Below are 120,283 nucleotides of genomic sequence, written 5' to 3' on the forward strand. Positions count from 1 at the left end.
AAAGTAATGTAAGTCCCAATGGTTCCTAGTATGGTGATCCACCTTCAGTTGTTGACGATCTATAGCCTGTTTTTATCTTGTATTGTCCTAATAGTGCTATTAGTTTTATCCTTCCACACTAGTTTTAAATCTAATTGTGATATTCTAGTTGTTTTACCGTCCTTCGATGACGGGTTTTATACTGTACACATATTCCATTTCAATGTAAAATGTTCTCGTCACGATATGGCTGAAATATTGCCAATGTGACGTTAACTATTTACTCACTCACTCACTCTTAACCATCGCCGTAAAAAATTATCCTTACAATATATAACAAAACTCTATTCTAACGAGTCTAATCCTGCATTTAACTGTGTTTTCAATGCTCTTTATGAGGATTTGTACAACAAAAAGGTCTTCTCTTGTTCCGCCTCTTGGGCACAGAATTAAACTATTTATTTCTGCTGCCGGCATTGAGCTGCAAAATATATCTCCTTCCCGTCTTCTTTCTTCTCCTCCTTGGCAACTGGTGAGGCCTGAAGTTGACCTAACTCTGACAAAGTTTAAGAAATCTGAAACTAATGAATTAAAATATAAACAAGAATATAATCAATTAAAAACTAAATATGATACATACAAATCCTTATTTACAGATGGGTCCAAGGATGATGGCGCGGTGGCATGTGCCACTGTCAATGGATCCAGAACAATATCTTCTAGAATACCGGATAACAGCTCTATTTTTACAGCAGAAGCAAACGCCATATTAACGGCTCTTAAATATATTCAAAGACACACTAAACATAAACAATACATAATCTTTTCCGATTCTCTTTCGTGCCTTCAGGCTATTAAAAATCTTTCTTGTAAACATCCACTTTTATTAGATATTCTTGAATTGTATAATGAGCTTGCTACTGGCCAATGCGACATCGGCTTTTGTTGGTTACCCAGCCACGTTGGCATTTCTGGTAACACAATGGCTGATCTTGCTGCTAAGGCAGCACTCAACAAATCTGTGACACCACTTCTTATCCCATACTCTGATTACAAAGCTAGCATTAGAACCTACATCCGTGATCTGATGCAGAAGAAGTGGAACACCCAAGTAGGTATAAATAAATTACATGAAATAAAACGATTGGTTACACCTACTTGGGATGTCAATCCAGATTTGAAGAGGTCATTATGCGACGATGTCGCATTGGCCACACTAGATATACTCACGAATATTTACTGAAAGGCGAAGATCCTCCGTTTTGCATCCCTTGTGATGAAAGAATCACAGTCAAGCATGTCCTATTATTATGTCCATCCATCTATAGATAAATTTTATCCTTATTAAACTGCAACAGCCATGATATGATTCACAATGTTGCTACGTTCATATGTCATGCTATGAAACTCAGATAAGAATGATCGCCATCGAGCATCGTCGGAACGTCATAATTGTATGAAAACATAATATCAATATCGTATATAAAGCTGTACTATATTGTACCACTATATATTGTACTAGAGGCCTGTGGCCTTTGAGTATTGAATAAAAATTGGTTGATTGGTTGATTGGTTGATTGGTTGCTTGCTTGCTTGCTTGCTTGCTAGATTGAATTGCGTAGATTGAATCGCGTAGATTGATGCTCATGTTGTTGATCACTATATTTTCTCATTCAGATTATTTACAGCCCGCCGTCATATAGCTGGAATATTGCTGAGTGTGGCATTAAACAACAATCCAATCCAATCCAAACCAAACCAAACAGATTTGTAAATCCTAAAGTGCACAGACACCCTTGTTACGGGTCAATCTGCAACCCAAAGAGACATTCAGTAAATAAATAACAGATATAGATATTCTTCAACGTCTTGTGTTTAGCTCCTATACAGACAGTATCATAAAGAGATGATCCCCTCTATATGAACGAATCTTCTAGCATGTTCCATGTCAATACCGAGCATGATGTCCCAGGTTTATCTGTATCCTGCACAGTGAGGGAGACTGCTGACACTTCCGAGATAGGGCTTCACTGGAATTCACCTGTAATTGAATGAGTGGGAGAATAAACATGCATTGTATTTAAATGTAACGTTTATGAACCACGACCTGTTCTTAAGATACTCAAATGATGGTGAGTGACAGCAATTGTCATACTTTTATTAAAATAAAGGCGACCGTAACTATTATGTTGATATGCCTTGATGTAATGCAAATATGACACCATTTTGTAATTAGCAAACATACCTTAACATTTCGGTCTCATAAAGGATATTATTTGTAACATCCATTCCAATTTTCTAAATGTAGCTTTGGTTTTCGTGCTACAATTCCGGATGACGCACACACACACGGTTTTGTGTACCGGTGTTAATTATTTTGGAGGAAGGATACTGACTAGATGTAGGGTTCACCACATGAGTTGACGCCGAACCAACTTTCCGATGTGTGATGCATTGAGACCCACCACACTGATGTGGTGTCAGAGTAGTTTTAGAACTTGTTACGTACTCCTCCACCGTAGTCTTCACTACAAGAAGGCATCTTTCGGGACCCGTCTGTTTTGGTGTCACAAGTGAAGTCAAGTATTAGTTACCGTGCGCCCGAGTTGTGTCTAAAGATGGTCCATTGTTCCCAATCTCGTCAAGCACATAACTTTGGCCTTTGCATCAAATTTCTTCAGCGTACCTGTTCAATCAATCACCCATTGAGAGCACTCTCTTTTAATCACAACAAGAAGGTCGGATGAATGACCAATCACTCGGGATTCATTAACCGAAATTCCATTCTTTCTTTATAGAAAAACATTTGAGCACACTTATTTTGATTAAGAATATCAAAGCTACAAACTGGATCTGAATTGTGCAATTACTTCGGATACTGAATGTGCCTGGATGTGCCTAGCATCAAGCCACTATTGGTATGGGCAGCAGGATTTATGGTCTATATCTGTGGGAACTAGAGGACTGATTATCCGTTAGAGGTTATTAGAGATCCGTCTTGAGGTGCGATTCTCAAAGGACACTTTGACACAAAGACTGAGTAATGTGCCTTGTTGTCCCCCACCGCCAGCTGAGCAAAGTAACTTGACACTAATGTGAGTCATATCTCTTTACTGGGCCTTGGTACCGTCAGACGAAAAAGACACATTCAAACAGATAATTGATTAACGTGTCGTCATTTTCTGTCCCCGGGAAATAATTGACATTGCATCATTAGCCAAGACATTAAGCATTTAACTTGAAGTATCACGACTCTGATATTGGGAGAAAGGTGGGACACGTTGACACAGACTTTTGTAATGTGTCTAACTGTATATCCCATGTCAGTAAATGAACATGGCACCTCGACACACACATTGCAAATCTAGGTAACCAGATACATCTACACCCTGTCTCCCTCATGTAAGTACATGACCAGGAGACTGTCACACACACACACACACACACACACACATAATGCATCTATGAAACTTGTTTTACTGTATAAAATAAGTGTGAAGCTTACATTGTCTTTATGGCAAGGAAAGGTCCCAAGTGTGCCATACTTGTGAGAACTGACTAAATGTATGGCATGCCGCATCGTGGTTCGGCTCCGACGTATTTACGGGGACTCTAAAACTGCGGATACCACATCCTGTTATCCGTTCCTGTTACGTTTTCTTTCTGTGCCACGTCATAAGGCTGTACGTCTACAACATTGTACATATGTTTAACAGGTATCTTCAGTCAACATAGGAGAGATGTAACCAGATAACAAATTATGAAATCTGTTCATTAAATGGAAGCCCCGTCTTTTCTCTCTGTTGGTAACAATCTGTTTTTCAGATATTTGAGTTTTGAAATATCAAGGAAGAACTTTACCTAGTAATAGCCATATCCAGGTTTTTAAAATATAAAAATATATATTGAACCCGTGAAGGTCCAGGTTAGAATGTACCTTCAGCAACCCATGCTTGTCGTTAGATGTGACTAACGGGATCAGGTGGTCAGGCTCACTGGCTTGGTTGACACATGTCATCGGTTCCCAATTGCGCATATCGATGTTCATGCTGTTGATCACTGGGTTGTCTGGTCCAGACTGGATTATTTACAGACCGCCGCCATATAGTTGGAATATTGCTGAGTTCGGCGTAAAACTAAACTCATTCACTAAAATATATATTGAGGGTGCGTAACTGTTGTAAAAGTAAAAAACTGTAACAAAAATAGTATCAATCTAAACAAAAGTACGGATAACTATTCGAATATATATCCCCACAACTAACACTTTATATGATCTTAGTATTTTGTAGCATTTATTCAGACAAAAGTACCTCGCTTTCTCACCTATGCTTACATCAACTAATTTCAACATACTATTGCTCGTTTATTTCATAGTTGAGGAACCACCAACCATGCTTTTTCTACGAATATTTCAAATTGTTTCATACAAATATTGCTCCAACTCGTTTGACGAGGATCACCATATTTATGGCTTCAAAATTCACATATCAGCGATAATATAATATCCCAATTGATTTCCTCCCTTGACTTGGTGTCTTCCGGTGCTTTGTTTAGTCTGGCATTTCTTGGCGAGAACAACTGATTTGTCACTTCTACTGGGTCGTGTGATCATCAGTCATTCGTTCAGTGACACATGGAATTTAATATGACTTATCTCGAGACAGAAACCTTTTCAAATCCTTTTCATGAACTACTTTGAATCGTCTCCTAAGGGTCTGGCGAGACAAGCGACAAAAGGCACATGTGGATAATCAGAGATACGCTGATTTAAGTTTTCTTAGTACAACCGAGATCAAACGTACACTAACCCCTCGAGAAAAGCTAAAAGAAAACTTCATCAAAACTAAATGATTCCTATACATATTTTTCAGGCGGCTTTGTCCATCCAGTTATATGTAAGGAAAGGTGTTTGACAAAATAATATTGTCCCGCATTCTGCTTGAAGATCACCTCTTGTTTCTAGTTGACCGAAAATGCATTTTCGTTTATCCACCAGAGTTGGAAATCACCAGTCTTTATTATCCCTACAGGAAGCAAGATACATTTATCAAGGCAATATCTCCGACACTGAATGTTACAGGGACATATACACAAGGACAAAAGTATCGCAACAGGCCATATCCAAACCTCAATTTCACTTACAATCTCGATACACTGACTGTCAACGAACAATTATATGGCAAATCTAATCGTTAAAAGAACGAAAACTTGTCCAGTATCATGGAAGCAAACGTGGCAAGAAATTGAGTCATTTTGTAATGCTGATAACATTGCGTTAACAAGTGCGGTTATTTGACAGATTCTGGCATTCAATACTCAAGAAATCACAATTGATTTTTGTAACCAAGTATATCCATTAAAATCTCGAAAGTTGACAGAAAAGATCGCAGGAGTGCACTTTATCTCACATTTGTAAAACTGCAGATTATCTTTATAACCTTTTTGTAAGGCCTATATTCCATGTTGTAAGCAGCAGAAAATTTGAGTTTTCTGAGACAGTGAGGCAAACATCTCATGCTTTGGGATGGGTCATGCTGCTTCAGATGACACTGCCCAAGGGACAATTGAAGTCATCACACTGCAATTTTTTTTATCAAATCCGCAAAACGTTCCGATTCCAAACTGCGGAGCAGGGGAGATTGGAGAATCATTTCAAAAGGAGAGTTTTATGAATATAATCACCCATTCAAGATAGCAAGAATTAATTAATTAATTATGTATTTAATTGCAATACATCATTCCATTTCAATATGTACCTGATTTAATTAAGATCAACTATTTACAACAATTCAGTATATCAGTAATTTGTTAATAAATGGGAAAACGGTTTGCATTAAGAACGTAGTTTGTATGTTAAACATTAATAAATGTCAGTAAAGGTGACTCCAGATGGCAATTCGTCACCCTTTGCCTAAATTACACAGGTATAAAATCACGTATCCTTTACGTGGGTACCCAACGAAACGAACCTTTTACGGGATTTCAGCTCAGATCGCTGTACCAACAGCAATTGTTGTCAGTTTTAGTTTTTCATTGCATCGAATTCATGAATTCACTGTCATGGTCTTCAGTCCGTCGTCGTTTTCCTTCAGACAAATCTAAAAAAATTCTTCGTATCTAATAAAACATGGCTCTGTTTCCTGCGAACAATCGATTACGGTCCTTGCAGCTGTCGTCATTTAGGAACATTTGTCTTGACTGTTTCAATTTGAAGCATTTGCATTTTATCATTTTAAACCTAGTGTGTTAAGACAAATATAAATGGCTTGAAACAATTTTTATGTTTCAAATGTTTCTATTGTGATATGATAAAGATATGTTATGATTGCTACTGTCTCTTTGAGGATATAGCATATGGAGTTAATTAGACCATACAAGGTATATCAGTTGGACTCGTTGGAAGCATCTGCATCATATTTCTTGTCTTTATTGATGTATGTTCCGAGGAGAAATGAGAATAGACTTGTCGGCGGAGCTTGTCTAATACCTCTAATGGCCATACACAATGGACTTCATTATATTAACTATGTTTTTCTGACAGACACTTAGGGTTTTGCACCTTTGATAGGGCACCAGTCATCACTCTTGCAGCATCACATCTGCTTTTCACAATATTGGTAAGGAAACATTGTATTTTAAGCTCGTCTTACCATTGTTTCAGCCATTTTCGCTCTCACAATAAAGTGACCGTTGTTAACAATGTGATTACTGGTAGGTCATGGAAACAGACCATGTTTGACGGCAAGGTTTACAACGACAGATACTTCAGCTTCTTTCAACGGCATGATATACTGTAAAACCGACACGCCAGGGTATCGAGAAAAAAATTCAAGAAGCTGAAGATAATCTGACAAAGAAACAGTGTGTACTCATTGCTGAGTGCTTGAAAGGATTTTTTATCAGCATTGACTCAGTGCGGTCAATATTTCTAGAGACCATCGCTGTTTCTATACCGGCACTCGATGTTTTACTTACACAGGTGGGCGGTCGGGTAGCCTAGTGGTTAAAGCATTCGGTCGTCACGCCGAAGACCCGGGTTTGATTCCCTACATGGGTACAATGTGTGCAGTCTATTTCTGGTGTCCCCAGCCGTGATATAACTGGAATATGGTTAAAAGCGGTGTAAAACTGAACTCACTCACTCACTTACACGGGTAATCTAGTTTTCCACAAGCAAGCGCTTAGACAGGATGTAAGCCAATAAGGCTTATGAAGGAGTGAAACATGAAAGAATGATACTGACACGTTAGCAGTCGGTGTTCCCTTATCATGTGGCATTGTCGATATCTTCCATTTTTATAGTTTCTTATTTTGTGTTCAACGCGGCACTCAGCACTATTCCAGCTATGTGGCGAGGTCTATAAGTAATGGAGTCTGGAATAGACGATCCAGAGATTCACATCAAGAGCATCGATATACGCAATTTGGATACAGTGACATGTGTAAGGACATTTCAAGCATATATAATTATTTATGTGCACTGAATTGATCAAAAGTATTATTTCCTCATCATAATAATGTGTCTGTAATACCCATAACGTACCCTTTGTTGAAGAAAAATTGGATGGATTGACAACTCCTGTGTTGCAATAGATGGTATGTTTCAGTGTAGACGATAACACCGTTGTCAAGCAAGCAAGCAAACTCCATCTTTCAGGTTCCCTGGGTTTTAGGTTTAGGTTAACAGAGTTTGTGTAAGAGGCGACAAACGGGATTGGGTGGTCATTCATTTTCTGCTTGTATGTCCATTATATGATCAACTAAACTGACGAGCAAAAGAAAGTACACAGCTGTAATTGTTGTAGCAATCCCAAATATGCGTTCTAACTAATAAAATTATTGAAAAACATTGATTGTATAGAACGCAACCATCATGTTTCATTTGCCAAAATGCAACCAAAAACATTTGTACGTGTTTTGCACGAATTTTTTGCAAGATTGTGATTATTGTCCTATGCACCAGCACTTTTCTGACAGAGAGTATAAAACCTGTGTGTCGTGAAGACTGAACAATCACTAGACAGAAATCTCACGAGAAAATGCCAAGATTGACGTCGGCGCAACGAGAACGGGCCAAAGGAATGACACAAATGTGTGCTTTCAACAGCGATATTGCAAGGACATTGGGTTGCACAAGACAAACTATAATTCGGCTGTTTAACCGTTTCAGTACGACAGGCCAGACATGTGATCGGCCCAGAAGTGGACGTTCCAGAGTCACAACACCCCAAGAGGATCGCTATCTGCGGGTTATTCACCTACGCAACTGGATGTTGACGGTGACGTCATCAGCAGCCACATCATTGGGTCATCGCGTAAGCCGATTCACAGTGACAAGACGACTTCGTCCTGCTGGCATGTATGGGCCTACCGACCGCTGCGTGGAATGGCCTTGACCTTCCAGCATCGCAGGAACCGTCTGCAGTGGTCATCACTACATCGCTGTTTATTGTTACAAAGTCATTTTGCTGATAAAACACGTGTATTGCAGTGTGCTTCAACATACATTTTCCATTTCATCAAAAGGTTTTGTTATTTTTATCTTATTGGAAGAAACACAACCTGTGTACTTTCTTTTGCACATCAGTTTACGTAGAAAATACCTAAAGAATTTTATTATGTCCATCCATCTATAGATAAATTTTATCCTTATTAAACTGCAACATCCATGATATGATTCACAATGTTGCTACGTTCATATGTCATGCTATGAAACTCAGATAAGATTGATCGCCATCGAGCATCGTCGGAATGTCATAATTGTATGAAAACCTAATATCAATATCGTATATAAAGCTGTACTATATTGTATCACTATATATTGTACTAGAGGCCTGTGGCTTTTGAGTATTGAATAAAAATTGATTGATTGGTTGATTGGTTGCTTGCTTGATTGCTTGCTTGGTTGCTTGCTTGGTTGCTTGCTTGATTGCTTGCTTGCTTGCTTGAATTGCGTAGATTGAATTGCGTAGATTGATGCTCATGTTGTTGATCACTGTATTTTCTCATCCAGATTATTTACAGCCCGCCGTCATATAGCTGGAATATTGCTGAGTGTGGCATTAAACAACAATCCAATCCAATCCAAACCAAACCAAACAGATTTGTAAATCCTAAAGTGCACAGACACCCTTGTTACGGGTCAATCTGCAACCCAAAGAGACATACAGTAAATAAATAACAGATATAGTAGCTCTAATCAACACATTCTCCAATGTCTTGTGTTTAGCTCCTATACAGACAGTATCATAAAGAGATGATCCACTCTATATGAACGAAACTTCTAGCATGTTCCATGTCAATACCGAGCATGATGTCCCAGGTGTATCTGTATCCTGCACAGTGAGGGAGACTGCTGCCACTTCCGAGATAGGGCTTCACAGGAATTCACCTGTAATTATTTGAGTGGGAGAATGAACATGCATTGTACTTAAATGTAACGTTTATATACCACGAAATGTTCTTAAGATACTCAAATGATGGTGAGTGACAGCAATTGTCATACTTTTATTAAAATAAAGGCGACCGTAACTATTATGTTGATATGCCTTGATGTAATGCAAATATGACACCATTTTGTAATTATCAAACATACCTTCACGTTTCTCATTGTCTCATAAAGGATATTATTTGTAACATCCATTCCAATTCCAAATGTGGCTTTGGTTTTCGTGCTACAATTCCGGATGACGCACACACACGGTTTTGTGTACCGGTGTTAATTATTTTGGAGGAAGGATGCTGACTAGATGTAGGGTTCACCACATGAGTTGACGCCGAACCAACTTTCCGATGTGTGATGCATTGAGACCCACCACACTGATGTGGTGTCAGAGTAGTTTTAGAACTTGTGACCTACTCCTCCACCGTAGTCTTCACTACAAGAAGGCATCTTTCGGGACCCGTCTGTTTTGGTGTCACAAGTGAAATCAAGTATTAGTTACCGTGCGCTCGAGTTGTGTCTAAAGATGGTCCATTGTTCCCAATCTCGTCAAGCACACAACTTTAGCCTTTGCATCAAATTTCTTCAGCGTACCTGTTCAGTCAATCACCCAGTCTCTCTTTTAATCACAAGAAGAAGGTCGGATGAATGACCAATCACTCGGGATTCATTAACCGAAATTCCATTCTTTCTTTATAGAAAAAACATTTGAGCACACTTATTTTGATTAAGAACATCAAAGCTAAAAATTGGATCTGAATTCTACAATTACTTCGGATACTGAATGTGCCTGGATGTGCCTGGCATCCAGCCACTATTGGTATGGGCAGCAGGATTTATGGTCATTATCTGTGGGAAGTAGAGGACTGATTATCGACCGACAGACCTTTTTTCAATATCTCGGCTCCCAGGGTTCCATCACATAACACTAACAGTAACAGGAATGATACCTGTTTTCTCACAATCGTATAAGCATCCCCAAGCCTGTAGCTTACTCGTATTATCTGATTTGGGAGAAATAGAACAGGCTAGGAACATTTCCCCTGGCCATGTATAAATACCTCAAGAAAGCAACAGTTTTATCAATAGTCTTGCCATGACCAGGAAACTGTAATTGACAGCCCCACCAGTTGTTGCCAAAGACAGGAATGTGTTTAGAGATCCGTCTTCAGGTGCGATTCTCAAAGAACACTTTGACACAAGGACTGAGTAATGTGCCTTGTTGTCCCCCACCGCCAGCTGAGCAAAGTAACTTGACACTAATGTGAGACATATCTCTTTACTGGGCCTTGGTACCGCCAGACGAAAAAGACACATTCAAACAAATAATTGATTAACGTGTCGTCATTTTCTGTCCCCTGGAAATAATTGACATTGCATCATTAGCCAAGACATTAAGCATTTAACTTGAAGTATCACGACTCTGATATTGGGAGAAAGGTGGGACACGTTGACACAGACTTTTGTAATGTGTCTTACAGTATATCCCATGTCAGTAAATGAACAGGGCACCTCGACACACACATTGTACATCGAGGTAACTAGATACATCTACACCCTGTCTCCCTCATGTAAGTACACATGACCAGGAGACTGTCACACACACACACACACACACACACACACACACACACACACACATATATATATACTATATAAAATACGCGTGACGCTTACATTGTCTTTATGGCAAGGAAAGGTCCCAAGTGTACCATACTTGTGAGAACCGACTATGGTATGCCGCATCGTGGCTCGGCTTACGGGGACTCTAAAACCGCGGATACCACATCCTGTTATCCGTTCCTGTTACGTTTTCTTTCTGTGCCACGTCATAAGGCTGTACGTCTACAACATTGTACATCTTCAGTCAACATAGGAAAGATGTAACCAGATAACAAATTATGAAATCTGTTCATTAAATGGAAGCCTCGTCTTTTCTTTCTGTTGGTAACAATCTGTCTTTCAGGTATTTGAGTTTTGAAATATTAAGGAAGAACTTTACCTAGTAATAGGCATATCCAAGTTTTTAAAATATAAAAATATATAAATATTATTGAATCATTGTCATTAGATGTGACTAACGGGATCGGGTGATCAGGCTCACTGGCTTGGTTGACACATGTCATAGGTTCCCAAATGCGCATATCGATGTTCATGCTGTTGATCAATGGATTGTCTGGTCCAGACTGGATTATTTACAGACCACCGACATATAGCTGGAATATTGCTGGGTGCGGCGTAAAACTAAACTCACTCACTAAAATATATATATTCATGGTGCGTATTAACTGTAACTGTTGGTAAAAGTAAAAAACTGTAACAAAAATCGTATCAATCTAAACAAAAGTACGGATAACTATTGGAATATATATCCCCACAACTAACACTTTATATGATCTTAGTATTTTGTAGCATTTATTCAGACAAAAGTACCTCGCTTTCTCACCTATGCTTACATCAACTAATTTCAACATACTATTGCTCGTTTATTTCATAGTTGAGGAACCACCAACTGTGCTTTTTCTACGAATATTTCAAATTTGTCTGGCATTTCTTGGCGAGAACAACTGATTTGTCACTTCTACTGGGTCGTGTGGTCATCAGTCATTCGTTCAGTGACACATGGAATTTAATATGACTTATCTCGAGACAGAAACCTTTGCAAATCCTTTTCATGAACTACTTTGAATCGTCTCTTAAGGGTCTGGCGAGACAAGCGACAAAAGGCACATCTGGATAATCAGAGATACGCTGATTTAAGTTTTCTTAGTACAACCGAGATCAAACGTACACTAACCCCTCGAGAAAAGCTAAAAGAAAACTTCATCAAAACTAAATGATTCCTATACATATTTTTCAGGCGGCTTTTTTCCATCCAGTTATATGTAAGGAAAGGTGTTTGACAAAACAATATTGTCCTGCATTCTGCTTGAAGATCACCTCTTGTTTCTAGCTGACTCCACCAGAGTTGGAAATCACCAGTCTTTATTATCCTTACGGGAAGCAAGATACATTTATCAAGGCAATATCCCCGACACTGAATACACATATACACACGGACAAAAGTATCGCAACAGCCTTATCCAAACATCAATTTCGCTTACTATCTCGATACACTGACCCTCAACGAACAATTACATGGCAAATCCAATCGCTAAAAGTATCATGGAAGCAAACATGGCAAGAAATTGACTCATTTTGTAATGCTGATAACATGGCGTTAACAAGTGCGGTTATTTGACAGATTCTGGCATACAATCGAAAAGAAATTACATAAGCAATTGATTTTTGTAACCAAGGATATCCATTAAAATCTCGAAGGTTGACAGAAAAGATCGGAGAAGCGCACTTTATATCACATCTGTAAAACTGCAGATAACTTTTTTGTAAGGCCTATTTATCATGTTTTAAGCAGCAGATAATTTTAATCTTCAGAGACAGTGAGGCATCTATTGCTGTGGGATGGGACATGCCGCTTCGGATAACACTGACCAAAAGACCATTAAAGTCATCACATTGCACTTTATGTGCTGTTAAGTCATTTATTTTTATCTATTCAAAGAATATTAATTACACGAACCCTTTTGATAGAATCACCAATGGCCTTGTTTTGGTTGTTTTCTTCAACGCACAAGGTCACCTGTAATGAAGGTAAAGGGACTCAACAAAGCGTAAAATAAACGTCACTACTTAACGCTATATTATCTGCGTGACAGAATCAGACTCACTGACTTTCAACCCGACATCACTTCATTAAGATCATCACATAGAAAAAAATAATATTCATTTCTTTTAATCTTTATAAACATATTCTTACTGTTACTACAATGGAAATAAATAAATATGTGTTTTCATAATATGATATATGTTGGATGTCGTGTTTTCATACATAATCCCACTGACCCTAATCATCTTAATCATCTCACACCCCATGCCACCTATAGACGTCGTGCCAAATTCATACAAGAGAATGATTCACTGGGTTAAAAAACATTTGTAACAGAATACGAATTCGAATTCGATTTAAACGCGTAATATGTGATTTGCTCACAATGACGTTTTAAACTGGATTTTAAATTTTTGGTTCGATATGGCATTGTGTTTTGGTTCGATATGGCTTCAGAGGGCCAAATCATGTGAAAAATAATAACGACAAACCCCCAAAATGTCACTTTCTATCTCGTCTCGTTCATTGTTATAGTATATGATTTTGATTTTTATTTGATTTAATTTTAACAAATCTGTGATAATCTAGTAATTTTACTGTCTTTCGTTGACAGGGTTTTATAAATTACATGTATTCATCATGAATTTAGAACTAGTTTTAGTGACGATATGACTGTAAAATGGCCGATGTGACTTAAAATTTTAACTTACTCACTGTTCTTTTTATTTCATTTCAACATATACCTGATTCAATTCAAGATATCTTTTCAACAATTGAACATATCAATAATTTATTAATAAATGGGAAAACGGTTTTCATTACGAACGTGGTTTGTATGTTGAACATCAATGAATGTCCGTAAAGGTGACCATCATCATGGCACAGGCATAAAATCACATACCCATTAACGAAACGAAATTGTTATGGGGTTTCAGCTCAGATCGCTGTACCAATAGCAATTATTGTCAGTTTGTCAGTTTCAGTTTTTTGTTGCATCGACTTCATGAATTCAATGTACTCGCAATGTCAAATGTCTTCAGTCCGTCGCCGTTTTCCTTTACACAAATCCATAAAGTTTCTTCCTTTCTAACAAAACATGGCTCTGCTTTCTGCGAACAATCGATTACGGTCCTAACAGCTGTCATTTAGAAATACTTTTTTCTTGACTGTTTCAATTTGGAACATTTGCATTTTATCATTTTAAACCTAGTGTGTCAAGACAAATATAAATGACTTGATGTTTAATATATATTTCAAATGTTTCTATGTGATGTGATAAAGATATATTATGATTACTACTGTCAATTTAAGGATATAGCATATGGTGTTAATTAGACCATACAAGGTATATTAGTTGGATTCGTTGAAAGCATCTAATAATATTTCTTGTCTTTAAAGATGGATGTTCCGAGGAGAAATGAGAATAGACTTGTCGGCGCAGCTTGTCTAATACTGCTAATGGCAATACACAATGGACCTCATTATATTAACTATGTTTTTCTGACAGACATTTGATAGCTACAAGTATAAAAGGAAGTCAACGACGACAGCAACAGTTTACATTAGCATATTATTCTTGCCACCAATCAATGTATGGCGTTATAATAAGCCGACGATTATTAATTGTACAATGTCGACAGTTTTGTGTCCTGTATGTGAGATGAATGTTATGTCTGTTTCAGTGTTGTTTGTTTTAAAGTATATTTTATGCAAAAGGTCTCCAGTAACAACCCTCCTCTCTCTCTCTCTCTCTCTCTCTCTCTCTCTCTCTCTCTCTCTCTCTCTCTCTCTCTCATTTACAACTCTTGAAATATGAACAAACAATAAAGAAAAAGCAATCCCTGGTACAACTTTACAGATTTGTAGGCTTTTATTGTTACATCTTTCTATGATAACATCATATTGAATCTATACGTACTAGTATTTGGATTATAGCAAAATAGTATCCAGCTGTCTAATGTCATCATAATACTAACATTGCAATGTAACACGATATTTATTCTGCTAAAGTGCCTCACCTATTACAAATAGCGTTAACGTTCATCAATATCATGCATTCCACCTTTGTTTAGCTTTAGTCTTAGATTCCTGACTCCAAACCTTCTCATAACATTACGATATTTTCACCTTTAAACCTTTTATACAGGATGTGGCGGAAACTTGATGCATGTTGTGGACGTATGCCCCTTTGGGGAAATCGTGAATGGTGCTGAAAACTAAGAATCATAATCAGTGTGAAATAGGATTCGAACCCATGATTGTAGGATCCTGGGTTGGAAAAGTAACATGCAACACTTGGCGCCTTATAATTTCCAGATGATTTGTCCATGCCCTCTGACCAGAGACAAACGTGGACTGTTTAGAAGAGTTTTCATTTCGGCAGAAATGGACAGGATAACACTCGCTACTGTTTGACATTACCTTGATATCAGTCGTAAAATAATGTTTATTCATCACACTGAAGCTTACATGTATGCAATGTACTATTCGTACCTTTCCAATTTTTTCTCAGTGAAAATACTTGTCACAGCAACAGCGTATTTTTACCACCAAGATATTTGGTTCCAGTATGAACACCTCTCATACCTATTAAATGGTTTTGAATCAATAGGTAACTCATTAGTGTCAGTCTTTCCGTGCCGATAACGCTTCTGTCACCATTAGTCAAGTTTAGTCTTGATGTTATTGACAACGTTTGTTTGTAGGTGGAACAGCACGACTCTTCTTGTCAGCTGTTGTGGAGCTTGGTTGGTCTGCGTGGACTGTGAGGGTAAAGAAAGTATGCACTTAAAACATGCATTTGGCAAAAATATGCGTTATCAATACGTTGCATGCTGAAACAGGTCGCATTGACGCTGAAAACTTACATTAGAAATTTGTCCTGTATCATACACATCGCGATCGAATAACCATTATGTGTTTCTATTTGTTAAACATCAAACATAGGTGCATACATTTCTTTGGCCGTCAGTATGGTTTAGAAAACCCGAATGTACTTTACCGAAAATAGACTTTCTTATTAGAAATAGATACATATAATTTTTTTCATGTGAGTCGCGGTCTTGCTATTTCAAAATGGTTTCTTCTGGAGTCCTTATTTTAGGTTCCCCTTCCATCCATAACGGGTCGATCTGCAGCCCAAAGTGAAACGTAGTAAAAAATAACAGATACAGTAGCTCCAATCAACACATTCTCCAATATCGTGTAATCAGCTTCCATGGAGACAGGATCACAAAGAGATTATCAACTCTATATGATCCACTTTTCTCGCCTGTTCCATGTCAATACCGAGCATGATGTCCCAGGTTTATCTCTATCCTGCTTTAACCTACTTCCTGTCAGATGTACTGGCGAGTTCACATCCTTGACCTTAGCGCTGGGGGAAACGGGTCTCCACAGTGAGGGAAACTGCTGCCATTTCCAAGATAGGGCTTCACAGGATTTCTCTGTAATTGGATGAGTGGGAAAATGAACATACATTGTACTTAATTGTACGTTTATAAACCACGAACCGTTGTTATGATACACAAATGATGGTGAGTGACAGCAATCTTCATTCTTACTAGTATTAAAATATCAATATATTTCATATGCCTTGATGTTATGCAAGTCTCGCACCATTTTCTAATTATCAAATTAAATTTGTAATATTCATTTCCATTAACAGAGCCGACTTTGGGGTTTGTGGGACAATACTGGATGACGCACACATACGTTTTGGTGTTCCGGTGTTAATTATACTGGAGGAAGGATGCTGAATCTTCCCCACTGCATGCACCCGTTGTGTTGTGAAAGTAGTTTTAGTACTTTGCTTGTTATGTATTCCGTCACTGTAGCCTTCCCCACCAGGGAGCATCTGTTGGGACATGTCTGTTGTCGATGACGAAGTCAAGTATTAGCTACCGTGCGTCCGAGTTGTGTCTAAAGTTGGTCCATTGTTCCCAGTCCCTTCAGACACACAACTGTGGCCTTTGAATCAAATTTCTTCAGCGTACCTGTTCAATCAATCACCGATTGAGAACGCTCCCTTTTTACCACAACGAGAAGGTCGGCTGAATGACCATTCACTCGGCATTCATTAACCGAAATCCCTTCCTTTCTTTCTGGGAAAAAAAATTGCGCACACTTAATTTGATTAAGAATAGCATAGCCTCATACTGGATCTGTATTCTGCAATTACTTCGGATACTTAATGTGCCTGGATGGGCCTGGCATCCAGCTACTGTTCGTATGGGCAGCAGGATCTATGTTCTTTATCTGTGGGAAGTAGAGGACTGATTATCGACCAGCAGACTCTGTTTCAATATCTCTCGACCCCAGGCTCCATCACATAACACTAACAGTAACGGAATTATACCAATTTTCTCATAATCGTACACACTGCCCCAAGCCTGTAGCTTACTCGGATTAACTAATTTGGGAGAACTGGAACAGGCTAAGGCACATTTCCAGTGGAGATGTATAAATGCCTCAAGAAAGCAACAGTTTTATCAATATTCTTGCCATGACCAGGCAACTTAGATTGAGAGACCCCACCAGTTGTTGAGTTCCGTCATGATGCGCGATTCTCAAGGGACTCTTCTGACACAAAGAGTAATGTGTCTTGCTGTCCCCGACCGCCAGCTGAGCAAAGTACATTGACCGCAGTGTGAGAAATATGCTTGGACTTGGTATCGCCAGACCAAAAGGACACTTGTAAACAGGCATTTGATCAACGTGTCGTAATTTTCTGTCCCCTTGAAATAATTGACTTTGAATCATTAGTACAAACATTAACCATAGAGCTTGAAGTTTCAGACTCGCAGTAAAGTTGGACGCGCTGACACACACATTTGTAATGTGTCTAGCTGTATATCCCATATCAGTAAATGAGTGAGTAAGTTTAGTTTTACGCCGCACTCAGCAATATTCCAGCTATATGGCGGCGGTCTGTAAATAATCGAGTCTGGACCAGACAATCCAGTGACCAACAGCATGAGCATCGATCTGCGCAATTGGGAACCGATGACATGTGTCAACCAAGTCAGCGAGCCTGACCACCCGATCCCATTAGTCGCCTCTTACGACAAGCATGGGTTATTGAAGGCACATTCTAACCCGGACCTTCACGGGTTGTCAGTAAATTAGCAGGACACCTCGACACACACACAATGCACATCTACGTAACTTGTCTTACGCTATATTCCTACCCCCTCTCTGTCTGTCAGGCAGACAGACAGTTTATTCTCAAAAGAACCCACCAACGGTGGTACATGAGAAAAGTACAATATATATTCGCATATGATAATATAATCAATCAAGATGACAGCAATATAAGGTAAATACATATATATAGTGAAATTTTCAATGGAATATGACCGAATAAGTTAACAGGATTCCCATGCAGCTGCAACTAATCTATAGATGAAATTGATGAATTTAGACAGGTGTTTCACATTTTTCACTCTGGTGCTAGATAAACATATATTTAGCTTGAACATATTAGGCCATTCGTAGAGATCTTTACGTATGTGTATAGACCGCGGCGGGAGAAGAGCTTCACGCCTGAACAGGTAGTGGAACTCATCACCAACCGCCGGGGAATTACATAGATGGCACAAACGTTCCACTCTTCGGGTGTCAGACCAGCGTCCGGTGTCAACTGGTAGGTTGTGATTTGTTGTTCTAAATTTCAAGATTGGATAATCGACGTTTTTAGGTAGATAAAGGTATTTTGTCAAAACTTATATTTTCTTTAAACATTTTATAGTACACACCTTTCGGGCCTTCAGTAATGGAGCTATGCCAGTTCTGCAGGAACTGGTCTTTCAATATTTCTTCAACTTTTGAAGCTAACCACGGTGAAGAACATATAAACGGATGTCAAATATTTCACCTAATCCACAGTTATTTAATATTTTCTTAACGAACGTTGTCCGTAGTAGTTTTTCAGTGTTGTCAGTGAAATTACTGGTGATAAATCTGTAGATAATATTTGTTAGTTTTGGAGTTTCGTTATGACTTGCCATTTTGTGCCAGAATAGAATAGCACGTTTGTATATTTTGATGTAGAGGGGTTCCCTACCAAGTTCTCCATAAATCATATAGTTTGGTGTTGAATTTCGAAGACCTGCTGCCAATTTAAGAAATTTTAAATGAACTTTTTCAGTTAGTTTTATGTTTTCAAATGCCCAGATTTCAGAGCAGTACATTAGGATCGGAGCAATCAAAGTGTCAAATGCCGATATTAAACAGTCCAACGGTAGATTAACTCGTCGTGCTTTTTTTAATAATAAGAACATAGCTTTTGTTGCATTTTCTACTAAGACTTTAATGGCTTCTACAAATCTCCCGTTTCTGTGTAACTTTATTCCAAGGTAGGTATAAGTATCAACAATTTCTATAGTTTGATTGCCGAACGTGAATCTATATTTTAGTTTACTGTTTTTAGCACGCCCGCTTCCAAAAACTATTATTTTGGTTTTGGACAAGTTTACTTTTAGTTTCCATCGTGAACAATATACATGGAAAGTGTCGAGTGATTGTTGTAAGTCTTCAGGGTCTTCACTGAATACGACAGCAGCATCTGCATATAGCAAGACAATAAACTGCAGGCAAAGTATCAATTCGGTTTCGGTTTGGTATTCTAGATTAACACCTTTACTTCCTCGTTTCAGTAGAAAGGGCTCATTATCATTTATAAAAAGTGAAAGTAGAAGTGGCGGTAGCAAGCAAATGTCTGTCTGCAAGCAAATGAGCAGGACACCTCGACACACACATAAAGCATCTATGAAACTGGTTTGACTGTATTCATACAGACCTTACTCAAACATCGTTTGACCAGGATTACCACATTTATGGTTTCAGCAATGTTTTCAAAACTTTTACTTTTAAACCTGTTTTATTGAAATCAAAAGATTTAGGCAAACGTTTTCTTAAAACTTAAAACGCAGAACGTTTTAGGGTAGACATAAGGAGGACATTTCCAACATTCACATCTCAATGATAATATAATATATACCTTGACTTGGTGTCTTCCCGTGCTTTGTTTAGTCTGGCTTTTTTGGCGAGAACAACTGATTTGTCTTGTCACTTCTACTGGGTAGTGTGGTCATCTTTTATGAACTCTTTTGAATCTTCTACAAAAGGGTTGGCGAGACAAGTGACAAAAGGCACATCTGGATATCAAAAGATAAGCTGTTTTAAGTTTTCTTAGTGCAACCGAGAACAAACGTACACTAACCCCTCGAGGAAAGCAGAAAGAAAAACTTCATTCCATCAAAACTAAATGCGTCCTTTACATATTCTTCACACGTCTTTGCCCATCTGGTTATATGTAAGAATCTTTGTTTGACAAAAACTATAATCCCTTATTCTGCTTGAAATCACCATGCCAATTTGAAATTGACCAAATGTAACATATTTTATATTTGGGATTACACTTTCTTAGTATAGACAGTACAGATTCTAGTACTTTTGTTGGGTTGAGTCCCATCCGAGATTCGAACCCACACTCTCAGAGTAATCGCCAATTGCAAGTCAGACGCCTAACTGGCTCAGCCACCGCGGCTTCCACAAAAATGGAAGTCGGACAACTGATAGTCTTTACCAATGAGTTTGTGGGAAACATAATATCAAATAAGAATACACAGATTTTCAGATTGCTTCTGATTACTTTCATGACATTTATGTACACCATTTCCAATTGCTATTATAGAGGGGAGTCAAATTGCACAAACTCGTGAACGTAATTAGATTCAAAAAGGTTATGAAAGCGCCATCATTAAGGGTTATTTAGAAATGTAAATTTTTGTCTTGTAAAGTTCGTCATGTTTTTGTCTGGATTCATTTATGAGAGAAATAGGCAAAAACTGTGAATAGATCACTTTTTTGATTGGCATTCTAGAAGATGGGTAGATGAAGAATGAGGACTATTTTTGTAGATATACAACTTCTTTATTCTGTATAGGCGACGTTTCGACATTGATGAATGTGAATAGATCACTTGAAACCAGTCAAGACACCAGGTGTTCGCGAAATGACTGAGGATATCCTGTCCTAACGGTAAACCTCGGCACTCACACATGTTTGTGGCCTGATGCTGCATCCAGCAACACCCCTGCGAAATGTAAACAGTGTGCGAAATAGTCACTGGCCCACTGACCCGCTGGCCCGTGGATAGTAAAAATCCAATCGGGCCAGTAAATCTCCACAGACACTGGCCTGACTGGATAGTGAATTTTCATGGGGTCATTTTTAAAATATATTACTCTTTCCAACTTGTTAAGTTATAATACACTTTTAATCATGCAAGATTATGGCCTGATAAATCATGGTATTTTACGTTTATGTAATATTTTGCTTAGTTTCTACATTTAAATTTCGGAATAGTGAATTATTTTGTGGGCTAGTAACTTTCAAGCATAGCTAGCCCGACTGGTGAGCAAAATTTAGAAACTATTTCGCACACTGCCTGTAAATCAAATCTGGACTAGACACTCCAGTCATAAGCATCATGAGCAATAACATGGATAATATGCTGACAAAACACGCATAATTTTTAGTAAATGTCTCCGACACATATTTTCTGTCTTGACCGGGTGTTTGATGGTGAAATCTTGATTGCAAAGACCATGCAATTTGAAAAATATGTACAATCATGCTTTGGGTTACCAAAGTATACGGATCTGGGTAGAAACCTTCATGAGTTCATTCAGCATTGTAATTTAGAAAACTCTGAATACAAAATACGTATAATAATAGATATTGTTTTGGGGTACTTTGAGGTTCTTTTATAACAAATAATATACACTGTAATCAATTGGTTCAAGAATATGGATAATATTTTGGAACAAACAGCTTCAGTGAAATGCCATGGTGTTGGTGTTTATGTTATTTCAGACGTTTTGAAACAACACCACTCGCTATTTTAGAAAACAAATGCGTCATGTGATCATGACATGCAAATCATGATTCACCAATACTGGTCGAAAGCTCGATATGAATATATACATGTCGTTATTACAACTGGAATTACCTCTGATAGCTAAGAATCATCATGTTATTATCTCTGAGGAGTTTTTCATTCAAATCCTATTTCCTGAATATTATGTAATATAAAACGTAAAATACAATAGCCGAAACTGTTTGTAAATTCCAAACGAGAAAATAGATTTGTTGTAAAAAAAATGCCGTGTAACGTTCACAGCCTTTACGAAAATATTCATCATCACAATTTCATCAACATCTTAATGAATTACAACCGTAATGGAACGACGTGGGCAGCTCGTAATAATCCTCCAAATCTTACAATGATCACCTTGTATCTATGTAACAACGGATGGTGATAGACATAGAAGCCAGTGGCTTTATAACGGAAATATGTTCCTGTGCATAACTGACTATCACGGGAAATGTCAGATAATTTCTCAGTAAAGGTCATGTCTTGCTTAAAGTTGCATGGGTTCAACTGTCAGTTCATAAGCCAGTATCGTGCGCCTGCCAAGATGCCATCGATTGCCTCTGGATGGCAGTAATACACCCACACCACTACACCCCCAACACCGAATGCAATACACGTTGAACAACACACGCTCAGGGTAACGTTCTCTCCGACGGTTATCCACACGCTGACGGCTAACACTGCCGTCGGGATTACATCTGGACATATCTGTGAAGAGCATCAACCTTCACTTCTGTAACCTGGGGTCTTGATCATGTTAGGTGTGTTGTACAGTGACGTGGCAGCAAAACTCGGGATCGGATGTTTTGCTCACATGATCAATTCCTCAACGTTTTTGCCCATGGAGTTGGGGCTGTCCAAGTCTGAAACTATTTTCAGAGAGGGATGAGATTATCCTGCCGACGTGACGTCGTTACTCGTTGACGACAGAAACGTGGTCGGTCCCTGGTCTTGCCAGCTTGTTAGCGACGATGCAGTGAGTGTATGGTGTTACTATGACCACCAAAACGCATAGCAACAACGTAACTGTTTGGATCAAATTCCAGCTTCAGGCATTCCATTTACATGCAAATTACCCATTTTCAGACATTCATAGCATAACGTTTACGAAGTTTGGCTCTAAACAAACAATTAAAACACTTCGATGATTTGCACGGTTCATTCATCCCGGCCCCATTAGTACTGCGGAGGTGTGGAGAATTTATTAATGACATACCGGGATGCACGTGCAATATCAGGGTCATGACGGATGACCAAGGCTAGGCATTTGTACATATGAGAATCTTGCATGATTCGAAACAAATCCATCGCTAATTGATGTACATGTACATGAGGTTTGGGCGTTTTGTTTTCTTTTAGAATTTTATCTTAGTTTTGAACATAGCTGCAATGTTATTCGGAAATGTGATATATTTCCAATGGACGGAATACTGATATAACAAAAGTTGTAATCAAAATTATACGTGGTATTAACAGAGATGTATTTTTCAAAAAGAAATATACTAAGGTGTTGCCTATATTAGGCTATGGGTGTGAAATCTGGGGCCAAGTTTGACAAAATTGAAAGAATCAATATTTTTGCTTGCATGACATTTTTGCAAGTGAACAAGAAACCTAATTCTCATGCCGTTCTTGGCGAGTGTGGCCGTTACCCTATATATACTTATACGTTAATAAATTCATTAAATATTGGTTGAAATTGACAACAATGCCCGAATACCGTTATGTTAAATAAGGCTACAATATTATTCTTCTCTATGATGAATCCGGAAAAACAAACTGGGTAACCGCTGTAAGAAATATGTTATGTTCTAACGTCTTCGTGTTCGTATGGTTGAATAAGGCTGTTGAAAATAAAGAAGCAATTTTATACCACAAAGGATAAGAGATGTATTTATCTTAGACTCGATTCGTCATCTACTTTCTACAACTTTCTACCTTTCGTACTTTTAAAACAAGTTTTGAACCAGAGAGATATTTGAAAGCTGTGACTATTAATTCAGGCGTATACTGGTTAACTTTAGATGTGGTGTGGTGCGTCTGGAATTTGAAAGGATAGGCATTTGGTGTTTGTAGAGAAGAAAGATATTGTAAGCTTTGTACAAATGGAAGTATTGAGCATGCATTTCATTCCATGTTCTTGAGACAAACTTCTATCCCACAAAAGTTATTTTACAAACCATTGTTTCATAATATGTTTATGTTAATGACCACTAACAATGATGTTATAATTCATAACACAGTTCAGTATATTTATGATGCATTTATGCTTAGAACATCTTGTTAAAATGACTCGTATTGCCTGCGCACTGTTATGTACACATATTCTCCTTATGTAATTTTTGTTATGGGCCGGTGGCCTTAAGCGATAATAAATGATGATGAAACATAAGTTGTAATTTTATAAGTTCAATCGTATGTAATCTTCTTATATTGAGATTTTCGTTTTTGAAAACAATTGACCTTTTCAGATTAAATGCTTTCTCGATTTCGGAATTGGATTCCTGAAGTAGTTCAAACTGCATATTGTTGATTAGCAAGACAGAACGCATAATGAATACAAGGTAGGGTACAGTTATCCACGAAAGTGAGTTTCTTTGGTTTGTCGCTTTACAACTGAGATGTATCAACATACATACCTATTATAACAACAACATATTATTACTGGGAATTTTAACTGAAAGGTGAATTGAGACTGGAGTTGGGTATGTTCACTGAAGAATGTTAAAGGGAATACCTGATATTATTCTGAATATAAGAGAGACGAGATCGTTATGACAGTTGCATGAATCATCGATCTTGATAACCCAAGCCTTAAAATGCAAGAAATTCTAATTGTGAAATCGCAGATGATGAACGTTTCAAAGTATTGTTTTCAATGAAACGTTTTTAATTCCAGTAAAACGGTTTTTAATCGATATTTTGAAAGGGTTTGTTCACAACGTGCTTTATTGTCATCAATTTTGCATACGCAGGGAAAAGCATTTGAAAATTAACATTTTTTCATCGCTGAAGTGAGATATTGCGGCAATGAAATTGCATCAAAATGCTTTGCCGACCCCTAGTATGTTTCGTTACTATGACGTCACAATCAAATCCATCATTCATCTCTTTCACACTGGGGATCGTAGGTGAACTTTCTACATTCAGGACACTGCCTTTTACTGTTTATAACATTATACAGTAAAAGAGGACAGACAGAAAAATTCTAATAGAATTTCACCATGATTATTCGAAATTATTACTGTTGACTGTTTTAAGTTGTATTTCTTTATCGACTCGTTTTGATGTACTTGATATCAACTTTCCCTCCGTGACATTCCCATGAAATGTTTTAGATCATATATTAAAACAAGCATTCTTACTGTGAAAGTATTATCTTCCATCACTGCAAGTTCAGTGGTTTTGAAAAAAGAGACACAAAGCCAAATATACACAATATGTATTGACCAGGCACGTTACTGGGAAACGTTCTCCAACTAGCTGCAAATCATGATCACGTGTTAGAGAAATATTCATCAATCCAAAACTGAAAAAAAACCATTCTCGGTCAAACACAGTGGTTTGCTTTCGATCTGGAATTCTTACTTAGAATTGAAATAACGAATGCTGCTCTCTAAATATAGAATGTGAAGTTCTTGATTACTCCACCCAAACAGATTTCAGTTGGTGTAACTTAAAAATATACACATGGAAAAAGTATCGCAACATCCCTGTGGTATAACCACCCTGTCAAGGATATCAGTGATGTACCGTTGTCCATTCAGAATTTATTTGACTGTCACTATGTCAGATATACAGTCACCAAACACCAAAGCAGCACTTGTTCTAAGTTATTCCTACGTACATATGCAGTGTTTCTGCGGCGAAAAACTGGAGTATGACTAAAAACATCGACTTGCGCCCAACAAGTGGAACCTTTCCCATGACTTCAAATTCCAGTGATGTCGAGACTGACACCAAGTAAGTCCTGCTGCTTTGTGTTCTCGGGATAAAAAACGGAGGTCTCTTAGGTCCTCTGGCTCTATACTCGGTCGACTTTAGGTGAATTCAGACAGTTCGTTGGACAAACGACGATGTGAGAACCACTCTGTTATTAACACGCCACATGAGTTTATGAAGTATTTGGATTCCGAGGAGTTGCCACTCGTGGTCGACCAGATTTGTAGTGTTTTCCTTAATCACTGTTTAACTGTTGACAGGATAATACCGTGATGTCAAAAGTGAGTTAACAAATTAATTATCATGTGTGTTCACCACTGGTGTTGATGCAGGTTTGACAACGACGACGCATAGATGACACTAAGTTTTTGAAGAAAGCTTGGGAAATGTTGTTCCATGTCTGAACCAACGCTTGTCCCAATTCAGCTAACGTCAATGGCTGATTCCGGACTTGACGTAAACGTCTCTCCATTTCATCCCAAGCGTTCTCAATAGGGGTGAGGCTCAGAGAAACAGCCGACCAGGGGAGTACCGGAATGTTCAGCTGGCTCAGGAAATGTGTCACGGGCATTATATTGCTGAAGCTTGAAGTTACGAGAGATTATGTATTGTAACTATGTATTATTTCGGGTGAGACTTGAATAGATAACCTCTCTCACCTCAATATATTAACTATGTTTTTCTGACATTAGACTATTGATAGCTACAATTATACATGGAAGTCAACGACGGCAGCAACACGTTACATTAGCATATTATTCTGTCACCAATCAATGTATAGCGTTATAATAAGCCGACGATTATTAATTAATAACTCTCTCTAGTGTTAGTCAAGAGTTTGACATTGATATATTCTATCTATGTAATTAATCATTTATCGATTTCGGTCGAAACTCTTTTATCTAAAGACCAATCAAATGCTGGTGGAATGAAATTATTATTCAGACCTCAAAGGAATCCTCTTCAACCGACTTCATGGCGATTATAAAGGAGAGGTTACATGTCTCGTAAACTGAACATATTTACAAACCCCTTACCACATCAGAAAGTCCACGTCCCTCATAATTCTTTTGGTGAATGTAAAACTCCTGGTTGAATGGTTGACTGTCGCTTGTACTCTCTTATAAGGCAAAACAATGGGTCCAGTTTGTGGACCCTAACTAAACCTAGTCCCTATACATGAGTCATTGCATGAGTATGTCTGGGATTTGTCCCAGATGAATGTCTTTAATGAGTCATGGATCCCAGTTCTTGAATCATGTTGTAAACATAAAGAAATGTTTTCAGATCAGCAGTCCGTCCAAACTTCAAGTCAGTACAAAAGATCTCCATAGTCACGCTCTTATCCACTTTTTAAATAATTCTAGATACTCGGAAGAGAGATTTGTTTTAATAATAGCTGCATGATAATATATAGCCGAATGAGGAACACATTACCGCGTAAGAAGAGTTGGGAAAGTCTGTTCCAATCCTCTTGTAGCTGTAGCGCCTAGCCACGTTCAGCCAGTGACGTTGAATCAAGCTCCAGATGTGCCCATTGGGGGAAGGTCTTGGCTCATTCCTGGACCTAGTGTTCTGTGGATATTGTGCAGCGGAAGTGAGCATCGACGAGTTCTGCACTGTGAGCTCAGACGCTGTTGTCCTGTGTGACAAAACGATCTGCAAACTGGACAACAAAGGGTGTTTGTGCGTTGTTTTGATAGTTCTTTGCAATGAGGACAGGGATTTATTTCGACGTTGCCATACACGACCACGCGTGAAAACATGGCAACTCATGACAATGACGATTACCAGCGTTTCGACATCTGTTGGAGATGAGGGCGGCACAATCTCGAACGCCGAGCATGACCCGCATGTAGAACATTTCTAATTGTCTGACCCATAACTCGTACTCCAGTAGCCTAATGAGTGTATGCAGACTAGTTAGACTTCGAGTTCACGGAGCCTGGTTCGGATCTATCGATCCTGTACTCTTGTCGTTGACCTGGGACGGGGTTGACTCTCAACATTTTGTGTTTGTTGATTACTGGTCCAGAGTCACACTTCACACTGACGCCGACCAATTTCTAGCATACCAATAAAGTAAGCAGATGCCAGGAGCGTTGCTGACGCCCACTCGTGAGCTCATATACAAAAAAATGAATGAAATATTAACGATACCATGCCAAACAGACAGACAGACAGACAGACATTTTATTCAGTAATAGGCCACTGGCCCAAAATACATTTATACATATGATAAGAAGTTACATGCGTTTTACCAGGGAGACTATATAACGTTGTAGATTATCCCTGGTTTTACATAAAAACATCAGAATCTCTTATTTTCCCAACATTATATAAAAGTAGGCACAAATTATTTATAACATTTATGTTTGTTGAAGTCATTATGTTTATAAAACTGTGTTGTGAAATAGGATGTTTCAAATATTTACCCAGAAAATTATTCCTTATATCTAAGTAGGCTGTACAATAAAGTAAAACATGTATTTCATCTTCAATTAAATTAAGATTATTTTTGTAGCAAAGAGGACAGAATCTTGAATAATAAGGGACATTGTTATATCTACCGGTCTCAGAACTAAGTTTAAATTTACCGCATCTAAATTTTGTTAAACAATTTCTTAAATATTGGGCAATACCTAAACTGAGATAAGATTCAACATTCAGGAGGGACTTGAAAAGAATATAATTAGAACACTTGGTTCTACTATGTAGGGATGAGTACCAATCTTGTGAAAGATTATCAGACAATCTTTGCTTAAAAACAGAAATGAAACCATCAATATCTCCAATATCCTGTGAAATCCAAACAAAGCCAAACCCAAATCTAAATAAAATATTCTCGATATGAGATGCTCATGTCGTCCGTCCAGATTCATCCAAAGACTTAAGCATTAAATAAAACTGATGAGGTAATCTACAACTTGGAAGAGTTAAAAGTCTACACCAATATTTAACTGCCCTTGACATATAAGTAAGTTGAAGAGGGAATCTGCCACATTCACCAAGAACCATATTGTTGCATGTATTTTTACCAACTTTTAAGAAATATTTACATGCCAAACAAACGCTAATAATGACCCAAATATGAAATTTCAGACTTCTCAGACTGCTCTAGAGAAATTAGGATGGAATATACAACAGGACTATTTTATGAGTATTATAACTAAATACCCACAAAGTATTACTTACATCTATTTACTCGCCCGTGGAAGATACGGCAGGGTAATACACTAGTGTAATACTGCTAGACTATAGTTATGACGTCACAATGCTAATGCCTCTGTCGCAATGGAATTAGACTTCAATTGACTCGCGGAAAATTGATATCAGAGTCATCACACTGTAGGCAGTTTCTATCAATATATGTTGGAGAGTAATATACAGCATACTAAACTCGCTCCCGTAAAAACCCATTTTCATAAAACTCGCTTTCGCTCGTTGATACCAAATCATTAACTCGTTTAATGAAATAAATTACACGGAAGGTCGTTTAGTATCCTCTTTATATCGCATCGCTCTCATAATCATAATATACGCAATACGATCTATACGTAATACCATTCGTCGTTCTTAATGTACTATTCATCATTTTAACAGATTCTTTCTTTGTTCTCTGTAAAGCTATGATGTTTCAACGCTGATTTACCTCTCCCACAACATCTTACATCATTTGTACCTTAGCATTGCCCGTTCTTACCATACCAGTAACTATTCACCGTTCTTATAACACGATTCGTCGTTCTTCGGAGTTGTTACCCTCAGGTAAGAATATGCAAACCTGAAACGAGACTGCAGAAACGTGAATAAACCCGTCCCATCCCCGCCATCTGTCATCCAAAGTTTGCAGCAGTTCCGACGGACAAGGCCTCAAATAATATAACCATTATTTGCAAGCAGTACTACATTAATTGCCAAAGACCTATAAGTGGCATATCAATTCTTTAAAAGATGGTATTCGTTATTCTTCCTCACCTCACCTCACCTCACCTCACGTGACAACACCTATTGAGGTTAAGTCGTGAACAGAGTAATCGGATAAAAGACTGGAGGTCAATGGTGTTTGGATTACTGTGTAATTAAGCTGAGTGGATGATGATGTGATTGGCCTGTACACAGTCCCAATATCACGATAACAGTACAGGGTCACGTATTGCCAATATCACAGTTAGGCATATGCTAGTTAGTTGTCCTGACTTCCGCTTCAACTTATTGTTTCTTGGAGTTGTAAGGCTTCATTCAGAGGTGTGATGGTTGTGGGTTTCTCGAGATGGTAAGAGTTCTTGTCTTCACAAAGGGCTGATTCTACGTCTCCACGGCTGTTCAATTAGCAATGTCCACAGACTGATGAACAGAAACACCAGACCGGAGTATGGCTGATTACATTGTAGGCATAATGTAAATTGATTATCTCTCAATGTTTTTGTCTGAATAACATTCTTGAGAATTTGAAACAAGGAATGGTGGTTATGGTGAATCTCAGGTACACGAAGAAAATAAAAAGGCTTCCACGCGCCCATTTTAATAAAAGTGACAAACGCTTCCAAAACCATTTTAATCTTACTTAAAAGCCAAGGTCAACGTACGATTCTGATTATAAGCATGTGTTTATGAGGCATTATCAAGTAGTGATGATACCAGGTATTGGCAACACGGCGAGCTTACACTATCCGTATAATCGGCTGACATCCATATTATGTTCATCAACAGATTATTAATCTTAAAGTAACCAAGTCATTTCTTAAAATTGTCCAAAATCATAAACTATGAAAACCAGAAACGTCTCATTTAGCTCTGTTACATTAAGTCTTTTCCGTTTTCCTTGAAGTGGTTTATTCATCTTTCCCACAAGTATGCGAGTTGGCGAACAGAGTAAGGCCCCTGATTGGGAGCACACCAAGTCAGCGGCTGTGTTGGTTAGATCGCTGACCTTGTGTACTGGCGATTAGGAGCCTTACTCTGAGAGTATGTGTCCGAATCCCGGATGGGACACCAGTACAAGAATCTGTACGTTACTGAGAAAGTGTAATTCAAACTATAACATATGTTGCATTGTACTACTTTCTGCTAGGCAGTTTATTCATAATTTCTTTTGATACCAATGTGAACGCACAGATTAATTGATGACAATATAATCTAACAATTACATGGGCGGGAAAGGGATATCCATTAAAATTGTGTTTACATATACAATGTAATTAGTACAATTATTGGTACTACAATTATTTGTGATATGATTAAATCGGTTGGAAGTAATGCAATCTGGTCTGACATTAAGAAAGTTTATTCCGTGGATACTCCAAGCTGACATATAACGCTATTTGGGCCCATGCTATACAACATGCAATAGCCGCAGTCAGTCAGGAAACTGAGAGTGCATCCCCAATGGTTTGCTTCATCACGTTAACATGCTTTCAAAATGACACAGTTATCACTAGATAACAATACCTCGATTGACAAAACAAAACGCGTCGACTTTAACTTTGTAAAATGTTTAAACAGACTGAGTATGATATCGAATTAAGAAACACTGCTCGGATGCAATACTGATATGATAAGCTTACTACAATTGTAATTCACCCTGTCAAGTTGTTGTATTTCAGATACTACTCCCGTGTACTTAATATTAGGGGCGGTGGGGTAGCCCAGTGGTTAAAGCGTTCGCTTGTCACGCTGAAGACCCGGGTTCGATTCCCCACATGGGTACAATGTGTGAAGCCCATTTCTGGTGTCCCCCGCCGTGATATTGCTGGAATATTGCTAAAGCGGCGTAAAACCATACTCACTCCACTCCACGTAATATTATAGCAAGGCTCCGCTCCTACATCAGCACAACTCTGCCGTTTAGCAGCCACTGATTGTCACAGCCCATTTGAGAAGGATTAGCAGCTACCAGAACTATTATTAGCATTTGATCATCTCAACAACAAACAAAGTTATACAACAATACAAAATGTTTCAATTAAAAGGAAAGATCGCAATGTCAACAAGAAAGAATACAAGAATTACTCCGAAGAAAAGATCCCCAAGAACACCTGGAACATGTTTCAAAACAAGAACCTAAAATATTATGAACACTATACTGAAAGGTAAAACTCATTGTAACACACAAACAACAAACAGAATCCGTGTTAAACTTTACTGCCGCCAATGAAATGTGAGTGAGAGAGTGAGTTTATCTTTATGCCATGTTGGTTATTGCAAAGGAAGTCAAATGGTTCAAGACACGGGAACAAGCAACAGTCCATAACGCCAGAGCCACAACACAAGAGGAAGTGCTTAAATGATGGTTTGACGGGGCGGTGGGGTAGCCTAGTGGTTAAAGCGTTGGCTCGTCACGCTGAAGACCCGGGTTCGAATCCCCACATGAGTACACTTTGTGAAGCCCATTTCTGGTGTCCCCCCGCCGTGATGTTGCTCGAATATTGCTAAAAGCGGCGTCAGTGAGTCAGTCAGTCAGTAAATGATGGTTTGACGTTGTTTTTGCGTTTATCGAAGGATAACAGTCAGACAATGAGTAGAATCGTAGTGAAGCAGACGATGACTGCATTTGTGACTGTTATCCTACGATAAATGCAAAAACAACGTAAAATCATCATTTAATCCACTCACATAGATGCCACTCCTCACACAAACAATTCATCACAAAAATAGTCGAAAAATCCTTTGAAATCCCAAGCAACGACTAGTAATGATAATATTTGGTTGATATTGTAAGATTTACCGTAGCGAGTTAATATACAGATAAGCATGAACATCATCACTGCATCCGCCAGCTTACAACGTTGTAACTCCACTGGATGACAAACATACATCTTCTCATGTTACTGGGACTAATTTGTCTGTTTAACCAACAGACACAACAGAAAGTACTGACACCAAACGTCTTCATAATTATATTTTATTGAATTGGCAGAACTATTCTGTTTTGAAATTTGAACCAGTATCTGTGCTAGCACGTCACACAAAGTATATTCGAGAGCGATGTTGGCGAAAGAAAGTTTGATTTTGGTTGTTGTCACGACGAACGAGCAAAGAGCTAACGGCCTGACAATAACAAGTGCTCCAGCCGAAATGTTCGTGCTCTGTTGTGCGGCTAACATGTCGCTTATATAGCGTTCATTCTTTGAGGAGCAATATCCCAAAAATAGTGCATTTGTATCAGGATATTTAGACCATTCAGCCGCACGAAATGTTTCCCCTGTGGCATCCATCCTTTGATTAGATGAAATTTCTGAGTCACAAAGCTCTCCCTGTATATAAATTCTATTTATGAGCGTACACTTGCCAAGGTAAAGGTCAACGGGAAACACCCCTTTGAAAAGTAGTCACTTTCCTCTATAATTTCCCGCGGTTACCGAAAAGGCCACGTGTTCACATATGTACTTGCCGTGCATGTAATGGCCTGTAACGTTATATTCGTATATTATACTCTGTATGATCGAGTTTCACCTCGGCCAAATCTGCCCTCATACACGGTCCATATTGTATTATTGTATGTATACTGTTTATTGTATGTATGTATGTATGTATGTATGTATGTATGTATGTATGTATGTATGTATGTATGTATGTATATATGTATGTATGTATGTATGTATGTATGTATGTATGTATGTATGTATGTATGTATATTGTATGTATGTATGTATGTAATACTGTTTATTGTATGTATGTATGTATGTAATACTGTTGTATGTATGTATGTATGTAATATGTGTTTATGTATGTATGTACTGTTTGTATGTATGTGTATGTATGTATGTATGTATGTAATGTAATACTGTTTTGTATGTGTATGTATGTATGTATGTAATATTGTATTGTATGTATGTATGTATTGTATATTGTATGTATGTATGTATGTATGTAATACTGTTTATTGTATGTATGTATGTATGTATGTATGTATGTAATACTGTTTATTGTATGTATGTATGTATGTATGTTGTATGTATGTATGTATGTATGTATGTATGTATGTATGTATGTATGTATGTATGTATGTATGTATGTATGTATGTTTATGTATGTATGTATGTATGTATGTATGTATGTATGTATGTATGTATGTATGTATGTATGTATGTAATACTGTTTATTGTATGTATGTATGTATGTATGTATGTATGTATGTATGTATGTATGTATGTATGTATGTATGTATGTATGTATGTATGTATGTATGTATGTATGTAAGTAATACTGTTTATTGTATGCATGCATATATCCTGTAACTACACAGTTGATGACAATTACTAATGAACAACCGGTTCCTTCATATCGCATATCATTCATTATGTGAGTTGCACCATGCTTGTGCACAAGGTTCACAAGGTTTTATGGCAGATATGTGAATACATTTAAGCATTTATCCCCTCAAGTTCAAGCTAAAGGCACATTTGTGTGGTAACATTTATCACTGCGAACACAACACATCGCCTAGAGTGTAGGCTCGGATGTAACGTAAAGTGTCAATGGTCTGTTCTACAAGAGCTTATAATTATCGCTTCAAAGGAAGCCTTTCACAGTCCGCCTGCACTCTCCTGCTCTTATCATTCTGTGACTTTCTCTGAACTGAGTGGTCCCATTTTCTGTGGCCGAGCTGAAGAATCTAATTGACTATTCCTGACTTATCATGGGGCTACTCCAGTACAGATCAAGCACAATACAAAATCAATTGATAATAAAGTAACGTCAAAACGTCTGATCTAGAATACGAGATATGAAGATTTTGTCTGTCGTGGTAAAGGCACTTTGATGGTCATAATACGGACAATGTATATTCTCTATTTTACAGATAAGAGCTTCCAAGTATTAGATATATGAATACTGCAGTGTCCAAATACAGAGAATCGGCGTGTGTGTAGACCCGAAGAAGTGACTCCGAAATGTGTAATGTGGCTTAAATGTTGCGTCGGATCTAACCGAAGTGTCACTGCGTCCCTCTGGTGGTATACCGACAAGACATGGTATTGATTTTGCTTAAGATGTTAATCTCACACAACGAAATTGCCTGGTACAACTGTCAACATACAGGATATGCTTAAGAGATTCTGCAAGCCAACATGGTTACACGTTTGCTACAGGAGACAATTTTCAGTTTCAGCGAATAATGTGCAAGGTACGAGCGCTATAGACAATGCTACACTTTTTTTAATCAATACATCACACGCAATTAAACAAACACACACTAAAAGAAACCGTGAGGACTTTATTTCTTCATGTTTTACTGAAAAAAATATTTCATAAAAACGCTCAACAATATGAAGCACATGTACTAAATGCCAGTTTTCATTATCATTGAATCCTTAAAACATTGTGTATCACTTTGGCAGAATGACAAAAGTCTAATTTATTACTTCCAGTACAGATACACTGGATCTGTGTCTTAATAAAACAAACGCCTTATCCTAGTGAATATATATACATGTATACTGCACACTTCTAAAACCAACACCTGCGTTACCTGTCTTATATACTTGAACAAAAAACTTCATATAAACCTTGGCTGAATTGAATGTCATATTTAGCAGGTGACGATGAAGTGTTGCTATTGCCGTAAAACTATGATCGAAGGTTCCAGTCAACGTATCCTGTAATAATATACTCATGCCAATAATAATTGTCACCCCCCTCCCCACCCCACACCCCCTCTCCAATTAAAAAAATTAAAGGGGGTGACAACCATTATTGGCATGAGTATATATATGTGTGTGTGTGTGTGTGTCTTTGCGAGAGAAGAACGTGGACTCTCTTTAATGGAGGTATATATCAATACGTCAAAATCCTGAAATAACCACTCTATTAGCGGAACAATGCACCTGCTATCCCTAACCATGTTCATCACATTCAGTATAAAAAAGCGGAAATAGGAAAGTGAGAAGTTGAATTTCGTATTTACGTTCACTAATATAAGTATAATTGACATATTGTTCATTGGAATACAGAGCAATGTTAGAAAATCAGACCCCGAAGCATTGCAACAAACACTGGAAAAAGATAAAATACTATACTAGTATATCTTAAATGCATGACATATCCGAAATGCATTAGGGTTGGCAGGTGGACACTGTCAGATCAGACACAATACTCAGATATTAAAGATTATGTACCGCATGGGACAAACTAAGGGTTGTTGTGAAGATCAAGGTGTCCTTTGTGTTCAATGCTACTTTCAGAATATATCAGAAGAGTTTATCAGTCCTTCCATATGGTGTTGTTTCAGTATTGAACAACTGAGTCCAGTTTATGTGTCTATCAGTTTACAAGATATGGATCTGTGTAAGCCAAACTACTCCATGTTGTGACATATCAAAAGGCGCAGGACTCTCCTTGTTAAACCATCTGTTTACCATGTGTAAACGCTCTGCTTGTATGTGTATACTGGATCGATGTCCTTCAAAGATGATGCAATCAGTGCTACACAGCTTTGTATTCGTCTCAGAACTGGACGAGGAGGCCCAGAGTGTTCCATTACCAGCAACATACCATTTTTAATATTTGTCCAGAATGTTCAGTGAACAACTTGTTTGGGTAAAACATCAAACATCCCCTTCATGCACGCACGCACACACTCACGCACGCTAGCACACACACACACAAACACAAACAGACAAACACACACACACACACACACACACACACAGCAACTCAAAGGTATTGTTAGGGGTTGATCCCAAGTCGAAGTTAACCGGAAATCAGTCCATATAAAAACTTGGTGTCAAACCATCAAACAACTAAGTAGTAGGACATATTAAAAATTATTCTAAAATTGACTAAGTTTACAAATTAATTATATCGCTTCAAAGGCAGTACAGTGACAGTACAGAATACAGTGGCAGTAGAAATTTGAAGGCAGTATAATAGAATAGCAGTGATTATAGCAATAATGACGGTAATCTTCACCTCACTGCATCAATGGTCAAGTTTCCAAAATAGACCTAGTCTCAGTATCCAAGCTAAGAATGATCTCCACACAACAGCTGGTCTTCCTATAACTTGATATGTAATACGAGATAAGATGCGAGGCAAGGGTTAGCTCCCCTTATGTGCGTACGAAAAAGACCCTAGACCTTCCTTTAATGCTCTTTGCGCCAGAACACACTGGAAAAGGCCTAAACGGTTGCAGTACATTCCAGAACTTTCTAAAGCACAAAAATCTAAATACAGAGCACACTACTGACTATTCATATGCACAATGCGTTACAGTTGGAACATTTTTACACAATTAATAACACTGCCACATAATTAAAACACGAATTCAGTAGCGGCTCCAAGGGGGATTCGGGAGATTCAAACCCTACCATCCCCCTTGTAAATTCTGATCCGCCTATGGTATTAAAACGTATAGGATAGATGTTCTACACTCCTGTGTGACGCCATTGTCTATGAAAATACATGAATACATTTCATATGGATAATGTGTTCCCGATTCCAGTCTTGCTACATGGCACCAGTCTTTATCTTGTCAGCTGTCACACCATTCGATATATCTACATTTTTTCATGACGCATTAGTCGGATAGATTTTAATTTAGAGGACAATAGGGAAAATCCAGATCCATTGTACAATGTGAAAATGTGATAACATTATCTGGGCAGTTGCAACATTAGCCTCTAAATTCTACGACATTTGATACAGTCGATACCAAGCTAGATTACAGCAAGATGCTATAGGCAAGCAGTGTTGGTTCATTAGGTGCTTAGCAGGTGTGTAGAACATCAATTTATAGCTTCATGAAATGAGAGTGATGTAGTGTGGTCCGGTAATAACAGTAGGTAATGTGCTTAACGGAATATTCATTTCTATACTGAATAGCAAGACATTAACTGCGATTGATTCTAAGAATTCCAACAATACAACCAATCTAGGCCAAAAAGCCCTTTTCATAATCACAAGAAATGTCTAATAATCGCAACTGTCTGAATCCGTCTATATCATAAAGCATGTGCTCGTGAATCACTATCATGTACTGATAAAAGTTGAGCGTATCTTTCCCCACCCGAGGCCCCTGTTGAAAGATTAACGAAACCATTAGTATTATGATACTGAAATTACTCCTGCAATGGCATGTGGTCAGTGTTTCCTTATGGGCAATAGCCGTTTTAAAGTAGGAAATGGAATTTCTGATGAGGGCTCTTGAATGTATTATTGTGACTGAAATAAGATTTAATAATGGCCTCGAAACTGTAACACGTGTTCGCAAACATACTTAAACTTAAAAAGATTGATATGAGAATATGTGCAGCCAAATCGTATCTTTTTCATGGAAAGTGTAAATCTCAACGATAGATCGAAGACGACAAAATAAGAGTTTATGTTGAATCTGCTCTTAAACAAACATTATCAGTATTAATAATGATCACAAGTGTTTATTCATATCATCAGTAATAGGAAAAGTCAGCGCTAGGGTCGTGCCTCGAGTAGGTTATATTGAGTGGTACACCTTAACATACACTGAAAATGAGTTCGATCAAAGAACAGTTACTGTTTGGCCAGATCCAGTCAAGGCGGGCGTGTTTACGAGGCGGATTAATCGACTACGACCAGGTTTTCCTCTTGAGATACTGTTAGCGGAACCACTGCAGAGCAAGCAAGACTTTTCATTTCTGTGTAATAACGAGAAAAATTTGCTAGCATATTCATCTGTTGGCGCTCTGGAGGAGCTACGTCTCTGGTGTATGGTGGCAGAAGTCGTTAACGACACTGCGACCAGTTGTCACCCATCAATCGAAGCGGTTGAACGGAATCAAAAATAGTATTGGAGTACTTCACAGCTGCGAGAAGGCCGTGAAACCACATCGCCAGCGTAGCGAGAAGCGGAGGTAACGTCAGCAGCGGAGGGAAGTGAGGATGTAAACAAGACGGAGGTAATGCTACAGTTCGGAATGGGTACACACCAAACCCATTTCTTCTCCTTCAGTGCCGTGGATAACAGCAACTGTTCGGCCATGTTCCAGCTTCGCCCAACCACGACTGACCCCCCGACAGTGCTATCCTACCCCACCCAGGCTTTGCCTAAAGTTGTCAGTTTGCCTGTTTGTAATGGGTCCGAACTTTCCACACCCTTACCGCGGGAGATGACATTTAATGATGACAATATGGTGTCGGTCATAGCTTACATATGCTTGTTCATAGTAGCTGCATCCGGCAATCTCATCGTCTTTGTGACATTGTTCCGAAGTCGGGGTTTTAAATCGCGTGTTAACACCTTCATCATGCATCTGTCTATAGCCGATCTGATCGTCGCCTTTATCATGCTGCCTCTTGAAACGTTGTGGCACATCACTGTGGCTTGGAAGGCTGGAGATCGGGCCTGTAGATTCATGATGTTCTTTAGGGCTTTTGGATTCTACCTGTCCTCCTTCATCCTCGTCACCATCAGCCTAGACAGGTACTTCTCCATCGTGCATCCCATGAGCATCCACGACGCTGACCGCCGGGGTAAAATCATGTTGGGTGTGGCCTGGACGCTCAGTGTAATTGCAAGTATGCCGCAGGTATGAGCATAGAATGTTTGATGTTGTGTGTCTTCTTAAATATGTCCGTGTGACTTTATTTCCTTTAGCTAAGTATGTGTAGGGGCAACTTTTTGCTAAATTACCCAAGTATATCACAGGGAGATATGTTATTTATTTACCTCCGGAGCAATATGTTGTGTATTTACCTAAGTATGCACTGGCTATATGTTGTGTATTTACCAAAATGTGCTCTGGTGCACGTGCTATGCTATATGTTGTGTATTTACCCAGTTATGCTCCGGCTATATGTTGTGTATTTACCCAAGTATATCACAGGAGATATGTTATCTATTTACCCAGTATGCACTGGCTATATGTTGTGTATTTACCCAAGTATGCTCTGGGGCAATATTTTGTGTATTTACCCAAGTATGCTCTGGCGATACATGTTGTGTATTTACCCACAGGGACTATATTTTGTCTAATTCACTTAATATACGTGTTTCTATGATATTATCATGTATATTTACCAAAGTATCCGGAGTGAATATTGGTTGTATATTTTGCTCAAATTCCCTGGATCTATATGCGGCTATGTTCAGGTATGTTCAATCTGCAAAGTGTTTTGTAAATTTCAGTATGTCTGGGTTGCAGATGGTTGTTCATTCACCTTAGTGTCGGGGTAGGGGATGGGCTGGCGGTCATATTTCCTTTTGATTTAACTGAGTATGTCCGTGGGTAAAGTTTATTGAAATAGACATGCCATTAACAGGAGAATGTAGTAGATCTATATTGATTCCTGCTCTGAAGACATTCCTGGCAAATTATGCCCTTCGGTCCGGTGCACATTTTGCGTCTTGAGAACATAATAAATTCATTATGTGGAACTTGTTAATTATCTGTGCACTAAGGGTTATTATGAACCACCAAACTACTACTAAACCTAATTTGTGAAGCAACATGCGAAGAACTGTCAGTTGATGGACTTAAAACAAATTTGTTAGTACTGCCAATTTAGCCAAGCCTAGACCCCTTTGAACAAAGTAATCGAAAGTAAATAACTGCCACAAACGCCCATTATTCGATTCAATGATAGATCAGTCATTATATTATTATCAAACATTCATGTAGCGTACACTTGCACGGCCATACGGTCAGACCTCAAATCACTGGGCTAATGAAACTGAAACGTGGTGATGACACAAAAAATGGTTCCCGGTATTCAGAAGCATTCATTACTGTTTTCTATAAATGAGATATAATGAAATAAAACAACTTCAAAGACCATCTTGTCAGACGTTTCTACAGCTGAACCATGTTTCGTTAATATATTACTGAACACGCGATATTGAGTGTTTTCAATTTGTTAGATAGTTCAAAGAACAACGGGTTTTATCAAACTATACTCATGGGTATTTTAACTTGATATAAGGCTTCGCTAAACACGATGAAAAGGAATAATATTCGTATTACAAAATGTCCAAGACGTTCGACAGAAGTCATATCCATATGAAGAGAGATAGAGAGTTATTTAAATCAGCCGAGCTACAAAGCTATTGTCAGTGTACGGACTGCAGGGTCCATTTGTATAATTGTATTACCTGGTCAGTCATTCACTATAACCTCCTCCAGATAGTGTCTGGCGTTTCTTCCAAAATGAAAAAAAGTGTTTCACATAAGTGTTCCCTGGATACCCTGGCAAATGAGTCTGGTGTCAGGATATTCAATGATCGATAATATGACTTGACATATCTGACGTTTATTCGCATGTTAGTGGTTGGATACACTTTAATCTCCAGCGTCCAATCAGGGCACATATCTGACATTCTTGCCACCCTGAATCGTCGGGCACCTATCTGATGCTCTAGCGTCCCTGAAAATCTGGGCATATATCTGACAATCTAGTGTATGTGAGTCCTTGGGGCACATACTTTAAGACCGCCTCCGTGGTGTAGTGGTTAGAGCGTCCACCCGGAGAGCGGAAGGTTGCGGGGTCGATCCCCGAACGCGTCATACCAAAAGACGTTAAAATATGGTACTTGTTGGTCCCTGCCTGGCGCTCGGCATTAATGGGTTCAACTAGGACTGGTGGGCTCGGAGTCAGTATAATGTGTCTGAGTGGGGTATTCATGCTTCACTGCGGCATGGTATCTCAGTGGGCTAGCACTATAAAACCAGCTTCGGTCTGGAGCGAAATATTCTCAAGCACGACGTTAAACCCACTTTCACCTCACCTCACCTCACCTCACCTCACCTCACATACTTTAAACTCGAGCGTACCTGAAGCGACGGTTACCCTTCCAACGCTCTAGTGTACCTGAAACTCTTTTGGGTACGTCATCACAGTCCTACCTCGATGCTTGTCATACGTTTAGATGCATCGAAAACCGTATTGTTCCTCATGCGTCAGAATGCAAGGAGCACCACTGTACGTTAAACAAATACAGGCGTGCACCAGTGTAATGTTGCAGACCGATGAAACATCTGATGAATATTTTACAACGAAGGTCAAGGTATCGTCAGGTGGTGCGCGAAAGGCACGGAGTCACGCACGCTCTGCGGGAACAAGATCGCGGTGATAGTCTGGCACGCTGCCATGCTAACGCCGACCACAGTGCAATCAGGAAGGCTGTGAACAAACAGGAGACCATGAGAATGTATTGGTCTATTGGCATGTGTACCGTTGTAGACACCTTGAAACAGAGGAAGCAGTTTCACAAGATGATTATACCGAGTGTAGTATGGGCTTGAAACAATTACAAAATGAACAGCTAGATATTGCGTGCTGTACGCAATACGATACATTGCCTGTTTCACATATTCAGTTAGGTTCTCGTGTCCACAATTACACGTGTACTTTATGTCCACACATGTGTTATGACGGAGACTTGTAGGCGATCCGTGAAGGTCCGGGGTAGAATGAACCTTCAGTAGCCCATGCTTGTCGTAAGAGGTGACTAACGGGATCGGGTGGTCAGACTCGCTGACTTGGTTGACACGTGTCATCGGTTTCCAATTGCGCAAATCGATGCTCATGCTGTTGATCACTGGATTGTCTGGTCCAGACGCGATTATTTACAGACCGCAGCCATATAGCTGGAATATTGCTGAGTGCGGCGTAAAACTAAACTCACTCACTCACTCACTTGTAGGGGACGCTCATTGTGTTGTCATAGGTGTTTGTCTGTGACATCCAATAATAAGCGACAGAGCCGAGTCCCAATGCCACAAGATATCCACACTGCAGGATTCGGACTGTACCATGAATGTGTGTTTATGATTCACAATCACATATCGATGATACAAGGTGAGGGTATCCTGCCCACCTGGAACATGTCACAATCAGATGCAAAAGTCAATTCTACACCTGTGAAAACACATAGCATAATTTTATAATGGTAGAAATCAAAATAGGGAAATCCACAGGAATTTACGTCACTAATGCGTCAGAATGTCCTCTACATGTCTACCACAAAAGCTTTGAAAACAAACATTTGTATTTGTATCACGCAGTTTAGATTAGTTAATGAAGAAAACGATTAATAGGAAATGTAATTACCAGCAAATAGGAAGACCTTCGAAATTTGATATGCCAACTGCTCCCCAAACACACAGTTTCCTGAAACCCATTTGGGGAACGCTAGATTAATGCTATACAAAAACATATATTCTCAATGCGACATACTCAAATTTAATATTTTTACCTGAATGACCATTCACAACCATCATATATTAATTCAGATCGGTGCTGTTTATGTCTCGGGTAGCGTGACATTAGACTGTTTATCACTTCCATGTTCAGCTATTATTTATTCATATGACCTTTTTCCTGAGACGGACTTGTTTCTATTTTATTTCATAGTACGTCGCTCTATTATAGTAGTAGCCCTGTGTTGGAGACCGCCATTGCAGAGTTTCGAACCTATAGGTTCGGCCTGTCAAGACAACACTTTAACCGCTAGGCTACCTACTGCCTCTGATGCCTATTAAGCTCTCAGGGTCACGATCGTTATGTTGCTGTAGTCGATTATTTAAATACTCTTAATGATCGTTTGTTCATTATACCAGCACACGCACCATTCGCGAGATGAAGCTTCTATTAGCTCTGTCGAAATGACTGATTTGACGTCTTGTTATGCGGATCTTGTACTGCGTCCATTTTAAACTGTTTTAAATCTCTGCTATCACAATGTTGGATGATTACCCTGGGCAGAAACTGGCATGGGGTCTTAATTATCTCCATTAACTTGAAACATCTTAAGACATCTCTTGTATGTCACATCCCGCTTCCAAAGGTCTTGTTCTGGTGAGAGTTGTAATAAACCCGTACACGGAAATGATGATCGAACCGTTAAATGTCAACGCGCGATTTCGGAAAGAGGTAGTTGGGGGTTTTCAAATAGTCGCTGACGTGTGAATCAACTGTATCTAAGTGACAAAATCACTTACGACATTTTTAAATAGAATGGCAAGTCGATACAACAATCAGGGTTGTTCTGAACCATTTTTTCTGTTAAAAGAATTATCAAGAGTACATCAGCATTTACTGAGTGTGAGGAAAAACATGAACAATTCGTAAGCCACAGTTGCCACAATGTCCTGGAAACCGAGATACAATCGATACCCACACCTGTGAACAGGATCAGGTTCCAACTGAAGGGCATCCTGCTGTTCATCATACTAGATGTATTGATACAGCGCACAGTGGATAAACATTTAAATATATCAGTAAATTATACATTGACTGCATTGATAAACAAGTCATGCGAAATATTAATACCTCACAATTGTGTGTATTATAATCAAACCAGCCATACGTAGCAATGCCTCATGGGAGAACGAGAGGATATGATAGGCGAGTAATGGGCTATATAGGCCATTTTATTATCAGTTCTAAACATGTTTGTCTGTTTAATATAATCACGCTAAATACATCATGGCGTCTGTATGGGAATGCATGACAATAAATTAATACCATGATGTCTGCAATAGACATGATGCAATACATTTACACCATGGCGTCCGCATTGATATGACATGATTCAATACATTTACACCACGGTGTCCGCATTGATATGACATGATGCAATACATTTACACCATGATGTCCGCATTGATATGACATGATGCAATACATTTACACCATGGCGTCCGCATTGATAGATATGATGCAATACATTTACACCACGGTGTCCGCATTGATATGACATGATGCAATACATTTACACCACGGTGTCCGCATTGACATGACATGATGCAATACATTTACACCACGGTGTCCGCATTGATATGACATGATGCAATACATTTACACCATGGCGTCCGCATTGACATGACATGATGCAATACATTTACACCACGGTGTCCGCATTGACATGACATGATGCAATACATTTACACCACGGTGTCCGCATTGATATGACATGATGCAATACATTTACACCATGGCGTCCACCATGATGTCCGCATTGATATGACATGATTCAATACATTTACACCATGACCGCATTGATATGACATGATGATGCAATACATTTACACCACGGTGTCCGCATTGATATGACATGATGCAATACATTTACACCATGGCGTCCGCATTGATATGACATGATGCAATACATTTACACCACGGATATGACATGATGCAATACATTTACACCATGGTGTCCGCATTGACATGACATGATGCAATACATTTTTACACCACGGTGTCCGCATTGACATGACATGATGCAATACATTTTCACCATGATGTCCGCATTGATATGACATATGATTTACACCATGATGTCCGCATTGATGCATGATTCATACATTTACACCACATTGATGAGCACCATGCAATCCATTTACATTGTCCGCATATGACATGATTCAATACATTTACACCATGGCGTCCGCATTGACGTGATAATACATCCGCATTGATATGATGATGCAATACATCATTTTGATTTGTTGTCTATAAGATGATGGTTGCATCTTGAAACGTTACTAAGTTAGAGTTGGTAGGTGAATGGTTAAAGTGTTTCACGAAGGCAGGAACATAGGCAGATTATACTGAAGCATACATGTCACTGACATGAGCAACATATTTATGCCAAATTTTGATACAGAAACAAAGGTAGAGAAGGAAATTCCGGCAAGAAATGAAATAGATGGTATTAATTACAAGGAGGACATAGCTATGTATGTTTTGTATAGACAATACACTTTAATTTGTTTTGACTGATTAGAGTTGTCTTTCATGTTGTGTATATGCCTCCATATTAATAAAGACAGAAAATCCTGTTATGCATTATGAAGCTGATATTGACAATCCAATTATTACACCATGGTACACACTATTAAGTTGTCGTTTTACTTTTTCGAAATACTATAACTGACTGACTGTAACTACATGTATTTTGTATATATGTGTACTATATGTAAGAGATAATGTACACATTATGTATTTACATTAACACTATTCACTGTACACTTAAAATACTTTCAACTGGAGAACATTAAGCTGCTGTCATGGAAATTGTAACGTAAAAATGGAAATAAATATAAAAAAATAAAGTTGTCGTGTATATGCCTGTTCCTCTGAAAATAAATTCAAAGAACTGCAAATTATAGTAAATATCACAATAAATAAATTTTTGGATACTCGATGTTATTTGGGTTGTCTCCGACAGATTTGATTGTCAGTTTATTGACAGATTAATGGGAAATAGCAGGAGAAACGAAACAGATTTTACTAGATAAGTAGATAATAGCCTGTTTGTAGTTCATCTGCGTAGAGTCATACCGCTTAGTATTATATGAAGTGAATACTGAATACCATGTGCGTGCTGGTGTGCGTGTGTGCGTGTGGGTGGGGACCGTTGTGTGCAATGAGCATGCTATAGGTGTATCGCTGACTCTCTCAATTAATGATTTTATCAGTTTGTAACTGCACAAGTCCACTGCGTATAACTGTGGTGCTGACAAATCAAGACCACTACTAATGAAATACGCTAAGAAAAGCTCATAGCCACATTTAATCAGTATTTCTGGAAGAGCATTCAATCAACGTGGCACACACCACTGCATGGACAATCGTCCACTGTCTTATGCGAAAGCACAAGGTCACCATAACTGAAGCTGACAATCTTCATAAATAAATTTGGTGAAATGAAATTTCGTATGACTCGAATATAACCTGGGTGATTAGTTTAATTTGAGTGAAGCTAAACTTTTGGTTACAATTATGCATTCAATTGACTGAGAGCTTCCATGATTTAAAAGAATGCTACACACACTGCTCACTTCCAAAGAATTGCTTGTGGTTTACGATACAAGGTTATCAATTTGTATTTGAATTTGAATCTGGTTCGCCCACTTGCACAAACGCTGTTCTATTAGTCTTTACTTATTTCATAATTTTCCTTACATTTTTAATTCGGCCTTTCATTTAAATTTCCCTTAATACTCCGTTTCTTTTTCCTTTTTTTTTGATACTAGTAACACCACTCTTTCAAAATTTCTATTTTTTGTTCCCCCTCATTTCTTAATAAGTGTACTACGCCGTCGCCGAAATACCTTAGTTGTGCGCGCGACGCTAAATATAGTAAATAACTTACCAGCACAAACGCTATATACAGACTTACCTTCAGCTGTTTTGAAAATCTACGCTACTTGGTTCATAGTTCACAGTTATGTCAATGTCAATAATCCGCAAAGTGTCTGCGTATCAACGTAAACAAAGTCTTAACATAGCACACCACCGCCCCTTACTAAATATACAGGTACAATGTATAATAGTTGCTTCATAACATTAGTATGCACGGCCCCCGTAGTGTGGAAGTCAAGTTATATTGTGTTTCAAAACAGTTTGATTACCTGTTGAATACTTTACGTCATTGCAAGTCTGTCAAATATTCTGTTACAACTGGGTAACTACAGCTTCTGAGAACATAAGCTTCGGCTCGTCAGTTACTAAGAGTTGTCTAAATATGTGTCGTCTTTAACTGAAAGTGAGAAGCTTTTAAATGCACCTGACTACTTTCCTTTTATGAAAATATCCTTCTGTTTGTCTCAAATCAGATTCAGAATCTGTGTCTATCTGTCTGAGTGTCTATGTCTGTGAGCGTATGTGTCTGAAATGACATTGAAATGAACAACTGAGAAATTATAAACGTGGTGTTCTCTATATCATGGCAATATTCTTTTCACATTACAATCAAAAGCTCACAACATTTTGAATCCCGTTCGGGGTTCAGATATTTCAAATGAACTGGATACTTAAATACATTATGATACATTTCAGAAGATATATTGTCTAGTCTATACTAGCAATGATGTTTTTTTAAATATCACCAAGGAACCAAGCAACAAGAAGTCTAAAGAATGGCAACATTGATAGCTATCGGTATAAGTTTGCAGGGAATATATTTGTTCGAATTCTAATGTACAAATTAGTTAAAATATTCAGGTTTAAGATTCACATATCCTCTCTTACGTGACTTATGTCTGATTCATACTATCAAACCATTTTCCAGATATAAACATTTGACTGAAATCCGACGATTAGTTTCATCTTCCAAATTACTTGTTAACTCTTCCAAATTCTGTTCTTACAATCGCCCGCGAATCGTCACGTTTTATAGGCTATGCAGAGTGTTACCATGGTTGTTGTACTTCAACAAGACATTCAGATTTACACATCACTGGATTTAGTGCCGAAAGAAAACATCTGCATGTTGTGCTCTCACATTCGTTGATTTTCCTCTATTTGAGATGTCGGCGTTAATGGTAACTTTTAATAAATGGCATCTTGATATGACCTCGTTTTATGTCATTGTCAAGCTTTTGATTCTCTCAATCGGAATACGTAAATTTCTTTTGACCTGCGAATTGTTTTTGTAGCTTTCCGCCAGATCCTAGACGCCACATGCATTCTAAGTGTCAAAACACATCAGACTCAGAGTATAAATGGTGGACACTGATACCATGTTCAATTATGGTACCTAACTTGTTCCTGGCTGTCGAAAATGATTATGATCTAGCATGACATGCAATCTTACAGCCAGGAACACAGGTAGATTTAAACATAGCATATCTATTTAGTGCACATAATACTGTGCTTTAACTGTTTATTCAGACAAGGAACCATATAAACATTTTTATGTCACTGTGAACTTTTTGTGAGATGTTCATTTCACTTTCAATTATCACAATATTTCAATTATCTTCGTGTCTTTCCAATCCTTCCAAGCACTGCATAATGTAGAAATGTAAAATTTCAATAGACATATCTGTGTATTACTAAACTTATCACACCATCAGTGTTTTCCTCACTTACACATTCACAGAGTCAAGGCATACGTGTTATTCAAAGGAAAGGTAAGTTTTTGTGCCTGAAGACCTCAGCCCAACACACCAATAACACATCCACCTTGCAAGTGCGAACGTTACACCTTACAAAAATAGACACACAAAGAGACTATGTCAGTTATATATAGTCACTTATGACATGTGTTGACGTGTAATAATGTACACGAGATAAGGGGAGAGTCTACCATTCACACTGCAAGTGTAGAGCAACATGTTGTCGGCTGTGTGCTTGAAGTGTTATTCTTCATACCATGCCTATATCATATAACGTTACAACTGGGTAATTTCGTTTCGGAAGTGACTTTAGCTCGGAATGGAAGGTTGTTGTTTACGCATTGTGGGTTCGCCAGCGGAATGTAATTCCTTGTGTTAATAATGTACAACCCACGAAACACAACTTATTCCTTAACATATTTACGGGCGTCAGACACTGCGCTCCGTTTCCGATGAGAATATCCATACTTATGAGTGTTGTTTTGCTCTCGTGAAATATAAGAGGGTGTCTGAAACAGGAAACTATCCCGAAATATCACCTTTGTGTATAGTGTCTGCGTTACCGAAGCCATCTTCAAGCCTTTGTCATGCGATGTTTAATGTACCTGAATGTCTAATGTCTTAACTTCAATTATAAAAGCTGAGCGAATTGAACTGTTCAATCCTAATAGCATGGTACACATTTTCGTAAACAAAAAGTCATAATAATGTAAACAGTTTAAATGAACGGAAAGGTATAACTATCGGGCACGTTTGAAAAATGTTACTTTTAGCATGCTAACTCGCCCACATATTGTTCAATACAAGACAATACTGAAGTCACAAATTAGTTTATCATATTGACAATCTTACACAATCATGTCACCATAGTATTTGTGCATATGGAGACACGCAGTGTGCCACACATCTTTGTTCACAGCGATCAAGTTGTTTAACATTGTGTATATGGAGACACGCATTGTACAACGCATCTTTGGTAACACCCATCTAGATGTTTAACATTGTGTATATGGAGACACGCATTGTACCACACATCTTTGTTCACACCCATCTAGATGTTTAACATTGTGTTGGACATTGTACCACACATCTTTGTTAACACCCATCTAGATGTTTAACATTGTGTATATGGAGACACGCATTGTACCACGCATCTTTGTTCACACCCATCTAGATGTTTAACATTGTGTATATGGAGACACGCATTGTACCACGCATCTTTGTTAACACCCATCTAGATGTTTAACATTGTGTATATGGAGACACGCATTGTACAACACATCTTTGTTAACACCCATCTAGATGTTTAACATTGTGTATATGGAAACCCCCTTTGTACCACATATTTGTTAATCACCCATCTAGATGTTTAACATTGTGCATATGGAGACACGCATTGTACCACGCATCTTTGGTAACACCGATCAAGATGTTTAACATTGTGTATATGGAGACACGCATTGTACCACGCATCTTTGTTAACACCGATCAAGTTGTTTAACATTGTGTATATGGAGACACGCATTGTACAACGCATCTTTGTTCACACCCATCTAGATGTTTAACATTGTGTATATGGAGACACGCTTTGTAGCACGCATCTTTGTTGACACCCATCTAGATGTTTAACATTGTGTATATGGAGACACGCATTGTACCACACATCTTTGTTCACACCGATCAAGTTGTTTAACATTGTGTAACATTGTGCATATGGAGACACGCATTGTACAACGCATCTTTGTTGACACCCATCTAGATGTTTAACATTGTGTATATGGAGACACGCATTGTACCACACATCTTTGTTAACACCCATCTAGATGTTTAACATTGTGTATATGGAGACACGCATTGTACCACACATCTTTGTTAACACCCATCTAGATTGTTTGGAACATTTGTACCACACATCTTTGTTATCTAGATGTTTAACATTGATATGGACACGCATTGTACCACGCATCTTTGTTCACACCGGTCAAGATGTTTAACATTGTGTATATGGAGACACGCATTGTACCATTGTGTATATGGAGACACGCATTGTACATCTTTGTTCACACCGATCAAGTTGTTTAACATTGTGTATATGGAGACACGCATTACCACGCATCTTTGTTCACACCGATCAAGTTGTTTAACTTTGTATAAGACACGCATACCACGCATCTTTAACATGGTGGATACCGATCAAGTTGTTTAACATTGTGTACATCTAGATGTTTAACATTGTTTAACATTGTGTATGGAGACATTGTACCACACATCTTGCCACAACATCCACGCATCTTTGGTAACACCCATCTAGATGTTTAACATTGTGTATATGGAGACACGCATTGTACCACGCATCTTTGGTAACACCGATCAAGTTGTTTAACATTGTGTATATGGAGACACGCTTTGTACCACGCATCTTTGTTAACACCCATCTAGATGTTTAACATTGTGTATATGGAGACACACATTGTACCACGCATCTTTGGTAACACCGATCAAGTTGTTTAACACTGTGTATATGGAGACACGCATTGTACCACACATCTTTGCTAACACCCATCTAGATGTTAACATTGTGTATATGGAGACACATTGTACCACACATCTTTGGTAACACCGATCAAGTTGTTTAACATTGTGTATATGGAGACACGCATTGTACCACACATCTTTGGTAACACCCATTGTACCACAACATTGTGTATATGGAGTCACATTGTACCATCTATCTGTTTAACCTTTGTTAACATCTAGATGTTTAACATAGTGTATATGGTACATTGTAGGCCCCAAAAACATTGAGATTCTCATGACTTATCATATCATATCAGCTGGACACATAGCAGCTGGTGACACATATCAGCTGATAAGAATTTTTTGTTTACATTGAGCTAAATAGATAGCTCACATAGCAATTGTCCATTGACACCATATTGCTTCAAGATCTGTCTTAGGCTTTTGACAAAATACGCAGAATTCATGATCGTCAAGCGATTTACCTATTTGGTGATATATTCAACCAACTCAAAGGTTTGGAATGGCCCAGCAGAAAGACAGATTGGTACTTATCTAGTAGGACAGGTCTGCCATTATCCAGATGAGAGCTGACACCTTTTCTAAACACAGTATCCAGCTCAATTTGAAGCTAGCTGATGGCATATTGAGTATAGAGATAATTCTGTTGAAACTGATACTGCGGTGCGTTTTATTAGCATTTGTAGTCTGATGGCTCGGTATTGACTTCATCAAGGATCTGTAATTTCACCCTTGTTTACGATGACATATCCTGTTTCATGCTTACAGTGCTGATCAAACCGATTGATAATCATTGGTCTTATATGACTAGAAACTTATATGACACAATTACTTAATGTCTGTTCACCGTCAGTAATGTACTCGGTATTCCCGGACCATGGATGACCAAAGTACAGTTCAGTACCGATTCAAAGTACTGTGCACGGTGTGTATAAAATACAAGCATGGTACAGCCAGATCGGTATTTAAAAAGATGTATTGTTTGTACATTGGGGCATATATTGCACGTCACTCCTTTTTCATACCTATCTAGCTAATATTGAGCATAAAAAGAGAAAAGTGTACAACTTTTCACACCCATTTAGGTTTTACCATTATATATTGGGAGAGAAGAATGTACAACACGTATTTTCTGTCTACCATTGTACATTGTTGTACAAAATGTGCATAAAGGCGCCCAACCGCTTATACCCGTGTTTATCAAATTTTGCGAGACAATCATTGTACAATATACTTCGTTCACACAGACCTAGCTGACCAATACTGTCCATACGGAGACACTATATATGAGATTGTATATTGGGAGACAATCATTGTACAATATACTTCGTTCACACAGACCTAGCTGACCAATACTGTCCATACGGAGACACTATATATGAGATTGTATATTGGGAGACAATCATTGTACAATATACTTCGTTCACACAGACCTAGCTGACCAATACTGTCCATAGGGAGACATTCCACTCTATCTGGGATTGTGTACAGGGAGACAATCATTGTACACTGCATCTTCGTTCTGTCAAATACTGTGTATATTCAGACCTTCCAGTCTATTTAGCATTGTGTATAGGGAGGCAAATATTGTACAATACATCTTTGTATTGTTTATACACAAACTCCTTCATGAAACAAATGACAATAATTGACAATGGACACGGGACGCAGACATGGAATATTCATTGTGCATTGATCGGAAAGTAAGGTGTTTTGTGTACACCTGTAAGCTGTCCAGACACAATCTAAAACCACTGATTTACCTCAAAATCATTACCACTGATTTAAATCAACCTCATTCCCTAAACCTTATCATTGATTTACCTCAACTTCATCATCACTGATTTACCTCAACTCCATCATCACTGATTTACATCAACCTCATTCCCTAAACCTCATCATCACTGATTTACCTCAACCTCATCATCACTGATACCTCATCATCCTCATTCATCATCACTGATTTACCTCAACTCCATCATCACTGATTTACATCAACCTCATTCCCTAAACCTCATCATCACTGATTTACCTCAACCTCATCATCACTGATTTACCTCAACCTCATCATCACTGATTTACCTCAACCTCATCATCACTGATTTACCTCAACCTCATCATCACTGATTTACCTCAACCTCATCACTGATTTACCTCAACCTCATCATCACTGATTTACCTCAACCTCATCATCACTGATTTACATCAACCTCATCATCACTGATTTACATCATCCTCGTAACCTTCATCATACCTAAACCTCATCATCACTGATTTACCTCAACCTCATCATCACTGATTTACCTCAACCTCATCATCACTGATTTACCTCAACCTCATCATCACTGATTTACCTCAACCTCATTCCATCAACCTCATCATCACTGATTTACCTCAACCTCATCATCAATGATTTACCTCAACCTCATTCCCTAAACCTCATCATTGATTTACCTCAACCTCATCATCACTGATTTACTTCAACCTCATCATCACTGATTTACCTGACCGCCTCCGTGGTATAGTGGTTAGAGCGTCCGCACGGAGAGCGGAAGGTCGCGGGTTCGATCCCCGAACGCGTCATACCAAAAAGACGTTAAAATATGGTACTTGTTGGTCCCTGCCTGGCGCTCGGCATTAATGGGTACAACAAGGACTGGTCGGTTCGGAGTCAGTATAATGTGTCTGAGTGGGGTATTCATGCTTCACTGCGGTATGGTATCTCAGTGGGCTAGCACTATAAAACCAGCTTAAGTCTGGGCTAGTACAAGCAGCCGCACATACACATACACATGCATGCACGTCGTCATATGAGCGAAATATTCTCAAACATGACGTAAAACCCAATTTCACCTCACCTCACCTCACTGATTTACCTCAATCCTCATTCCCTAACCTCATCACCATTGATTTACCTCAACCTCATTCCCTAAACCTCATCATCATTGATTTACCTCAACCTCATTCCCTAAATCGCATCATCACTGATTTACCTCAACCTCATCATCATTGATTTACCTCAACCTCATCCCCTAACCTCATCATCACTGATTTACCTCAACCTCATTCCCTAAACCTCATCACCATTGATTTACCTCAACCTCATTCCCTAAACCTCATCATCACTGACTTACCTCAACCTCATCATCACTGATTTACATTAACCTCATTCCCTAAACCTCATCATCATTGATTTACCTCAACCTCATTCCCTAAACCTCATCATCATTGATTTACCTCAACCTCATTCCCTAAATCGCATCATCACTGATTTACCTCAACCTCATTCCCTAACGTCATCATCACTGATTTACCTCAACCTCATTCCCTAAATCGCATCATCACTGATTTACCTCAACCTCATTCCCTAACGTCATCATCACTGATTTACATCAACCTCATCATCACTGATTTACCTCAACCTCATCATCACTGATTTACATAACCTCATTCCCTAACCTCATCATCATTGATTTACCTCAACCTCAACCTCAAACCTCATCATCCCCTAAACCTCATCATCACTGATTTACCTCAACCTCATCATTGATTAAATCCTCAACCTCATCATCACTGATTTACCTCAACCTCATTCCCTAACGTCATCATCACTGATTTACCTCAACCTCATCCCCTAAATCCTCATCATCACTGATTTACCTCAACCTCATTCCTAAACCTCATCATCACTGATTATCATCAACCTCATCATCAACCTCATTCCCTTGCCTCATCATCATTGATTTACCTCAACCTCATCATCACTGATTTACCTCAACCTCATCATCATTAACCTCAACCTCATCATCATTGATTTACCTCAACCTCATCATCTTTGATTTACCTCAACCTCATCATCATCACTGATTTACTCAACATCATCCCCTAAATCCTCATCATCACTGATTTAACCAACCTCTTCAACCTCATTCCCCTAAACCCCATCATCACTGATTTACCTCAACCTCATCATCACTGATTTTCTTCAACCTCATCATCACTGATTTACATCAACCTCATCATCAATGATTTACCTCAACCTCATCGCCACTTATTTTTCACAACCTCATCCCCTCAACATTATCACCACTGATTTACCAAGACAATGTACTGTAATTTTGTGTTCAATCAGGTCCATCTCTCTATGAATAACTGAGGCCCAAAGGTGTCTCTTTTATGATCATATGAAAGGATTTGTTTGAATTTTGTCTTAGAGAAAGATATTGATTACACAGTTTTAGCGGCTATTTTCAGCCGAAGAGTTCTGGCACCAAGGGAGGGAGCTGCGGCTATTTCCATCACGTCTCGTCACACGCCGGTTCCTCTTCCCAGCTTTACTGCGCTACAAATGACATTCAGCCACACACCCACTGTGAACAGACATTGTGAAGCTATGTCTGTAAGCGCCACTGTAAACATAGCCTTTATTTAGAGAAGCAAGACATGAAACTGCGTGATCCCTCTTGAATACCGTAACCATGAAACCCATGTCCGAATTACACATACGAAAGAGCACTGTGTTAGAAAATGATACAAGTAGAGGAACCTGACACAAGACTGAATATTTCGATAGCATTATCATTTATCTCTCTCCCTCACATTTGATTTTTTCGACAGTACTGCATATCAAGCAGTGTGTTTAATCCAAAGATTCTGTGATGGGGCAATTCCGTAAACAGAACATACACTAAAACTCAAATGTATGAAAATGCGTGAAGGTCCTATTCCTATGTCATATATAATCTACGGTAATCTAATCTAATCCGCGGTACACGGGACTGTCGGCGGTGCAGTGGTGGTGGTGGAATTGGGTTTAACGTTGTGCTTGAGAATATTTCGCTCATATGACGACGTGCATGTGTGTGTATGTGCGGCTGCTTGTACTAGCCCAGACTGAAGCTGGTTTTATAGTGCTAGCCCACTGAGATACCATGCCGCAGTGAAGCATGAAAACCGCACTCAGACACATTATACTGACTCCGAGCCGACCAGTCCTTGTTGTACCCATTAATGCCATTATCCCCTTTCATACTCTCCCTTCTCTCCCCTACCCCTTTAATACACTCACTTTTCTCCCCTACCCCTTTAATACACTCACTTTTCTCCCCTACCCTTTTGTCCACTCTTCCGGTGTTCATTTCCTTGTCTACAATATCTTCCAGTGCAGGCTGTCCTTGTGCACATCCTGGTCGGTCTGGATGGGTCCATGTGTGGATTTCAGGTCATTGGGGCTCACCTTTCATTTCCATGCATTTGGGTCTTGGCGGTCCCTCCTCTGTGCATTTCATGTCCATGTGTGTCCAGTGTGTGTGTGCACCTCGTTCGTTCAAGATACTCCAGCCTGGGCCGTGGTCCATGGGTCCTGTCCGTGTCGTTAGTTCGTGTCTCTCGTCTCCTTGATCCATGGGGTCGGTTGGGATGTGGTTCCATGTGTCCATTCCAGTCGGGTCGGGTCATGTGGTCCATTGTGTGTTCTGTGTGGGGTTGTCCGTGTGTGTGTGTGTGTGTGTGGTCCTCTGTGTCCTTCCATGCTGGGGTCCTGTCTCTTTCTGTTATCTCCATGTGGTTCTCGGTCCTCCTTCCGTGTGGTCTTGGTCCATTCTGTGTGTGTCTCCATATGTCCTGTGTTGTGTGGTCCATTTTCTTTCTTCTTCTAAATGTTCTGGGTCTGGCAATTCCATGCAAGTCCTCCTTTCACCCGTGGGGCTTCCTTTGTGTGTGTTCCATCCGTGTTCCAGCCTCATTCCACCCTGGGGCTCTTGGGTGTCTATATGTCCGTTCCTCCACCACTGTGCCTCTCCACTTTTGTTCTCTTCCTTTTGTGGGCCTTCTCCTTTGTGCCTTCTCCCCTTTGTACCTTCTCTCCCTTTGGCCTTCTCTCCTTCTCTCTCCCTTTCATTTTTGATTTCTCTCCTGTGGTCACCCCTTCTCTCCCTTTGGCCTTCCTCTCCCTCTCTTTTGGCGTTCCTTCTCTCACTGCCTTGGCACGGTTCCCTTCTCTCCCCTGCCCAGCTGGCCACTCCTTCTCTCCTTGGCATCCCTTCTCTCCCCAGCTGATGGCTCCTTCTCCCTTCTCTCCCATCTCTTTTGTGCACGCCCTTCTCTCCCCTACCTTCAATCTCCCTTCTCCCCTATTCCACACTCCCTCTCTCTCCTCCATCCTTTGTGCACTCCCTCTCTCTCCTACCCTTTGTACCTTCTCTTCCTAAATCTTTTAATACTTCTCTCCCCTACCCTTTCGTGCACCCCATTCTCTCTCCCTACCCAGCTACTGCACCCCTTCTCTCCCCCTAATCTTTGTGGTTAACCCTTCTCTCCCCTACTCTTTTGTGGTGGTCCTTCTCTCACTGCCCTTTAGCACAGTTCCTTCTCTCCCCCTACCCTTTAATGCACTCCCTTCTCTCACTGCCCTTTTAGCACTCCTTCTCTCCCTACCCTTTTAATGCCCTTCCTCTCCCTACCCCTTTTATGCACTCCCTTCTCTCCCTGCCCCTTGGGAACACTCCTTCTCTCCCCTATGCTTTGAACAAAACTACCCCTCATACACGTCGGTTCTCCCAGAAGGCCACACTTGAAGGTTCTCCTTCTCTCCCTTTTAAAAACACTCCTTCTCTCCCTGCCCTTTAGGAACCTCCTTCTCTCCCCTATGCTTTGAACAAAACACCCCTCGCCACGTCGGTTCCCCAGCTACACTTGAAGCGTTCTCCTTCTCTCCCCTACCCTTTAATACACTCCCTTCTCTCCCCTATACTTTGAACAAAAACACCCCTCGCCACGTCGGTTCCCCAGCGCTACACTTGAAGCGTTCTCCTTCTCTCCCTGCCCCTTTAGAACACTCCCTTCTCTCCCCTATACTTTGAACAAAAACACCCCTCGCCACGTCGGTTCCCCAGCGCTACACTTGAAGCGTTCTCCTTCTCTCCTTCTACCCTTTAATACACTCCTTTCTCTCCCTATACTTTGAACAAAACACCCCTCGCTCACGTCAAAACGTTCCCCCAGCGCTACGCCTCCTTCTCCCTCATACTTTGAAGCGTTCTCCTTCTCTCCCCTACCCTTTAATACACTCCCTTCTCTCCCTATACTTTTGAACAAAACACCCCTCGCCACGTCGGTTCCCCAGCGCTACACTTGAAGCGTTCTCCTTCTCTCCCTGCCCTTTAGAACACTCCCTTCTCTCCCCTATACTTTGAACAAAAACACCCCTCGCCACGTCGGTTCCCCAGCGCTACACTTGAAGCGTTCTCCTTTCTCTGCCTGCCCCTTTAGAACACTCCCTTCTCTCCCCTATACTTTGAACAAAAACACCCCTCGCCACGTCGGTTCCCCAGCGCTACACTTGAAGCATTCTCCTTCTCTCCCTGCCCCTTTAGAACACTCCCTTCTCTCCCCTATACTTTGAACAAAAACACCCCTCGCCACGTCGGTTCCCCAGCGCTACACTTGAAGCGTTCTCCTTCTCTCCCTGCCCCTTTAGAACACTCCCTTCTCTCCCCTATACTTTGAACAAAACCACCCCTCGCCACGTCGGTTTCCCCAGCGCTCGGTTCTCCTTCTCTCGCTACACTTGAAGCGTCCCTTCTCTCCCTTCTTTGAACAAAACCCCCTCGCCCTTTAGAACGTTCTCCCTTCTCTCCCCTTCTATAACTTTGAACAAACACCACCCTCTCCCCTGCGTCGGTTTCCCCAGCAAAAACACCCCTACACTTGAAGCGTTCTCCTTTCTCTGCCTCAACAGCCACATTAGCATAATCTTCTACAATAATCAAAGTGGCCGCTCCGGGGATTTACATTTATTTCACTGCAACCGGCACATGAGATAAATAGAAAGTTAGAAACAGAAAGACTCTCACAACAATTCTCAAGTCCCTAATGACAAGTAAAACTGCTTGTGACCAACGGTTGCCAGATGCAGTTCGCTGTTTCGACGGGGCCGCGGGGTAGCCTAATGGTTACAGCGTTCGCCCGTCGCCCCGAAGACCCGGGTTCGGTTCCCCGCATGAGTACAATGTGAAGCCCATATTGCTGGAATATTGCTAAAAGCTAATATTGCTAAATTGCTTTCAAAAACTATACTGACTCACTCGCCCCACTTGGACACACCTTTTCGCGAACATGTTGTGATCACTGTACTTCCTGACCTGGCCCGATTTCTCGAAACAAACTTGAATTTTTACTCAAGTTTCAACTTGAGTTTGACAATTTGAAACAGCTAAGTTTCTAACTCAGTCGCATTTCTAAAACCAAAAGGACAAAATAACTCATGTAACCTATCTACCTAACTCAAATTGTCTACTAAATTTGAGTTATATACCCATTTCAGTAAATTCTGGGAAATGTATTTTCTTGCTCTTGCTCAAATTTGAGTGAAAACTGTAACTTAAGAATAATGACAATTGTCATGGATATACAACTTGTTTTATTCTGTGGAGGCGGCGTTTCGATATAGATTCTAATGTCGTTGTCAAGCAAGTGATGAGTTAAGAAACTATAACTTAAGTTAAACCTCAGACAGAAAAGTTTGTTTCGAGAAATCGGAGCCTGATCATCATGATGTTATCGGCATTGTACAATCCACTCTGCTTTAATACAATATTATCAATAGTACGGAATGTGTTGTATTTAGAAACGGTAGATTACATTCATGCAGATATACTGGCGAACTGTTATTTACCTTTTGAAACATAATTTCACTTTTGAATTTACCTTTCGATGTTAGTGTGCTTAACCCATTAGAGTGGAAACTGAAGTTTCAATGTGCTTGCGATGTATGAAGATGAATCAAACAATGAATGCACACTTTGTCATTCCACAAACTATTTTGCTGAAAAACGGGTTCGAAGGACTGTTAATTTGAGAACCAAGGGGATAACACGACGCATAGCAAATTAAAACTTACGTAAATGAGCGAACAAAAACAAGTCAAATCTCCCATCGGAAATTGTAATCAGGTTGGTATTAGCGGTTCACTCTGTCCTCGGCCAAACCGTTTACTTTGGCAGCGAAGCTGGCAAAATCCCCGAAGAGTTTACAAATAAATAAGGTGATGAGTTTTTTCTTAAAACTGAAAGAAGCACAGGCGAAAAGCTGGGATGGTGGCGACTGTGCGACCATCGATTATATCCACCAGGGAATACTAGCGGAATCGTGTCGGAAATGTTCTGTAGGTGGTCTAATGAAGACAAACGGCTCTGTTATCTTGTGTCAGAGCCAGCAGTGAGGGAGCTACTGCAAGCACTGATTGGAACTTAACCCACACATCCTATAGCCTATAACTAACGCCACCCTTATATTTCACCGTTATTCATTTCAACTCGTGGAAGCATACAATATATAAATAAATGCAGGAAAACACTTCCAATAAAGTCATACGAATTTATCATGCGTGTGTGTGTTTATAAATCACCATCAAATAATGATGACACCAGGTGTCCGCGAAATGAGAGTAGAACTTGCACTTCCTGTGGCACTGACACATGCAAAGGCCAGTCAATATTTCACCTGATATTGATATTGACGGATAATCCGCATAATTCATTTCGATATATTTGTATTATCGACGGTAATCCACATCACTGATCTCGGTATTTTTGTAATATCGACGGATAATCCACGTGCATTGATTTTGATATTTTTGTAACATTGACGGGTAATCCACACCACTGATTTCGATATTTTTGAAGTTTTTAAAAGGCATTTAGAAATTGGACGAACATGAATACATGACACGTTTTATGGATAACAACTTCTTTGAATTCACCCGATGAAGGAGCAAGAATTAGCCCTGAAACATCGCGTAAAAAATATAAAAGAAGTTGTTATCCATAATACGTGTCATGTATTCATGTTCGATATTTTTTGTAATATTGACGGATTATCCTCATTCATTGATTTCGATATATTTGTAATATTTACGGATGATCCAGATCATTGATCTCGATATATTTGTAATATTTACGGATGATCCAGATCATAAATCTCGATATATTTGTAATGTGGACGAATATACCACATCATTGATCACGCTACACTTGTATCAAAACATCACTGATTTTGATATATTTGTATGATATAAACTAGCGCTCAAAAGAAACAATGCAAATGTACACAATTTCATTTCATACAAGGACAAGTGGTATCATAGCCTCAACTTTTACACAGATCAACAAGGCGTTTGTTTATGGACAATGTCATCAAATGTTGAATCTATAGTGATTGTGATCACCACTGGCTTCAATACACGCCAAAACTCGTCAACGTATTGATGACGTGAGACGACGAATGACGTTAGGCGTGAACCGTTGCTGTTCCTGTAGGAGACATTGTTCCAGTTGTTGAGAGGTGACAGGTGGCGCAAGTACTCTTTTGATTTGTCAATCCACGTAGCCTCGTAAGTGTTCTATCGGATTCATGTCGGGAGAACATGTTGGCCACGGCAAAACAACGAGGTAAGCATTATGCAGAAAGTCGTTTGTCCATCTTGCTGTACGAGGCCTTGCGTTATCGTGTTGGAAGACAATGCCACTTGGTTGTTGATGGATAAATGACAACACATCTGATCTTAAAACTTCATCCCCGTATCTTCGAGCCTTCAGTTTACCATGAATAATCAAAAGTCTCGTTTTGAGATGGCCGCAGATCCCTCCCCACACCATCAGGCTATAGGCTCCAAACGGTCGGGCTTGCTGAACGCAATTCGGCGCTAAATGTTCACCTAGTCGTCTGTAAACACGAAGCTGGTCGTCATTACAGTACTGGCAAAACCTACTCTCGTTAGTGAACATCACACGTCGCCAATCACGCATCAGCCAACGTCGAACTCTCCTCTCCCATGTCAATCGACGACGTCCGTTTTGAAGAGGCAGATGCGCTCCGCGGTAGGGTCAGCGTGCTCGAATATCATGTTCACTTACAGTCTGTTTGACTAGAAGCCGTGAAGATCCGGGTTAGAATTGATCGTTAGTGATTGAGTGAGTGAGTTTAGTTTTATGCCCCACTCAGCAATATTCCACCTATATGGCGGCGATCTGTAAATAATCGAGTCTTGACCAGACAAGTCACTGATCAACAGCATGAGCATCGATCTGCGCAATTGGGAACCGATGGCATGTTACTGAAGATCGATATTCTAACCCGTACCTTCACGGGTCTGATCTTCAGTAACCCATGCTTGTCGTAAGAGGCGACTAACGAGATCGGGTGGTCAGGCTCGCTGACTTAGTCGACACATGTCATCGTATCCCAATTGCGTAGATCGATGTTCATGCGGTTGATCCCTGGGTTGTTTGGTCCAGACTCGACTATTTACAGACCGCCGCCACATAGCTGGAATATTCGTGAGTGCGGCGTAAAACTAAACTCACTCACTCACTTGCTGTTTGACTAGAACATTTTATTAACTACCTTTCTAAACTGATATATTAAGCAATTCATGGGGACACTTTCTAGTCAAACAGACTGTAGTCGCCGGTACAGTGTATGTAGACTGAAACGGTGTGTTAGTGCCGTCACTGAGGTGTCTTCGTTACAAAATGATTTCTCAGATGAACTGTCCGGTTGTGGCGATCATCACCGGGCGTTGTCACAAGTGGTCGACCACTCCTAGGCCTGTCTGACGTATTGCCTGTTGGTCTAATGACAGTTGCTCGGGTACATACGAAGATTCTGGCAATGGTGGTGTGCTCAGATCCTTGTTTGCCTCAAACGTGGCATATTTTTGGTGTTCTTTTTACGTCTTTATTCCTCAGAAGTCGCGTAGGCTATTTTATACCGTCGGTATGCTCGTGCATTTCGTGTTACATCAGATAAAGTCGTTTTGGATTTTTTGCGACGTTTAGGCGATTGGTTAGCTTGTTTCGCCGTGTGTTCCCGGAAAGGATGGGTCTGTACGTGTGTTCCCGGAAAGGATGGGTCTGTACGTGTGTTCCCGGAAAGGATGGGCCTGTACGTGTGTTCCCGGAAAGGATGGGTCTGTACGTGTGTTCCCGGAAAGGATGGGTCTGTACGTGTGGGACATGGCTCAGTATGGTTTTATCATTTCATTTATATTTTTGTGATTTTTAATGCAATATTGTGCAGTGTATAATTTGTTTTGAGCACTAGTTTATTTGTATTCAACATCACTGATTTTTATATATTTGTAACAATGACGAATAATCCACACCCGTTGATCTCGATGTATTTGTTATCTTGACAGATATTCCACATCATTCATTCCGATAAATTTGTAACGTTGGCGTATATATCAACATCATTGAATCCGACAGACTTGAAACATTCAAGGCTCCGCTAAATGGCAGACATTGACGTTATTCATTACCTCCAATCTAATTGACTTAATAAGAGCCTCTGCCTCACGCCCGAGGAGTGAAATGTACATCACAGAAATTAATTTTGTGCCTCAGGTGGCATTTATCGATGGGGTTGCTGAGAAATGATTTGTCGATTAAAATGCAAATACCGTCCCACGGGGCTGTCAGCATTGACAGCCACTACGGTTGCTACGGACGTCAGTAGATGCCATAGATCAGTTGATTGCCGCAGTTTTCACGGAAATAGATCTTTGGTATTTGGCACTCGTGTGTGCGTGTAATTAATTAATCACAAGGATCACACAATTCATTTGATGCGAAACATAGCAAGCCGTGTCGGCACATGGGTTCCACGATTAAACATTGTGATTACACATCACCTACTTTCCAACGGCGGTAAGTAACAATTCTCACTCCGCAAAGGCGGTCGTCACTCATAGTACTTACTATGTAAGGGTTGTCGTCAAACATAGTACTTACCCTCTACAGGTGGTCGTTTGTCATAATACTTACCCTCTACAGGTGGACGTCTGTCATAGTACTTACCCGCTACAGGTTGTCGTCTGTCATAGTACTTACCCTCTATATGTTGTCGTCTGTCATTGTACTTACCCTCTACAGGTGGACGTCTGTCATAGTACTTACCCGCTACAGGTGGACGTCTGTCATAGTACTTACCCTCTATAGGTGGACGTCTGTCATAGTACTTACCCTCTATAGGTGGACGTCTGTCATAGTACTTACCCTCTATAGGTGGTCGTTTGTCATAGTACTTACCATCTAAAGGTGATCGTCTGTCATAGTACTTACCTCCACAGATGGCCGTCTGTCATAAAACTTACCGTCTAAAGGTGGTTGTCTGTCATAGTACTTACCCTCTAAAGGTGGACGTTTGTCATAGTACTTACCCTCTACAAGTGGTTGTCTATCATAGTACTTACCGTCTAAAGGTGGTTGTCTGTCATTGTACTTACCCTCTACAGGTGGACGTCTGTCATAGTACTTACCCTCCATAGGTGGACGTCTGTCATAGTACTTACCCTGGGTAGGTGGTCCCTCTATATGTTGTCGTCTGCCATAGTAACTTACCCTCTACAGGTGGACGTCTGTCATAGTACTTACCCTCTACAGGTGGTTGTCTGTCATGGTACTTACCCTCTACAGGTGGTTGTCTGTCATAGTTCTTACCCTCTACAGGTTGTCGTCTGTCATAGTACTTACCCTCTACAGGTGGACGTCTGTCATGGTACTGACCCTGTACAGGTGGTTGTCAGTCATAGTACCCTACCCTCTACAGGTGGTTCGTCTGTCATAGTAAGTTACCCTCTACAGGTGGACGTCTGCTATAGTGGTACCCCTCTACAGGTGGACGTCTGCTATAGTTAAGTACCCTCTACAGGTGGACGTCTGTCATATCCCTCTATAGGTGGTTGTCTGTCATTGTACTTCCCTCTACAAGTGGTATAGTACCCCTCTACAGGTGGACGTCTGTCATAGTACTTACCCTCTATAGGTTGTCGTCTGTCATTGTACTTACCCTCTACAAGTGGCTTTCTGTCATAGTACTTACCTTCTGTAGGAGGCCAACTGCCATAGTACTTACCCTCTACAAGTGGTTGTCTGTCATAGTACTTACCCTCTACAGGTGGACGTCTGTCATAGTACTGACCCTCTACAGGTTGTCGTCTGTCATTGTACTTACCCTCTTCAAGTGGTTGTCTGTCATAGTACTTACCCTCTACAGGTGGTTGTCTGTCATAGTACTTACCCTCTACAGGTGGACGTCTGTCATAGTTCTTACCCTCTATAGGTGGTCGTCTGTCATAGTACTTACCCTCTACAGGTGGACGTCTGTCATAGTACTTACCCTCTACAGGTGGCTTTCTGTCATGATACTTACCCTCTACAGGTGGCTTTCTGTCATGATACTTACCCTCTACAGGTGGACGTCTGTCATAGTACTTACCCTCTATAGGTTGTCGTCTGTCATAGTACTTACCGTCTAAAGGTGGTTGTCTGTCATAGTACTTACCCTCTATAGGTGGTTGTCTGTCATAGTACTTACCCGCTATAGGTTTCTGTCGTCCCTCTACAGGTGGACGTCTGTCATAGTACTTACCCTCTACAGGTGGACGTCTGTCATAGTACTTACCCTCTATAGGTGGTTGTCTGTCATAGTACTTACCCTCTATAGGTGGTTGTCAGTCATAGTACTTACCCTGTACAGGTGGTTGTCAGTCATAGTACTTACCCTCTACAGGTGGTTGTCAGTCATAGTACTTACCGTCTAAAGGAGGTTGTCTGTCATAGTGCTTACCGTCTAAAGGTGGTTGTCTCTCATTGTACTTACCCTCTACAGGTGGTTGTCTGTCATAGTACTTACCCTCTACGGGTGGACGTCTGTCATAGTACATCCCTCTACAGGTGGACGTCTGTCATAGTACTTACCCTCTACAGGTGGACGTCTGCTATAGTAAGTACCCTCTACAGGTGGTTGTCTGTCATAGTTCGTACCCTGTACAGGTGGTTGTCTGTCATAGTACTTACCCTCTACAGGTTGTCGTCTGTCATGGTACTTACCCTCTACAGGTGGTCGTCTGCCATAGTAACTTACCCTCTACAGGTGGACGTCTGCTATAGTACTTACCCTGTACAGGTGGTTGTCAGTCATAGTACTTACCCTCTACAGGTGGTCGTCTGCCATAGTAACTTACCCTCTACAGGTGGACGTCTGCTATAGTACTTACCCTGTACAGGTGGTTGTCAGTCATAGTACTTACCCTCTACAAGTGGTTGTCTGTCATAGTTCGTACCCTCTACAGGTTGTCGTCTGTCATAGTACTTACCCTCTACAGGTTGTCGTCTGTCATGGTACTGACCCTGTACAGGTGGTTGTCAGTCATAGTACTTACCCTCTACAGGTGGACGTCTGCTATAGTAAGTACCCTCTACAGGTGGACGTCTGCTATAGTAAGTACCCTCTACAGGTGGTTGTCTGTCATAGTTCGTACCCTCTACAGGTGGACGTCTGTCATAGTACTTACCCTCTATAGGTTGTCGTCTGTCATTGTACTTACCCTCTACAAGTGGCTTTCTGTCATAGTACTTACCCTCTACAAGTGGTTGTCTGTCATAGTACTTACCCTCTATAGGTTGTCGTCTGTCATTGTACTTACCCTCTACAAGTGGCTTTCTGTCATAGTACTTACCCTCTACAAGTGGCTTTCTGTCATAGTACTTACCTTCTGTAGGAGGCCAACTGCCATAGTACTTACCCTCTACAAGTGGTTGTCTGTCATAGTACTTACCCTCTACAGGTGGACGTCTGTCATAGTACTGACCCTCTACAGGTGGTCGTCTGTCATTGTACTTACCCTCTACAGGTGGTTGTCTGTCATAGTACTTACCCTCTACAGGTGGACGTCTGTCATAGTTCTTACCCTCTATAGGTGGTCGTCTGTCATAGTACTTACCCTCTACAGGTGGACGTCTGTCATAGTACTTACCCTCTACAGGTGGCTTTCTGTCATGATACTTACCCTCTACAGGTGGCTTTCTGTCATGATACTTACCCTCTACAGGTGGACGTCTGTCATAGTACTTACCCTCTATAGGTTGTCGTCTGTCATAGTACTTACCGTCTAAAGGTGGTTGTCTGTCATAGTACTTACCCTCTATAGGTGGTTGTCTGTCATAGTACTTACCCGCTATAGGTTCTCGTCTGTCATAGTACTTACCCTCTACAGGTGGACGTCTGTCATAGTACTTACCCTCTATAGGTTCTCGTCTGTCATAGTACTTACCCTCTATAGGTGGTTGTCTGTCATAGTACTTACCCTCTATAGGTGGTTGTCTGTCATAGTACTTACCCTCTACAGGTTGGTCGTCTGTCATGAGTACTTACCCTCTACAGGTGGTTGTCTGTCATAGTACGTACCCTCTACAGGTGGACGTCTGTCATAGTACTTACCTTCTATAGGAGGCCATCTGTCATAGTACTTACCCTCTACAGGTGGACGTCTGTCATAGTACTTACCCTCTACAGGTGGCTTTCTGTCATAGTACTTACCCTCTATAGGTGGACGTCTGTCATAGTACTTACCCTCTAAAGGTGGACGTCTGTCATAGTACTTACCCTCTACAGGTGGACGTCTGTCATAGTACTTACCCTCTACAGGTGGACGTCTGTCATAGTACTTACCCTCTACAGGTGGACGTCTGTCATAGTACTTACCCTCTAAAGGTGGACGTCTGTCATAGTACTTACCCTCTATAGGTGGTTGTCTGTCATAGTACTTACCCTCTAAAGATGGACGTCTGTCATAGTACTTACCCTCTACAGGTGGACGTCTGTCATAGTACTTACCCTCTACAGGTTGTCGTCTGTCATAGTTCAGACCCTCTACAGGTGGTCGTCTGTCATTGTACTTACCCTCTAAAGGTGGACGTCTGTCATAGTACTTACCCTCTACAGGTGGACGTCTGTCATGGTACTTACCCTCTAAAGGTTGTCGTCTGTCATAGTACTTACCCTCTAAAGGTGGACGTCTGTCATAGTACTTACCCTCTATAGGTGGTTGTCTGTCATAGTACTTACCCTCTAAAGGTGGACGTCTGTCATAGTACTTACCCTCTACAGGTGGACGTCTGTCATAGTACTTACCCTCTACAGGTTGTCGTCTGCCATAGTTCTTACCCTCTACAGGTGGTCGTCTGTCATTGTACTTACCCGCTACAGGTGGTTGTCTGTCATAGTTCTTACCTTCTGTAGGAGGCCATCTGTCATGGTACTTACCCTCTACAAGTGGTTGTCTGTCATAGTACTTACCCTCTACAGGTGGACGTCTGTCATAGTACTTACCCTCTACAGGTTGTCGTCTGTCATTGTACTTACCCTCTACAGGTGGCTTTCTGTCATAGTACTTACCTTCTGTAGGAGGCCATCTGCCATAGTACTTACCCTCTACAAGTGGTTGTCTGTCATAGTACTTACCCTCTACAGGTTGTCGTCTGTCATTGTACTTACTCTCTACAAGTGGTTGTCTGTCATAGTACTTACCCTCTACAGGTGGTTGTGTGTCATAGTACTTACCCTCTATAGGTGGACGTCTGTCATAGTACTTACCCTCTATAGGTGGTTGTCTGTCATAGTACTTATCCTGTACAGGTGGTTGATGGTGATAGTACTTACCCTCAAAAGGTGGCCATCTGCCATAGTACTTACCCTGTACAGGTGGTCCTCAGTCAAAAATAATCATACAAACAAACATTATTGTGACATAATGGCTATATATACAGCTTGTTTAGCTTGACCTGATCAAGTGAATACTAGTGCATTGCGTAACCGTGTCACAACTGGTTGGGTCTGTTATTGTGAAGGGGTGCACCTTTGTCAGATGATTGGAGTAAACGAGTGGACTGATTGATGTGGCCATGTTGAAAATTTGGAAAGCGACTATTGGGACAGAAATATTGCAGTTGAACATGAAATAGAAAAAGTGATAATTGAAGTGTTGTTTTCCGGGACAAGTTCTGTAACGAATCTATGTATGCATGCTTCGCACGAACGCAACAGTAATAACATTCTCTGCACCCCTATTTAATGAAGATAACCCGATCTGTCGTTTGTGCCATTTGACCTTCCGGGTCATGCATATGTAGGGTCTACTCCCATTTGTGAGAACTCCCAGTTGTGAGACTCCCAGTTATGAGACAGTGGAGTAGGTAATTAACAACGAAAACACACCATACTCCCCTGTCTGATAGAATGGATTCACCCTAGCTAATTACTGATTTGCTATGTAACTGAATCTTGTGGAGGTAACTAAATGAAACTTTATAAGATAAATTGATTAACATACTCAGGTAAATGTCTTTAATAATTAAACACTTTGTGTAGGTAACTTCGTGATCAAAGAGAAATTAATTTACCTACTCAGATTTACTCCGTCTCCGAAACTACAAGCTATAGTTTAAGAAATAACTCTGAAATTTACAGTCGAAATGCCCCTTATGCTAAACCCTTTCTACCCGACACAATAAATTTATGGAATGCCCTACCAAATTCCAAAGAGTCATGAAGTCTCAAAGAATTTTAAAACCTAACTACAAAAACCGAAAACAAGATTTTTATTGATCTTAATGATGGCTCTTGTTTTTGTCAAATCGTTCACTGCTGCCTCAGGCTCGGATGTAGCGACCCAAACGCCGATAAGTATAACAGACATTTAATAGACAGTGCATGTTGCTCTTGTAGATATCAACTACCCGTTATAACCTGGATAATATTTTGAACGGAAACAAAGAATTCACTCCTTGTGTACACCAGAAAATAGTTGAATCCGTCCACGATTATATCATCAAGACACAACCTTCATATTTTCACAGGGAAATACTGAAATTAACTCAACAACCTTCTCGTGATTGATTTATATTCCTACAATAGCTTGTTAGACACACACAACTGTAAGTCTCTAATTATGAATACTTAGAAAATAGTTGTATTTGATGTAATCTGTTCTCACAAATGGGAGGACACCATATGTAGAGTAGCTCAGGTCAGCTGAACAAGCTGTAGGTTAAAATAATAGACGTTGCGATATTCTGTCTATATGTATATATATCACAAGACACAAGCCACGTTGACTACACTGGTGCACTCTGACTACACCGACTACAAATGTTGCAGCTAAATATGTGTGGCGCTGTTCTTCTACACTGACTGATGTTTCCTTTGGTCTCGAGCAAAAGAAATCCCACCGCCCTGCTGAATATTAAATGACCAGCTACTATCGTTTTCGAGTTGGCACTGTTCTTAACCTGACACAAAATCTTCTACGTTTCATGCCTCAAGAATGACAGTCGAGGAACGCCTCCGTAAGTCAAAAAGACAAAAAGTGACTTTATATGAATCATAAAGATGGTTTGTCTTTACCTTAAGACGAAGGTCGTCGGCAATAGAATGCGTCGCATCTTTGGCGGGCGTTTCTGTACATCTTCTTTGTTATAGTTTTTTGGGTACAGAATGGTTTTGAAATTATGATGGAATCTTCCTTATAGTTACCTATTTGACACCAATACACTACATACTTATTAGTTTGGACTGGTATAACTAAATAATGTGTTCAGGAGAATGTTATCCGTACAGGTTCAAGTTACCCAAACTTAGCATGTTCCTTGTTCTAATGATTATGAAAGTGTAAATGAAGCAAGAAGGTAAGTGGCGAGGAAGTGGTACGCAGTAAAGGTTGATTAGGGTCTCTGTCGTAAATGTTACATTTTAGGATTTCGAGCATAAATGTCATAACAGAGGGACAGTCATGACAAAAGTCAACACGTCTATGTGGAACCTATTAGAAGGCATGATGGTCGATTCATTTGCATAATTATCCCCTATCTGAATGTAGTTTACTGGGTATTGATCGGTTACACTATCATATAATGGTCATAAATTCATAACCGAACACAAAACCCTGCTACTTGTTTACTGAAAATTATTGTTTAATATTGGTATATCTTAACCATCTTACGATATGGCATCAAGGAAAATACAGTAATATAATTTATTAGAATTATGCTCTTTGAAGAGTAAATATCGCCAATCTTTTTCTCTCTGATCACATCTCGGGAAACTTGTGCCAGAATCCAAAGTCAGGATTTGTGTAAGCAGGGAATCCTTGACCAGAGGTGTCGGTATTTCAAAGAGAATAGAAAAAGAGCATTGACTAACTTCACATCACTGTGGTAATTTGATTCATTTCCTAATGATCTAGGGAAACGTACGGGTTTTTTTATAGCGGTATTCGTACTCAAAGACACTGACTAGCGAATCAATTCTATCTTTATCTCAACACATCTACAAAGCTTCAACTAAATGCCCGTTACACCATCTCTCACTGTCGCGACCTTAACAACGACCCCGCTCGAAGATGTGGCTTAATTCATTATCGCTGTATGGAGCTGATGATGTTCGATGCTGCAAAGTAAGGCAGGAATTCTATTTCTAGTAACTTCAAGATATTTGTATTAACATGCTTTGTCATAGTACTTACCCTCTACCGGTGGTCGTTTGTCATAGTACTTACCCTCTACAGGTGGTCATTTGTCATAGTACTTACCCTCTACAGGTGGTCGTTTGTCATAATACTTACCGTCTACAGGTGATCGTCTGTCATAGTACTTCCCTCCACAGATGGTCGTCTGTCATAATACTTACCGTCTATAGGTGGTCGTCTGTCATAGTACTTACCCTCTACAGTTGATCGTCTGTCATACTACTTACCCTCTAAAGGTGGTCGTCTGTCATAGTACTTCCCTCCACAGATGGTCGTCTGTCATAATACTTACCGTCTATAGGTTGACATCTGTCATAATACTTACCGTCTAAAGGTGGTCGTTTGTCATAATACTTACCGTCTAAAGGTGGACGTCTGTCATAGTACTTACCGTCTAAAGGTGATCGTCTGTCATAGTACTTACCTCCACACATGGTCGTCTGTCATAATACTTACCGTCTAAAGGTGGTCGTTTGTCATAATACTAACCGTCTAAAGGTGGTCCTCTGTCATAATACTTACCGTCTAAAGGTGATCGTCTGTCATAGTACTTACCTCCACACATGGTCGTCTGTCATAATACCTACCCTCTACAGGTGGTCGTTTGGTCAATGATTTGATTTCAGATTTTTAATGTATATTGCCTTTAAACCTGCTACTGGCAATTTGACTCGATTGAGGATGAGATTGCGCTAACACTGAAAGAGGCGTCTGAACTCGGAAATACGTCATTTTGTGAGCAGTTAAAATGTTTGCTGTCATGGCGTCCTGCCAGAGGTTCGAACCTTATATTCGACACGATCATAACCCTTGGTTTGTTTCACCATAGTGATAAACATCCAACACATGTGTAAATTCAGGCTTCTTCCACCATCAGTGGTATGACATGACTGAAACGCTAAATTATAGTTGAAATCTTCGTACTATCTCTAGTGGGGCGAGTGTTTGGTGAGCCAGGAAAAGCGTGGGTGAGTCAGGAAAAGTGTGGGTGAGACAGAAATAGTGTGGGTGAGTAAGGAAGAGCGTGGGTGAGTCAAGAAGAGTGTGGGTGAGCCAGGAAGAGTGTGAGTGAGTCAGGAAGAGTGTGGGTGAACCAGGAAGAGTGTGAGTGAGTCAGGAAGAGCGTTGGTCAATCAGTCCGAGTATGGGTGAGTCAGTTCGATTGAAAGCGAGTGTGGTTGAATCAGGAAGAGTATGGGTGAGTCACCCCGATTATCGGTGTGTCAAGAAGTGAGTGGGTGAGTCAGGAAGAGCGTGGTTGTATCAGGCAGAGTGAGGTTGAGTCTTGATGTCATGTTACGGAAACGTGGGATGAGAAACATTTCAGTAATGAAGCAATTACATTGTGACCTAAATGGGATGAATCCTGTCCGCGGAGCTTCTTAAACAAGGACTATCTTCTCACTAAATGATTTAGTCCTTTACAGTGAAGGCTATCGCACACGACCTCTTGCTGGAGTGATGATCAGACATACGTAAGTTTCGTAAGGTTTGTAAAAGGTTTTGCAGGATCATGGAGGACTCTAAGCTTAAGTATCTGATGTATTCCCAGCGAATGACAATCTGACTGCAGAAGCTCTAAAGTTCTTTGCCACACTTCGAGCTTTTTAATGGGTAAATCTCTGTCAGCATAATGCTATTATACTGGCGGATTCCATGCAAGCGAGTCAGTTAAAGCTGGATCAAGAGGAGATATAGTCAATGAAATATTGCCTTCTAGACCTACAACAATAGGGATCAATTCAAGATCATAGCTAAAATTCTAATTTGAGGTGTCAAGGAGACGTTTCCTAAACAGGCTAAGTCGTCCGTAATATACACGTCTCATTGATATCTTAGTGGTTCGTCCTTTTATAAGAGGATAGTTTGTAATAAAAGAATATTTGTGGCTCGCCTAAAGTGATTTTCACTCGACAAATTTTCAATCTGCAGATTATTTTTATCGTTTAAAACTATTATAGGTAAGTGTAACTTACTTCATAGCATTTACCTGGGCAAGACAAAATAAGGAAAACGCTTAAAAGGTGCAGTTTTAGAAACACGTTAAATTTGTTCTCAAAGTTCCGAGAATCAAAAATCGTTGAAATCCACAAGAGCACATTTGGAATTTGTTCCAAGAAATTACAACATAATCAAAATTACAAATATATGTTATCTGTGTCATGCCCATTTAAGATTATTATCGATTATGAATCTAAGAACTTCGCTCGGATCGTTTATTGATCCGCTCTGTAAAGCTCTCAGCTGTTTTATCAATGCTTTGAGCAGGATAGTTACTATTTTCTTTTCTTTTTTGTCTTGATTTGATTGATAAGCTTGATTTCTTTTCTTCCTTTTTTTCCTTTTTCAATGTGCTCCGATCGCACAATTTCTATAGACAGCGAGGTGGAATCGGACTTACTGTATATCTGCTAGAAACATAAAAGGCAGCTGTTTAACATATGCAATTAGACATTTAAATGTGTGTCAGTTTTAATAAGCATAGTCAGCGAGAACACATATCACACATGTTTTTCATAAATGGAATGGTTTTTTTCCTTATAATGGATCAATATACAGTATAAACCTGATAAGTAAAATTTCAAGGGACTCGCCAAAATTGTTTACTTATCAGGTATTTTACTTATCTAAACTTATCAAAACCAGGAAATGACAGCAGAACAACAGACAACATTTGTAAGTAATATGACATGTTTTATTCCCTAACATTTCATTGCGTTAAGTAATACATTTATAATACAAAGTAATAAAAATCAAACATAATGAAACAAAATATTTTAGCCTAACAGTCTAACATTTTACTCCACAAAAGATGTCATGAGGGATTGTCTCTTTGTGAAACATTTCTTCATTTCCTTTTCTGTTACATAGTTGGCCACCATGTTGTATCCTGTCATTACACTGTCTCCATCGTCTTGTGATATCACATAACGCCTGACGATTTCTAGGGCTGCTGTTGTGGCATCAAGAGTAGGTGGTAGAGGAGGGGGCACATCGTCTTCATCTTCGTCGTCACTGAGAAGCTGGGTCCTGGTCCTGGAATCAATAATGTTCTGGACGATGTCTTGCTCACTGGCAGGGCAGCTGGTTACTAAGTCATCATCTACACTGGCATACTGCGCAAGAGTGATGTTGTTAACAACTAGGGTGGCAAGGGGCACATCATCCTCAGGGTCGCTGTCATCATCGTCTTGGGTGTTGGTCTGGTCTGAGATCTTGAAGCCTGCATGCAAGTAGCACTTGTTGATTGTCTGGGGTTGGACGCAGTCCCAAGCCTGTCGTAAATGCTGCATGGCATCAAGGACTGTTATGCTTACAGACTCCTTCTTGTCAATGGCCTTGATGAACTTGGTCATCAGCTGCTTTCTGTAGTGGACCTTTAAGTTGTTGATGACGCCTTGGTCCATCGGCTGAGTCTTGGATGTTGTGTTTGGAGGCAAAAACACAAGTCTGATGGCCTTCAGATTGTCTACATCAGGATGGGCTGGACAGTTGTCAACAATAAGCACAATTCGTCGCCGCTTCCTGTGCATTTTTTCGTCCAACTTAAGTAGCCAATCTTGGAACGTTTGATGTCATCCACGCATTTTTATTTGCAGTGTACTCTGTGGGAAGAGACATAACATTCTTGAAACAGTGAGGATTCATTGCTTTGCCTATTACAAGAAGTGGAAGTTTTTCTGTGCCTGTCATATTGGCTGCGACCATGCATGTCAACCTTTCTTTGCTACGTTTTCCACCGTGACAATGAGTGCCTTTAAAGTCCAAAGTTTTGTCAGGCAACATTTTATAGAAGATCCCAGTCTCATCTGCATTAAAAATGTCATTGTCATCATATTCTTTAAGCAGAGAATAAAGAGTTTTGTGCCAAGTTTTCATGCTGTCAGATTCTAAATCAACAGAATTTTCTTCACCACAAACTTATAAGAAATTAAAAATGGTGTGGAGAGTTGCCAGCGGCTAATTTGATAGAACTAAACTGATTTTGAAACGGAACGCTTCATCTTGAGTTTAGAAGAATGAAATGTATATCCAGTTGGTACCAGATGAAAGAGGAGTCGATACATGCAACACTTTCAGAAATAATTTCAATATTTTTTTCTTCATTGATAGGTTTACATTAGACCAAAGTTTAATTACTGTCAACAAGAGCACGTATTTTCCCAAATTTCCAAAAAAAGATCAATTTCCACATATATTGAATGCATGCAGCTGTCCAATATTTTATTCCCCGGTTTGAAAAACGGGGGAATTAGTGTTCAGCATGTCCGTCCGTCGATGCAGAACTCCTAAACTGTCAACTATTTCCTGTTGAAACTCACGATACACACATTAGTCTGATTTTTCATTTCGTGTTTGTATTTGCTTTCATGACGACAAGTATTCTATGAAAATGAGATTAGTATTTTTTTCAAAAACTCAAACACCGTTGAATATATCTTGTTTAACTTGATGTACAGATCGGTTTCAGGTTACACAAAATCAAATGTTTTCCCATAGACCTCAATAGTAACGTTATATGTTCTTAAAAATAACCAGGACGCTTCAAGTCATTACATGTACATATGGCCTTAGAGCTGCAATTAAAAGACAATTTGTTGACCAGGTTAATCAATTCCTTTTCCAAGTACAGGAAGCTGAAGATGCCAACCCTAGTTCCGCACCAAATGTCACCTACTCGAAAATATATGTGCACACATTAAACATAAGTCATCGTGTTTAAAAAAGGCAGCACTAGATATTAAAAAATGAGGTCAGTTTTAATTACTGGGTGGGAGTACATTTAAAACACATAAATATTTTATACAATATCATCCAATCACATCTGTCACATGCCTTCATCCGAACTGAAGTTTACTTACGAGTAGGGAGCAACTGATTTTTATTTAGTGCTGTAGAACCTTCATGGTATAAACGTGTCTTTTGATGCTTTTTATCTTTTTTATTTATTTTTTTATTTTAATTCAGTTGCTTTTGTTTTATATTGTTTCCATGAAGACAAATTGGACTTCACTGAAAATGAGGGCAGTGCCCTTTTCAGAAAAAGTCCAAAACCGTTGCATCTCTAGTTGCATCACCTGTGTAGAGATGGGCCTGGTGGTGAACTGGTGCCGTTCATTTTTGGGGATTTGGAAAAGTACTTAAGGCATTATTTTTCTCCTCACTGAACTGCAGATATCAAATAATAATGAAACAAAAATGGGGTATAAGAAGCCATACTTTATTTATATATTGAACCAGAACAAGGTGATATCTTGTCTCCTCAAGACTCTTCTTGTTTAATTGTGGATATGATGTCTGGTATGAAAACCTACCCATCTGTGTGTGGTTCCTTGACCAACGGTTCTATGGTGATGCAGTAGGCGTTAGTTATTATCTGTATTTGCCGTCGTATCTGTTAAATATTTTATGATTGCTGCAGTAATAATTTGGAAGCCTACAAGTATCGGTAATAGTATGTGATATTGATAGGTCGTCCTGACATGTCATGTGGGAGAAAAATATCTTCGACTCAATTATAGATAAAACGGATTACGTATTTGCCATAAACCTGGAAGTAATCTATTACATACCGTTTGTTTATTTCAATGTGAGGGACTGAACCCTTTCCACGATCACAGGATCTCTCACGAGTGTACTATAGATCTCTCACGAGTGTACTATAGATGAGCATTTGTTTTTCAATTTCTATACAATGGTGATAATAACAGCCTTTCATTGAATTTGAACGATGAATAACCTCAACATTGGATCGAACCATTAGATTAAAATCAATCTGCTAGTCAGTAATGTTTGTTTCGTTATTACGAATTGATTTTGTGTTTTATTGCTATATTGCAGAGCGTCATATTTCACGTGGAGCCACACCCGACCTATCCATGGTTCACCCAGTGTGTCACCTTTAACTTCTTTCCCTCGCCAGTGCACGAGCTGGCCTACAACCTGTTCAGCGTGGTCACCGTCTACGTCCTCCCGCTCCTCGTCATCACGACGTCATATTCCTTGATTCTTTGTAAAATATCAAAAAATGCACGCTCCAAAGGTTTGTTATCAATCTTTTTCTTTGTTATTTTAGTAATATAAGTAATACTGATTCATCGTAGTGTAGATATGATCGTTGCACATGCATTACACTACGTCATGCAAGTCTGACCTGTAGTAGTTTATACCAGTACTTTTAAAGGTATATTGCCAATGAAACCAACAAATAGACGACAGCAGGTTGAATAGATTCAGAAACCTTCTAGTTAAAGAACACCGAGAACACTTTGCACCTCCTAGTAGAGGGAATACCTTGCACTTCCAAAAAGACGGACATCTTTGAGCTTCCCAGTAGAACACCCTTGTCCCGTCTAGTGGAGATACTAGCGCCTTGAGCATGCACTAGTTGTCTGGATATGTGCGCTATATAAATATCCTATAATAATAATAATAATAATAATAGTGGAATGGCGTCTTAGTACCTTCTAGTAGAAGGTGTACTTCCTAGCAGGACAGCCTTGCAATTCCCAGTAGAACACCCTTGTCCTGTCTAGAACGGATGGAGACGGCACATCACAGGTTAATGAATAAATAACTTTGTCTGGGAACGTGCTTCTCGAACACCTGGCTGTCCCTTTCTCTGCACTCCTCCCTCGTAACAAACAGTGAACTGTGTCAATATTTTAATGATAGTTTGTTAAACAACTTTATTATTTTAGGACAACATTCTGCAAAAACCTCACAGAGTGGGTATGATGTTTTGATTATGATCAGCGTTTCATTGAGTATGTTATGTTTATTAGTTTTCGAGTTAGATTGCAATTCATGAGCCAAACGGACTATAGTGGAACTTGTACTTCCTAGCAGGACAGCCTTGCAGTTCCCAATAGAACACCCTTGTCCCGTCTAGTGGAAGGGCGTCTTATTACCTTCCAGTAGAACGTGTATTTCCTAGCAGGACATCCTTGCAATTCCCATTAAGCCTTGTGTCTCCTACTAGAAAGAAACCATTGTATCGCTAAGCAGAGTGACATCGTTTCACCACTATTAGAATGACACGACTATACCGCCTAGCAGAGTGACATCGTTTCGTAACAATTAGAATGGCACGACTATACCGCCTAGCAGAGTGACATCGTTTCACCACTATTAGAATGGCATGACTATACCGCCTAGCAGAGTGACATCGTTTCACCACTATTAGAATGGCACGACTATACCGCCTAGCAGAGTGACATCGTTTCACCACTATTAGAATGGCACGACTATACCGCCTAGCAGAGTGACATCGTTTCACCACTATTAGAATGGCACGACTATACCGCCTAGCAGAGTGACATCGTTTCACCACAATTAGAATGGCAAGACTATACCGCCTTGCAGAGTGACATCGTTTCACCACTATTAGAATGGCACGACTATACCGCCTAGCAGAGTGACATCGTTTCACCACTATTAGAATGGCAAGACTATACCGCCTAGCAGAGTGACATCGTTTCACCACTATTAGAATGGCACGACTATACCGCCTAGCAGAGTGACATCGTTTCACCACTATTAGAATGGCACGACTTTACCGCCTAGCAGAGTGACATCGTTTCACCACTATTAGAATGGCATGACTATACCGCCTAGCAGAGTGACATCGTTTCACCACTATTAGAATGGCACGACTATACCGCCTAGCAGAGTGACATCGTTTCACCACTATTAGAATGGCACGACTATACCGCCTAGCAGAGTGACATCGTTTCACCACTATTAGAATGGCACGACTATACCGCCTAGCAGAGTGACATCGTTTCACCACTATTAGAATGGCACGACTATACCGCCTAGCAGAGTGACATCGTTTCACCACTATTAGAATGGCATGACTATACCGCCTAGCAGAGTGACATCGTTTCACCACTTTTAGAATGGCACGACTATACCGCCTAGCAGAGTGGCAGCGTTTCACCACCAGTTGAAGGATACCTTTGTCCTTCCCAGGACGTAGTAGTGGGTGGATATCTTTGTATCACTTAGAAAAATGACATTCTAGTATCTTTTGCTAGAAAGGCTTCCCATCCCCTAAGCATATGTTACTCATCTTACGTCTTAAGATGGTCAGCATGGCTTTCATTCTCATTTCAATGCTCGACTAGTTCATTACTGTTCAGAGGGTGGTTAAGCCCAAACCACTCTTCCTTAAGGTGATAACACCAGTACAAACATAACAAGTGGTGGCAGTAAGGTGCAAAAACAGGTCTTGGTCACTGTCAAAACCAGTTGTAGCGTTTTACGCATTAATATCGCCCCCGATGGTTCATGTGTTTTTTTATGGTTCATCAAGAGATTTATGAAACAATATTATGCACGGTTTTGCTAATTAATCAAGTTCCCATCGATCACTGACATAAGTACACGTTTCTCTCTGCTTCATGTAGCCACATGATGGAAATTGCCTTCGATAAATTTGATCGCATTTAGTTCCAAATGAATGAAACTCATATTTCCGCCTGAAGAATTCACCAAAGTTAATAATCTCCATCTGCCAATGACCTGAGGGTTATTATTGTCCTTAATGAGATTTATATATGTGCCATTACCGACACTGAGCACTCCATCAGCTCAATAATCTATGTGAAATTATCTGGAGAGTGTCAGTTACTGACGTCATAGTGGGGCTCTCCATCAGCTCAATATTTTATGTGACGTGATCTAGAGAGCGTCAGTTACTGACGTCATAGTGGGGCTCTCCATCGGCTCAAAAATCTATGTGACGTGCTCCAGAGAGCGTCAGTTACTGAGGTCATAGTGGGGCTCTCCATCAGCTCAATAATCTATGTGACGTTATCTAGAGAGCGTCAGTTACTGACGTCATAGTCATAGTGGGGCTCTCCATCAGCTCAATAATCTATGTGACGTTATCTAGAGAGCGTCAGTTACTGACGTCATAGTTGGGCTCTCCATCAGCTCAATAATCTATGTGACGTGATCTAGAGAGCGTCAGTTACTGACGTCATAGTGGGGTTCTCCGTCACCTCAACAATCTATGTGACGTGATCTAGAGAGCGTCAGTTACTGACGTCATAGTGGGGCTCTCCATCAGCTCAATAATCTATGTGACGTGATCTAGAGAGCGTCAGTTACTGACGTCATAGTTGGGCTCTCCGTCACCTCAACAATCTATGTGACGTTATCTAGAGAGCGTCAGTTACTGACGTCATAGTGGGGCTCTCCATCAGCTCAATAATCTATGTGACGTTATCTATAGAGCGTCAGTTACTGACGTCATAGCAGGGCTCTTCATCACCTCAATATTCTATGTGACGTTATCTAGAGAGCTTCAGTTACTGACGTCATAATGGGGCTCTCCATCAGCTCAATAATCTATGTGAGGTTATCTAGAGAGCGTCAGTTACTGACGTCATAGCAGGGCTCTTCATCACCTCAATATTCTATGTGACGAGGGCGGTGGGGTAGCCTAGTGGTTAAAGCGTTGGCTCGTCACGCCGAAGACCCGGGTTCGATTCCCCACATGGGCACACTGTGTTAAGCCCATTTCTGGTGTCCCCCGCCGTGATATTGCTGGAATATTGCTAAAAGCGGCGTAAAACTAAACTCAGTCAGTCAGTCTATGTGACGATATCTAGAGAGCTTCAGTTACTGACGTCATAGTGGGGCTCTCCATCAGCTCAATAATCTATGTGACGTTATCTATAGAGCTTCAGTTACTGACGTCATAGCAGGGCTCTCCATCACCTCAATATTCTATGTGAGGTTATCTAGAGAGCTTCAGTTACTGACGTCATAGTTGGGCTCTCTATCAGCTCAATAATCTACGTGACGTGATCTAGAGAGCGTCAGTTACTGACGTCATAGTTGGGCTCTCCATCAGCTCAACAATCTATGTGACGTTATCTAGAGAGCGTCAGTTACTAACGTCATAGTTGGGCTCTCCATCAGCTCTTTTAATAATCTATTTGAGGTTTTCTAGAGACTCTCCATGAAACTGTGCTACAACATGTGTGACCCACCCTACTGCATATCAGTGTATCACTGTTCAAGTTCTGTTTGTCTGCTTCGTCGCCTGTACCAAGTCACAAAAAACTATTTTCGAGAAATTCGATCTTGAAGTTTAGGACAACAGTATCTTCTAAACCAATCAATCGAATTCTTGGGAATTTTTCACATGCATGTGGCATGTCAAACAATATCAGAAAATGGCAAATTATATGCTCAATCTATTGAAATAAATAAGAAATTCACGAAATATGATTGGAGAGAGTTCTAAGTGTAAGAAACACAGATAAAACTCAGTCTTATCATTATTATATGGATATTTGATAGTTATTTCTTTTTTACCAGGTTGTATTTTTTCGTTTAGACTTTTTTCAGTTTCATAAGGACTATATTTAATTAAATAAAGCAGAAATAAAGCAGAGTTAAAATGTTCCATTTCCATGATGAAAATCACTTCAAAATTGGTAAATCTCAATGTCGCGTGATTAAATTGTGCTTGCTCATTGGTCAATTGACAACTTAGAACACTCGAAAACTAACAACATGGAGATAGAACAAAGTTTGTGTTTGAAAACCACTTTCAAAGCTAGATAGCACTGTAAAACGTTGCTAGAGTAATAGATTATGCTCTAAAACCTACCCCGAGCATACTGACTCTACTTTTGTCAAAAGTGGACTTAGAACACTCTGGTTTCCAGGCGACAGTTTGTCTCTAACCTCCATCACAAATGTACTTATTGGCCCGCCTTCAACAAGATGGTTAATGTTCCCGCCCCGTGTAAACTGACTGATCCTCCCGTGCAGATCCGGGTTAGAATTGGTCTTCAGTAACCCATGCTTGTCGTAAGAGGCGACTAACGGGATCGGGTGGTCAGGCTCGCTGACTTGGTTTGACACATGTCATCGTATCCCAATTGCGTAGATCGATTCTCATGGTGTTGATCACTGGATTGTCTGGTCCAGATTGGATTATTTACAGACCGCCGCCATATAGCTGTAATATTCGTGAGTGCGGTGTAAAACTAAAATCACTCACTCACTCTTCTTCATTCTTCTTGATCTTTTTGTTCTTGTTGTTGTTTTATTATCATTATAATTATTTATGGGTAAAAAGCAAAATGGTAATGACAGTTACATTAATGGATCACTGACCACACGATGTCCTGGCGGAAAGTGTAAAGTGGGTCCTGTTCCACGGAAGCTATCCTCCACTCAAACAATGTCCATTGTAACTGTCAGTGCAAACGAGTCAAATACAGGATAGCTGCCACAATACCGGGAAACCTGATCTCTGAATATCGGAATCCTGCAAGATAATCCTGTCAATGTGCTGCTGCTCGTGAAACGTCGCTCCACGATGTATGGGGGCTAACATTTGGTTGCAGTCACTATTCTAAATGACTTTGGCATTTCGTCGAACACTGATAGTACTTTTGTTAAGTCTTGTTATGATATATTCAGATGAGAACGCTGTCTGAGCACAATGCTAATATTGGCGAAACCAACCAGCACCAGCTGGGGCAGATGGTCGGACTGGAAGGCGTCGCTTTGATTTTTTAACAATTTGAAATATTTAAATGGAATAGGTATATCATTGAGGCAATTTTATAAGAAGACATAAAAGAGGTAGTCAATTGTGATAAAAATGTAAAAATGCTTACCTAATGGTCGGACCGGACCAGGAAGAGACGGAACAAATTATTTCGCTCACTGCAACTTACTCAACTATTTGTTATCATCAACAACAGGTACATACTGGATACCGTACTTCCAATAGCAATCACAAGCACCGTCAGTGTGCCCATACATGTGTAAGTAAAGTACGGAAAGAAAATCGCTATTGAGAGTCAACGATTCGGGAGGTGTCCCAGCACGGATATGTCAGGGTACAATATTACAAGAAAGAAGAGGGATGTGATTTTCAAGATCTATACAGAGTTCTTCAAATCTTCTAAGGAAATATGTATTGTAATGTCTTCTAAACATTGTCTTCAGTGACACTACTATCAGTTACATTAATTCAGGAAGTCTCTTCCTGGTCGGTAATTCTAGTCGGCCTGTATGGGGAATTATATGGAAAAGAGACTATTACACGAGTATGTTTTGGTACCGTAATCAGAAAAATATGGAAACCATAAGAACATCTGCGTGTTCATGGCGAGCACAGCAAATACTTTCCATTCCTAATATATGATATATCCCAATCTCTTCATCATATATAGGGGCGGTGGGGTAGCCTAGTGGTTAAAGCGTTCGCTCGTCACGCCGAAGACCCGGGTTCGATTCCCCACATGTGTACAATATGCGAAGCCCATTTCTGGTGTCCCCCGCCGTGATATTGCTGGAATATTGCTAAAAGCGGCGTAAAACTAAACTCACTCACTCACTCATCATAATATAATGTCGTGCCTCAGGTAATCGAAGTTTGAGACATAGTTATATGGTGTTTGGGCTAGCTAGGGTGTAGCTATTGTATTATTCTGTCTGTTTACAACATCACGATATGTATTTCCATCAGAATATATCCTTCTGCCTGGGTTCCATTACTTTTACCTGCCTCTTATTCGAGACAGATATTTTTGCCTGGACTCGAACAATTTCTGCATGTGTCATTTGATTTTTTTGTCGGAACACGATGTATTCCGGAACCATTCTCATTGGACACGATATCTGTAGCTCTGAATCGGGTATATTCCTGGTTCAGTCTCACTGCTGGTGAATACGATATTTCTCTGCCTCAATACGATAACACCCAGCAATCATTTCCCAGAATGTGCTTTCTAATATTTGTTCGACTGGAGTTTCGTGATCATTTTTCCGGATATAGCCTCTGTCTGCGTGGTCAGTACTTCCCTCTGCTTCACACTTCAAATTCAAAAACTCAGAGGATAGCGATTCTATTATGAACGAGTACGATTTGATATCGCTTCGACAACTTTTCATCCTCATAGCAACAAGAACACATTTTAATAACTGCGAGCTACTCAAATTAATTACGTCAAGGTTTTATCAAAGAGCGAATTTGTTAAACATATTCGAGTTGATCTAAACACTTATAAAAAGATTGAAAATATACTGTGCCACTTCCAGATTAAACAGCGAAAGATGATGCTGAGATGAAAGGATGGCGTATTGATGCACTGACTATGATTTAGCTGTTGGCTCCAGTCCAATCACATAACGACACCGCAACAAGTACGCTGTGACTCCAGTGAAAAACACAGGAACACACAAAAACATTTAAACCAATTACGACTGGTTTATTTAGGTTCCGAATCGAAAATCAAAGACCAACGTGTACGCCGCAGCATCGATTAACTGATAATGAAAACAGTCAATCTCAATAAAATAGATGGAGTAATCTTGTTATCGAAAAAAGTCGAAAAGAATTATTAAAACGACTTCTGACAACAGTTGTTTGACAAATATATTAATAGTGAGAAAGAATCCTAAAAGAACTGTAAACTCAAGGCTACTCCAGATTTCCTATTCATCTTCAAACATTCGGAAACACGTAAACAACTTAGAATGTAAATGACAAGCGAAGATGGTCTCCTAGGATTTGATGCAGTAACTATACACGAGCACAATCTGCTGATGATACATCGGATGGTCTGTTCGATTGAGGCGCCCTGTGTATGTGGTACTTGCAATTTGGGATTGTTTCGCAGAAACATGTGAGACATGTTCTCCGTAATATACATGTGATATTTGATCTCTTCAAAACCACCCCAAACTTTGTTTCTTAAGTGGGGCGGCTGGGTAGCCCAGTGGTTAAAGTGTTCGCTCGTCACGCAAAACACCTGGGTTCGACTCCTCACATGAGTACAATGTGTGAAGCTCATTTCTGGTGTCCCCTGCCGTAATATTGTAGGAATATTGCTAACAAATAGTGGCAAAAAACTATACTCACTCTTTACGTGTTTCTCTTTACAAGTACACAGCAAAAATATACACATAAGCTTTCAGTTTCAAATTCCTTTTGGATGCGTGCTTTAGTGACACTTGATTGCCTGATCTCCATCAGTGGGTAGTCAAGTTATTCTCGATAGCGTGCAGACTGACATCATTTGACAGGCGGATCATGTGCGACTTGATGCAAACACTCACTTTCTTGATAAGGGCATCGGGATCATCTGGTGTCATCACTGATTTTCAGTATTCCAGTCGGTTACAATTACCAATATGTGTTGTTTTACTCCCAGTTGAATCGTTTTCCACAGACATTCGACACTGATTATCCTCTGACGTCGACGTTATCAGTTTCCTGAACAAAAACGTGATTCTTGGTTTTCGTAATACTAATTTGATACTACAATGCACAATACCTTTTAAAGAGTGGTCAACTGTAAGATATGTTATACTTGGAATTAAGGTTCTTGAAAGGCATTTAGATGGTGAACGAACATGAATCCGTCACACCTTTTTATGGATAACTACTCCTTTATATTCTTTACCACGACGTTTCAAAGTTCTTGCTCCTTCATAAGGCGCATGTTGGTAAGTGCACAGAGTTAATATATATAGATAAAACATGTTCACACAACGCAAGGTGGCAGAATGTACAAAGATAACAATATAATCACGAACGTTAGATATGATTAGTGTACAAAGTTAACAATGTGAAGACGAAGCGAGATTAACGGTATAACAATGATTATGGCTCAATGGTGTATTTTAATGGGAATGTTTAATCCCAAATATGACCTATGTTATAAATGTGATACTGGTTCTCTTGGATAAGCATGGGGGTTTCTACGGACACATGTAATGCTCGGCCCTTGTGCCGCGTCCAGCAATGTTCACAATGCGCCAGGATCCTGTGTCCGGCTGACTTTAATTGTTGGTGTAAAATGTCCACAATCTGAGACACTGCACCGCCTACACGCCGGGATATCAGTGAAATACTGATCACTCTAGCCCCCTCGCTCACGACAGAGACACGAAGGCTAAATTAAGTCATTTTAATGGTCTGTGTAGTGCCTAATAACAAACCACGACAATGTCATCAATTTAAACAAGAAACAAATTTCATTAAAAACACCAAAAGTACTATCAATGACGTTAAGAGGCTGGTCAACCTATGTACACGGGATCAAAGGTGAGCTTTCAATTACTCACTATCGCCAAGAATAGGCTCGTTTCCTACATACGTGGGAGGGAAAGCGAGTCGAAATTACTCTCCAAGCAGACGGCCTTCATAAACAATGAGAACAACGGCATTATGACAGGGAGAGGTTTTCTGTGCTTGCAGAACGGCATAAATACAATGCTATATGCTGAAAATACAATGCTCTATTCTTAAAATACAATGCTGTATACTTAAAATACAATGCTGTATACTTTAAATACAATGTTATATACTTTAAATACAATGCTATATACTTAAAATACACTGCTATGTACTTTAAATACAATGCTATATACTTTAAATTCAATGGTACATATTTTAAATACAATGCTGTATACTTAATATACCATGCTAAATACTTTAAATACAATGCTATATACTTTAAATACAATGCTATATACTTTAAATACAATGCTTATACTTTAAATACAATGCTATACACTTTAAATACAATGTATGTCGTATACTTTTAATACGATGCTGTATACTTTAAATACAATGTTATATACTTTAAATCCATTGCTACATACTTCAAATACAATGCTATATACTTAAAATACAATGTTATATACTTTAAATACAATGCTATATACTTTCAATACAGTGGTATATATTTTAAATACAATGCTGTATACTTAATATACCATGCTAAATACTTTAAATACAATGCTATATACTTTAAATACAATGCTATATACTTTAAATACAATGCTATAAACTTTAAATACAATGCTATATACTTTAAATGCAATGCTACATACTTTTAATACAATGTATGTTGTATACTTAAAATTCAATGCTATATACTTCAAATACAATGCTGTAAACGTTTATATACAATTTAAGTTATATACTTTTAATGCAATGCTATATACTTTAAATACAGTGCTATATACTTTAAATACAATGTTGTATACTTAAAATACAATGGTATATCTTTTAAATGCAATGCTGTATACTTAAAATTCCATGCTATATACTTTAAATAAAATGCTATATACTTTAAATACAATGCTATATACTTTAAATACAATGCTATACACTTTAAATACAATGTTGTATACTTATAATACAATGCTGTATACTTTCTCGTGCGTGTATTTGTTGTTACAGCTCATCTTCAATTTCCTGTGTCACGTCTTTACGTCGTGAAAGCTATTTGCTTTCCACTGGTTCAAAATATACATAATCAGCACCACTCTTTATTGTGATTTGATCAACGAATATCTTCTCCATATTGAACAAGTATAATTAAGTATATTTCTAAAACTGATCAAACAATGTGGTAGTGACAGGGGTGATTATGACAATGTGGTAATATCTGTGAGGGGTGATTGATAATGTTTAATTGAAGTCGTTGTCACTCCATTAGTATCTATAGTGTATGATACAGACAACTTTACATTGTTGTCCTTACATCGTATGTTACACATTGTCCTAGCGGAGAGAACATTACTTGTCAGTCCTTATAGCATTGAACCATTGTCGTAACAGAGAGAACACTATCTTGTTGTCTTTATATTATATTAACATTGTCCAAAGAAGAGAACAATGCATTGTTGTCGTTATAGAATGTTAAACATTGTTCTAACTGAGAGACCATTACATGATTGCCCTATAGTATGCCAGACCTTCTCCTAACTGTTGTGGAATACACTTGTATAAATTATCGTTTGTTAACCACTGTTGTCACAGAAAGTACATTAGGTTCTTGCCCTTCTTGTGGTCTTTAATTTCAATGGTAAGAGTTCCCTGTGAGTACATTGCGACTGTCTTTATGTCTGTGCAGATATCATTGTCGACTCCAGACAGACACGAGGAGGGATCCGATGTTCGAATTCGGGAAGGATGGGCAAGGCCAAGATACGGACTTTAAAGATGACGTTAGTTATTGGTATGTTTGTTTCAAACGTCTTCCCTTTTCTAAAAACAAACACGCAGCCATACATACACATATAAACACAACAACTGCACAAGTGCGTACGCATACAAACGCACGTTCGTGGACGCACACACAAAGATGATTAATCAGCAATGTGTTTATTTATATGTGAAATTAGAACAGGCCAGTCATCTTAGACGTCAAACATAAGGGTCTCAAATGTCTCTCAACACAGAAAAAATGCGTGATTATCACAAGGCTTTGGCTTTTTGTGCTTTCATGATAATTCCTGTAGAAACCTGATAACATTGACATTTTTAAGAAAAGTTGATATAACTTGATATTTCATAAGAATCTTAAATAAGGAAAAGTATAGAGTTTATAATAGTAAATCGTTATTTACCCAATATCTATACTTCTTTTCAGTGAGCGTGTTTATTCTTTGTTGGACGCCATATTTCGCCATGGCCGCCTACTGGTGGTTTGATCGGTAAGTTTTATCAGAAGATATTACATTGTGTTGCTTCAAACTGCATTTTCAAACATAAAGAGGTTACCACCAAAGAAAATGTTTAAATTATATTTTGTCTTGAACCTACCTGAACTACGTGATTAAAACTAAATACGTTTCATATTAAGAACCTGTTAAAAATTTGCTGACTATTTCAATTATCGCATCTCCTACAATTTAACTAATTTTAAAATCGTATTTTTAATCTTACATTTTTGTGGTATGTTATGCATATTTTACAGTTATTCTACACTTTAATATCACAAGCTGATATGAATTGGACTCAGTGAATCAATGAAAAAAATGAAAAGAAGACCAGAATTTGTAAACAATATCCTGTCTTGAACTAAAAACTGCCGTACATTAAGTGAGGGGAGATTCTTTTATAGGCCACATTAAACAACACACCTACCAAATTTCCCTGAACACAGAGAATGAATTCAAATCGAATCCAACTCCAGTTTAGAAAGCTTTGGCAAGTCCAGATTGACTCAGCTCTGGGTCTGAAATCGAGCATTGGTCAGCGATCCACTTTGGTTCTGTCATGTTGTATTTGACATGTAAAGCTTTGATTATGTATCATAAGACAGGAGCGATGAGTCAGTCTTGTGGTAAAAGCGTTTGTTCGTCACGCCAAAGACCCGGATTCGATTCCCCACACGGGTACAATAAGTGAAACATTATTTCTTGTGTCCCGTCTTCAAAAATGAAGGAATATTGGTATCATATCAAAACCCATGCTCACTCACATGCCAGATGACATATACACTTCAATGCAAGTGGTCACATACTCCTAGCATATTTATCAACAGGACAGGCTCCTATTTAGTTCCATGTAAAGACAAAACATAAAGATGAAATGTATCCAAATTGCCAATGATCAATGATTACTTTACAGGGAAGCCGCCAAGAAGATTGACCAGAAAGTACAAAGAGGACTTTTCCTATTTGCTGTATCAAACGCGTGCATGGACCCGCTAGTATATGGTAAGAGTTTCAACCTTCAACCTATGTCTGGGAGAGCACAACAGTAAAGTTGAGATAATCTTTCAGAACACTCTGGGTCGGTGTGTGGTGGGACATCTGATTCTAAAAATGAGGATGTATATTTGTGTAACTCTGTTGCGTTTACGTCAGTCTGTTGTTAGAAAGCTATGAGGTCAATTCTTTGTGTAAGGATGTATCCAGGGACAACGTTCTAATATACCATATAAAGATAGATGGTTGTACCATCAAAGAGATTCGCATTATTTGATGTTACATGTCCCCCCAACGTAAAGATATTTAAATCGTCTATGCGAGTGAACGAATTAGGTTTATGAGCAATGAGCAGTATTCCAGGTATGCCACGACGTTCATCTGAGGGGCAGGTCAGAGACCGTAGCCAGTGTGGTATGGGGGTGTGAAACAAGGATCCTAATCAGGGTGGATCTGAGATGGGTAGCAACACTTCACGTCGTATTTCGAATCAGCGACTTATACTCATGTTAAAATTAACCTATTCCTCACACTGTTCAACATGCTCAATACGTCACTCAAGCTATTCAGTATGGTCAACAACGTTAACTTTCTTCGACTTGTTCTATCCATTTATGTTCATGGAGATCCAATGAATCACACTGTTCAATTTGATCCATAGGGGATTCAAATGATTCATTATGTTCAACTAGACACTATGCCTCATGCTATTGAAGACGTCTTGTAAATGCTTGGACTGATAAAATGATTCTGGTCAATGTCATCTTGTTCATGCCAAGACTGCTGCCATTCCAATGATCAAGTAGTTACTAGGACAGATACTATCCCTGTTTTATTTGGTTCCCTGGGCACGGATATTGCACATATAACAGCACTTTTGTGATGGTCAGTATTTTTTGCCTAAATTATTTTGATCCCATTTTTTGTAGGTAATAAACATATTGAACAGACTGAAACATTTTATTTTCAGTTTAAATGATCTGCAATTTAGTTGGGAAGCAAGTATGTAGTATCGTATGCTTGATTGTCCACATCAGGCGACCCATGTTTAAAACTGTGTGAAATTAACAATTAATTTGTATCAAGCAAATCCTAAAATTAGAAAATACTATGCATTATGTCATGTTACAGTATTTTAACGACGTTTAACAAAAATACACATTGGATAAAAAAAACAAATAACATGTACTTGTGAGGGTTCTAGATTTTCTGCAATGCTCGTTGGCATGTGTGGGATATACAACTCGCGTTGAGAAACCCACAACATCCTGTGCGAGACTTTATAACTGTAACGATCACCTAGAGACGGAGCTTGAAACAGCTGCAGAGAACATATTCCACAAGCATCACGCACGTCTCACACAGTACAAATACAGAGTACAGAGAGTTTTGATATAAATGTCGAAATGGTTGCTGAAATGAATGCTTTTCTTAATGCCTAATATACGTTTTTCATTTGAGAAGGTGGGGCGTGGTTCAACCCTGAGAAATTAGAATTAATTTTGAGAGGGAGAACATTGCGGCAATATGGTTTGAATAGTACCACCTCTTTCTTGAGGGCTCCACAATTCTTATTCACGGACCGGTTGTTACTGCTACTCATCTTAACGTATGCAACGTGTTCATATGGACCATAATACAAAGACATTCTTGTCTTTTCTAGGAATGTTTACAACAACCTTCCGGAGGGAGGCGAAACGTTGGAGAGACTGCTTCAAATGGCGACTCGGTAGAATTGGTCTGTCCTCCTCACAGCAACAAGAAGTGAACAGACCCAGGGACAAGTATGTGTGAGATATAATCAGCACAACAGCAGCACCAAAGATCCGAGGACAACCCGTTTACTCAGCAAGGCTTAATCGGATCGAGACATAACTACATCGGTGGTACGCCTCAGTTGCCGTTCACTGCCGGCAATCTGGTCACTGGGATGTGGGCACGCCATGCAATCAGGCGTAATTATCTCTCATAAAGTTTTATTTGACCTCGAAAATTCCTTTTAATTGGTGATCACGAACCCCGGATAACACGAACTAAATTCCAGGTTTCTAAGAGGCCGATACAAAGAGGTTAAGTTGTCCCTCTGTTTTCATGTGGAAGAGGTGCTCTAACACACCATTTAAGTATTACGACACCCATGAAATCCATACAAAAGCAGATGTTACAGAAAGAGGTGCAAGGAAGATGTTAAACTCACCAGAGAACGATCCAACAGGACGAGTTGGAAGAATGCGTTTATACACCCTTCAGAACAGAAAGGACTACAGAGATTGGATGAGAATATGATATCTATGTAAACCTCTAAACACAAAGAACTACATATGTCAAGCGAGAAGAATGACATATGTATACACCTAGCAAGAGAACCAACTGAACAGGGTGAGGGAGAAGAATGGCGTCTATATACCCTTTACAACATAAAGGGATACATAACTCGAGGGAGAAGAATGACATATGTATACACCTAGCAAGAGAACCAACTGAACAGGGTGAGGGAGAAGAATGGAGTCTATATACCCTTTACAACATAAAGGGCTAAATAAGTCGAGGGGTGAGAAGAATGACATACCCTATATACACCTAGCAAGGTAGAAGAAGAATCGAACAGGCTGAACAAGAATGGGTCTATATACCCTTTACAACATAAAGGGCTAAATAAGTCGAGGTAGAAGAATGACATGGCGTCTATAGCAAGAGAACGAGCTGAACACCAGGGAAAGAATGCTCTCACACACCTCTGACCAGAAAGAGCTTCACTGAACGGGTGAGAAGGACTGAACCTAAACACACCTCTTCACCGAATTAGCTGCACAGGTGGAGGTAAAAGAATGGCATCCTTGTAAGCTTCTTAATAGAAAGAGCTACACAGTATAACCTCTATATATTCCTCTCAACTACAAGTGCTTCAAAAGACGATGGCTGAACAGGGCTACACTGTGCGTGTTTCTCACAATATTAAGAACTTCACCGTGTTTTCTTCTTTAGAGCAAATGCTAGAGTTGGAGAGAAAGGGGAAGAATTAACTGCACTACCTACGAAAAGGAGCAGCACACAACATCATATACATGATAAAACCAATATCTGTGGGGATCCTATCGTGACTTTGTGCAGCATTTCGTCAGGCACAGAGTCTACCAGCACACAAACCCCCTCCGTGAGTAAATAACAAGATTAACACACAAGTGGCGCCGTTATTGATGTAATAGACGTAATAACTGCTGGATAATTGTTTAACCAGGTCTTTGACATTAAAATACTGTTTACCACTTCATATATGGGCTCATATTGTATATACCGATGAAAATATGGACACGGAGCACCCTGTCTCTTTACTGGCTTTGAGTTACACATACTGTGTATGATTTCAAGGAGCTTTCATTCATGCTTATTCATTGCTTTTCCTGTTGATCAACCTGGCAAATTATCCTCCGTGGACCATTAGCCAAAGCACTTCAATCCACAAAACGTATCGGACATGACGATGACTTTTAAGTCGCGCCACTTTAAACACTGCCTAATGCACTTATCAACCCACGTTCAATATTTGGCAATGTGCATATACTGAGTTGGCATAAAAATCGATCAAGCATCGGTAGATGTGCATATCAGATCGCTCTGTGACATTTGTTGAGGGCGTTGCTGCATGGTTTGGAGTTTATTGTTTATTTCGCTTGTTCATGCTGAGCTTGTGATGTTTGAATCAGCTTTCCTGCTACATTTCAAGGACATAATATATTTTTGATGGTTTCATAATTGATAAGCGCACGACGACGACAAAGTAAATATTAGCATAAGGAGGTACTAAAAGCAGCTATTTATAAGGCTCATTTTCCCTACTTGCACTGAAGGCTTCCAGGGCGTATTTCAGACATTGGCTACATACAGTGAGTCAGTATATTGATAATCTAAAAGGTATATCGGTGATGATGTTGAACCTTATATCGCCGATATTGATTAAGACGAAATAGATGGTAGGTTAAATTGATATACGGCAGAAAATAGAATGTATCTTTCGACCCAGTACGAAAAATTGAAAGAATTAAAACACTCTTCGAAAAAGTAATGAGACTGATTATAAATGAAATTATTTATTGAAAGATGTCTGTCACATAATCGTTACCCGATGCAGTGCACAGTGCACAAATTGTTGGTGCTTTTTACAGCAATTATTAGGAGACTGGTTTGTGGAGGGTAACGGACTGAGCAATCAAAACATCATCCGCGAGAAGGGAAGTTAGACCGGTATTTTCGGAATTATGTAGATTGTAGTATGTATAACTGTATACGTTATTCTGAGTAGCATGGGTCGGTGCTCTTGCTGTCGGTCAGTGATTGAATCATTTGCATAATGCTGTAGTACAGCTGGGATACCGCTGACTGCGGGGTAGCACAACACTCACTCGTTTGCTACAAGAGACACATTTTGTTCTTTTACCTAATACTCTATACATAGAAATATATTGACAGAATTATGGGTGCTAGCCTGCTACTAGCTATAGGCAGCAACTGTAACGGAGCCACTTCCGCTTGGCAAATGTTGATGTCTCATTAACTGGAATACCAGATATTACGTATGTTTACGTCTATTTTGGCAAGGATTTGAGAGGTGATCAAGTAGAGGCGTTCACAGTCAGAAATGAGTAAGATAAGGATGGGTAACAAATTATTAATAATTCGTTTTTGTCAGAATGCCAAAGTATAATCTGGACAAATTGCCAGCGCCAACATTCATGAACCAAGAAATATGGCAAACTGAGTTGCAATGAACGCTAAGACGTGAGGTGAAATGAGGTTTACGTCGTACTATGACGACGTGCATGCGTGTGTATGTGTGTCTGCTTGTACTAACCCAGATGGTTTGACAGTGCTAGCTCACTGAGATACCATGCCGCAGTTAAGCATGAATACCCAACTCAGACACATTATACTGACTCCGAGCCGACCAGTCCTTGTTTTACCCATCAATGCCGAGTGCCAGGCAATGGCCAACACGTACCAGCCTTTAACGTCTTTAGGTATGACGCGACCGGTGATAGTCCGTATGCCTGTAATGAGTCAAAACTAGACGGTTCGGATTCCGGTAAGAATATAGCCCCTGGATCCATTGGAAAGGGATCAGTGGCTTAGGTGAATGTTTGCTTCGACAACGTCAACTGATACTCATAATATCCATCCCTAATGTGACTGTTCCAGACTCCATTATTTGCAGGCCGTCGTAATTGGAACATTGCTAACAGCTGCGTTAAATATGAACAGTCTCCAATGACTGGAAGATGCATATCAGAAGCATGCACAATACCGTTAAGCTGTGTACGTCCGTTGCCAGACAGATGGTTTACCGGCCCCTGATAATTACTATGCTGGTTCGAAAACATGTACGGTCAATGAAGCCCGCCAACTTGATGGCCAAGAGTAACGTCCCAAAGGGAGGTGTGGAGCGCTAACAGTACTTGAGAGACGTGCTTTATTTGCCACATAACAGTACTGAGGCGCCGTATGAATACACACCGGCGTGGAGCAACAGTTTCAATTAGGAATCGAATGAAAGCAGCTTGATGTTGGGCTCGTAGACCAGTTAAGAACCAATTGTTAATTCAAGAGCCTTGTCATTAGCACCTGGTTTCGTATCGGTGAGACATGAACACTGCTGCAAGCTGTCGAGGAAAACGTGTGTGTTAGTGGGCACAACAGTCATCCAACAATCACTCAAGACGCTGTTCTGTTTGGTGAGATCTGTCACTCTCTGTATTCGATACACTAAATGTCTTTACCAGAAATGGCGGCCACAGAGGCAAGACTAACATGCTGCACAGGACGTTGTTGTAGTAATCAATGTCCGTAAACATCTCCCATTTCAACTGTAGCTGAAGACATATCTTATAATAGCGGCACGAGTTCTCACCATCACATGGTTACACTGGGCTTACATTAACCCTTATAGATCACAGGTGACCCGACACAGCATATGGCTGTGGTGCCCCTTGGACACTAATGATGGTAAGTTCGAATCCTGGTTTGCCCCCACCATATGTCGAGATTTGCCTGCAGCATGGTCGTACGTGTCACCAAGTCACTCATCGCCACGTTAACACATATGGATTGGTCAACGAACAAATCGTGTCTTTCCATTTGAAACAAAACACAGAGAGAGAGAGAGTGTGTGTAGAGAGAGAGAGAGACGCACGCACGCACGCACGCACGCACGCAGGATGACCTGATGCACACGTGGCCTATGCACACAGACACACATACATATATACATACACACATATGTGAAGGACGGTCTGATGCATACATGACCTATGTAGACTTCCGAAAATGGGTGAGTGAGTGAATTTAGTTTTAGTCTGTAAATAATCGAGTCTGAACCAGACAATCCAGTGATCAACAGCATGATCATCGATTTACGCAAGTAGGATACCATGACATGTGTCAACCAAGTCAGCGAGCCTGACCACCCGATCCCGTTAGTTGCCTCTTACGACAAGCATGGGTTACTAAATATCAATTCTAACCCGGATCTCATCCGAATATGGAACACACGAACACACGAACACACACACACACACACACACACACACGCACGCACACACGCACACACACGCACACACACACACACACACACACACACTTATACGTAAATGACGAGCTGTGCGCGCGTAAGGGACGACCAGATGCACACGTGGCCTATGTACACATACAGACACAGAAGCACACACACACACACACACACACACACACACACACACACACACACACACATGTATATATACATAGATACATGATTGCGTGACAGCATTCCTTTTTCCACGTATCCAGGAAAATGTGTTTTATTGTTGTGTTAATCATGTTGTGTTCTTTAACAGCTCTACACAAACATGCCGACATTTGTGTTTGTTTAATCTTCTAACAATGATGCTTATGCTCGTGGTTGTTTGTAAGTTCAATTATTTCCACATGGAACACACACTCCTCCGAACTGGCAGCGCAAATTGATCACATCGGCCTGCTATATTTGTAATGCCTCGATGAGACACCCGACTCTAAATCAATTTGGAAAGTCTTGCTGCTCTCGACCTTTGGCCATGTGGTTGCGCTAACTCAATGAATCAAAGACTACTGCCTAAATCCCTTGTTCAATATCCCTGGCAAAATCATTATTCAATATCCAAAGGCAAGTGGTTAGTTTAGACGGCAAAGTTACAATTACTCAAATGTACATGTAGCCATATGCTGGTTCTGCCTCAGTTCGCAACACAGATAATTGTACTTGAGAACCTACTTCGAATGTCATGGTAGGGAACCGAAACACAGAGCTATGGTACTACTTGCATGATTAGGCTACAATAAGCGTAGCACAAACATCAAAGACCAGACCATTTCGGCCACTGGTGCGTCGAATTTGCCAGTCTATCTACCATAACCTTTGGTAAGCCTAGTCTGTCTCACAGTCCATGAACCACATTATCGTTCCTACCGCCTAGCTCTTTCTGCAATGCTAAAGCCCTAAATGAAGCAAGTCCAGATTTCCTCAGATTCAGGGAATCTCCCTCCTCAATGGGGCTCCTTTTCAATGTAAAAGGAATTGTTTATTTCTATCAAAATTATTTATATTCAGAGAGTAAGTGTTAGTCTATGGTAGGCCTTACAGAGCCTGTGGTGTTGTAGCCTGTCAACAAACACATGTCGAGCATTCAACTGGTTTTGTCCGCCTGGACAAACTCGGAGCATATATCGTACATAAATGTCTTATTCCAGTTGTCACATTGAAGTTGATAATGAAGAGCTCCAGCCTCTCGGGGTGCTCTTTCTAGGAAGAGTGTCTTTACATCAGGGATACAGCATCCAAACCCTCAATAAGGTTCTCAAGTTGTAATGTCGTAGATAGTTTAAGTGAATTCCAAATGACACCCATCAGGGCTACAGATTAAAGTACAGATGCAGTACTGTACTTTGACTTGAACCATATGTGTTTGCCTTTGTGTGACATTGACCTTACGACGGCAGTGAATGAGTGGGTGAGTTTAGTTGTACGCCGCACAATATTCCCGCTATATGGCGGCGGTCTGTAAATAATCGAGCCTGGACCAGACAATCCAGTGATCAACAGTATGAGCGTCGATCTACGCAGTTGGGATGCGATGACATATGACGGCAGCTGGGGCGGTGGGGTAGCCTAGTGGTTAAAGCGTTGGCTCGTCACGCCGACGATCCGGGTTCGATTCCCCACATGGGTACAATGTGTGACGCCCATTTCTGGTATCCCCCGCCGTGATATTGCTGGAATATTGCTAAAAGCGGCGTAAAACCATACTCACTCACTCACTATGACGGCAGCCACCGGTGGGGCAAGAAAACTCCCTTTTGAAGATCACCTTGTGTCATCACACAGTGATAGTGATAAGTCATAAACACTTGCTTATTATATTGTCGGAACGATCATGCCAAGAATTTAGGAGAAACATATATTTCTATCGATCGACCAAGCATACGTGCTATTTCGGCTAACACTGATTTTCAGAGACACATTTATATAAGTTTCATAATTGCCGTTTACGCCCCTTCACGATCAATGGAATGTTTTATTCCCCAGCATTGAAGTATAAATTAATCACTATGGAAATTGTTGTGTCGCCTATCCATTTTGCGGTCACGAAAGGTGCGTTTTCAAATTTTGGATGAAGAATTAAAGGTAGTGAGAATTGAAGGTAAAATTAATCACTATTATTGTGTCGTTTCCATTCGCTCTGCCATCACGAAAGGTGCGTTTTCAAATTTGGGAATGACAATTAAAGGTAGTGAGAATTGAAACTTCCATTCGAATTAAAATATATCCTGGCCTCGAATCAATTTAACAAAGAGTTTAACCAATCAGATTGCAGCATAAACCCCCATTCGTTGTGCAGGGGACTACAAAACACTTGACATGATTAAAGAACAAATAAACTTTGTTTTTGTACTCTTTTAACCATTACATACGAAAGATTTGTGGTTAGTCTTATGCGGAACATCAAATTCATTCTTAAAAAACTTGTGGTTAATTAATAACGAGCGATTAAAAGTTGCCAAAAAGTCGCCTGCTTCACTCTCGCCCGCCAACGAAACCACAGACAGGTTACGTAACTCTGTCGCCAGAGCACTGCAGTGATGTCATATGAGGAAGGATTTTCAGTTAGTTGTATATAAAGTGCGTAGCAAGCTCGTCATTTTGATGATTTCTCGACATCAACGAAGACATGCCGAATCGTTGCGTTGTCGTCAATTGCTCCTTGGGGTCGGGCGATGGTGTCACCATGCACAGATTTCCACAGGACCCCGCAGTTCGTGCTAAATGGGTTATGTTTGTGAGCGCGAAGCGAGCATTGTGGAAGCCTGAAACGATATCTTACTTGTGTTCAGATTGCTTCACGGAAGTTAAAGAATCAAAACTACTTACTAGTTGTAGTAAAATATGTATATGATTGATGACCATAAAGATTTTCCATAACACAACTTGTAACATAACGATTTCTTCCTCGGAAGCGAGGTTGTGGTCGAAGTAACAATAATATTGTAAGTGGTACTCTATTGACACCCACCTCGCTTCCACGAGAGAAATTGTTATGTTATACGCTATGTCATGCAAAATCCTATTGGACATCAATCAAATACATATTTTACTACCAGTAGAAAGTAGTTTTGATTTTGTAACTCGGTGAAAACAAACCTAAATAGCATTTATCCTCAGACTGGCGGATGTTCGCGACAGGGCGCCGCCATTTTTGAAAATCGTAAAGTCACGGGCTAAAGTCTGTTAGAATTAATGAGATTATGGTTTGTTTTCATCAAGTTAGAAAATCAAAACTACTTTCTACCCGTAGTTAAATATGTATTTGAATCATGACCAAAAGGAGTTTACATGCCACAACTTATAACATAACGATTTCTTCAACGGAAGCGAGGTGGGGGTCGAAGTGACAATACTGCGCGATAAATTTCTTCTTTCTTCTTACATTCACGTGGTTAACGTCCACTCACCAGTATGTAGATACTAGTCAATGTACGTCTTTATATTTGGTCTTATAATCCTAATTAGTTTATTATCATACTTGTATGCATTTTGAAACTAAATAAAAAGCAGACGATGTGCTGATACTTATAGTGAATGTATAACTAGCTGTCATCATGCTCAGACTGAGATTGTCTCTCATGCTTCTACATCTAGAATCAATCAGTGATTCCTTCAATTTCAAATTTTCTAATTTGAAAGAGTCTTGAGTCCTGTCTTGAGATAGAAGTTGGTCCTTTAATTAAATTCCGTAGGAAGTCTGGTGGTATTGGGTTAGCAGTAAGAAATACCTTTTTGACCATATCTCATTATATAACCATGAATGTGAATATATTATCTGGTATAGAATATCTAAAGAAATTTTTTTTTTAAATATTTTTATTCATTTCAGATAGGTAAACAAAGACAGGGAGTACACAACTCCATGTTAGGGCTGGTTACATTTTGGCAACAAAGAGTTACAAATTTTCAAAGTAAGAAAATATAGTTACTAGTATACAAAGTCAGGGAGTGCACGACTCCAGCAGCAAACTTCATGGGTTACAGGCATGCTCGAGCTAGTTATACATCAGCAACAGAGATTTACCAATTTCGAAATGTGGAAACATAGGTACATAAAGTCAGGGTGTGAACCACTCAAGCAACAGACTCCACGGGTTACAGGCATGTTCTAGGTAATTATACATCAGCAACAAGATGTACTAATTTCGAAGTGTGAAAACATAGGTACACAAAGTCAGGGAGTGAACCACTCCAGCAACAGACTCCATGGGTTACGGGCATGTTCTAGCTAGTTATACATCAGCAACAAGATTTACTCATTTCGAAGTGTGAAAACATAGGTACACAAAGTCAGGGAGTGCACCACTCCAGCAACAGACTCCATGGGTTACAGGCATGTTCTAGCTAGTTATACATCAGCAACAAGATTTACTCATTTCGAAGTGTGAAAACATAGGTACACAAAGTCAGGGAGTGCACCACTCAAGCAACAGACTCCATGGGTTACAGGCATGTTATACATCAGCAACAGAGATTTACCAATTTCGAAATGTGGAAACATAGGTACATAAAGTCAGGGTGTGAACCACTCAAGCAACAGACTCCACGGGTTACAGGCATGTTCTAGGTAATTATACATCAGCAACAAGATGTACTAATTTCGAAGTGTGAAAACATAGGTACACAAAGTCAGGGAGTGAACCACTCCAGCAACAGACTCCATGGGTTACGGGCATGTTCTAGCTAGTTATACATCAGCAACAAGATTTACTCATTTCGAAGTGTGAAAACATAGGTACACAAAGTCAGGGAGTGCACCACTCCAGCAACAGACTCCATGGGTTACAGGCATGTTCTAGCTAGTTATACATCAGCAACAAAGATTTACTAATTTCGAAGTGTGAAAACATAGGTACACAGAATCAGGGAGTGCATCACTCCAGCAGCAGACTCCCTGGGTTACGGGCATGTAAGAGCTGGTTATACATCAGCAACAAAGAGTTCAAATTTTCAAAGTGTGATAATATAGGTATACAAAATCAGGGAGTACACTACTCCAGTTGCAAACTCCATAGGTAAGGCACTTGGAGCTGGTTATACATTGGCAACAACAAGTTACAAATTTTCAAGTGTGAAAGTATAGGTACAAAAGTCGGGGAGTACATGACTCCAGCGACAAACTCATGGGTTACCTGCATGTTGAGTAATTAATATTATTATCCTTATTATTCTTCTTATTATTATTATTATAATTATTATAGGATATTTATATGATGTTAAAACCTGGTTATCATTGACAACAGAGTTACTAATTTCAAAGTTTGCCAGGATGGGTATAGAAAGACAAAGTGCAAACCTCCAGCAGCAAACTCATGGGTCGTAGGCATGTTGGAGCTGATTATTTATTGGCCCAGAGACTTGCAGATTTTCAAAGTTCGAAATAAAGCTATTAGGCCATTTTTGTGAAATTTGTTAATCCTGTTGTTTTTCTTAGCTATGTATTTTTCGACAAATACAATATTCTGTATTATTTTCAGAAATCCTGACATTTGCAGCCGTCTGTTGTTTATACTTGAGACATATATGAATCGTTTCCCAGCGAGAATAATGTTGTTGATAAAATCATAGCCAATGTTAAGTCCCAACAGGATTGTGAAATCTGAGAGTACAATGTCAATGCTAAAAGTGTTTTTAATATAAATCCTTAGTTCACTCCAGAACATCTGTACATGTTCACACGATACAAAAACATGGATAATATCCTCTGGTTCTGATTTGCAAAATGTACAAATATTTTTGTCAATCAATTTCATCTTCAACAATTCTGTTTTAGTATATATAATCTTGTGGATGAATCTAAATTGAAAATCCAATAATTTAACACCCCGAGTACACTTTCTATAGTTTGTAAAAACAATACTCCAAGGTAATGTAATCTGAGTCATACTTTCCCACTTGTTACACACATCAGGTAGCTGACATGTTTTAATCAATTTGTCATAGAACCTTCTACAACCTTTTGATGGTATAATAAGTTCATACACTGTGTCATTAATACCCAGATTTTGAGTCTCATTAATAGAATTATTGACTGTATGTCTCCATGAGACAGGGATATTTTTCAAAAGTTTATTGTAGTCTAGAAATGTTCCTCTAAATGGATACCTATTCTTGAACTCATTAAAAGAAAGTAGACCGACAGATTTACAGAGGTCTTTAACTTCAGTGATTCCATACTCAAACCAACTTTTAAGTAAAAAGGATGAATCAACAAACTGGTGATTAAACCAGAATATCTAAAGAATTGCTCAATATTGATATAATGATCTTTATCTAAGTAATGTGTATTTACCACCAGATAGTTCTAGATATGCAAAAGATGATATGTTTCCCCTTGTAGAACAATCCATTTTACAAGTGCTTGCTAAGAGTGATTACATTTTACTTATGGGTGATTTCAATGCTAGGACTAGACTATTGAAAGAGTATTGCACAGTTGACAAGCATATAATTGAAGAACTTGATATTGATATTGAAACTATTGAAACTTTGAACCTGTAAATATTCTTTATGCCTCTTCTCTCCCTATAACAAGAGCTAACCAAGATTTAGGAAAAGTTACTGTTTCAGGACTTAAGCTCATAGAGCTTTGTAAAACCACTAATATGTTCATATGCAATGGGAGACTATACAAAGATAAGGATAAAGGTAATGTGACATGTAATGACTCAAGTTTAATTGACTATGTTTATCCTCGCCACAATGTCTTCCATGTTTTGTTGATTTTGATGTTATCGATTTTTCACCTTTGTATTCAGATGTTCACTCTCTCATCACTTTCTCATTAAATATAGGATTAAACCCTAACTCAAAACCACCTGAGAATAGGCGGGAAGATGTAACAAACAATTCACCGAAAGAAGTTTCTACAAAACCAAGGCTATATGACATAAATGAAGCAAAAACATTAGTAAATAATATTAACAGAAACTCTGTCCTGGAATTGACCCATTGCAATCAACATCAAGTCACGACGACCCAGCACGTGCAGTCAATGACTTTGCCTCTGAGGTAGCGCGTCTCCTGGCTGACGCAGCACGTGCAACATTTGGTGTGAGACGCTCGCCTCCACCAGTGTCGAATCGAGATTGCAATGATAAGCCTTGGTTTGGAAAGGAATGTCGAGAAAAACGTAAATGCTTTCAAAAATCAAAACGATGGTATTTTACATGTAAGACGAATTCTAATAAGGCTGAATATCGCCGATGTTCAAAAGAATATAAGAAATGTCTGAATAAACATATAAACAAGTATAAAATGAATTCTCCCACTGGATCAGAAAAAAACAAAAACATTCCCCTAAAGAATTCTGGAAAATACTAACAAAAGTAACAAATATGATAATTCTGAAATACCAGACATAAAATAATTTTTTGAACATTTCAAGCATATCAATAGTAAACAGACTACTCCTGATTTTGCAATAGATCAAGAAATTAAAGATTATGATGATCACATATTAAATGATGATATTACTTTGACAGAAGTGACACATGCTATCAAAAAGCTAAAACGAAATAAATCTTCTGGTATTGATGGCATTGAAAATGACTATCTTATTGATTCCTCTGATCTACTTGGTCCTTTGTTTGTTGATTATTTCAATTTGATATTCTCCACAGGAATAATGCCTGAAGCATGGTTGACTGGCTCTATTAGACCTATATACAAAGGTAAAGGCCAGAAATCAGACCCCAATGCCTATAGACCAATCACTATTTTAAGCTGCTTTGGGAAGCTTTTCAATAGTATATTGAACAATAGACTGAACATTTTCTTGGAAACAAACAATATTTTAACCCCTGCGCAGGCAGGTTTTAGGAAAGAACATTCAACAAACGACAACATATTTGTTTTGAACATGCTTACTCAGATTTTAAAGACCTGTAAAAGAAAGTTATATTGTGCGTTCATTGATTTTTCTAAAGCTTTCGATAATGTATGGAGGCTTGGACTTTGGCAAAAAATAGTTAACAATGGAATTACAGGTAAATTGTTTACGCTTATACAAATCATGTATGCAAATATCAAATCTTGTGTATATTCAAATGATAAGTTTTCAGATTATTTTCCATGTTATTCGGGCGTCCGCCAAGGGGAAAATCTTTCACCTCTTTTATTTTGTTTACTCATTAATGATTTAGAACAATTTCTCATTGATGACAGTTGTAAAAGTGCTATGCTCGAGAACGTAAACATACAGTTATGTTTATCATTTATTGTACTCCTTTATGCCGACGACACTGTTCTTTTTGTTGATTCCGCATCCGAACTACAGAGTACGTTAGATTATTTTAGCAAATATTGTAAAATCTGGAAATTAGAAGTGAATCTTGATAAAACGAAAGTCTTAATGTTTGGAAGTGGCCCTGCCAATAATAGTAAACTCAAATTTGTCTTTGAACAATCTCCAATTGAAATTGTAGATAACTATACTTATCTTGGAGTGACATTTAGTAGAAATAGGAAATTTAATCTATCAATCAAAACCCTTGCAGCAAGCGCATCCAAAGCAATGTTTTGTCTTTTAAAAAAATCTAGAAATCATAATATCCCGTTGGACTGTTTACTTAAGGCATTTGATGTTATGATAGCCCCAATTCTTTTGTATGGCTGCGAAACTTGGGCATATGAAAATTTAAATATAATTGAAAAAAAACATTTGAAATTTCTAAAATTGGCCAGCGGTTTACGAAATTCTACCCCTACTTTTATGGTATATGGAGAACTCGGAAGATTTCCTTTATATATCACTGCGGCTAAGCGTATTATTTGTTACTGGCATAAACTTAATAATCCTGGAATGCAGCAGAAATTATCAAAACTGATCAACAATTATGCATATGTACAAAGTATCTTTGAGAATGATTTTGATCCCTGGATGCATCATGTTAAATCTTTATTAGATAAATGTGGCTTATCTTTTGTATTTTATAACCCTGTAAGCGTACCATGCCAATGGCTAGTTTCACAAGTGGAGACTGTATTAAAAGACCAATTCCAACAAAGTTGGAAAGCTGATATTGAAAATAGCTCTAAGGGATTTTACTATAAACATATTAAAGACACTCCCATATTTGAAAACTATCTTCTCTTCCCAGCTTATATTTACTCTCCTATTTTGAAATACAGAACCTGTAATCACAAACTCCCGGTAGAAACTGGTCGTTGGCATGGTATCGCTAGAAAAAACAGAACATGTAAACTTTGCAATTCACCAGCAATAGGCGACGAATTTCATTACTTATTTAAATGTGAAGCCCTTACAGATATTAGATTGAAATATTTACCAACTAGACATATGTACTTCCCCAATTTATCAACATTGAAGAAAATATTTAATAGTAGAAATTCAAAAGAAATAAGAAATCTATCCAAATATCTGCTAGTATTAGATAAACTCATAGGCAAAAATGGTTAAATCTCAATCAGCTCATTCTATAGACAACAAATCACTTAATAGTTCTTAATTTATGGCATTATTATGTTTCATTTTAAACTGTTCTACCTGTCATTTTGTCATGTTTATTTATATGTATGGTTAACCATGAATTATGTTTGACTTTCTCTTGTACCACCAAACGGCAGAATTTATTCAACCTAATCAGTGGGACATTATTTGAAGGAATAAACTGAATTGTAATAAAGTATCCCGGCAGTGAACTTTTGATATATTTGATATATTTGAATCCATAAACTAAATGCTTATATATATTTATTATGTAACATAAGTGTCTGCCCATAAGGTTTTTTTTGAGGCAATCAAACTTGCATGCAATACAGCGATTACTGCTCTCTTGCTGTAATCCAAATTATCTTTACTCATGTCTGAATTACTTTTTAACGACACACATGTTGGAAAAAGTAAGCATGAAAGGACAATGAATATTAAATATTTTTTGGACGAAATTGGACTTAGTTATATCTGGAATTCCTAAAATTTTGAAAAATTGAATAAACTAAAAATTACAGTTAAGTGTAAACTAGAAGATGCGTATAAGCAAGTGTGGTTGTCTACGGTAGAACATTCACCAAAAGGTATCTTATATAACTCCTTATCTAACTTAAGGTTGAGTAAATATTTGGATATTTTAAATGATAATTGTTCAAAGGCATTCTTACGTTATGAAACAGCAAATCATAACTTACCATTGAAACAGGCCGCTGTCCAGAGAAATATTCAAAAACGTGATAGAATATGTAAACTTTGTAATGGGAACGACATTGGCGATGAATCTCATTATTTATTTATTTTCTCACTTTATAAATGCAAGAGTTAAATATTTAAAGCCATATTTTTATTCCAAACCCAATTTTCATAAATGTATACATTATTCAATAACAATCAGAAAGATATTCTTAGAAAACTCTGTTTATTCTGTAATATTATCATAAATGTTTTTAAGAATCTTCGGTAAGAATACTCCATCTAAATATTTCTATTATCTTTATGCAATCTATTTGCAGATAGATTTGCAATCTATATATGTATACTCATGCCAATAATGGTTGTCACCCCCTTCAATTTTGGGGGTGTGAGGTGGGGTCGGGGTGGGGAGGGGGTTGACAACCATTATTGGCATGAGTATATATAAAATGCATTACTTATTCATCTGTATATATGAAATCTTCGACTGCACGTTCATTGTTTATAACTATATCAATATATTTAATTGTAACATATATGTAACCTCATATGCCGCTGTCTGCGGCCTGAGTTGAAATAAAATTCAGTTAAGTTCAGTTAAAATAAGATGAAAGGGATAAATGCACAAGCTAAATTGTAAAAGCAATGATAAGATGTAGTTAATGTCTCACTGTAAAATACTCAGTTGTTATAAGGATATGTAGTGTTGTTATAAGGATATGTAGTGGAGTAAAGAGGATTGGTGCATCCACTAAGAAGTTCAAACAAGGTTTTAATAAAATAACAGTGTAAATAAATAACAGATAAATAACAGAAAAAAAATCTTTAAAAAATGTCGTTTTGTCCTTCAAGTACTTCAACTAGAAGAGTCCACTTTTAGATCATAGGAGTGCCACTCGTTTATCATTGCGTAATCAACAGTCAACAGACCATGAAATGTTGTTTTAAGACTGTAGGCGAATTGGGATGTAGGCGAAATGAGAACATGCCAAACCTACACATGTTATTTGTCATCATTCACTTGATGGTCAGTTAATGAATTTATAACAGGTATAATTAGTGATTACACCACTCAGATTACCCGACAAAGGTTCCCATTTGGCATTTCTTGTGTCTGGAGTAAATACTCATCATTATAAATTGAGGTCCGATGTGGCAAATGTATTACATCTTATGTAACATGCGCATGGACGTGCAGTAAGAGGAATTATCACTCGAGTTACAAAACAAACATCGATCAAAGGATTAACCAATAACATGCTGATTGATTAATTGCTTTTATCCGGCACAGCGGATTTGTCAAAAGGTAGTGTTTATGTGTGTAGATTTACTAATCTATACTGAATACACCCTGTCGTAAAGTCTCATTGTAAAAACAACGTCCTTCCTTCAAAGGATCAACCGCCAATACATTGATTGATTGCTCATTATTGGCTAACTAAATTACTTTTTTAAAGAATGGCGGGCATCATGCAATTAGTTGCCAGGTGTGCTATCGTGGGTGACCAATGGGACTATACACCAATGTGAAAAACCTGAAACGATAGATCACTTTTTCGCATATTAGACTGTTAAAGACACATGACATGGAGCAGGATACTTTGTCAGCTGCAGATGAATGGCATCTCATTCCTTTATGTGGATATTGATGGATACATTCCCCGAACAAGGTAATAGCCTGATATTGTTGCTATAACTTTAGTCTGTTTTAATTTTAATATTTGCATTTTGTTTTTATTTATTTGTTATGGCATTCAACAGAATCATTCTCTTTCCCGTGAAGTGTAATGAGACAGACAACATACACTTGGTCGCACCGAGGGCGTGTGTTTGAAATATGATACACGTTGGCAATCTATATAATGTCTAGATATTACAATCATGTTATAAATTCACTAAGTATAAGCAGATCGTGTGCATTTTATTAAGTTTCAAAATGCATAGAAATATGATAATAAACTAATTAGGATTATAAGACAAAATATAAAGACGTACATTGACTTCGTTATTTCAGCCCTAACATTTTTTACCACTGGAAGGTGGTTAAACTAAAATGTTTTCATTTGTTATCAAAATAATGTCATTTAATGCAACATTCAGATTTACATCCATTTACGTTAACATTTTTATAAAGTCAACATTACTATGAAATCAAAATTTTACATCAAAATCAGCATTTTTATCAAAGTGAATATTTTTTTATAAGAAACCAAATTATTCATCAAAGTCCACATAATTTTACAACAAAATCAACATAAGATTATCGAGTAAAAAAGATTTAATCTTTGTTGATCAGTCTATACTTATACTATCAATTGCGCATGAGGGTGGCGCTGCAGAGGTAACGAACCAGTCATGAATTCTGGGATATCATCCGGGTACTCACTGGAGAAAAACAACAACAAAAGCAACAACCAGTCCACGGAAATTGCTCTCGGGATCAGTGGCCCTTTAACATAAATATCGACATTCAACCAATTAGAATCACGTGCACCACGCTCCTAACCATCTCGACTGCTTTGTGAAACTGTTTACTAAGTATACTGATTATGTAGTCACTAATAATGACGTGAACCACATCCAGGGGAGTAGCAATCGGTCACCAAACGCCAGGGGTCTTCTGTGAACTCCTGATAGTTCGCCTGTTGCTTAACAGACAGTAAATCCATTAGATTTACATTTCATCTTGTCATTCGAGACCAGAGCAGATCACACTATCAATTGACAGCCGAAGTAGCAATACCCTCCTGAATCATACTTGAACTGACACCAGAAGGCGAGAGTCAAGCGACATAAAGTGTTTACATTGCTGCATGTTTTGTTCTGAAGGCTGAAGTAAATTTGCATGACATTATGATGTACGTCATGAATTCATCGTGAGTCACTTGGTAATATTCGAGCATGTCAGCTTCAGTAGCTTATTTGCAACTTTCGAACCATTAAAACACCCAAAGGTGCATCAAATTGGAGTGAAACTAATGCTTCAATTTGAAAAGCCCTTGCCTGCATCTATGAGATCGATGTACATTATCGGCAACAAAAAAAGAGCAGCTGCTAGGCTGAATATTTTGTAGCAATGTTTCGTTTTTTTGTATGATTTACTGCACAAAACACAATTGAACACAATACAAAAAAATTATTGAAAGGAAAGCCATCCATGTTTCATCCTCTACAGAAAGCAGGAACGTCGTTTCTTAGACAGCTCAATTAGACTCTTTGGTCAGGGGTTGGGGAGGGGGCACAAACCAAGAGTACAGAACATATATTCATTCCGTTCAGTAGAGTATGTTATACATTTTAACACAGGGCATTATGACATGAAATATCTTACTTTCAGGTGTGGTTAAATACCCATACAACAGATGTAGCAAATTATAGTTGGCAAATCAGGAACCAGGTGACCATGTTAATATCATGGTGACACTAGCAGGCTACATTTTCCATGCTTAGTGGATTACTGTAGAAAAAGTTAATTACCCCTAAATATGTTGCGTGCCACAGAACTATGTTCAAGTTCAGCTTGTGTATGATAATACGTTTGATAATGAAGTTCATTTAAGAAATTATTCCTTAGCTGCAATCCCACCTGTTTGTGCGACGACATACTGGTATTTAATCTGCATGGGTTACAATGTTCATTCATTGTTTTAGCCACTATGGTACGAAGAAGATGACCATAGATGGCAATTTATTGGTATGCATAACTCCGGTATGTCTTTTAAAGCATCTGGTCAGGAAATGAATGTCCAATACGTTGTCAGTTGTTTGGTCAGAAAATACAGGGAAAGCAATGAGGTGAAGGATCGGACACGTTCTGGGCCCCGTTCCTGAAAGCGATCGTAGCGCTAAGGTGATCGTAACTCCCATACTTTAACATAGACTTACGACAGTCGTAGCGCTACGGTGATCGTAACTCCCATACTTTAACATAGACTTACGACAGTCGTAGCGCTACGATCGCTTTGAGGAACGGAACCCTGGACGACCCAGGGTGACATCAGAACGTGAAGACAGGACACTATTGAGACAAACATGACAACTAAGCCACAAGTAATGTTCTGAAGCACCACTGGTTACCGTTTCGCCGGGGTTATACGAGAACGACCCGGAATAGCAAAAGGAGAGGCGGGTACAACTCCAGAAGTGTCATCAAACGTACTCTTTAGAGTGATCATCACCGACAGGCAACGCTGGAATCAGATGACTTGGCGAAGAATACATTGGTCTGCATGTGACTGATGGACGCTTGGGACTTTGGAGGCAGCGGACTACAGCCTTTGGTGAGGGTTCCGTCCTGGTGTGGGCATATGTCTCTCATGACTGTAAACTTGACTTGGTGACAATACGTGGGAACACGACTAAAAGTACTGTCGGAAATGCTAGAAAAATGCTTTTCAGCCTTAATATCTTTATAAAAGTGATAAATGTCCTATGTTGTCAATATATCAACTCGCCTATAGTGTACCTAATTTTTAGTTCAATCGATTTAACATTCCCATGCATTTAAAGGGAAGTTTACAGGAGAGAATTTGGTACCAAAACAACAACTCAAGATTTTTCAGAGTTCAACAACAGAAATCTGAAATAGTCTTTACATTAATGCTAATAATACAGGTGGTGTAAAAATATGAATTAGCGTTTTTCCTAAACAAATAAATGTTGAATGTTTCTGTTACTTTAATTTATTATCGTTTCTTTATTGAAGAAATATTAATATAAATGTTAAGTCTTGATAAATAAGTTTCCCGTCATGCATGCACATCTTTATCACAGCGTTCACTATGGCCAACCATTTGCAGTCGATTGTTGCAAAGGTTTATAAGTTTTTGTGCTTGAAAAGACAGAGGTATACCTTTCATTAGTTTAGAAAGGGTATATTACAGAACTTGTAGGGCTGTTGGTGTGTCTTACCAACAAGTTTACAATATTGTAAACAAATCAGATAAGACAGGGACCGTCTCAAGAGCAAAACCGGGACGTAAAACCATCCTTGACAACTTTGACAAGGGAGTACTTAGACGGGCGGTCTACAAACTTTATGAGAAGAAGAATATATATATTCCAAAGAAGCTACACCAGTGACTTCGTTAAATCTTTGGCCAATGTTCACAACTAGATTAAACTGACCGAATTACATCCATATTTTGCAATGAAATATACTGTTGACATGCAAAACATTTATTAAAAGGTTGCACATTTCTACAATCAATCGATAAGATAACACAAGTGATAGGATTCTTTCCAATGTACAGTAATTCGTATGTTTATTTCAAAACAAACATCACATGATCCCTTACATAACCAACACGTATACTATACGTACACATATTCAACATTTGAAGAAAACATCTATTGAGATGACCCTCGCCCGAGCTTGTGCTCAGGTGTCAATTTCACCTGTCGATACCGTGCATGCTGATGACGTAACACAGGCAGTTAAAGTTTGTATCAAATAACGTCCCACTACCGCTTATTTTCTAAGTTTTTGGTATTTTCATCAGTAAAAACACATTTAGGGCATGTCTCAAAATTTATTCCCTCTCTACATTAGGTAGATGTTTCTTAAAAGTGATATTTGTTATTTAAGTAACTGTTATACCTCTGAATTTTAAATATGAGTCAAAAAGCATTTTTCTAGCATTTCCGACAGCACTTTAGTAATCAGTATATCCAGGTGCTGGATCCTGTTGTTGTGTCCCATCTGGATAATCATCTTCTTGCTACAATGTATTGTGGTATATCCTTTATTAAAAGGTTGAAAGAACTGTCCCTTTTGTGTTTTCCTGTAGTAAATACATGATCTTCCAGAAGAACATGCATCTTTACCAACGTACTGTGCGTGCACACACGACTGGTGTTAGCAGAAAACTACAACTATAATACAAATTACCGGGGTGCTTAACTTTGTTCCCGGTGTATATCAACTGAGAGCGAAGTTGAATGATTACAGCATAGGAATGGGAACTGTTCCTGTTCAAATAACAGCAAATATTAACGTCACTGTTCTTTTGCCAGTTTCTGTCAAACTGTATTAGTGTATTGTTTTTGTGTAGAATTGAAATCTGTATCTGAAAGATATTTTCAAATGACAGTTTGTTTTTCTTATTACTAGATGTGTTTACATTTTTTGACATGCCAGTTGTATATGATTTGTAAAATTGTTACAGCCGTGCCAAAGTGAAAAGGAGCCTTCCGTAATTCATTGCTAAAATATGTATTTAAAACACAATTTACTTAGGTCCAAACCTCCTTGATATGCATGCAATCGAAATACAGATTAAGTAAAAAGGTCATGAGATCATCATGAGGAAATGCGTCTGTACCATTGTATTTAAATATTTTAATATATGTCAGTGTGATTATTTCCAATACCTCTTTCCCTGGTTGTTGGTATGTATGAAGCTGGTAATAATAATGATATATGTGTGCGTTTAATGTAGTGTTTTCTTTTATGGTCATTGAAGGGCATTATGTAATCATCATTACAAAGATCTTTATACCTTTTGTCCTTCTATTTCTTTTTCAAAAAAGAATTTATTATAGCTTTATCAGGGCTTTTTCAGTGAGATAGGGTTCTAACAGTACTTCCATATGTTATTCATTTTGTATCTTTTATTAAATGTTCCCTACACAGTAAATACAGTGATTTTAGTTTTACGCCGCACTCAGCAATATTCCAGCAATATGGCGGCGGTCCGTAAATAATCGAGTCTGGACCAGACAACCCAGTGATCAATAGCATCGATCTACGCACTTGGGAACCGATGACAAGTGTCACACCAAGTCAGAGAGCCTGTCCACCCGATCCCGTTAGTCGCCTCTTACAAGCATGGGTTACTGAATATCAATATTCTAACCCGGATCTTCACGGGTTCAGTAAATACAGAAAAGGCTGGTGTATATGTTATACTCTTGGGTGATATTATATGAGAACTACGTTGTATTCCATTCACTTGTTATGAAGTCCTGTCGGGGAAACATGTTCGGGGTAGAAATGTACCGTAAAGCGTAGTGTTTTGCTGTTCATTTCAGTGTTAATGAAAGTGATAATGTTCTGATATTGTTTTAAACTCAGTTAACGTTTCTTGGCATGCTGGAAACTGGAACAAAGCAGACCATTGTCTGCACGTGTTCTTAACGTTTCAGTCAGTAAAATAACGTTGATAACAAATGACGATCTGGTCGATCAAGGGCGACAACTCGCACACAAGACCTTCTCATCAGAACTGCTGAAACCGTGGACAAAGAGCCTCTCCAATTGGACTGACTGACTGACTGAGTTTGGTTTTACGCCGCTTTTAGCAATATTCCAGCAACATCACGGCGGGGGACACCAGAAATGGGCTTCACACATTGTACCCATGTGGGGATTCGAACCCGGGTCTTCGGCGTGACGAGCAACGCTTTAACCACTAGGCTACCCCACCGCCCTCTCCAATTGGAGATGAGGTCTTCACAAAGCTACGGGTGTATGAGGACAGACGATTCTGATGATTCAGAGTAAGAGGACAGACGATTCGTAATCGGCTGCACAGATGGAACCTGGATGCCAGACGTCCACGTGTTATCCCAGGATTGACGGACCGTTGGCAGTGTCAAGAGCGGCAGCGCTGGACAAACTAGGGAAACGTCATGTTTCGGGTGAACCAAGGTTTTCTTTGGACTTCCTTGACTGGCGCAATAGAGTGTTGCGTAATCAGAATGTCGTTAACATTACACAAGAAAGATCAGTTAGGGGTGGCTCAGTAATGGTGTGAGAAGGGAACACCTTTACAAGTTAATCACGCGCGGGTCACTGTGCAGAACTACCGTGACAACATCCTGGAGGCACAGACCGCCTCCGTGGTGTAGTGGTTAGAGCGTCCGCCCGGAGAGCGGAAGGTCGCGGGTTCGATCCCCGACCGCGTCATACCAAAAGACGTTAAAATATGGTACTTGTTGGTCCCTGCCTGGCGCTCGGCATTAATGGGTACAACAAGGACTGGTCGGCTCGGAGTCAGTATAATGTGTCTGAGTGGGGTATTCATGCTTCACTGTGGCATGGTATCTCAGTGGGCTAGCACTATAAAACCAGCTTCAGTCTGGGCTCGTACAAGCAGCCGCACATACACATACACACGCATGCACGTCGTCATATCAGCGAAATATTCTCAAGCACAACGTTAAACCCAATTTCACCTCACCTCACCTGGAGGCACATACCTGTGCCATTTGCGCACCAAAAGGGACTTATTTTTGTGTTATAGGATGACAATGCAAGAGCACACAGTGCTCGTATTATTACTGAGTACATAACAGAACATAACCACCTTATCATGGCCAGATTTGTCACTCATCGTAGATACCTCGGTTATCCTTGGCCGGCGCGTACATCACCGTCAACAAACACCATCACTGTCAACGAACTTGGCGCTGCCCTGCATGAAGATTGGAATTCAATGATCCAAGTTAATAATGGATGTTTGATTCAGGATTGCCTTGACAATAGAGTCGGAAATATGGTGGTGGGGATATTGAGGTGTTCCGAAAGGGCAGATGTCATGTCTTTTCAACAGAGGTCTTGAGTTCTGATGGCTATGGGTCGTGATATCTCTCCTATGTATTTGTCTCCACAGTTGCATGACATTTCATACAACATCCTCTAGGTTTGGGGTGGGCAGCATTCACTTGATAGAGGAGCAGGAATTAGCTCAAAAACGTCGTATAAAGAATAAATAAAATTGTTATCCACAAAATGTGTCATGCATTCATGTTCGTCCAACTTCTAAATGACTTTCAAGAACGTCAGCAATTTTACCTATCAATTATATATTTCATCTCATCCAGTTCCCTTGAATTTGATTCTTTGTATAGATTCCACAAATTATTTACGTCCCCACTGTGCCGCTCACGTTTGAGATCCTGGTGTAATTAATTACACTGCCTGTCCTTCAGCCTGTCCATATTGCATCACTTTTCTCCAATAAAGACATTTTTAAATCGTTGTGTCAGTTGCTGCACTCAAACTGTCATCAGTCCCACCTTCAAACATGTTTGTGTCCTCAGATAACATAGAAGTTCATGTTCGGCATTTTTCAGTGTAGCATCTGTTTTTGCAATAGTATCATTGGTTGTTATCATCAACAGTTCTGTATCTAGCAGGAACATATAGGCGTACATTGAGTTTCCTTGTGTGCTTTTACCCACCTTTAAAATTGGTGCTATGACTTTTTCTGCTTTTAAATGACAATGAAATGAATATATGTTTTTGAAATAAAACTCATTCCGAGTATGTACTTAAAATGTTTATTAATGCAAACTTGTTCTCGTCACTATATGGCTGGAATAATGCCGATGTGACGCAAGACGCAACTCAACTCAACTCAACTTTAGAGGTAAAAAATGATGATACGTGTTCATTTTATGACAAAAATGGGGCACTATCTAAATTGTGTGCATTCCGTATCTCATATTAGGTCCATGCCAGCATTTCCAGTGGTAATGTTCAACGAGGTAAACAGCATTAAGTCAATATGTAATAGTAATTTATAATGTTTTATACAAAATGCCCTATACCAACCTTATGTCTTAGCTAAAACAGACCCGTGAAGATCCGGGGCAGAATAGGTCTTCAGCAACCCATGCTTGCCACACAAGGCGACTATGCTTGTCGTAAGAGGCGACTAACGGGATCGGGTGGTCAGGCTCGCTGACTTGGTTGACACATGTCATCGGTTCCCAATCGCGCAGATCGATGCTCATGCTGTTGATCACTGGATTGTCTGGTCCAGACTCGATTATTTACAGACCGCCGCCATATAGCTGGAATATTGCTGAGTGCGGCGTAAAACTCAACTCACTCACTCACTCACTTAGCTAAAACAACTTCTGGGGATATACCACCATATAGCTGGAATACTGCTGACCGCGACGTAAAACTAAATTCACTCACTCACTCTGGGGATATATCAAGTTTGGTTTTCTTGTATAAAAGTGTTACTGACCTCTTTATACTGTTTACTATACATAAACTCAAACGTTGATGCATTTTACAGTTGAGAGCTTACTTGGTCGCCGATTTTGTTGTAGTTTTTATCTTCAGAGCCTATGGGATAGAAATAATGATGCTTCTGTTAATTATTACACTCAAAGTGTTACTTATACCTGTTTCGGTAATGTACCGGTTTACCCATAGTTCGAAATCTTTGCAGAAAACTTTGAAAATCTCTTTAAAGAATTTATCAATATGTGAGTTTTTGTTAATATTCAAACGATATCCAGCCATTGTTATTTCATCCAAGTTATATAATTGTTTGTATTGAACTTGATTTACTCAGTTTGGGTGAATTACGTTTGTGCAATACTAGTATATCATATTATTAGTTTCATTGGTAATTTATCCAGGCGTACAGTTTGGACATATTATTTCAGCTTATCGCATATAAAACTGAACCTATTTACTGGTATAGTTTCTGTTTTCAAGATGAAAACAATATGTTTATTTATTATCCCCTCCATTGTAACACTGGATTTAGTTCCTAGTTAAGTTTATAGTCCCATTGATTCTATAAGGTTACTTTTTATATTGAGATAAATCTGACGGCTAAGATTCAGGTATATTCTGAAATGTACTCGTATTCTTTTCTTCTGCTTCATCTTTTCTTACATATGTTTGCTTTCTTAATGTTTGTTTTTCTTTACATAAACGGGAAACAATATTGATTTGCTTCTCACTTTCATGAAAAATATTTCTCAAGGAGAAATACTGATTTTGTATTCCAAGTTTTATTTCTTCACTAGATCTTCATTTTTTCTCAATTTATCTTGAGCACATTTAATGTCACAATAGTCTACATTTGTTTCTGCTGGTATATTTCACTATTGAGACATATGTTTTCCTAAACAGTAAAGTTGTATTCAATTTGACACAACCCTTAACCCGTCCTTTGTTAAGTTTATTTAAGGTCAACAAGGTTATTTATTTGAAAAGGTCAAAGATATTGCAGAGTTGTCAAATTAGTATAGTTAGAATTGTCGAATCAAGAGTTACATGTAGAGTCTTGTGAAACAAAGCAGAAGCTGCGTATAGACTAGTGTTTTGGCTTCTAAGACCATGTGTATTTCTTTGCATCTAGATATATTTTTATAAACAGATCAAAGCATTCTGGAGTTTTTTCTCCAGTAAAACATTTTTGCTTTAGGATTGTTTTCTAAGTGACAGTTGGATTGAGTACCAAGCTCCAGTTTTTTTAACCAGTGATTTATGTTCAAAATCTTCAGTAGTATGTGTTGCAGAAAGCCGATTTAACTCGATTTGCTCCTTTCAATATAAGTCACAGTTAACCTTTTACTCCCTCTGGTGATATCCGCTAATGTAAAGCTGTTTAAAACCATGGCATTCTGTTCCTTTGGGACGGTGGGGTAGCCTAGTGGTTGAAGCGTTCGCACATCACGCCGAAGGCCCAGGTTCGATTCCCCACATAGCTACAAAGTGTGAAGCCCATTTATGGTGTTCCGAGCCGTGATATTGCTGGAATACTGTTACAAGCGACGTAAAACCAAACTCACTCAGTCAAACTATTACTTCTGTTGAGTTTGACGTGTAAAGTGACTTATATACTTACGTTTCAAGTCCGCATTCGTTTCTCACTATTGTTTTACCAACATTTGAATTACTTTATCGGTTTCGCCAGTGATTTCGTCTCTTTGCTTGTTTAATGAAGATATAATAAATTTATTCATCCAGCATTTTAATTTGAGTACAAGAGAAAAAAACATTACCTCGCACAGTTTCATTTATTATCATGTAAATGCACAAACACATTTAAGGCGGCTCTACAGGTGTGGGCGACTGTACCGCATACCACCTACAACGTTAAGGTGTTGTAACTCTACCACCTACAACGTTAAGGTGTGGTAACTCTACCGCATACCGCATACTACCTACAGCGTTAATGTTTTGGGCGACTGTACCCATACCACCTACAACGTTAAGGTGTGGTTACTCTACCACCTACAACGTTAAGGTGTGGGCGACTGTACCCATACCACCTACAACGTTAAGGTGTGGCAACTCTACCACCTACAACGTTAAGGTGTGGGTACGACCTACAACGCGTTAAGGTGTACCCATACCACCTACGTTAAGGTGTGGTTACGTTAAGGTGTGGTACTGTACTCTACCACCTACAACGTTAAGGTGTGGCAACTCTATCCCTACAACGTTAAGGTGCGGCATACCACCTACAGCGTTAATGTTTTGGGCGACTGTACCCATACCACCTACAACGTTAAGGTGTGGTTACTCTACCACCTACAACGTTAAGGTGTGGGCGACTGTACCCATACCACCTACAACGTTAAGGTGTGGGCAACTCTACCACCTACAACGTTAAGGTGTGGTTACTCTACCACCTACAACGTTAAGGTGTGGCAACTCTACCACCTACAACGTTAAGGCGTGGCGACTGTACCCATACCACCTACAACGTTAAGGTGTGGCAACTCTATCACCTTCAACGTTAAGGTGTGGCAACTCTACCACCTACAACGTTAAGGTGTGGTAACTCTACCACCTACAACGTTAAGGTGTGGCAACTCTACCATCTACAACGTTAAGGTGTGGTTACTCTACCGCATACCGCATACCACCTATAGCGTTAATGTTTTGGGCGACTGTACCGCACACCACCTACAACGTTAAGGTGTGGGCGACTGTACCCATACCACCTACAACGTTAAGGTGTGGTTACTCTACCACCTACAACGTTAACCACCTGTGGTTAGGTGTGGCAACTCTACCACCTACAACGTTAAGGTGTGGCAACTCTACCACCTACAACGTTAAGGTGTGGGCGACTGTACCCATACCACCTACAACGTTAAGGTGTGGTTACTCTACCACCTACAACGTTAAGGTGTGGGCGACAGTACCCATACCACCTACAACGTTAAGGTGTGGGCGACTGTACCCATACCACCTAGAACGTTAAGGTGTGGCAACTCTATCACCTACAACGTTAAGGTGTGGCAACTCTACCACCTACAACGTTAAGGTGTGGGCGACTGTACCCATACCACCTACAACGTTAAGGTGTGGTTACTCTACCACCTACAACGTTAAGGTGTGGGCGACAGTACCCATACCACCTACAACGTTAAGGTGTGGGCGACTGTACCCATACCACCTACAACGTTAAGGTGTGGTTACTCTACCACCTACAACGTTAAGGTGTGGTGTACCCATACCACCTACAACGTTAAGGTGTGGTTACTCTACCACCTACAACGTTAAGGTGTGGCAACTCTATCACCTACAACGTTAAGGTGTGGCAACTCTACCACCTACAACGTTAAGG

The 120,283-nt window shown here is 39.3% G+C and overlaps 1 protein-coding gene and 1 long non-coding RNA gene across 2 annotated transcripts; one reads left to right on the top strand and one right to left on the bottom strand.

Moving 5' to 3' along the window:
- Positions 1–20,533: 20,533 nt before the first annotated feature.
- On the bottom strand, positions 20,534–32,362 carry LOC124253407. Its single transcript, XR_006892205.1, has 3 exons — positions 32,352–32,362; positions 30,875–30,885; positions 20,534–20,673 (listed from the first exon to the last, which is right to left on the bottom strand). It is a non-coding gene; the product is annotated as an uncharacterized LOC124253407 (long non-coding RNA).
- Positions 32,363–38,547: 6,185 nt separating this feature from the next.
- LOC124253406 (adipokinetic hormone/corazonin-related peptide receptor variant I-like) lies at positions 38,548–92,229 on the top strand. Its single transcript, XM_046687166.1, has 6 exons — positions 38,548–39,479; positions 77,539–77,740; positions 88,608–88,712; positions 89,127–89,190; positions 90,110–90,198; positions 91,853–92,229. Exons 1-6 carry the CDS (start codon positions 38,853–38,855, stop codon positions 91,981–91,983), a joined length of 1,218 nt encoding a protein of 405 aa, XP_046543122.1. The 5' UTR covers positions 38,548–38,852; the 3' UTR covers positions 91,984–92,229.
- Positions 92,230–120,283: the final 28,054 nt, after the last annotated feature.

This window comes from Haliotis rubra, unplaced genomic scaffold (genome assembly GCF_003918875.1).
Source record: "Haliotis rubra isolate DU_JTF1 unplaced genomic scaffold, ASM391887v1 Scf54, whole genome shotgun sequence".
Lineage (NCBI taxonomy): Eukaryota > Metazoa > Mollusca > Gastropoda > Lepetellida > Haliotidae > Haliotis > Haliotis rubra.

What these genes read in the sequence shown, in the direction of transcription:
- LOC124253406 (XM_046687166.1), top strand. Translation starts at nt 38,853, where the DNA reads ATGCTACAGTTCGGAATGGGTACACACCAAACCCATTTCTTCTCCTTC. An exon ending in AAAGATGACGTTAGTTATTG is followed by an intron (nt 88,713 to 89,126) that starts GTATGTTTGTTT and finishes ACTTCTTTTCAG; the next exon opens with TGAGCGTGTTTATTCTTTGT. An exon ending in GCCTACTGGTGGTTTGATCG is followed by an intron (nt 89,191 to 90,109) that starts GTAAGTTTTATC and finishes ATTACTTTACAG; the next exon opens with GGAAGCCGCCAAGAAGATTG.